Below are 144179 nucleotides of genomic sequence, written 5' to 3' on the forward strand. Positions count from 1 at the left end.
GCTTTCCCCACAGACTCTCCTTACAGAACCTCGCCAAACAAAGTTTCCATAGTTGATACTTCCCCAGCAAGGTCAACTTTCCAGAAAAAAGCCGATTTATTTTCGGTGGCTCCCCGGTCCCGGCAGATGGATCGTTCCCCACAGCGCATTCAAGGATTGATACAGCGATCCGTTCCCTACCGGAGCTTGCTTCCCCAAGCAGATTTCTTTTTACACCATGCATAACATTTGCATTTGCATGCATATCAAGCATACACATAAGCTGATAAACAAGTTCTTCAAAGCAGACCGAAGAATTGCTTTACAACCAAAGTCATGAGATTCAGCCAGAGGATCAAGTGTGTGTGATCCAGCATGAGGGTCATTTCGAAGATTCAGCCTGAGAATCGTTTTCCAATGAGCCAGCCTGAGGTTCAATTTGAAGATTCAGCCAGAGAATCGCCTACAAGCGTTATTTCCCCAGCAAACCAGCTAGAGGAGTAAATTGACAATTCAACAGAAAATCAATCTACAAGAGGATCCAGCCCGCAGATCGCAATTTAAAAACAAAAGTCTAATTGAAGGGTCGTTACAGCATGTTCTAGCCTGAAGAATATGCATGAAGCCCAAAAAGTGGAATATTCTCGAAGCTGCATACCTAACATGAAGACTGGGTGTAGATTTTGAAAGAGTGTCAACCAGCGCATGCCTCAGATGCGAGATCCTGATGATGGGAATTTATCATCAAAACGAAGTAGATCTAGCCAGAAGATCGAAGTCAGGTCTAGCCCGAAGACCGGAAATAGATTCAGCCAGTGAATCAAAGAGAATAGATTCAGCTAGAGAATCGAAACAAAGTAGATCTAGCCAGAAGATCGAAGAAGATCTAGCCAGAAGGTCGAAGTCGATTCAGCCAGAGAATCGAAGAGAATAGATTCGGCCAGAGAATCGAAACAAAGAAGATCTAGCCAGAAGATCAAAGAAGATCTAGCCAGAAGAAGGTCTGTTGAGGTAGTCAGACAAGTCGGCATAGTCTTCAGTATGCATCGATGGTGCACCACCGTAGCTGAGCTCATGACCCATGCCAGAGAAGTTGGGATGTGGTTGACTCATTGATGGGCAACCGGGACGGTTGAAGGGAAAGGTTGTTGGATGTTTTGGTTTTGTGAACGATGCATCGAGGAAAGGTTGGAAAGGTTGTTGGGGTGTTTGGTAGAGATAGGGTTGTTGGATGTTTTAGTTTTGTGAGGTTTGGGCTTCTTGGCTACGGTAGGAGGAGGGGCGGTTGGTGTTGAATGATCGTTGGGTGTTCTGGCTTAGGCGACTTTGGTAGGGTGATGGGGTGGGTGCGAAGCGATGTTGAGTCTCAGGTTGATGGTCAATTTGTTGGTGTAGGTATGGGGTATGCTCTTGGTATTGGGGTTGGGTGTATGGAATGTTTTGGTTGTATGTTTGTGTGTTGGTTGAACGGAACGTTTGACGGATAAAGGGTTGTGTGTATCCGGTCTGACACTATTGTTAGGGGTTTGATGTTGAGGTGTCAGGTGTGTAAGTCATCTGGCGTGGGTCGTACAAGTACATATCCTCGGCGATGAACTGACAACCAACCGATCTGTACCAAGCCATATAAGTACGACTTGGTTTTTCTTCAGTTGGCATGACTGCGTCAGTTAACACATGGTCATGACGGTGCTTTCATTTGCGACAATCCGATATTGCGAAGCTTTGCCATGGATTGAAGTTCCATTGGTCGTTAACTTTGCGCAGACGCCATTCTCCTAGGCTAGCTAGGGCATCTGGGATATTTTGGGGCATACCGAACTGCAGCTTCACACGATCACTGTTGTGCATCTCCACAGTTGTGAACTATATTATCGGTGTGCATGCAGTCCATACGGCCGCGTCTTCAACGTTGACTTGATGGTCATGATCCAAATTAAGGTATGGACACCAAATAAACTGAAATGTAAAAGAATATTGGATTATAGTCAAGGTAGAAGAAGTTAACAAAATATAACGAAATAATTAAGTTATTTTCCTTACGTCTGTCGGTCGAAGGTGATCCAACATGTTGCGATACTGAGTAATACAGTGTCTTGGACATCTGTTGTAACTCATACCATGTGCAGACCATTTACACGAAAAAGTCAAAAATATTAGTTAGAGGTAATAATCTTTAAAGAAGTAAGTAAAGATATAACAATTTAAACAACTTACTTTTGTGCATACGGAAATGTGAAAGGGTTGTTGTTGACGGGTGCTAGGGACAGTAGTCTTGACCAACCCCATGCTTGTAGCAAAACAACACATCCAGAAAATGTAGATGTGTCTTTATGTGAGTTTTTGCACAAGGAGCTATAGAGATAGGCTAGACAAGCAGATCCCCAACTGTAACTTCCTATTCTATCTACATGCCTAAGTAAAGGTAAATACATAATATGCATGCTAGAACCACTACCTTCGGGAAATAAAAACGAGCCAATTAACAGCATAATGTAACACCTAGTTTTTATTATTCGAGCATCTTCGGTAGAATGCTCATCTAAGTATAAACTATTATAGTACGACTTAAGGCGTGAAAGTAGTATATCTTGACCTCTTGCGTTATCATCTAACAAATCAGTCTCCAAGAGATCCATGCAAATTGAATTTGCATAGTTGGTTTTACCATTAATAGCCTTACCTTCAATGGGTAGTCCCAAAAGCATGTAGACGTCTTCTAACGTCACGATACACTCACCGGTTGGGAACCAAAATGTGTTAGTCTCTGGTCTCCATCTTTCGCATAAAGCTAGAATGAATTTGTTATCTATGGACCAAGACAAAATCTTGCTTATATGACCAAAACCGGCGAGTTCAACATAAGGTTGAATCATCGGGTCCATATGGACATATTCGTGGACCCGAGTTCGGAACCTTGATACATCCTATAAAAGAAAGAACAAAAAACTTGACTAAGTTTGTATGTTAAAATAAAAAGGGGTTGGTGAAGATGAAAGATAAAAAGTTAACAAAAGAAAAACTTACATATGTTATGATGTTTGCAACCGTTCCTCTATGTGATTCGCCCATTGTGAGGATAAACATTTTATCAGGGGGTTGGTGTAGATGAAACTACAAGAAGTTGTTGCAGATGAAATTGTAGAAGAAGTATTGTAGAAGAAGTAGTGAGAGTGATGGTGTGGAAGAAGTGTCGATGGAGTGGATGTATTTATAGGAAAATGGATGGGAACATGAAAAGTTGTGCTTGCATGGTGACTCCACTTGAATTGGAGACCATGTACAACCTTTAAGAGGGGTCGCCATTCAAATTGGCGCCTCCATAGGGACATGCATGCAAGACCTAGGTCTGATTGCTTGGTTTCGAGGTCTGAATGCATGCTTTGACAAGGTGTCTCCACTTGAATTGACGCCCATGTGCAAGGAATGAGTGGGGGCGCCAATTCATTTGGAGTGTGTGTCTGCATGTCTGACATGTGGTTGTCCTCTCTCTTGCATGCTGAACATGTCACTTATTAGTAGCTTGCATGGTTGACACATCATTTCGGAGTAGCTTGCATGTGCGACACGTCACTTCGGAGTAGCTTGCATGTGCGACACGTCACTTCGAACTAGCTAGCATGTGAGACACTTCACTCCTCTATTTAAGTGTCTTACTATCAACATCCAAGACACTCCACTCACATTCATCTGCAGTAAGAAAATAGTTTTCATCTGCACAATGTCATCTTCATCATTATATAGTGTCAACGTTCACTGCAACGGTGAAACATATGAGTCTGAGCTATATGGTTTTTGTTTTCGAAACACCGATACCATTAGACTCACGATCAAGAGAAATGCAACCTTCTTGCATTTGAAAAAAAGAATACAATCCTGTATAGGATCGGGTATTGTGTCAAAGATCACATATCAAAATCTAATATTTTTTGAGAATAGTCAATGCAAGTATTTCCCCCTTAAGGTACGAGACGATGAAGATGTTGAATACATGTTTGTTAGTCATGAACATTCAGGCTGCAACTGTATTGAGTTGTACATTACTCTTCAACCATGTATACCATCTCAACAGTCTCAACTAACCAGTCAGGATGAATCTGGTGAATTTTATCCACAATGGTTAGATGACGTCAACCCAGAAGCAGAAGCAGAAGTGGACGTCGTTGATGAAGAAGAAGAGGACACCGAGATACAGGTTGATCACATGCTGAACAACGACGATGAAGATGATGATCAACCACCACCAATACCTCATAGTCATATCTACAACCCGCCTCAAGATATGACAAATATGGATCTGCACGACGATGAAACATCCAACAGTATTTTCTATAATCCGTATCCGAGATCAGAAGGAGAATTAAAGGTGGGAGACATGTTTCGTACCAAAGAAGAATGTGTTATGGCTATCAAAAAATTCCACATGAACAACTTTGCTGATTTTACAGTGAAACGCATTGATTCTAGAAGGTATGTTATCAAATGTCGTAACATGCTTTGTAAGTTTCGTTTGGATGCGTCTTACAAGAAGAAAAACGACTCTTGGGAGATCGCTTCAATAGACCCACCTCACAGTTGCATTGCAACTAACATTGAACAAGATCACCGTAAACTAAGCGCAACGTTGATATGTCAAGACATTCTGCCGTTGGTTAATAAAGACCCATCAGTGAAGGTGAGTATAATTATATCCCATATCAGAACAACATATAATTATACTCCATCTTACAAGAAAGCCTGGATTGCAATGACAAATGTTGTTGAACAAGTTTTCGGCAACTGGGAGGATTCATACAAGGAATTGTCACGGTTTTTATGGGCACTAAAAACATATGTCCCAAGAACTGTGGCAATTATGGAGACATTGCCAGCGATGATGCCAGACGGAACCTGTGCTACAGGTAATAAAATCTTTCACCATCTCTTTTGGGCATTTGACCCGTGCATCAAAGGTTTCGCATTCTGCAAACCTATTATTCAAATTGATGGCACTTGGTTATACGGAAAATACAAGGGTACTTTGCTCATGGCGGTTGCACAAGACGACAACAACAATGTCTTTCCCATTGCCTTTGCTCTTGTTGAAGGTGAAACGACTGATGGATGGGGTTTCTTTCTTCGACATCTCAGAACGCATGTGGCTCCATAAGCCAATCTCTGTTTGATTTCTGATAGACATGCTGCCATTGAGAGTGCCTACAACAACCATGACAAAGGATGGCATGATCCTCCTTCTACCCATGTCTATTGCATCAGACACATTGCACAAAACTTCATGCGAGCTATAAAAGATAAGAATCTTCGCAAGAAGGTGGTGAATGCTGGGTATGCTCTAACTCATCTGTCATTTCAATATTATCGTGATGAAATTAGACTGTCTAATGAAGACGCAGGGATATGGCTAAATAACATACTAGTAGAGCAGTGGACAAGGGCATCTGACGGAGGTTGTCGATGGGCCACATGACAACAAACCTTGTGGAATGCATGAACAGGGTATTCAAAGGAATTCTAAATATGCCGATAACCGCCTTGGTAAGATCAACCTATTATAGGTTGGCTTCTACGTTCGCAACCAGAGGTGAAAGATGGAGTGCGGTGTTAATGTCCGGGCAAGTATTCAGTGAGTGTTGCATGGAGGTCATGAAAGAGGAGAGCATCAAAGCTAGCACACACGCTGTAACAGTCTTTGACCGTCATAGGAAAAATTTCAGCGTCCAGGAAACAGTGGACCACAACGAGGGGAGACCAAATTTAGCCTACGCTGTTAGACTAAACAGAAGTTGGTGCGATTGTGGAAAATTCCAGGCCTTCCGCATACCTTGCTCCCATGTCATTGCAGCATGCGCTTATACTCGTCAAGATGCTTACAACCATTTATCTGATGTGTACAAGGCCGACACCGTCATGAATGTATATAATCAAAGCTTCTCGGTACTACCAATGAAGGATTACTGACCTCCATACGAAGGTGATATTGTTTGGCACAATGACGAGATGCGTAGAAAGAAAAAAGGAAGGCCAAACAGCACACGTATCCGAACAAAGATGGATTCCACAGATAAAATGATAAGATTATGTAGTATCTGTCATCAACCAGGACACAACAAGAACAACTGTCCCAATCGAGGAGCATCATCTAGGTCTTAAGCTTTTTGTAACATTGTATTTCTGTAACCTTCAATCATTATATATCATTAAGTTTTTGTTACAACGAGGTTCACAACAAACATCAGTACAAAATAAGCTATTTGAAAACAGAAATATTTCTAACTGATTACGACAATCAAATTGATGTCATCTCGACCGAACATCATTTCCCTAGCATCCTTATCAGTCTTCATTCGCACCCAACCAAAGATACTGTCAAGTCTCTCAATACTTCTAATCTTTTTCCCCTTATAGTATTTTCCCATCTAACCAACGAACCAGCTCCCTCTTCAGTTGATCTAACGTAGTGATGTTCCAGAACAACATCAACATCTGAGGTTTGTCTCTCGCATAAATCACCTTACCGTATCGGCGACGAACACTAAACATGATTGCCAAATGATTGTATGAGATGTGGAACAATTACTCACACAACGCATCTATTTATAACACAAAAATTGCATTTTAGGAGGAGTCTACAATTGAATTGACGCCTCCTCTTAAGCCCTACACAGGGGCGCCAATTGGATTGGCTAGGGCACCTGCCCTAACCAATCCAATTGACACCTCCATTCAAATTTTAAGAGAAGTCTCCAATTCAATTGACTCCTCCTCCTAAAAGTGAGGTAGTTTGAGAATTTTTTTGAAACCAATGATATTTTGGAAATTTTCTTAAAAAAGTGGGTTATTTTTGTAAAAATTTCCATTTAAATCCAATATTTGTAAATATATATATTTTTTATCTTGAAGCACGGATTTGAAGTTTTGGTTGGTGCATTAAAAAAAAGGAAGCAAACGATGGGAAAAAGTATGATCCTTCTAGTTTCCATCGAACCAAACACTACGTTAAGGAAAAAGTATACGTGAGGCCCAAGTTGATGACACGCATCCTGTAATAAAAACATACAAAAATAATAATGTAATAATAAAAGAGAGAGAAAAGTGAGTGAGGGTTAGCTGCTATTGCAAACCCCCAAATTATTTGGAAAGAGTCTCTCTAAACTCAAACCAGCCGCCACCCTCTCGATCCTTCTATGCTTCCACAAACCTACTGAACGATGCAGGTATCTTTCTTCATTCCTTCTTATTCATCTCTATTTCACAACCTACATTGCTTCTATTTCGTTTTATTATTTTCTACTCCCTCTCTCTTCATTTGCACTCTACAAAGGGTTATCAATTTTTAATCCAACTTCCAAAACCAACTAAGTCATGATACATCGACAGTTTCATGTTTTGCTCTGTTTTATTATTATACTTGCTCCTTGTAGCTTTCCGGATGAGATGCGTTTGCGCCAAAATTTTCTTATTTATTTTCAACTCATTATAATCCTTATGATCTAGGGTACCAATGTCTAGAATTTGTTTTACGTCTACTGTTTCAACATGTTTCAGACAACTCTATATTGTTGCTATAATGCTTGTATCTTTCAGTTAATGTCACTCGCCTATTTCAGTTCATTTTTCTGATTTTCTAAGCAGAATATGTTACGATCAAAGCCAATCAATACCCTTTCTAGCACTGCTAGGAGCTTCTTCCTTGGTGGTACAAGATGTAATGCACCAGATGCCAATTCATGCACGTGCCACGAGGACGAAACATGTGTGTCAATAAGACAGCATAGGAAGAAAGAAGGTTTACTTGCGCCAAACCCAGCCTACATAGTAGCCAATACTCCATCTCAAGTAGAAGGAAACCCGGCAAGTGGAACAGGTTCTCACAAGGTTCAGGCTGCTGGCAGTGTACAACAAGTTAGCTCTACTTCGCCCCCATCAAGTAAATCAGACTCTGTAAAATATGCTTGTGTGGTTGATGATTTTCAAAATCATGTTGCACACTCACCGCCTCTTGATAGTGATCAGTTTTATCGGGCTGGTATTGCGGCTGTCAATTTCATTTCTGATTTAGTTCATAGTAAGCTTCCTTTATCAGACGGGATGGGGATACTAAGCTACTCTAAAAATTGTATGGTTGAACCCATCTCTGCCATTCGCAACATCAAATCTTCCAATGTCAAACAATTTAGAAAGGAGGACTTTACCGGTGTTCATCCCAAACCACCTGTTTCTACTCAACCGGGGCCATCAAACAATACAAGTAGTTATCATGGTTCAAAGGGGAAAGGTGATAAGTCAAAGATAAGTAAAGGTTTTAAGCATGTTGCTTCTTCAATAACCGACAAGTCAGAAGTAGCTCCCAATGTTCCTTTCAATAATCATGACAGCAGACCCTTACCACCACAGAGGACGAGAACATATTCATATTCAAATCGATTTGTCACAAAATTTGATTCCAGCAGGCCAACTTCAAACTCACAGATGTTGGGTTCTTTCAACGAAAGCTTCAATAAACACCACAGGGATCTGAAGACATCAGCAGGAATTGCTTCAACAAAACCCCATTATACAAAGACAGGCCGACGTGGTGTGGAAGTCGTTAAAGATATACTGCAACAGTTAAAGTGGGGTCCTGCTACAGAGGAGGCTCTTTATGACCTGAATTTTTTGGTAGATGCATATCAAGGTAATCAAGTCCTAAAGCAACTTGAAGACCATTCAGTTGCTCTAAATTTCTTTTACTGGTTAAAGCAACAACCGGACTTCCGGCATGATGGGCATACTTACACCACCATGGTTGGTATTCTGGGGCGTGCAAGAGAGTTTGGTGCAATAAACAAATTGCTGGAACAGATGGTCAAGGATGGATGTCAGCCTAATGTTGTAACATATAATCGTCTAATTCACAGTTATGGCCGTGCAAACTACCTAAAGGAAGCACTGAGTGTCTTCAAACAAATGCAGGAGAAGCGGTGTGAGCCTGATCGTGTCACTTACTGTACGCTTATCGATATCCATGCAAAAGCTGGATTTCTTGATGTGGCCATGTCCATGTATGAGAGAATGCAACAAGTTGGCCTTTCTCCTGACACGTTTACTTACAGTGTAATGATTAACTGTTTGGGAAAATCTGGTAATTTAGCTGCTGCTGACAGACTATTTTGTGAAATGGTTGATCAGGGTTGTGTTCCTAATATTGTCACCTACAATATCATGATTGCTTTGCAAGCAAAGGCAAGGAATTATGAGACAGCATTGAAACTATATCGTGACATGCAGAATGCAGGATTTAAACCTGACAAAGTTACATATAGCATTGTTATGGAGGTGCTTGGTCACTGTGGGTATCTTGAGGAAGCAGAAGCAGTCTTTGTTGAGATGAAGCAGAGGAATTGGGTTCCAGACGAACCTGTTTATGGTCTTCTGGTAGACTTATGGGGAAAGGCTGGTAATGTTGAGAAGGCTTGGGAATGGTACGGAGCAATGCTCAGAGCTGGTCTGCTTCCGAATGTACCAACTTGCAATTCACTTCTCAGTGCATTTCTTAGGGTGCATCGATTGCCAGATGCGTATAATCTTCTCCAGAGCATGGTAGCTCTCGGCCTAAGGCCTTCTTTGCAGACATATACTTTGCTTCTCAGCTGTTGTACAGATGCACAATCACAGTATGATATGGGATTTTGTTGTGAGCTAATGGAAGTCAGTGGCCATCCTGCTCATGCATTTTTACAGTCAATGCCAGCAGCAGGGCCCGATGGTCAAAATGTGAGGGATCATGCAAGCAAATTCTTGGACCTGATGCATTCAGAGGATAGAGAGGGAAAACGAGGGCTTGTAGATGCAGTGGTGGATTTTCTTCACAAATCTGGGCTCAAGGAGGAGGCCGGTTCGGTTTGGGAAGTGGCTGCGCAAAGAAATGTATATCCAGATGCTGTGAAGGAGAAAAGCTGTTGTTACTGGCTTATTAATCTTCATGTCATGTCAGATGGAACAGCGGTAACAGCATTGTCTAGGACACTAGCTTGGTTTCGCAAACAGATGCTGATATCTGGGGTTAGCCCTAGCCGGATAGATATCGTGACTGGATGGGGCCGAAGGAGCAGGGTCACAGGTTCTTCTCTTGTTAGACAGTCAGTGCATGAATTGTTGCATGTATTCAGCTTCCCTTTTTTCACTGAAAATGGAAATTCAGGTTGTTTTGTAAGCTGCGGGGAGCCTCTTAGTCAATGGTTGCTCCACCCTTACGTGGAACGAATGCATTTACTCTAGAATCGATATATTTACACCCCAATTTTGCTGTGTTGGATTCACATTCTGGCGTTTTACTCTTTATAATATGTCAAGGTGCGCAGTTAATTTTAGCTATTGTATTGCTAAGTTAATGTATTTTTGGAATGGTAATCTATATTATTCATGTTCATGTTTTTTGACGCACCTCTCATGTGTCTAAATAAAATGTATGTGACAAGACAAAATATAAATGAAAATTGTTGTATTAAGGTTTAAATTATCACTTATTCTGTGTTTTATATGGAGTCGATACAAAATTGTTTTTTGTGGCAAAATAAACATGGCTTTAAAGAGAATTGAAAATGAAAAAAAAAAGTTACAGCTGCAATCCGTAATCAGGAGTATATTCAGGATCCTCTTGTTGGGTCTCTCATGCTGACCATCGAATTAGGTGAAATTTGGAATAACTATGTCAATTTCATTCAGTTCTCTCAAAATTCAGAATATATATATTTTAAATTAATAAATGATATTGGTGATAGAGGTGGTATGAGTGATATATTTGTGCTTGTTGGTGTGGCTGTGGTTGGGTAGATCAGATGTCCGAGATTGAAACAGAAACAAAACAAGGTGTACGGATACAAAGGAGGTGGAGGAACAGATGCTGCAAACGGAGAATCATGACCATGACATGCAACTTAATATAGAAGCAGCAAGATGGATTGTTTTTGGAGGACCCTACAACAAATCATTATTGACAAAATATGAATACCATGCTGTTTTAAGATTATGAGAAGTAGAGGCACTGAAAGAAGTAACGAACAAAATTATTATTATTTTATTTATTTATTTTAATTTTGAAATGGTTTTTAGATAGATAGATGGTTGGGAACTCTTGAATCTTTTTTAAGAATTGATTTAAGAATCCTATCATCTACCTTAACAACAGTAGATTGAAGGTTTTGATTTTAATTCTAGAAGTGGTTGGTGATACTGGTATCTCTTTTGAGAGTCTTTGTTCTCTTGTTTCCCTGCTGAGGAAGAATCTAAAGGGCACTCCCAAGTTGGACCTGACCATAAAACCTCTTGATTCGACCATAATACCCCTAAAGTTAAACAAAAGTCAATTTTATTTTTACAAAATAACAATGTTTTCTACCAAAGATTTGCTAGAAATGCGTTTTTTTACGAGTAGCATTTTTCATTCAATTTATGCATTTTTATCGAATCCTCTCTCCGTTCTTTTTTAAGTATAATTTTTTTTTTATTTTTTTACACATATAAAAAATGTTAATGTTTATTATTACTTTTTAAACAATAATTTTCATTTTACCTATAATATCCTTAATTATATATTACATTCATTTTTTTTCTCTATGCAGTAATTACATAGGAGTAATTTTGACAAAAGTGCATTTAATACTATCTTGAACTTTGCAAGTGATAATTAAAAAGAAAATAAAAATTTATCAAGAAATTGACATTTAAAAAGGAACGGAGGGAGTACTTTGATAGGATACCAACTATTTAGAAAAAAATGCTTTCTTTTATTAGTTTTTTTTATAATTTATCGATACCAAATTTATAGTTTTACACAAATAATTTAGAAATATCTTGTATAAACCCAAATTTTGGTTGTATTTTTATCGATTTTTTCTAAATTAAAAAAAATATCGTGGTCCTATCAGAGTTGGCTCTCCACTGGCCACCAGTTGAAGCTTTAGTCAATCTTATTCATGCGGTCTTCTGAAGTACAGGCAGATAATCGACACTCTACTATGGAGGATTTCATATGGACGCCTTATGTAGAACATAAAGTGTATCGGGAGGTCGATGACACTGCCTTTTTTTTCAGGTTATCTGCGATGGGAGAGTTCTATGGCCGCATATTTACCTGAGAGGTGTCTGCACTAGTTTGACTATGTTTAGGACACTCATAGACAAGTTCCTGTTGTGTCAACTGGGGCATTGGTAGATGATTTGGATATAACATTGTGAGCAATGTCATTGCTATTAGAGAAAATGCAGTAAATATGTCTTTTCCTGGACAATGTCTATATGGTTATTTATAGTGGTACTTTAGAGTATCACACCATCACATCATCCCACATGTCCTACCTGCAGATGATGCTGAACCTTCACATGATGGAGGTCATTCAGACTATGAGCCACCACCTCCACCTGGTATGATTGACCAACAACGAGTGCATATGATAACGATTCTTTATGATAACCTCATGAGTTTGATAAACGCAAATGATGGCGTCTATGTCGGGTTATCGCAGACAACACACACTGCTCTTTGTGGAACATTGTAGGTTTTATTTGTTTGATCATTATTTATTGTCTCTCACATTATTTTAGGTTTGTACTGAATATTTATATTTTATTGACACTTTATCTTAACATTGCATTACATGAAAAATAATATTACATTACTACGGGATGGACATAACTTAACATGAACATAACATAACATAACAGAACATTACATAAAATGGACATAACTTAACCATTGATAGATGATTTAGAACGTTTCACCATTTGCTGAATATCGTCAGTAGAGCTTGTAAATGTTGCATCCACCTCGATTGAACCCTTTGTTTCGTATCAGTGAAACATGCTCCATATAACTCTTAGATCTCAATCCTTTATTTAATCTTAAACTTAACGAATTAATCTCCCCTTTAGTATTAATTGATGGTGATTGATACTCGATCTTAACCACCATTCAGTTTTTCTAGGTAACAGAAAAGATTAACTAATTTGGATTTCTGAACATCAAAAGGGGTGTTCCTTTGTGACCCTAAATTTAATAGGAGGATACACGTTGTTGAAGTAAACAAATGCGAGATGCCAATATTGAGACATTGCAAAATGTTTTTGTTAATAACATATGAGACATATTTATACAAGTTTTGAATCATTATATACCATACAAAAGCTTCGATGCAATCATAACTCCACAAAAGTATCAATACAATCACATCAACATAGAAATAACACTACCAAATTTTTAGGGATGGGGGAAATTTTTGTATATCTGATTTTTTGAAATTTTTGATAAACAATTAATACACATAGAATATTCTAAATAATCTGATAAAAACACATATCAAATTTTGTATCACTACCAAATCTTTTGTGTCTGAGAGAAAATTTTGCAAGGATTTGAGTAAGGTAAAATATGAGAGGGGTATTTTTGGCATTATCAAAATATATGGGGGTGCCAGGTCCAACTTGGTTGTGCTAGGTAGATTTTTGTATACCCGATTTTTTGAAATTTTTGATAAACAATTAATACACATAGAATATTCTAAATAATCTGATAAAAACTCATCAAATTTTGTATCACTACCAAATTTTTTGCGTCTGAGAGAAAATTTTGCAAGGATTTGAGTAAGGTAAAATATGAGAGGGGTATTTTTGGCATTATCAAAATATATGGGGGTGCCAGGTCTAACTTGGTTGTGCTAGGTAGATTTTCCCTGTTGAGGTGTAGTTTTAGTTACAATGGTTAGCTTTTTGGCTGCTTTGTACTATCTTTTGATGGGTTGACTCTTTTAATGGTTTTGTTGTATCTTTTCATATTTTAGGTGTATTTTTGTATCTTTTATTGTTTTTAGTTGTTAGTGGGATCAATCAAGTACTTCTTGTGCTTTTTGAACACACTTTTGTTGTAGGTGAAATTTTGTTCTTCAAGGGACATATGCCGGACATGATGTCCTAGACAACTAGTTCAACAAGTTAAACCAGAATTCACACAATTAATACAGATTCAATTGTACAAGATAATGGAGGAGAAAATAAATAATCAACATAATAATTGGTAACCTAGTTCGATGCAACAACACCTACGCCTGAAGGGTTGACTTCCAACCCAAGAAAGGAAATTCACTATTAGTAGCTTATTATAATTAGTCTTACAAGCAACAACAAACCCTATGTTATTCAATGCCTCTTCCTAAAACTACCCAATGACTATCTATTTATGTCTCCCCCTAAATATGAGAACCCTCTCACTTTCTTCTGAATCACACAACCCGTGATTGGAGATTACACCTCAATAATCAATGTTGAATATTTCAACTCAACTAGATAAACCTACAACTGTTCCAAGTTACTAAAACATAGTGTGGTGTACATACAACAATAATAAGGACTCAAAAAATAAAACCCTAGCACTCTAAAGATCTTCAATGTATTTCCTGCTTTATAATGTAGGTTTTGAGCTCCTTATATAGCAAAAGTATTCTAGACTTTTCTCCTTGGATCTCTGATTTAATTTCGGCTAGAATCTTTGCACAATATGTTGGATAAGACTGGTTTCATAAATATCTCTAACAAAAAGATATGATTTGGTTTAATTCAAATTCAAATTTAAATCACATTTAAATCTGATTTGATCTTCACAACTATCCAACAAATCATATAATCATATTGCTAAATAAAAGCAATAAAATCTAACTGAATCTTCAACAGAAAATTCGTTCCAAAATGCAACAATCTGGCATGTTGAGCGAGACCCAAATGTCGTACCCACATGCTTGACATCACATCCAACATATATCCCTTATGCACCAGAAAAACATCTTGAAGCATCTTGGAAAACTTGAACACTTCTCCATGTTATTGTTTTGTAAAATGCAGCCAATCCAAAATGAATAATAATCTCTCCCCTTTGATAAATTGTGGCAAAATAAATCTTTAAGATAGATAACACTCATTCAACCAAAACAAGTGACATTCAACAAAAGACTATCAGAGCATACAATTTCATCAACAACAATATTCATACGAGTTGAGCACAGGAGTGCAAAATTAGTAGAATTCATCACATATGCCATATAAAATAATGCTCTAAATTCAATCAAATATACATACAATCATTCACAACTTAGTAATGCATGAAACTCATTCAACTCATAGTTAGTAGCATGCAATCCCACCAACTAACAATTTCAGCATGCAATCATTCACATACTTAGTCATGCATAACACAAACATTTAGTAGTTAATATAAGGATATGCAAAATATTACTAACACAAAAGCTCACTCCAAAAAGGCCAAAAGTCTTGCCCGATGCTCTAACATGTGAGCACATCATTAATACTTACACCCAGATGGTCAATACTAAACGAATATATGTTGCCTCAGCAACACCATACTACTCCCCCTTTTTGCCATAATTTGTCATTCATTCATAGGTTAGTACGTTAGCACATACACAACCAAAAACATGAGTAGAACAACCAGAACAACATCAAGGATGCATAAACATTAGATTTGTTATTGTACATAAGTTTAAAGAGGCTATAGAGCCTTTACAAATCCAAAACAGAACTAAAATAAATGCCCAAATTCAAGGGCCAAAATGAAGTGAACAGAAACTCCTAAAATAACATCCTTCAGACTTATTCATCTATCCATCCTCTGCAGGTCATGTAAGTAACCCGATCTTCATCAACCTCTGAGTGAGAATCATGTTTTTGAACATGTTTCTTCTTCACAACCTTCATCTTGGTAGCAAAATTCTTGGTAGTTATATATGCTTCAAAAGATGATCCACCAAGAGAATTCCTATCATTTGCAGAAGAAGTGGAACCAATTCCCTTGTTCTTCCTTTCTTCATCCTCATGGAACCTTCCAATAGCTTTCATGATAGAGATTCCCTTGTTAGAGAATTAGAAACAAGTGAATTATGCATTATTTCATGTGTAATATATATATATATATATATATATATATATATATATATATATAGAGAGAGAGAGAGAGAGAGAGAGAGAGAGAGAGAGAGAGACTCGCATGCACACCTCCCTAGTATTTAAAACTATTTATTCTCACAAATGTAAATACCAAGGGCACCCCTTAGTTCTTCACATTGATTTTAATTCAAAGCTTTAGCGAAAATGTTCTAGACCAATGTCATGACATCTTTTCCCACATTATACTCCTTCATCATTTGATTCATCTAGATAAATTTCTTACCACTGCTCTATGTAGTAGTGTATTTAGCTTCATAAGAAGATAATGTTACGCTGTTTTGCTCCTTGTTGATCTAGATATTATACTGTTGACAATAGGGAATCATCCATCATATGTACCCTTCCTATCATCATTATCAGTGTAACTTATCATGAGGTTCTCCTTGTCTGTCACACGGACTTCCTGTAGCAACTATACCACTTCTTCAACTGTTACAACTTCTTATGACAACTTCCTTTCAAGGCCTATCCTTATGTGATACAAACACATCCTCTTCAACATTGTGAGAAACTCTTTGCTATCTAGCCTTTTCTGTATATTGAACATAATGACCAAGGAATTTGCTTCAGCATCTGTCTCTTATTTTAGCATTCTAGCTTCTTCATAGTTATCAAGAACATCTTGCCCATCCTTCCTCTGAGTTGGAAATTTAGTTACCAACTTGTCACACATGTTGTGTGATACATCCTGGTTGACATCTTCATTACTCTTTTTGATGAAATCATTGATCATTTTTTGTTACACAACTATTTAGTGCAACTTCTATCAGCATATGTACCTTAAGAACCACATAAGTAATTCTTCACTTGAAAACCAAGAAGGCAACTTACACCTTCTACAATGCTTAACTCAAAGTCAGACTACATCTGATGAACAACATTCTCCCATGTTGTATGACACACCCCTAGTAATGACTCCCTCTAGTAGCTAAACATCCCCTTTAAGGGTCAAAGCTTCTTTTGACAACACCCCATCAAGGGCTAGATACTTCCACTTTAGAACAATATACTCATAAAGGAGAGACATGTTACAAAGATCATCATTCATAGTACCACCTTCATTGACTGGTTCATACCCATCACGAACTTTATTGTTCATATGGATAAAACCCTCATCAGTAATGACAAAGTTATTAACACGATTGTGAATGTTGTTAGTCATATTATTCTCCATGATGTTCCTCATTATGTTGGCAAGAAAATGTCTTCAACTTCCACATTCAAGTACCTATTGAGAGAGGCACTTTACAGATCCATCTGATGGAGTTTGAACATCAGAATACATGCCATTCTTGGTAGCAATCTGATAGCTCCAAGACAATCAATTTTTTTAGCATCACAAAGACTTCCATCTTCGTTAGTAGACAACATAATGTTTCCTGACAAGATAGTAACAACTTGCGCCATATCAATACCCATGGGATCACCATCTTCATCATTGAGGGGAGTCATATCATCTACATGCACCTCGTTGTTAGAAGCACAAGCCATAAGTAAGCTTTCATTCTTGTCATATCTTCACACAATATCTCCATATCTTTTACAACATGATCAAGGTTATTAACAACACCATCATTAGAAACAAGGGTATCAACCTCAACATCTTCATGATCATCAAAAGACACCATACATGATGTATGTCACAACATTATTGTCATTATGAATTCCCATATTGGTTTCTTAGGTGTCTTCACCAAAATACAACTGAATGAGATGATGATTCTTCATAGGCTCATACATGTGAGGTACATTAATCATAATTCCACCAGCAGCTAGATAATATTTTTCAACATGTGGAATATTGTGGAGAGCAATATCTGGAACAAATTTCTTGTCAAATAGCCCGCAACTGGACTTCAAGATATTAAGAGTAACTTTAATTTCAGTTTTACCAAACACACTATCATTTTTTTGGTTAAACACAACTTTAAACATATGAGAAGAAATTCTAATAGGTATACTTGAGTCATAATGACTATTCTTATTTAGCTTATTCTTCCAAGCCACTGTAGGTTATTCAAAATTTGGAGGCCCTCAAGCCTGAGCATCAACCTTCCCTTTGTGACACAATACTCATGAGACAATTCATAATCCTGAGTAAGATGTTGAGACATCTTGTCTGACATCTTGGTTGGTCTTTCTTTTGCAAACCCTTGATGTGTTCCTCAGTTATGAACTTTTCATACATAATGTCTTTCACTTGAGGAATCTCTTTGTGCTGTACGAGCTATGGGGCTAGCTGAAGTAACATTGGATTTCCATTTCTTCTTTTCTTAGTCTTTCTTGTATCTTCTGTTCATCAGCTTTGATGGACTATCAAGCTGAGGATATCCATGCAGTTCGTAACAATAAGGCCTTATATGTCCCAATATACCATAGTGGTCACATTTCAGAGGCAATTTCTTATTACTATTGTGAAGAGGTGACACATGTTTCATACGAAGCTATGACATGTGGTCCACCCTCAGAACATCAGTCTTCAATTCAGGAAGAACATCCTTTGTTGATGGAATCTTCATGTTTTGTTCTTTCACGCTCGTACAAAATTTATTCTCTTCATATCTATAGACATTTCTCCATACTCCACCATTCCATTAAGCACATTCACATTACTTTAAGATTGAATCATGTGTTCTAGTTTGGAGTTTAGTGATGAAACTTCTTTTTCCACACCTGTGATGGTTGATGCATGCTTCTATGTTTCCTTCTGAAGTACACATATGGTTTTCTTCTAATTGTCTATTGTTAAGCATGCTTCTTCCCACTTGGTGCGCAGGAGCATGTATGATGTATCAAGTTCTTCTTCCCATTTGAGCCTACATGTTTCTTCCCACTTAGTATGTAGGAGCCTGTATGATGCTTCATAAGGATACAAATAAGCTTACTTCAACCATCGTAATTATGGGAAAATAGGTTTTATCTTTAACCTCCAAACTAGAACACATGATTCAATATGAAAGTAATGCGAATGTGCTTGATGGAATGGTGAAGTATGGAGAAATGTTCAGACACATGAAAAGAATAAATTTTGGGACGAGCATGAAAGAAAAAAACATGAAATTTCCCTAAACAAAGGTTGTTCTTCCTGAAATGAAGACTGAGGATCTGAGGGGGACCACATGTCACAGCTTTGTGTGAAACATGTGTCACCTATTCACATGAGTAACAAGAAATGCCTCTGAAATGTCACCATTATGGTAGATTTGGACATATAAGGCCTTATTGTTTAGAATTACATGGATTCCCTCAACTTGATAGTCCATCAAAGCTGATGAACAGAAGATGCAAGAAAGTATAAGTAAGGAATACGTTGACATCCAATGCTACTTTAACTAGCCCCATAACCCATACAACGCGAAGAGGTTCCTCAAGTGAAGGATGATATTGTAATAGTGAGGGTACCAATGACATATCTAAATAAAAGATAATTCATGTCACTCCTAGCAATAAAGCAAAGGGAAGAGTCAATGACTTAGGGAAATTGGCCAATCCTAGTCGAGAGGAGGCCTTACTGAGAAAAGGATCACTACCAAAGTGATCAACATAAACAATATGAATGACCAAAGGAGGAATGTGAACTTCTACAATTCCAAATGTGGTGTCACCAACTAAGGTAAAGAAGTTCTTATGAAGAAGGGAATATTTGAGGAAGACATCAAAGGTTTGGAAGGTCTTAAGATTGATAAAGAAATACCAACCAAGATTTCAAAAAATATGTCTTAACATCCTACTCAGGATTATGAATCATCTCATGAGGATCGTGTCAAAGGGAAGGTTGATGGTCAGGCTAAAGGTCCTTCCAATTTTGAGCAACCTACAGAGATTTAGAAGAATATGCTAAAGAAGAATAGTCATTATGACTCAAGTCTACCTATTAGAATTTATTCTCACATGATTGGTGAAAATCATGCTAGTGTGGATGGTAAAGATGGAATTGATGGATTGAAATCTAGCTACAAGATGTATGAATCAAATAATTCTCTCCATAATATTCCTCTTATTATTAAGTCTGATATAGCTATTGGTGGGAGGTATGTGAAATGTTCCACTCAAGTCTTGACCTATGAAATATCATCATGACATTCTAATGTCTTATGGTGAAGCTTCCCAGGAAACAAATTTGAGTAGTTCAGATGGTGATAACGATGTGCCAGACTTCATGTCTGACATGTTGATAAAGTATGAAGTGCATGAGGAGAATGATGATCATGTTCATGAGGATTTTGATGCTAATAAAACTATAGATAATGGTGGTGGTATTACTAACCATCATCATGCATTGGAAGATATGAAGACACCAAGGGAAGGAGTGATAAGTAAGAATGAAAGTACTCTTCTGGTTTGTGCTTATAATAGAAAGGAGTATATAGTGATTTCAAAGAACACACAATCTATAGATAATATTAATCCACATAATGATGAATATCTCATTGGTTTTAATGAGGAGCAAGTTTTTACCATGATATCTGCTGAAGAAGATGGAAGTTTTTATGATACTGAAACTTTTGATAATCTTGAAGCCATCCGATTGATACCAACACCTTCATGTATTATGAAGCTCAAACATGGTCAAATAGATGTGAAAAGTATCTGTAGCGGTAAATTCATGACCATCAAGCTATGGATAAACTTGACGTCAATAAAACCAGAGTCGCCACCGCGCTTTTATTGTTTCCAAAGGAAAAGTGAAAAGTACAAACAAAACCCAAAGATAAGAAGTTTTCAAATTAAAACTAATAAAATTCCAGAGATTACAGGTAAGGGAGTTGGTTACACAGAGGGAAGGTGTTAGCATCCAAAGTGTCCTAGGTACTCCTAGGGAGCCTTTTTTTATGTGCGTATGTGTTTTTGGTATAAAAGGTGTTTGCAATAAATAGAGTGTGGGGATGAGAAAAGAATTCATTAATTATATTTTTTGTGTTTGACAAGACCTTCAGACTTGTGCCTACGTACCAACATAAAAATAAGGGATAAAAACCTCGTAGTTCGTGGTAACAATTTCAAAATGAGTGGATTGCTTTTAACAAAAGTTTAAATTTAAAAGAGGCACAAAGGGCCCAAAAGTTTGAATGAGTGTTAGTTCTTTTTGTCTTTTGAAATTTTAAGTCAATATGGTTAAGTTCATTTACAAGTTTGATTGAGAAAAGAGTTTTAAAAATGAAATGGCATAAGGCCAAAGTTTCTAATTTGTAATAAGGTCTAAGTTTAGAAATCACAAGCAAAGATGTTTTTGAAAGGGGGGAGAGATTTGAAATTTAAGAAGTGGGAGGAGATGAAGAGACTAATCCTAAGCAGAAACTTAAAAGTTAAGAGTTGAAAAGATCTGACCAATGGGATACAATCTAACAGACAAGAATATCATATAGAAACCCACTTTCCCTTTAGACTTTAAATCAAGCAATATCAATAAGCAAGTAGCAAAAATCAAGCAAGGCCTCAAATAAAGGTAGCCACATCCAAGCAAGCAACTTCATAGTCTTCTTCTTCTCATGTATCATATGACATACTCCTTGATTGACACAAAATAAGGCATTAGACACAAGTTCAAAGTAACAATTGTATCAAGACCATGTAACAGATGAATTCATGAGGATCCCAATACTTGCATCAGATGAAAGCTCAAATCTCAATGACTTGGTTTCAGAAATGTTGGCATTGGCCAAGTCCTTTTGCATATGGAATGTTGCCTAATTCTAAGTCCAAAAACTCAGATTAAATCCAACAGTCCACACAAACATTATTTTAGGGTTTTTGTTGTTTATTAAGTATTTTAAGGTCCTAAGACCACAAACACAAACAAAATACACAAACAAATATATACAATCATAATATATGGCTCAAATGAGAAAAGTGAAAATGACATAAACATAAACAAGTTAAATGATATGTAAATGACAAATGAAATGGTAAATGGCTTTAATTTAAATTGCATAAAGTAAATGACTTGAAATTAAAAGCAAGAATAATAAAAGTTTGTCACATGTTAGTTGATTAGATGTTAGTGGTGTTTTGCTTTTCAATTGATTAAGTCATTCTTTGGAGAACACTCAACCCTCTATTCACAAGCATGAATCCTTGAACCAAGACATCTTCCAAAGGAAGGAGAAAAGGCTAAGTTTCCACACAATACCATGAAAGAGGGGATACATACAATCTCACTTACTAGAGTTCTATGCCTTTAGGGTCAAAATTTAGCGCTATGTTAAGCAATCGTAATTGGACTTATGTATAATTCACAACTATCTGAGGCTGGACAATAGAAATTTTGGTGTTAATGTATATTAGAGATATGGTATAATGAACCATACTCCTAAAACATACCACACACAAAAAGAAAAAAGATCAAGGGATGGACCTATCTCATCCATACTTGTATTGGTTCATCTAACACAAAGTTATTGATGAACCAATTAGGCTTAGGATTTTGACACTTCGTTGGTCAATGGAAGGGATGGGAAAGAATGGGATTGAAGATGAAGAGGGAGGGGAAATGAGACAAACACAAATTGGTCATGAGAGGACTTTTATCAAATTAAAATCATTCATTCATTTTGGGAGATGAAATGTACATTTCATCAATCCCCTAAATCAAATGATTTTAGTCCAACAAAAGTCAAATCAACCTTGACCAAGGCCCAAACACATAGTCAAACTTCACAAGTCAATAAAAATGGCTCAACACAATTTCTATACAATTAATCAATTAAAAATAAAATTAAAAGGCATGTAAATTGAATTATGTTTGGTCAAAAACCTAAAACCTCTTCAAAACACCAAATAAATGGCCAAGAGATTTATCCTAGGTCAAACAAGGTCAAAGGACCTTAGTCAAAAAATTTCATAATTTTTGAAAAGTCAGAAGTATTTTTAAATAATTAAAAATATGCATAAAAACAATTATATCATGAAAAATATCAAAATTAATCTAAAAAATAATTTTAATTAAGAAAATGAAGGAGGAAAATATTTGATTTTTTTTGATGAAAGTCCCATATTTTTTGGATTAAAAATGAAATTGATATGAATTAATTAATATAAAAGGATTAAATGGAAAAAAAATCAGAAAATAAAAAAAATAAGGGCGATCTGATCTCCCTCATTAATTGAGGTGGCAGATCAGATGGACAGGAGCGCGCATTCCACAAGGTCTTTAGTCAAATGCGCTACAGGCATGGTAATAAGAATGGACGCGTGAGATTAAAACATTTCAAACGGATCAAATGGCCTGGATTGAAACAACACACCACCAGAGCCCTAGCTCCGGTCATCTTCTCTGGTGAGCACCACCGGTCTGGTTCAAGCTCAACTCAATTGAAAATGAAAAATGAATACACTAATTTGAAGGAAAAATGCTCAAGAGCACGAATATGGCCTCAATTTTCTCTAATTCCAAGTATATAAAAAGATACCGGGATTTGAATTTTGAGGATCATGAACTGAGTTGCTTCGATTTGACCTCAAAGCAACTCATTCTTCTTACCTACATTGATAGGACTTTAGACAACCAAAAATCAACAAGAATGGTGAAGAATTGAGGGAGAATCGAAGATGAAAATTCTGGAAATTCAACTTCAATGGAGCTTCAGATTGGCATAATATTGCTTTCAATTATGCTTGGCCTTGCTTCAGATGCTTGTTGGAAGTGATTAGGATCAATGAAAGGTATGGACTCTTGGAGTTTCAATCTCAAAACAGATGGAGATTTGAAACTCGATTTTCAAAGAAAATCTTTAAGCTTATCCTTCAATGGTGAGGGTTTGGGATTGCAGGTTCAAAGCTTGGGCATGAGGTCCTCAATTCTGAGCAATGAGGGTCTTATTTATAGGCCATGAGATTGATTTCTACACACTTCCATATTTGGAAATTTTATGAAATTCTATTTGCATGCTTGCATGGGCGTGTGATAGGCCCATCAAGTGATGAAATTAGGTCCAAAATTGAGTGTGAATCATGCTGAAACATGTTACAAAGCCATGCAATCGTGTATGAAAAGTGGAAGTGGAAATCATCCAAATGGTTCTTCATGTTGCACCCATACGCAAGTCATTCATTCTTTGGCCAAATGATATGATCTTAGACTTTTTGGAAAGGTGGGATCACGGGGAACAACTTTCATGTTGAACATGTTTTCATTTGAAGCTTGGATCATGATGAATTTTGAGGTGGAAGTTTGGGAAATCAAACATATTTGAAAATTTTCTAAGTCCCAAGTCAAATGTTCACTTTTTCCACCTTGAATAACTTTTTCTATGGACTTCAAATGAGACGAGTTCCTTCATCAAAGTTGTAGATCTTTCAGAGTTCTTCAATTTGGTCACAAATTTGACGTCATTTGGAATTTGCATGAAGGAGTTATGCATTTTAAAAGTTGAGGAAAATCACTTGCTCAATGGTATTGGCTCAAAATGACCTATAATGTTTCCTCTTGGCACATGCATTTGCAAGTTGAATTTGAACTTTCTCCAAACATTAAAGTTGAAATAGACATAATGAATTTGATCATGGAAGTCGAATGGATTTCATATCATAAATATTGAGCAAGTTATAGTCTTGGGAAGTTGACCTCCAAACTAGGGTTCAGACAAAATGACCTATAATCTTTCACCATAAAAAATGACTTTCGAAGTAAACTAGCTCTTGACTTCAACACGAAAGTTGTTTGGAATTTCAGTTTGAGTAATGTTTCTCTTGGAATCATTTTCATATGACAAAAATTGTAGGAGATAGGGTCTAGGGTACCCCAGTTTTGACTAGTTGAATTTCTCTGGTCAACCACCATGAACCATCTTGCTAGCTTGACATTCTCTTGATTTTTGGGACTCATGGAGGATCATATATGCATAAGATGATGTAAGGTGAAGTATCCCTTGAAATATTTAATCAATTGTTGAAGAAACTTGTTAAAGAGGTCACACAAGATACCCATATGAATTAGGGTTTCCAAGGCAAACAAACTCCAAACCCTTGATGATTTCTTGATCAAAATAACATGTGAAGATCATGGGTATCCATATATGATGCTTAGAGCCAATGTGAACCAATTCTTGATTGAGATCCTTGCATTGAGGGTCTCAAACCCTAGATATGAGCTTGATAGAGCATAAGTGAGCATACACACTACCTACAAAAGCAACAAACTATAAAATGACATATTTTTTGGTATTTTGGTTAGTAAATAATGAAAAACAAAGTATGATACAATCAAAATATGCTTGGTGATCTCTCCTAATGCAAACCCAATGAATGAGGGGTAAGGAGGATGCAAAGGTGTGATCCTAATGCCAATGCATATGATGAGATAACATGAGGGATCTTAGGACCGAAATTGGGGTCTTACACCTGCCCCTATTTAAGGACGTTCTAGCTAAGGAGGTGAAGGTTAAAATCTTCGTATCAACTCAGTAGAATGGACTTAAAGAACAACAATAGAAACAAATTTTAGTCCCTAAGAGACCTCATGATGCATATGATATGAAATGTTAAAAATATTCTTTATGGGGAAAATGTTGCCATAAAGTAAAAGAACCGGAGAGACTGAAAGTCCGCAGGAGCATAATGCATTCCGTAAGGAAAACTCACTGGGGGAGACAGAGGCTCTGGGGGGGGGGAGTTGTGCGTAGGCCAGGCTACGACTTAAAAACTATATAAGAGGATTCCATGAAAATAAATCAATCGAAGGACTCGGCCGGGGATAAAAGGAAAATCCGCAGGGGAAACAGGTATATCAGAACTGAACTGAACTGCCCGAATCAAACTCAATTGGGGAAGAATGATCTTCAACACATGAGTACCAGAAATATATCATCTATTACCAATTACTGGGTAAGGAGATAACATAATCTGACCGGGAGGACATCCGTTACCGGTTAGGGTAAACATATCAAGGATGACTCGCTGAGGAAAATAGGAGGTGTATTCATTACCGGTTACTGGGTAAGAACAACCTATCGGAAAATATATCAAATGAGATTTACAACTACCGGTTACTGGGCAGAAGATCAAAGGCGGAGAATATCCTTCACTGGTTAAAGTGAACATATCAAGAATAGGCTCAAAGGGAAGAATATCCGTCATCAACCAAGATGAACATATCAAGGATAGACTCAAAGGGAAGAATATTCGTCATCAACCAATAAGAACATATCAAGGATAGACTCAAAGGGAAGAATATCCGTCGTCGGCTAATATGAACAGATCAAGGATAGACTGCCGGGGAAAAGTAGGGATTACATCTATCAGTTAATGGATAGAATACCAAAAAAAGAATATCCATCGTCAATTAAAATGAACATATCAAAGATAGACTCGAAAGGAAGAAATATGAATTATATCTATCAGTTACTGGATAGAATACCAAAAAGAGAATATCCGTCATCGGTTAAAATGAACATATCAAGGATAGACTCAAAAGGAAGAAATAGGAAGTATATCTATCAGTTACTGGATAGAATACCAAAAAGAGAATATCCGTCATCGGTTAGGATGAATATATCAAGGATAGACTTCCCGTGGAAACGTAAAACGAATCCGCTGGTGATAACAAAAGGAAGTAAATTACAATTTCCCGGGTACTGGGCAAAAGTAATGTACTAAAACATTGAGAAGAATATTACCAGTTACTGGGTGATAGACTCTCAGGGGACTTAAAGTATCTATCTAGATAAGAGCTAGAAAGAAAATTGTCAAACAAAGAACGACCCAATGAGGATATAACTCAGGGGGAGTGGTTCAATCCAGATAATCAATTGGGGAGGAAGCTGAAATAATAATCATCCACGAGGAAATAATTCAGTGGGGAAATGACAAAGGTTAAATTCTTTCTGCTTAATGGGCTGACACTCTACTATTGAGGGAGGATAAACGTACCAAATCTGCGTGGGGAAAAGATACCACCATGGCAGAGGAACAAGGAATCAAATGCAATAACAATGCATAATGATATATATATATATATATATATATATATATATATATATATATATATATATATATATATATATATATATATATATATATATATATATATATATATATATATATATATATATATATATATATATATATATGATGATCATGCTGACAAAACAATCACGAAGGATACAAACATCATTGATATGAATCATCGATACAACACTCAGCTAATGTCGACAGGATGGAGGCATCGACTGGAGAAAAGAGTTCGGGATGTACATAAATTATCCATATCAAAGGCTCGACCCTGACTGGGGAAAGATAACAAATTTGCTGAGGATTTGAATCATCAACTCTGCGGGGAATTTTAGATCAACACCATATTAAATGGAAGATAACCTCGTAGAAGACCAGAAGTACTATTCAAGAATCAACATTGCCGATGGGGATCAGGAGAGAACTCTGCTGGCGACTTGAGGGGAATAAAAGTATGTACTGAATCTATGCAAACCGTTGAGAATGTACGACTTCAACTCAGCTGGGTATGCGATCAAAAAACTCGGCTGGTGTAACTGAATTGCTGAAGCAACTGCTTGGGGAAGACCAACAATGCTTCACTTTTAGGACTTACCTGTTCTCAGACTGCTGTTGATATTCCTTAATGAAATCTATTGCTCTTTAAAAGTAATTGCTTTTATTATCTTAAGAAAGATGATTTTTGATTTTTAAATTCAATTTTAAAATGATCGTCATAAAATTTAATTCTATTTAGCTGAAAAATAAATAAGAGTAGAAACAATTGGATGAAAAGCTCAACTTTATTTAATAGAATGGTAGCATGTAAATGATAAGACTCCATAGATCTTTACAAAAGTTAAAAAATGGTAATTTACATGGAAAATGGCTACATTGAATACAATGATCACTAATCCTTCTACCAACTTCAATATCCACTGTGCTCTTGGCTTCGTTTAAAGATGACAAATCAGAACCAAATGACTTGCTCAAAAGTGTTCTCAGACTGGAGATCAACCGAGTGCAGTAACTTGCCAAAATCCCTATTTTTTTTTTGCATAAATTGCCCCAAGGCGGGGTACTCAATTTATCGGGATAAATTTTTCTGTTTTATGTCTCTAATATTTTCCTGGACCGCCCTTTTAGGTTTTCAATCTATCGAGACACTCATTTTTTTCCTAAGCCGCCCTTTCGGGTTTTCAACTTAGCGAGTTATTCTTTTCTTTTTTTAGGCGAAGTATTTCTTGACTGCATCAACATTCACAGGACGTGTGAACTCTTCACCATCCATAGTTGTAAGAATCAAAGCACCTCATGAAAAGGCTCTCTTAACAACATATGGACCTTCATAATTAGGAGTCCATTTGCCTCTAGAGTCAGGTTTGAAAGATAGAATCTTCTTGAGAACAAGACCACCTTCTCTGAATACACGAGGCCTGACCTTCTTATCAAAAGCTTTCTTCATTCTCTGCTGGTATAACTGACCATGACATATGGAAGTCAACCTCTTCTCTTCAATCAAATTCAACTGGTCATACATGGTCTGGCACCATTCAACTTCAGTCAACTTGGCTTCCATCAAAACACGCAACGATGGGATCTCAACCTCTACTGAGAGCATAACTTCCATGCCATAAACAAGTGAGAAAAAGGTTGCCCCTATTGAAGTGCAGATGGATGTACGCTACCCAGGAAGAGCAAATGGGAGCATCTCATGCCAATCCTTGTAGGTCACAACCATCCTCTGAATGATCTTCTTGATATTCTTGTTTGCAGCTTCAACAACCCTATTCATCTTAGGTCTGTAGGGAGAAGAATTATGATGTGCAATCTTGAAGTCTTTGCAAAGAGCTTCCACCATATTATTATTCAAGTTAGATACATTATCCGTAACGATCTTACTTGGCACACCATAACGGCATATAATCTGATTCTTGATAAACCTTTCAATAACTTGCTTGGTTACATTTGCATACGATGCCGCTTCAACCCACTTTGTGAATTAATCAATAGCCACCAGAATGAAACGATGTCCGTTTGAAGCTTTGGTCTCAATCATGCCAATCATATCAATTCCCCACATGGAGAAGGTCCATGGAGAGGAAATGACATTCAACAGTGTCGGAGGAACATGAATCTTATTTGCATAAATTTGACACTTAAGGCATTTCTTCACAAATTTGCAACAGTCAGATTCCATTGTTAACCAATAGTAACCCGCTCTCAACATCTTCTTAGCCATAGCATGTCCATTGGAATGAGTACCAAAAGAACCTTCATGGACTTCGGTCATCAATAAGTCTTCTTCGTGTCTATCCACACATCTGAGCAGAACCATATCGAAATTTCTCTTGTATAACACATCACCATTCAGGTAGAAGTTTCCAGCTAATCTTCTAAAAGTCTTCTTATCTTTCAAAGATGCCCTAGGCGGGTAGATCTGACTTTGGAGAAAACTTTTGATATCAAAATACCACGGTTTTTCATCTTTGACCTCTTCAACAGAAAACATATGAGCCGGCCTATCAAGACGCATCACAGTCAAGTTGGGAACTTCATTCCAAAATTTCACCATAATTATTGAGCCAACGTTTGAAGAGCATCTGCCTTCCGATTTCCATCTCGAGGGATATGATGAAACTCAACCTTTGTAAACAAAGTTGAAATCCTCCTTGCATAATCCCTATATGGTATCAAACCGGGATGATTTGTCTCCCATTCACCTTTGATTTGATTCACAACCAAAACTGAATCTCTATAGACGTCAAGATACTTGATTATGAGATTAATGGCCTCTTCAAGCCCCATAATGCAAGCTTCATACTCAGCCATGTTGTTTGTACACTTGAAAGTCAATCTAGATGTAAATGGAAAATGAGTGCCTTAAGAAGTAATTATCACTGCCCCAATGCCATTACCATACTAATTAACAACTTCATCAAATACCATGCCCCAATGGGAACCAGGTTCTGACCCTTCTTCAAGCAATGGTTCATCACAATCTTTCATTTTCAAGTACAAGATCTCTTCATCGGGAAAATCACACTGTACTGACTGGTAATCTTCAATCGGTTGGTGAGCCAAATGGTCAGCTAAGAAACTACCTTTATTTGCTTTTTGAGATCGATATTTGATATCATACTCGGATAACAACATTTGCCAACGGGAAATCCTCCTAGTTAAAGCAGGCTTCTCGAAGATATATTTGATTGGATCCATTTTGGATATCAACCAAGTAGTATGATTCAACATATAATGACGCAGACACTTAGCAACCCAAGCCAATGCACAACAAGTCTTTTCAAGCATAGAATACCGAGTCTCAAAGTCGGTGAACTTCTTACTGAGGTAGTAAATCACATATTCTTTCTTTCCAGTTTCATCTTACTGACCTAGAACACAACCCATACTTTCGTCAAGCACAACCAAAAACATGATCAAAGGTCTTCCTTCAACAGGCGACGACAGAATCGTAGGTTCAAGCAAATATTCTTTGATACTGTGAAAATCTTTCTGGAAACCTTCGGTCCAATCACAAGACTGATCTTTCCAAAGAAGCTTGAATATAGGCGCACACGTGGCAGTCATATGCGAAATGAATCTTGAGATATAATTCCAACGGCCAAGAAAACCTCTGACTTGCTTCTCAGTTTTCGGTGCAAGCATCTCTTGTATTGCATTGACCTTGGCAGGATCAACTTCAATACCCTTCTCACCGACAATAAAGCCCAACAACTTACCAGAATGAACACCAAATGTACACTTATTGGGATTGAAATGGAGTTTGTACTTCCTTAAATGCTGGAATAACTTCAACAAATGCTCGACATGTTCTTCTTCATCACTTGAGTTGGCAATCATATCATCAACATAGACTTCTATCTCTTTATGGTATGTTGCACCATCATTCTTTAAACCGAAAGACATCACTCTATAACAGAATATTCCCCAGGGTGTAATGAATGTCGTCTTCTCCATATCTTCGAGTGCCATTTTAATCTGATTATAACCGGAAAAACCATCCATAAATGAAAAGACTTTGAATTTAGCTGTATTATCTACCAACATATCAATGTGTGGTAGAGGGAAATCATCTTTCAGACTAGCTTTGTTCAAATCTCTATAATCGATGCACATACAGACTTTTCCGTCCTTCTTAGGAACATGCATAATATTGGCCACCCATTGTGGATACCCAGCGGTATCAAGGAAACCGACATCAATCTGCTTATGCACTTCTTCTTTGATCTTCACTGCCATATCAGGGTGAGTCCTTCTCAATTTTTGCTTGACTGGCGGGCATTCTAGCTTCAACGACAATCTATGCTCCACAATCTCAGAAACCAAACCAGGAATGTCTTCATAGGACCAAGCAAACACATCTGAATACTCTCGGAGAAGATCAATCAACCCCTTCTTAACCTCTGGACACAGTTGAGACCCAATCTTGACTTTCTTCACATCATCTTCGGAACCCAAGTTGACTAGCTCAATTTGTTCTTCAAATGGATGAATGGTCTTTTCCTCGTGCTCAAGTAAACGAGATAGTTCATAAGACACTTCTTCATCAATCTCTTCCTCAGCCTCAAACACAGGGAACTCAAAGTTTGGAGAGGGAGTAGGATCATTGTATTCAATGGGTTTAGGAACCAACCTGCATAATGATTTGATATTTTGATTTTAGAGAAGTGAATTGTGACCAAATATTATGCAGATGGACAGTCATTATTTATTTATTTATGTTTTTTTTGTGATTACCATTTTCAGAAAAGCAAAAAGTAAAACAAAAACATCAGAGATGTGGATGAATAAAATTGCATTTTATTGATGATAATTTGAAAAATGCCCAACAATGTTCACTTCTCCCTTAAGCTTAGGAGAAGTATTTTTTATTAAAATAATGACAAAAAAGAAAATTACTTAGAATGATGGACAATAACAGGAACATCAACAGTAACCCAATTGTTGCAAGTCTTGCCATGCGTCACAAAATTTGCGCAATCTTCATCTTCATCGCCTTCGCGCAACAGCTGAGTGATGTTCATTACTATAGATGAACCCTCCACTAAGGAAACTCAATTGCACATCCTCAGCTTTGACATTAGACGACCCTCGCTAGAATCCCAATCCGGCTTTGTTCTTGTTCTCGCAAACTTCTACCATTCGGCCCCACTGATCTGTACTGCCTGCCTCAATAGCTTTCTGAGCATCTTTGAAAGAAGACATGGGTGTCCCCGTTTTCTTTACTTCAGCAATAGATAAGTCTTGTAACAGAGTTCCAACCTCTTCCTTAGCTTCAACGTATGAAAAGGATGACATATGGCTCACCAAAAGCGCTTTCTCTCCACCAACAATGACAAGCTTGCCATTCTTCACAAATTTCAACTTCTGGTGTAGAGTAGACGTTTACAGCTCCAGCCTCATAGATCCATGGCCTTTCCAATAAACAGCTATAGGCCGGGTGGATATCCATTACTTGAAAAGTAATATGAAAATCACTCGAACCTATCTTCACTGGAAGGTCCACTTCTCCTATGACAGTCTTGCGAGAACCATCAAAAGCTTTAACAATTACGCCACTATACCTCATCGGGGCGCCTTGGTAGGATAATCTATATAAAGTTGATTTGGGGAGTACATTCAGAGAAGAACCAATATCAACTAGCACATTTGACAATGCATCCTCTTTGAAGTTCATCGATACATGTAGTGCCAAATTGTGATTTCTGCCTTCCTCAGGAAGTTCTTCATCACAAAATCTCAGATTGTTGCAAGAAGTAATGTTAGCCACAATATGGTTAAACTGATCCACAGTTACGTCATGCTCCACATAAGCTTGCTCCAACACTCTTTGAAATGCTTCTCTGTGTGTTTCAGAATTCATTAGCAGAGACAACACGGAAATCTTCGAAGGAGTTTAGAGCAGCTACTCTACCATATTAAATTCACTCTTCTTGATTAATCTCAGTATCTCATCATCATCATTAGGCTTTAGCTTGCTGGATTCACCAGACTGACACGCTGGAGTACTAACTGGGTTTACTGCAGGCACATCAACCTTCTTACTAACTGAAACATCCTGTATCACTTCTTTTGGAAAGACTGGACCAAATACACGATCACTACGGGTCACCTTTGCAATATCAACTATATTCAAAACATAATTTTTCGTAGGTAATGGAGCCTCTTGTCCATTTTCCACCATCGTGGCATTATACTGGTAAGGAACAACTCTATCAGATGCATACGGGACGAGGCTCACTAACCATATCATTAACAGCGATACCAATCTATTGACGCTGTTGCTACTACTGTTGTCAAATTGAATCACTACCCGCTCAGGGGTTTTGAGCACTGGTACTATCACATTGATGTCATCTATATCCCGTGACTGTTGGATATGGATTACATTCTCATCCATCAACTTCTGGATATCCCTCTTGACAATCAAACACCCACGGGGGTTCACGCTACAAATTGCAAAACTATCATGGTCGTGCTCACAATCACTGATAGTACACACGGTCCTATGCATCTCTACCAAGGACCTACAAATACGTCACACATTGAAGACTCGGAAATTTCCTGGACAACCATCTACGATATTGATAGAGGAATTACCATGAGCGGGCAACCGATTGGCTTTCACATTCGGCGCACGGTCCTCAAAGGACACCATCCCATTATTTACAAGCTTCTGGACCTCATACTTCAATGGGTAACAATTTTCAATATCGTGGCCCGGAGCTCCTTGATGAAAGGCACAACAGAGTTCAGGCTTATACCACCATGGAAGTGGTTCGGGAATCTGAGGTGGATTTCTGGGTTGGAGTAGGTTCTTGAGAACCAAAGATGGGTAGAGTTCGGCGTATGACATAGGAATAAGGTCAAAAGAGACCTTCTTCCTCTCAAAGTTTTGTTGTTGTTGATTATTGTTGGTGTTGTTGTAGTTGTTGGTTCTTTGTTGTGGTTGCTGTTGACATTGTTGTTGAACTGGTGCTGATTGATTATTAGAAAATACTGGGATAACTGATGAAACTTGATGTTGATGTTGAAGCGATTGCGGATTTCTTCTGACATGAGGCCTCCTCTGTCTCCCTACAAATATTGCATTGGTTTCTCCTTCCTTCTTTATGGCAAAACCACTTCCATACCTCTTACTAGACGATACCTCTTCCGTAGACAGAAATCCCTCCCGGACTCCTTCCTCTAACCTCATCCCCATGTTTACCGTTTCGGTAAAGTCACTAGGGGCACTAGAAATAATTCGTTAGTAATAAAACAAACTTAGGGTCTTCAGAAAAATCTTCGTCATCTCTTTCTCTTCCAACGGAGGATTAATCTGAGCAGCAAGCTCTCTCCACCTCTGGGCATACTCTTTGAACGTCTCTTTGTCCTTCTGAGACATAGACCTCAGTTGGTCTCTATCAGACACCATGTTCACATTATACTTATACTGTTTCACAAAAGCTTCACCTAAATCATTAAATGTGCGAACACTTGCCCTATCTAGCCCCATGTACCATCTTAGAGCGGCATGAGTCAGACTGTCTTGAAAATAGTGAATCAATAACTGATCATTATCAGTTTGCATTGACATTTTTTTGGAACACATAACAAGGTGGCTAAGTGGACAAGTATTTCCCTTATACTTTTCAAAGTCAGGGACTTTGAACTTCATCGGGATCTTTACATTTGGCACTAAGCAAAGTTCAACAACACGTTTACCGAACAAGTCTTTTCCTCTCAATGTTTTCAACTCCTTGCACAACTCAAGGAATTGATCCTTCATTTCATACATCTTTTCATAAACATCTGGGCCTTCAGATGACTCAGAATGGTAGATGGTATCCTCAACACGAGGTAAGGTATTGATAACTAGAGGCGGCACAAACATGACTGGGCTAGATGCCGGCATAGAAGAAAATGTAGGCGCAAACCCTTCAGGCATAAAATTTGGTGGCATGCCTCACGGAAATCCAGCAGGCATAGTCGGACCAAATTGAGTAGTAGCAACAAGCACGGTTGACGTAACAACCTCTGAGATGACATTCCTTTGAGGATGAGGAGTTGGTGAAGACTGATTCTACGCAGCAAGGACAGACTCTGTAACACCCCGATAAAATAAGATAATTATTTAAATTGAGTTAATAATATATTTATTAATTTAATTAAATAATTGGAATTATTATTATTATTGGAATAATAATTATTGGAATATTATTGGGATTATTATTATTGGATTATTTTTATTATTATTATTGGAATAAAAGTAGAAATCAGTAAAAAGGTTCCATTTGGTAAAAAGAGTTATTTTCACGTGAAAAGGGAAAAGAGACAGAAAGTGGAAAAAGAGCAAGAGAACAAGGGTTGAAGGAAGGAAAAGCTTGGAGCTCCGAGATTTGCCGGATTAACTCAGGTAAGGGGGGTTTATCATCGTTTAATGGGTATTATGGGATAATATGTAATGGGTAGTGATAAACCATTGATTTACCTCTGAATTGAATGATGTATGATGAAAATTGTGAAATATTGGATGAACGAAATTTGGATTATAATTGAAGGAAATCCGTAGGAATTAGATGTAATAACGGTAGGGATTGTGAAATCGAATAGGGTATGAATTGTGTTAGATGATATGAACGAATAATGTGTAAAATTGGGCTGTGGAAGGTTGAATTGGATAGATCTCGTAGCAGAGAAAGCCATAGCAGATCTGGAAATTCTGGTTTCTGGTCATACGCGTATGGCACTAGGCAATACGCGTATGAGATGGTCTGGTACGCGTATGGCACTAGGCAATACGCGTATGGATGAGGAAGATGATGTTTTGAACGTAGTTTGGTCTCTGTTGGTACGCGTATGGGGAAGTGATACGCGTAGCATACGCGTATGGGATGGTGTTACGCGTATGGGTTTTGGATGAGAAATGGGCCATACGCGTATGGGACTAGGCAATACGCGTATGGGCAGGATTGTGATTTTCCTGAGCTGTTGTTGTGCAGTTTTTAACTGTTCAGCTGAGTAACGTAATTCAGCTGATGTATGATATATTAGTGATCATTTCCCGTTGTTTTGAGTAGTATAGGTATTAGTAGAGTGTGTTAATACTGCGGTTGTTCTTTGGCATGATCTGATATGCTTATGTGATAAAATACTGATGATGTGTGATGGTATGCATGATGCTGTGAATGTATCAGTTATGTGTGCATTTGTGAATAGACTGTTTTATGGCTTAGAGTGTGAGCATATGTCTATTCTTGAATTGTTGTTGATGATGTAGCATTGCTAGGTGATTAGCATGCATATTGTGGCCTTATGGTGGTAGCTAATTCCCATTGTGAGGAATTAGTGAGTTAGTCATTATGGACTGTTGTTGATGTTTGCATGCTAGGTGAATTAGCGTGCATAGCATGGCCCTTGGGGTGGTAGCTAATTCCCATGGTGAGGAATTAGTGAGTGAGTCACTAGGTCTCAAATGAGTGGGACTAGTGGGCTTGGTAGCCGTGCCTGGATTTGGACGGTGAGGTGAACTATATGTTCACAAATAGTCGGTACCGCATGCATGGAGTCTCATTGCATAATATGTGTATGGCGTATAATATGAATGGATGTATTCCAATATTATACGTGTGTTTGTGTTGATATTGAGTATGAGCATGAGTTGTATTGGTATTGAGTATGATATTTGAATTGACGTGCCGTTACCGAATGTGTGATGTGATTAGGGTGATTAATGTGTTAAATTACTTAACATGACATGATATTTTATAATGCTTATTATATCGATTGAGGAACTCACCCTTACAACTATTTTTCAGGTAACGAGCAGTGATTGAGTAGAAGCTAGTCCTTGGAGTCTAGTGTAGTTCCTTAGTGGGTCATGCTCTGGTAGATGTAACATCGGGATGGGATGTTTTACTACGTTTTCATTTGGTTGTTGAACCACTTTACATGTAATGTATTACATGGTTTGAATGTTGTTGTTAATTTCTATCCGCTGCGTATTATGCAAATGCTTATATTTTGAATTAATAAATGAGCATGACAGGATATTATGGAACATGGTGTGAAATGATTGTGTGACACCCTTAATTGCATAATTACTCTGATTTGTGTTTTGTTATTTTAATTAAATATTTTGGGGTATTTAGAAGGGTGTTACATTAGTGGTATCAGAGCATAGTCGGTCGAGTCGAGTCGTAATTATTCTGTTTCCCCTGTACGGGATAGGTGTTGTGTAACCCTATCAGTACTTATTGTTTTAGCTTATTGGGTTTTCAGAATAGAGATGGCTGGAAGAGGTAGAGACGATGCTGCAATTGCTGAGGCTCTGGGTATGCTAGCTGGAGTACTTGGAGGGAATCCGAATGTTGTGGGATTGGGAGCTGCTCGTCAACTGAGTGAGTTCCAGAAGAATAATCCTCCAATGTTCAAGAGAACATACGATCCAGATGGCGCTCAGAAGTGGTTGAAGGAGATCGAGAGGATCTTCCGAGTGACTGAGTGTGCCGATAACCAGAAGGTCAGGTTCGGTACGCATATGCTGTCAGAAGAAGCAGATGATTGGTGGGTTGCTACCCGCACTGAGTTGGAATCTGCTGGGAATGCTGAGATCACTTGGGCTGTGTTCAGAGAGAGATTCCTGAGGAAGTACTTTCCAGAGGATGTCAGAGGAAAGAAAGAGATAGAGTTCTTGGAATTGAAGCAGGGCAATCGGTCTGTTACTGAGTATGCTGCTAAGTTCACAGAGCTGTCGAAGTATTACACTCCCTATAACGAGGCTACTGGGGAATTTTCAAAGTGTGTGAAGTTTGAGAACGGGTTGCGTCCCGAGATTAAGCAGGCTATTGGGTATCAGCGGATCAGAGTGTTTTCTGACTTGGTTGACTGTTGCAGGATTTTTGAACAGGATTCCAAGGCTAGAGCAGAGAGCTATCAGCAAAGGGTTAATAGGAAAGGCAAGAATCAGAATGATCGTGGGAAACCGTATGCAGCTGGCAAAGGTTTCCAGAGACAGAGTGGAATGAAGAGGCCTAGTGGGGGAGACTCCAGTGCCCCTGCTAAGTGTTACAGATGTGGTCAGGCTGGGCATCGTATCCATGAGTGTACCAGTAATGAGAAGAAGTGTTTCAAGTGTGGAAAAGGTGGTCACTTGGCTGCAGATTGCCGGTCGAAGACTGTTATTTGTTTCAACTGTGGAGAAGTGGGTCATATCAGTCCACAGTGTCCTAAGCCGAAGAAAGAGAACCAGTCGGTTGGCAAGGTCTTTGCTTTATCGGGTTCTGAGACTTCTGCAGATGATCGTTTGATCCGAGGTACGTGTTATATTAATGGCTTTCCTCTTGTAGCTATTATTGACACAAGTGCGACTCATTCCTTTATATCTTTGGATTGTGCTGTGAAACTTAAGTTAGAGATATCTGAGATGCGTGGTAGTATGGTGATTGATACTCCTGCGAAGGGTTCAGTGACTACTACTTCGGTTTGTTTGAATTGTCCTTTGAGTATTTTTGGTAGAGACTTTGGGATGGACCTAGTGTGTATTCCACTAGTGCAGATTGATGTTATCTTGGGTATGAACTGGTTGGTGTTTAACCGAGTTTCTATCAACTGTTTTGATAAGACTGTGATCTTTTCTGAGAGTGAGGAAGGAAAGAGTTTGTTTCTATCTGCAAGGCAGGTGAATGAGGAAGTAGCAGATGGGGCAGAGTTGTTTATGCTGTTAGCGACTTTGGAGGCTAAAGATAAACTGATGATTTGTGATCTATCCGTGGTGTGTGATTTTCCTGATGTGTTTCCTGAAGAAGTGAATGAATTACCGCCAGAGCGTGAAGTTGAGTTCTCGATTGATTTGGTACCTGGTACTAGGCCGGTGTCGATGGCTCCGTACCGTATGTCTGCTGTTGAGTTAACTGAATTGAAGAGTCAGTTGGAAGATCTGTTGGATAAGAAATTTATTCGTCCGAGTGTGTCACCGTGGGGTGCACCAGTGTTATTGGTTAAGAAGAAAGAAGGTACTATGAGGTTGTGTGTGGACTACAGGCAACTGAATAAAGTGACGATCAAGAATCGGTATCCTTTGCCGAGGATTGATGATTTGATGGATCAGTTGGTTGGTGCGAGTGTGTTCAGCAAAATAGATTTGAGATCTGGGTATAATCAGATACGTGTGAAAACTGAGGATATTCAGAAGACTGCTTTCAGAACAAGGTATGGACATTATGAGTATTCTGTAATGCCTTTTGGTGTGACTAATGCGCCTGGAGTGTTTATGGAGTATATGAATAGGATTTTCCATCCGTACCTAGACAAGTTTGTCGTGGTGTTTATTGATGATAATTTGGTGTATTCGAAATCTGAAGAAGAGCATGCTGAGCATTTGAGGGTGGTTTTAGGAGTTCTACGAGAAAAGAAGTTATTTGCTAAACTGTCTAAGTGTGAATTTTGGTTAGAAGAGGTTAGTTTTCTTGGTCATGTGATTTCAAGAGGTGGTTTTGCTGTTGATCCTTCTAAGATAGAAGCGGTATCTAAGTGGGAAGCTCCGAAGTCAGTTTCGGAGATAAGGAGTTTTCTTGGTTTGGCTGGTTATTATAGGAAATTCATTGAGGGATTTTCTAAGTTGGCGTTACCGTTGACGATGTTGACTAGAAAGGGGCAAGTGTTTGTTTGGGATTCAAAATGTGAAGAAGGTTTCCAAGAGTTAAAGAGAAGGTTGACTACTGCTCCTATTCTGATATTACCGAGTCCGTCAGAACCATTTGAGGTTTACTGTGATGCTTCATTGTTGGGTTTGGGTGGTGTGTTGATGCAGAATAAGCAGGTTATAGCTTATGCTTCGAGACAGCTGAGGGTTCATGAGAGGAACTATCCGACACACGATTTAGAGTTGGCAGCTGTGGTATTTGTTCTGAAGTTATGGGGACATTACTTGTACGGGTCAAGATTTGAGGTTTTCAGTGACCATAAAAGTTTAAAGTATTTATTTGATCAGAAAGAGCTGAATATGAGACAGAGGAGATAGATGGTTAGAGTTTTTGAAGGATTATGACTTTGGTTTGAATTACCATCCGGGTAAAGCAAACGTAGTGGCTGATGCATTGAGTCGGAAATCATTGCATATGTCTATGTTAATGGTTAAGGAATTGGATTTAATTGAGCAGTTTAGAGACTTGAGTTTGGTGTGTGAGAGTACTCACAATAGTGTTAAATTGGGAATGTTGAAGTTAACGAGTGGTATTCTGAATGAGATTAGAGAGGGTCAGAAATCCGATATGCTTTTGGTTGATAAGTTGACTCTAGTGAATCAAGGTCAAGGTGGTGAATTCAGAGTTGATGAGAATGGTGTTTTGAAATTTGGTAATCGGGTGTGTATTCCGGATGTTACCGAACTTAAGAAGAGTATTCTTGAAGAGGGACATCGTAGTGGCCTGAGTATTCATCCTGGAGCTACGAAGATGTATCATGATTTGAAAAAGTTATTTTGGTGGCCGGGAATGAAAAGAGAAATTGCGAGTTTTGTTTATTCTTGTTTGACTTGTCAGAAGTCAAAGATTGAGCATCAGAAGCCGTCCGGGCTAATGCAACCGTTGGCTATTCCAGAGTGGAAGTGGGATAGTATCAGTATGGATTTTGTTTCAGGTTTACCGAGGACGACTAAGAATTTCGAAGCTATTTGGGTGATTGTTGACAGATTGACAAAATCGGCTCATTTCATTCCGATCAGAATGGATTATCCGTTAGAGAGATTAGCTGAGTTGTATATTGAGAAGATTGTAAGTTTGCATGGTATTCCGTCGAGTATTGTTTCGGACAGAGATCCCAGATTTACATCGAAGTTTTGGGAAGGTTTGCAGAGGGCTTTGGGAACTAAGCTGAGATTGAGTTCTGCATATCATCCGCAGACTGATGGTCAGACTGAGAGGACGATTCAGTCACTAGAGGATCTTTTGAGGGCTTGTGTTTTGGAAAAGGGAGGTGCTTGGGATTGTTACTTACCTTTGATTGAGTTTACCTACAACAATAGTTTTCATTCGAGCATTGGTATGGCACCGTTTGAAGCTTTGTATGGTAGGAGATGTCGGACACCTTTATGTTGGTATGAGTCCGGTGAGAGTGCTGTGGTTGGACCGGAGATTGTTCAACAAACTACGGAAAAGATTAAGATGATTCAGGAGAAGATGAGAATTGCTCAGAGTCGTCAGAAGAGTTATCACGACAAGAGGAGGAAGTCACTTGAGTTCCAAGAGGGAGATCATGTGTTTCTTCGTGTTACTCCGATAACTGGGGTTGGTCGAGCTTTGAAGTCGAAGAAGTTGACACCTCGATTTATTGGTCCTTATCAGATTTTGGAGAGGATAGGGGAGGTAGCCTATCGTATCGCTTTACCGCCGTCACTTGCGAATTTGCATGAGGTTTTTCATGTGTCTCAGTTGAGGAGGTACATTCCTGATCCGTCGCATGTGGTCCAAGTAGATGATGTACAAGTGAGAGATAACCTGACTGTTGAAACATCACCTATGAGGATCGAGGATCGAGAGTTGAAGCAGTTGCGGGGTAAAGAGATTGCTTTGGTGAAGGTAGCTTGGGGAGGACCAGCAGGTGGCAATGTGACTTGGGAACTTGAGAGTCAGATGAAGGAGTCTTATCCTGAGTTATTCTCTTGAGGTATGTTTTCAAGGACGAAAACTCTTTTAGTGGGGGAGAGTTGTAACACCCTGATAAAATAAGATAATTATTTAAATTGAGTTAATAATATATTTATTAATTTAATTAAATAATTGGAATTATTATTATTATTGGAATAATAATTATTGGAATATTATTGGGATTATTATTATTGGATTATTTTTATTATTATTATTGGAATAAAAGTAGAAATCAGTAAAAAGGTTCCATTTGGTAAAAAGAGTTATTTTCACGTGAAAAGGGAAAAGAGACAGAAAGTGGAAAAAGAGCAAGAGAACAAGGGTTGAAGGAAGGAAAAGCTTGGAGCTCCGAGATTTGCCGGATTAACTCAGGTAAGGGGGGTTTATCATCGTTTAATGGGTATTATGGGATAATATGTAATGGGTAGTGATAAACCATTGATTTACCTCTGAATTGAATGATGTATGATGAAAATTGTGAAATATTGGATGAACGAAATTTGGATTATAATTGAAGGAAATCCGTAGGAATTAGATGTAATAACGGTAGGGATTGTGAAATCGAATAGGGTATGAATTATGTTAGATGATATGAACGAATAATGTGTAAAATTGGACTGTGGAAGGTTGAATTGGATAGATCTCGTAGCAGAGAAAGCCATAGCAGATCTGGAAATTCTGGTTTCTGGTCATACGCGTATGGCACTAGGCAATACGCGTATGAGATGGTCTGGTACGCGTATGGCACTAGGCAATACGCGTATGGATGAGGAAGATGATGTTTTGAACGTAGTTTGGTCTCTGTTGGTACGCGTATGGGGAAGTGATACGCGTAGCATACGCGTATGGGATGGTGTTACGCGTATGGGTTTTGGCTGAGAAATGGGCCATACGCGTATGGGACTAGGCAATACGCGTATGGGCAGGATTGTGATTTTCCTGAGCTGTTGTTGTGCAGTTTTTAACTGTTCAGCTGAGTAACGTAATTCAGCTGATGTATGATATATTAGGGATCATTTCCCGTTGTTTTGAGTAGTATAGGTATTAGTAGAGTGTGCTAATACTGCGGTTGTTCTTTGGCATGATCTGATATGCTTACGTGATAAAATACTGATGATGTGTGATGGTATGCATGATGCTGTGAATGTATCAGTTATGTGTGCATTTGTGAATAGACTGTTTTATGGCTTAGAGTGTGAGCATATGTCTATTCTTGAATTGTTGTTGATGATGTAGCATTGCTAGGTGATTAGCATGCATATTGTGGCCTTATGGTGGTAGCTAATTCCCATTGTTAGGAATTAGTGAGTTAGTCATTATGGACTGTTGTTGATGTTTGCATGCTAGGTGAATTAGCGTGCATAGCATGGCCCTTGGGGTGGTAGCTAATTCCCATGGTGAGGAATTAGTGAGTGAGTCACTAGGTCTCAAATGAGTGGGACTAGTGGGCTTGGTAGCCGTGCCTGGATTTGGACGGTGAGGTGAACTATATGTTCACAAATAGTCGGTACCGCATGCATGGAGTCTCATTGCATAATATGTGTATGGCGTATAATATGAATGGATGTATTCCAATATTATACGTGTGTTTGTGTTGATATTGAGTATGAGCATGAGTTGTATTGGTATTGAGTATGATATTTGAATTGACGTGCCGTTACCAAATGTGTGATGTGATTAGGGTGATTAATGTGTTAAATTACTTAACATGACATGATATTTTATAATGCTTATTATATCGATTGAGGAACTCACCCTTACAACTATTTTTCAGGTAACGAGCAGTGATTGAGTAGAAGCTAGTCCTTGGAGTCTAGTGTAGTTCCTTAGTGGGTCATGCTCTGGTAGATGTAACATCGGGATGGGATGTTTTACTACGTTTTCATTTGGTTGTTGAACCACTTTAAATGTAATGTATTACATGGTTTGAATGTTGTTGTTAATTTCTATCCGCTGCGTCGCTTATATTTTGAATTAATAAATGAGCATGACAGGATATTATGGAACATGGTGTGAAATGATTGTGTGGCACCCTTAATTGCATAATTACTCTGATTTGTGTTTTGTTATTTTAATTAAATATTTTGGGGGTATTTAGAAGGGTGTTACAGACTCCACTATAGCAGTCAGACGAGCAATCTCATCCTTCAATTCTTTATTCTCGTTCTCTAAGTGCTCCATAATTCTGGGTTGATTGGCGCATGTGTTTTATCGGTGAGTCATCTTGGCTGAAGCACAGAAGAATAATCGATAAGACCTCTGGCAGAAGAAAACCTGTTATGCAAATGATGCATGAAATGCAATGTTTTTGTTTGTTTTAAATTTCAAGGAACATACAAAGTTATATTTGCAAATATTAAACAATAGTAACAATTTGATTTGCCATAAAAATCTCTTTTATTCATAAAACTTGGAAGGATTACACTGATTACAATTTCAGAAACCAAAGTATAAGTACAAGAGAAAAGGAAACTAATCATCCTAAGGATCCCCTAGCAACGATGTCAGATGATCTGGCTGCAGGCGCATACTTACTTCGGATGCGTCGAATCTCAGACTCAAAGGATGTCTTCATCTGAGCCTTCTCGAGGAAAAGCTGATCAATAATCTTCTTCCAAACACCGGAAGGCTGAGGCATACTAGAGGAAGATGGACCCTCTGGTTCTCTCTGTCTCTTCACTGCTCGATCTTCAAGAAGTTCAATAAGCACGTCTTTGTCCTTTGACTCAAACTGCAACTCCTCATGCTTTCCACTCAAAGCATGGAACCGCTCTTCCCACATATCTCTCTCTTGCTTCATCTTGGTGAGCGCGTCTTCCAGCTCCTCCGCATCTTGGTTAGGGAGAGTTGATGGCTCAACCACAACCATATACATAGGTCTCTCACAAGCATACGTCATCCTCAGTTCCAAAGCTCTCTTCTTCACCCAAATAGTGTAAGCTTCCAAGGCTACACAGTTGCACGGACCAAGCTCGGATCTTCCTTTCCTATGCACATTATGCCAAGCATGAACCATTTTCTGCTTCAAATGTTAGGGATATTTACCCTCTTGATAGAAGAGACCTTCTAACTGAGTGTTATTAGGTTTGTCTCTCAAGGGGAACCGAAGTTGACGACGAGCCAAAATAGGGTTGTAGTTGATTCCTCCTTGTGTACCAATGAGAGGCACATTAGAGAATTCACCACAACTGTCAATAATATCCAAGCTACTCATCATAGAATCATACCAAAAAATATCATCATTGGTGAGAGACATAAGTCTCTAAGACCACCGTAGACATTGTTTGTTCTCCATAAAAGCAGGCGTCTGAGGCAAGTGCAAAATAAACCACTTGTGTAGAAGAGGAACACAATAAACAATAGCTCCACCACCTTTAGAATTCCTCAAATGCAAGGAGAAGTACACATCACTCAACAGAGTAGGTACGAGATTCCCAATCAAGATGATCCTAATGGCGTTAACATCAACAAAACCGTCAATGTTAGGGAACAAAGCTAAACCATAGATGAGCAACACAAATATGGCTTCGAAAGCATCCACACTACCGGCTTGAGCAAAGGCAGTAGCTTTCCCAATAAGGAACTCATAAGTCAACCCAAACATTCCTCCTTTCTTCACCCAATGAGCCTCAATCTCAGACTTCTTCAGATGAAGAGCTTCAGCTATAAGATGAGATATGGGAATCTCATCCAATCCATTGAAAGACACCTTGTCAGAAACAGGTACTCCCAAGAGGTGAGCATACTCCTCTAACATAGGCATAAGGTGATAATTGAGAAAAGTGAAGCAACGGTAGAAAGGGTCATAAAACTGAACCAACACACTCAAGAGTCCTTCAACTACATCAGCAGATAACACAAATATAAGCTTCCCATGGCATCTTGAAGTCCAAGGGATCTAGTATAAAGGATGACAACTTCCTTAACTCTTTCAAGTCCGGACATCTGAAAATGTACTTCTTAGTGTTCCTTCGTCCACAATCCATGGTCTGAAAATATTTGCAAATAAAACCTCAGTTCCTTGAAGTTATTTTTCGTGTGATGAATGTTATGATGCGCATGAATGCATGAATGCAACAATCACAAATAAGGGATCACACACAAGGCAAACAAAGGTCAAGGGATGAATTAAGTCATTGTCAAGATCAATCATCCATTTTGGTGGATTATGATTTTCACCTTATCAACACCCAAGTTCCATTGATATTGAAAAGACTTGATTGGATCAACCAAGAATCAAAGGGTTTATTGTGAGTCACGAGCATGGAGTCAGGTTAAGAACCATCCCAAAGGAGTGTACTAAGGATAAAACCTATAGATCATGTTCTAAGAAGTTCCCAGAGTCTTAATTCCATCAATCGGATATTATAGGTTAGGATGACTGACTCATTAACCCATAATATTCTCAAGAGAAACTCGTCTGAGTGTAGTATCCTGTAACAACTGTTATAAAGTCTACACTTGAACAGTCTTTGCACTACGTCCTAAATAGGCCAAGTTGGGTTAAATGTCCTACGGTCCTCAACTTCTCATACCCCAAATCAGAGAAAGAAATGCCTAACCACAAATAACTTATGTGACATCAATAGCTCCAAAAGGGTCTCCACTTATTAGATGGGTCTCAAGCCAACTTGTTAAGGTCTACTCCACACAAGTCGAACATGACTGTACCATCCTCCTATCTTATATGCACTCAAGTTCGGGTTAGAACTTATCTCACCACTCAGAGATTACCAAGCACAACAAGCAGATTATATCATACAAACAAATATACAAACATCAAATATACAATTATATACACATAAAAAAGTAGGCTACACCCACTGAGGACTACTCCCCAGCAGAGTCGCCACTTAATTTCTGTAGCTATAAATGTATGACCATCAAGCTATGGATAAACTTGACGTCAATAAAACTAGAGTCGCCACCGTGCTTTTATTGTTTCCAAAGGAAAAGGGAAAAGTACGAACAAAACCCAAAGATAAGAAGTTTTCAAATCAAAACAAATAAAATGCCAGAGATTAGAGGTAAGGGGGTTAGTTACACAGAGGGAAGGTGTTAGCACCCAAAGTGTCCTAGGTACTCCTAGGGAGCCGTTTTTTATGTGTGTATGTGTTTTTGGTATAAAAGGTGTTTGCAATAAATAGAGTGTGGGGATGAGAAAAGAATTCATTAATCATATTTTTTTGTGTTTGACAAGACCTTCAGACTTGTGCCTTCGTACCAACATAAAAATAAGGGATCAAAACCTCGTAGTTCGTGGTAACAATTTCAAAATGAGTGGATTGCTTTTAACAAAAGTTTAAATTTAAAAGAGACACAAAGGGCCCAAAAGTTTGAATGAGTGTTAGTTCTTTTTGTCTTTTGAAATTTTAAGTCAATATGGTTAAGTTCATTTACAAGTTTGATTGAGAAAAGAGTTTTAAAAGTGCAATGACATAAGAACGAAGTTTCTAATTTGTAATAAGGTCTAAGTTTAAAAGTGACAAAGAAGTTTTTGAAAGGGGGGAGAGATTTGAAATTTCAGAAGTGGGAGGAGATGAAGAGACTAATCCTAAGCAAAAACTTAAGAGTTAAGAGTTGAAAAGATCTGACCAATGGGATGCAATCCAACATACTAGAATGTCATATAGAAACCCACTTTCCCTTTGGACTTTAAATCAAGCAATATCAATAAGCAAGTAGAAAAAAATCAAGCAAGGCCTCAAATAAAGATAGCCACATCCAAGCAAGCAACTTCATAGTCTTCTTCTTCTTATGTATCGGATGACATACTCCTTGATTGACTCAGAATAAGGCATTAGACACAGGTTCAAAGTAACAGTTGTATCAAGATCATGTAACAGATGAATTCATGAGGATCCCAATACTTGCATCAGATGAAAGCTAAAATCTCAATAACTTGGTTTCAGAAATGTTGGCATTGACCAAGTCCTTTTGCATATGGAATATTGCCTAATTCTAAGTCCAAAAGCTCAGATCAAATCTAACAGTCCACACAAACATTTTTTAGGGTTTTTGTTGTTTATTAAGTATTTTAAGGTCCTAAGATCACAAACATGTAGCGGGAAATTCATGATCATCTAGCTATTGATAAGCTAGAGATCAATTATCAAGAGTCGCCACCGTGCTTTTATTATTTCCAAGGGAAAAGGAAAAAAGTACGAACAAAACCCAAATAGTAAGAAATTTTCAAATAAAAACTAATAAAAGTCAGAGATCACAGGTAAGGGGGTTGGTTACACAGAGTGAAGGTGTTAGCTCCCAAAGTGTCCTAGGTACTCCTAGGGAGCCCTTTTTGTGTGCATATGTACTTGGTATAAAGTGATGTTTTCAAACAAATAGAATGGGGGAATGAGAAAAGAATTCATTAATTATATTTTGTGTTTGACAAAACCTACGGTCTTGTGCCTACGTACCAACATAAAAATGAGGGACCAAAACCTTGTAGTTCGTGCTACAAATTTCAAAATGAGTGTGTTGGTTTTAACAAAATTTAAGTTTGAAAGGCACCAAGGCCTAAGATGATTTGAATGGGTTAGTTCTTTTTGGATTTTTTAAAGTTTAGGTCAAGTATTGTTAAGTTTATTTACAAGTTTGATTTAAGAAAATAAGTTTGAAAAGGCAATGGCATAAGGCCAGAGTTTCTACTTTTTTTTGCAAAAGTGGTCAAGGTTTAAAACAGAAATTGTTCACACAAAGAAGGTTTTCAAAATGGAGGGAGAGATTTTGAAATTAAAGAAATGGGGAGAAGATGAAGAGACTATCCTATGCACAAAATTTAAAAGTTTAGAGTTGAAAAGATCTGACCAAGTGGGTAGCAATCCAATAGATAAGTATGTCAATAGAAACATAGAACTCCCTTGGACTTTTTAGAATCAAACAACACACAAATGCACAATTATATCATCTTGAAGAGAAAGATATCAAATAAAGATGGCCTCATCCAAGCTTATCCACTTCATGATCTTCTTTAAGATGGCCCATGCAACAGATGAATTCCACAAGTCACAAGTTCAAGATAACAACTACACAATGATCAAGTTGCAGATGAATCTTAGAGAGATCTTCAAAGATGTATCAGATGAATTTCAAATTGCAAGCACTTGGTTCTTCAACAAATTGGCATTGGCCAAGTCCATTAGAAAAGGAATGTTGCCTAAGTCCTAAGTCCATTTGGGCAAGATCAAAGCAACAACCCACTCAAAAGTCTTTTAGGGTTTTTGTTATTATTATGTACATTAATGGTCAAAGACCACACAAACAAGCAAAGTATACACAAACGAAATAATCACACAATATGGTCCAAGTGGACAAAGTGAAAATTATAATAACATAAACAATTAGAATGATATGTATAATGGCAAATGATATAAAGTGATAAAAGTAAATTGCATTAAAAGTAAGAGCTTGAAATTAAAAGTTAATGGTTAGTAAGTCAGAAGTTAGTTTTGTTTTGCTTTTGATTTTAAGATATTCTTTGGAGAACACTCAACCCACTTGCCACAAGCATGGACCCTTGAACCAAAACATCTTTCAAAGGAAGGAAAGAAGGCCAAGTTTCTACACAATACCATGGAAGAGGGGAGACTTACAATCTCACTAACTAGAATGCTTATGCCTTTTGTGTCACAAATTTAGCGCTATGTTAAGCTACCGTAATTGGACTTATGTAGAAGTCACAACTATTTGAGGCCGGGCAATAGACTTTTGGTGTTAATGCATGTTGGAGACATAGTATTATGAACTATGCTCATGAAACATACCACACACAAAAATATGCAAAAAGGTGTGGCCTAATCTCATCCATACTCATGTCAGTTTTTCAATTAACTAGCATTGGGACCTTGAGATGTCATAGGCCAAATGGAAATGAATGGATGAAGAAGAGGAATTAGATGAAGAGGGAAGGGGATGAACTAGATCACAAATTGGTCAAAGGAGGACTTTTACCAAATTAATATCATTCATTCATTTTGGGAGATGGAATGTACATTCCATCAATCCCCTGAATCCAATGATATTAACTTGACAAAGTCAAATCAACCTTGACCAAGGCCCAACAACAAACAAGCAAACTCAATTAAGTTAATACAAATGATCAACACAATTAAAATGACATTTATTCAATTAAAAATAGTAAAATAATGCATTAAGTTCAAATATGTTTTGTCCAATTCCTAAAATCTCATCAAAACACCAAAGAAATAGCCATGAGATTTATCATAGGTCAAACAAGGTCAAAGGACCTTGGAGAAAAAAATTCAAAATTTTTGGACATTTAAAAATATTTTTAAACAATTAAAAACAAATGCAAAAATAATTAATTCATGAAAAATATTAATAATGATCCAAAAAATAATTTTAGTTCAGAATATGGAAGAGAAAAATATTTGATTTTTTTTGGTGAAAGTCCCATATTTTTTGGATCAATATTAAATTTAATATGAATTATTGAAGAAAATGCAATATAAAACAAAAATCAGAAAATTCTAAATTACGTGGACCATCAGATCTCCCTCATTAATTGAGTCGGCAGATTTGATGATCCAAAACGCGCGTTCCACAAGTTCCTTAGTCAACCGCGTGGCACAGATGGTAATTCAAACAAGCGCTCAAGATTAAAACGTGAGAGGAGGATCCTATGGTTCAGATGTGAGACACATCATCGCCGGAGTCAGAGCTCCGATCATCTTCCTCGGTGAGCTTCACCGGACTGGTCAAGATGAACCATCACCAAAAAAAGAAACAAGGGCATGATCTTGAAGAGAAAATGGCACTGAGCTCGAATCTAACCTCCAATTATTCCAATTCCAAATATATTAAGAGATATGTGGAATTGAAATCTGAGGTACATGATCCGAGTTGCTTCGATTTAACCTCAAAGCAACTCAATTTTCTTGCCTACATTGGTAGGACTTCAGACAACTCAAGAATCAATGGAATTGAGCAAGAATTTAAGAGAATCGAAGAGTTTAAAATTTCTGCAAATTACCTTCAATGGAGGTCTGAACACGATGGATCTTGCTCTGACATGTGCTTGGAGTCACTTCAATTGCTTGCAGGAAGAGAATGGAAAGGTTTAGAAGCAATGGACTCCTGGAGAATTGAATTCCAAAACAGTGGAGATTCAAGCTCAAATTCAAATGAATTTATCAGGTTTATCCTATGAGACTGAAGGGTTTTCAATGGGGATTCAAAGCTGGCGCAAGGGTGTCCATAATTCTGAGCATAAGGGCTTCTATTTATAGCCAAATCATGTGATATTTACACACTCTCTTCCACTTTCCAAAATTGGCAAAATGATGATGCAAAGCTGTATGGGCGCATGAAATGATAGCTGAAGGTCCAAAATGAATGATAAGATGTGTTGGAGTTAGCTTAGATTGCAAGGCACATGTGCATTGTTGCTTGAAGTTGGATCCATGCCAAATGATATCAGTCTGTTTAAGCCATGCGCAACCTATGCATTTCTCATCCAAAATGAATGAATTTGAGCTCTTTGGAAAGGTGAGATCAAGAGGAACAAGTTTGATGTTGAACACTTTTTCATTTGGAACTTGGAACTTGGAGAAATTTGAGGTGGAAGTTTGGAAAAAATTGACATATCAAAATGTTTCTAAGTGTCAAGTCATATGTCTCAATATTCCACCTTGCTTAACTTTTTATCAGTGCTTCAAATGAGAAAAGTGTCTTCATAAAAGTTGTATATATCTCAAATAAATTCAAAATGGTCACCAATTTCATGTCATATGGATTTGAAATGATAGAGTTATGCATTTTTGAAATTTGGAAAAATCACTTGATCAATGGTATAGGTCAAAACGGACCTATAATGTAATCTCATATCTCATGCTCAAAAAAGTTGAATTATCTCCCACTCCAAACATCAAAGTTGAATTATACACATTCAATTTTATTTTGCAACTTGTAAATCGTTCATCTCATAAAAATTGAGCAAGTTATGGCCTTGGGAAGTTGACTTTCAAATTAGGGTTTAGACAAAATGACCTATAATGTTTCAACATAGAAAATGATTTTCCAAGCAAAACTAGCTCTAGGTCTAAACATGAAAGTTGTTTGGAATGTCATTTAGAATAAGTTTTCTCTTGGAATAATTTTCATATGGTGAAAAGTGTAGGAGATAGGGTCTAGGGAGACCTGATCAGATGAATTCATTTGGCCAACCACCATCAACCAACTTGCTAACTTCCAATTCTCTTGACTTTCTTGGATCATGGTAGATAATATATGAATAAGATGATGAATTTTGAAGTGTACCTTGATAAATTTGATCAATTGGTGAGATATCTTGTTGGAGAAGTTACTCAAGATACCCAATCAAACTAGGGTTTCCAAGGCAAATCACCCTCAAACTCTTGAAGAAAACTTGATCAATAAAACATGTAGAGAACATTGGGACTCATATATGATACTCATAACCATTCTTGAATCAATTCTTGGTTATCATTTTTGTTCATGAGGGTCTCAAACCCTAGATGTGGACTTGATGAATCAATGAGATCATGCCCTACCTACAAAAGGGTTAGGCAAATACAAAGACATATTTTTTGGTATTTTTGTTAGTGAAATGATAAAATACAAGTATGATATAATCACGAAGTGCTTGGTGATCTCTCCCAAAACAAATCCAATGAAAGAGGGGTAATGAGGATGCCAAGGTATGATCCCAATGTTTATGCTTATGATGGAATTGCATGAGGGATCTTAGGGTCAAAGTTGGGGTCTTACAGCTGCCCCTATTTAAGGACATTCTAATTGAGGAGGCGAAGGTTACAATCTTCATCTCAACTCAGTAGAATGGGCTTAAATAACAACATAGAGAAACAAATTTTGGTCCCTAAGAGACCTCATGATGCATATGTTGTGAATGCAAAAGTTAATACTCTGTGGGGAAATATTGCCACAAAGGAAAAGAAATCAGAGAGATCGAAAGTCCGTAGGAGTATAATGCATTCCATAAGGAAAACTCACTGGGGAGACAGAGACTCTGGGGGAGGTAAAAAGGAGTTATGCGTAGGCCAGGCTACGACTTAAAACTACTAGGGGACTCGAGGAAATCCATACAAAATGGAAAGACTCAGCCGGGGGGAACAAACATCTGCAGTAGATACGAATAAGTCAGGGTAATACTGAAATACTCGACTCGCAAGGGAACAACGATTTCACTAAGGAAATGCGCACTCAACTCAACTGGGGAGAAAAATAAAATTTCGACACAGGAGGAACAAAAATCTATTATCTACTACCTGTTACTGGGTAAGGAGATAATAAAAATCTGACAGAGAGAACATTCGTCATTGGTTAAGATGAACATATCAAGGATGACTCGCTGAGGAAAACCAGGGGAAAATATTCATTACTGGTTACTGGGTAAGAATAACCTTGCTAGGAAAAGCTGCAAAAAATAGGATTTATAACTACCAGTTACTGGGAAGAAGACCAAGGGTAAGAATATTTGTCATCAGTTAGGATGAACATATCAAGGATAAACTCAACAGGGAAGAAAATCCGTCATCGATTAAGATGAACATATCAAGGATAGACTTTCCTGGGGATGTTAAGGAGGATACCCGTCATCGGTTAGGATGAACATATCAAGGATATACCAACTGAACAAAAAGGGAGGAATTACATCTATCGAATGCTGGATATAAAACCATCAGAGAGAAAATCCGTCACCGGTTAGGATGAACATATCAAGGATTAACTCTACAAGGGGACAAAGTAGGATTTACAACTACCGGTTACTGGGTAGAAGACCGATCAAAGAGAAAATCCATCACCGGTTAAAGTGAACATATCAAGGATAAACTCTGAAAAGGGGAGAAAATAGGAATTACATTTATCTGTTACTCGATAGAATACCAAAGAAGAGAAAATCCGTCACTGGTGAAAGTGAAATATCAAGGATAGACTCCGCTCAGGGGAACAATAGGATTTATAACTACCAGTTACTGGGTAGAAAACCAACAAGGAGAAGAAAACCCGCCATCGGTTAAGATGAACATATCAAGGATTAACTCTCTGGGGAATAAAATAGGGATTACAACCACCTTTTTACTGGGTAGAATACCAAAGTGAGAATATCCGTCACTGGTGTAACACCCCAAAATTTGCCCTCCTCATTCATGCATTCATTTTTAGGTCATTTAACATTTCACATTGCATTTCATCAGTATCAATCAGAATTAGAGACATTGCATTTCATCATGTCAATCGGGATTAGCTCCAAGAAGCTTGAACATCATCCAAGACACTTTGTGGGTTCTATTTAGATGATCAGTCAACACAAGGGAAGGACTTGAGTTACTTTCAAATGGGGCCTATTCATCACTCAAAATGCTAATCTTGAAGGAGAAAAAATCTGTTCCTGAGCTGTCATGCTCGCTAGGCGAGCATAATGGTTCGCTTAGCGAAAGGAACTGTCATGCTCGCTAGGCGAGCAGATCCTTCGCTAGGCGAAGCGCACGCATTTCTAAAAATAAAACAGAAAGTCTTGGGCTTGAGTTGCCCTCATTTGAGCCCACCCAGCCACGAAATCAGGTTATAAATACTAGAGTTTCAGTAGAAAAAAAGGGAGAGGAAACAGAGAGAGAGACAAAAACCTACGAACTAATCTGCAGCAACCTCCAGGCAGCTCTGAGAAGTTCACTCTGACTCACACACTTTTTCACCTCCATCTCACGCAAACCCTAACATTGCTTTGCAAACCCAGCCGTGCCATTCGATTTTAATCAAGCCCTCCAATCAGGTTTGCCCTATTCCCATTACCTTATGTTTTTAATTTGAATACTCTGAATGTATGAGGTATTATCGTGAGGTTTTGCCCACGGGTAGATATGCAAACAATGCCTTGAATGTTTAATCATTTAATTTCTGAAACGCGTGCCATAGGGTTTGGGGTTTCTGAGATCATACTGTTACCCATGAAGAACCCAAAATCCGCAGGCGTTCGCTAGCACCATCGCTAGGCGAGCCTGTAGCGAGGCTTCGCTAAGCCTTCGCTAAGCGACGCAACAGCAATCGCGACAACAACAGTTGCTTTTTATGTTTGCTCTAACCTGTTTTGTGTTTGGCATGGCATTGTTTTCTCCTGATTCTATCCTGTACTCTAACCTGTTTGTTAAGTTTTTGTAAGGGCTCACATACTCTTGCAGGGGTAACTTGCTTGGTGTTCCACTTTATTTGTGGGATACCATCTGGAGGTTTATTTCGATTACCTGTACTGACTCACTTTCTTCGATGGTGCCAGCTTGAGAGATCTCCGGGTTTTTTCTTATTTCGTTAGTTGCTATTACTTCGGATCTTTATCCGTACGGTAGACCTTTTGATCCTTTATTTTCCCCGCATTTTTACCGCTTTCTTAGCTGGAAGACCTCAATAAGAGGTAATTGACGGATAAAAGGGATTAGTAGTCAATCCCCCGTTATTCAGTGCATCATTCTTTAAGATCACACTACGTGTCGATGCTTCAGAACAAAAGCCCAAGATCTTTTGTCCGGTCGGTCAGTGGAAAGGGTTCCATATTTCTGAACCCCCACGCCTTGTCATGAGCTCACCCTGTCCGGGGTTAAGAGCTATGAGGTCTTATCCTCATTACCCTCTGATCTTCTCACCATGACGTTCAATGTCAGTGGTTAAGAGCCCGTTTGATTACCCTTCCATGGCTTGTTTGTCGAGGTTGATATTACCCCTCTTGACTAAAGCCCTACCCCTGCGTGTTTGAGCCCCTTTGCTGGCGTGTTTACTTTATACATGTTTGTTTTGTATGGTTTGATAGTCTCCCGTTTGCATGTTTATTAAGGTAGCGCGGTTCCTTCGTCTAGGACTGCCTTTTTGCATGAGCATCCCTAAAACACCCCAACTCATTGATTTTTCTTCTCCTAAGAACACGTTTACTCCTTCTACTACAGGCGAGTAAGTCTCCAAAGGTCGAGCATCCGGTAGATTGCGTAGTAACGTCGTTCACCCAAAAACACAACCAACCCCGTAGTTAGCCGAACTACGGCTTGCTCTGATTCTCATTCCAGATGAGATACGTAGGCATAAGACGCGACGTCTTACCGAGCACATATCCCCCTAACCCATAGTCAGCCGAGCTACGAAGACTCTGATTCTCATATTCAGATGAGATACGTATGCAGTGGATGCGACATCCGTGCGAGTCATTTTCTTTAAACCCCTTTTTAGTAAATAGTACATTAGATAAATCCACACCCTTTAAACAAGAATAACAAAAGTGGATCCCGTAGAGTACTACAGATGCGTAGGGGTGCTAATACCTTTCCTTCGCATAATCGACTCCCGAACCCAAGATTTGGTTGCGAGACCTTGTCTTTTCCTTTCCTTTCTCCCGGGTTTACTTCGAGCTTTTCCTTTCCCTCTTTTGGGATAAATAACGCACGGTGGCGACTCTTCTGTCATTTCTTTTTTCGCCGGTTGTTTTTTTCGCAGGTAGGTTGCGACAACTGGCGACTCTACTGGGGACCCGGTTTCCCTAAGCGAGTCCCTCCTAGCTTTTGTAGGTTGTTTGTTTATTGGGTGTTCATGCTTTTGTACAGTTATTTATTTACCTGCCTTATCTTATTGCATTGTGTACATATGATTGCTATATCTGCTGGTTCTGTTTTTGGGATGGGATGTTCTATGAGAGATAAGCCCATTACCCAGGCTTGAGCGTACACACAGGTTTTAGAGTGGATAGTCATGAGGCTTGCGTGGCGTGTTGCTACGTTAAGTCGTTCATGAAGACCCACACCCAGACGAGGTTTCTTTTGGATATATTCTGTCCTACGGGGGTTCCGTAACGGCATGATGTTCCTCTAGAAATCGTCGACTCTGGTGACCATTTCCCGAGAACTCAGTCGAGGCCTCTCCTCCGAGACGTGATTATGTTAGCTCTGGTGGGCGCATTCTCGCTGATCAATCCGAGGACCCCGAGACTGGGAACTTGCTATTAGGATGTCCTGTTGAGGGGAGTCAGTGGAGGTCTTTTTATCCCGTAATAATGCCAAACCTTCAGTGGTAAACGTATTATTCTCGACTGAAGGGCTGAAGTTGACGAACTTCTGTTCTTAGAACCTACCAGTGAGGGGCGGGCTAAATTCAGGAAACCTTAACCTTCAACCAACCCGGTTTTCTGGAGCAAAGCTTTGATCTTGTATTATATTCTTCAGTGGGGTTTCTCTTCAGACAGTGCAACCTAACAGATGTTCAAGCGAATCCTGCAATCCTGATTTCCATGTCACTGCATTGCATCACATCGTTTTGCATTCATTTTGCATCACATCATTTTGCATTCATATCATTTAACACACGTTTATCCATTTCCAGGGGGTTTACATCTTCTTCTTGATTCTAGTCGGGGTTTTCTTCTTATACTGTTTATCAAATGTGAGACTGGAATCAAGGGGGTAGAATGCCCTTTGGAATTGATAAACATGTCAGTGCATTTGCATATCCCATAACATGTCACAAGGCTGGGGCAGTCTCTTCAACTTTACATCAGAAGATTAAATTCCCAGTCAATGGAAGGTCGTCACTGTCTGTGGTGAAGAGGATATTTTTGTTAGCCACATGTCTACATTTAAGTATGTGGAGATGGATGGAGAGATGCATGAGATGCTGTGTCAGGGGTTCGAAGCCATAAACATCAGTGAGGTCGCGCCCAAAGCTGTCTTTTCACCTAAGTCTGAGAAGGTCGGGACTTCTATCTCTTCATACAAGCAATCTGTTGAAGTGGTTAAAGCTGGTAATGCCCAAGGCTGGGGCAAATTTGTGGATCCAGTCATCAAAGAAGACAAGTTCGGAATGGGGTTTACTCCGGGGTCTCAGAAGAACGAAGCCGGTACTTTATCCAGCGGGGGTTTGGTTTCTCCCCACATCGTCAATGCTGCAGATGAAGACAAGGCTAACATCGACTGTGACTTAGATAGCTGGATTCGCCCGTGTGTCCCGGGAGAAAAGCTCAACAATTGGTCGTCCGAAAAAGTCGTCCGGGTTACTCTACTGAAGGAGTAATTTTTATTTTTTTCCTTTTATTACATGCATAATAAAGTCTTACACTTTGCCTAAGGTGTAATGACTCATCTGTAGGGCCATCCATTTAGTTACATTTCGCAATTATTTTCATCATCAATAAAGGACAACTTTTGCAAACAATTTTGTGTTCTCTTTCTTTCAATTATTTTACTTTTACAAAAAATGGCAATGTTTCTCTTTCATTCTTCCTTCCAAAAATCTCTCGTTCTAAGGTAAAGCATGATCGTCCATCATGCAGAGATGATCACCCGGATCTCACTGCTAACGACACTGCTATGGCCAAGTATGACTTCGACAATCCTATCTATCAAACCGAAGAAGGGGTTGAGGAAGATTGTAAATTGCCTGAAGAGTTAGCCAGGTTGTTGAAACAGGAGGACCGAACTGTTACACCTTATCAGGAGATGATTGAGACCGTCAACATTGGTACCGAAGACGACAAGAAAGAGATCAAGATCGGGGCCAGTCTACAGGCCGAGGTGAAAGAACAGTTGATCAGTTTGCGTCGTGAGTACGTCGACATCTTTGCTTGGTCCTATCAAGATATGCCAGGTTTGGATACAGACATCGTTGTGCACAGGTTACCGTTGAATGAAGATATGCCGTCGGTGAAGCAGAAGTTACACCGAACTCATCCCGACATGGCAATGAAAATCGAAGACCGTTGATCATGTACTTGACGGTGTTAGAAGGGTCAATGAGTTGTGTGCTCGATCAGTATGACGAGTCAGGTCGAAAAGAGCATGCAATATACTACCTTAGCAAAAAGTTTACCGACTGTGAACAAAGATACTCACTGCTCGAGAAAACTTGCTGCGCTTTGGCATGAGCTGCTCGCCGACTAAGACAGTATATGTTGACTCACACGACTCTATTGATATCAAAGATGGATCCCGTCAAGTATATTTTTGAAAAGCCAGCGCTTACCGGAAGAGTTGCTAGGTGGCAAATGATACTGACAGAGTATGACATCCAATACACTTCACAAAAAGCCATCAAAGGAAGTGTCTTGTCAGACTATCTTGCAGAGCAACCGATTGATGATTACCAACCTATGAGGTTCGACTTTCCTGATGAGGACATCATGTTTCTCAAATCGAAAGATTGCGAGGAACCACTCCCGGAGGAGGGGCCTGACCCTGAATCCAAATGGATTATGATGTTTGATGGGGCAGTCAACGCCAATGGTTGCGGAGTTGGTGCAGTGTTGAACACGCCAGAGGGGATTCATATGCCATTTTGTGCCAGAATAACTTTTCCCTGCACCAACAATGAAGCCGATACAATCAGCTGAGCCTAGTTGAGGAAAAGAGACTAGCAGCTATATGCCATGGCCAACTATATCAGAGACGAATGAAGAGAGCGTTTTATCAGAAAGTACGCCCTCGGGAGTATCAAGTCGGCGAATTGGTACTCAAAAGAATTCTTCCTCCCAACATAGACCGCAGGGGCAAATGGACACCGAACTATGAGGGTCCATACGTGGTTAAAAGGGTTTTCTCTGGCGGAGCTTTGATGGTAACAACCATGGATGGCGAAGACTTCCCATCCCCTGTCAACTCAGACACAGTTAAAAAATACTTCGCATAATTGACCCGTTGGACAAAAGAAAAAGAGTCCAGGCAAAAAAGGGCATCCCGACGAACCAAAAAAAAAAAGAGGTTCGGGCAAAAATTAGGGATATAAAAAATAAAAAAATGTACACCCGGTGAGTCAAAAACCCGAGAGGGCGACTCAGGCAAAAAAGGGTATCCCGGTGGATTGAAAACCCAAAAGGGCGGTCCACGCAAAAGAGGGAATAAGCGAATGACTGCGATCTAAATTCATCCGTGTTATATCACCGTTTCATTCAAGCCGGAAATCTCCGAAGGTTAAAGATCGACTAATCATCCACTTCATAAAGCAAGATGAGTAGAGCGTCTTGAGGTCATACGAGCCATAGCAGAGTCGAAACTCAGTGGGACCCGTATCCACATTGCCATTAGGATAGTTTCTTTTGTTCAATTTATAGCGATCGCCTCATTTCAGGGATCAGCTTCCTGATGTACTCGCCTATTCCTGGCACAAATTTTTCAACCAATGAAAGTCGAATAATTCAGTTAAAAAGCCTCTTTATTTTTCATTTATCAGTGTGTTTGCAAAAGATGTCTAAATTCTTGATTAAACATATTGCATCTGAATATAATGGTGGCTTTTGCAGATGATTTGCACAGGAAAACATTTAAAATTGCTTTGAATGTGCTTAATCCCGGATGGTGAATTCAAACCAAGTAATTCCCCCGGGACATACGTGTGTGATTGCAGGTCACAGGAACCGGATGCCAAGTCATGAATCCTCATCCCCAAGCAGTTGACAAAGTCTCTCCTCAGCAGAGCATGTCCCCCAGTAGAGTTGCACCTTGTATCCTCAGCAACAGCGGAGTAGTTGCATCCCCAACAGACAAGAGGGTGGTGTTTCCAGTGCTCATCCCATTCCCCAGCAGATTATTTTTAACAGATTTGTTTTGATCCTCAGCCTGAGGACGATTAGCAAGTTCACATCCCCCAGCAAAGGTCGATTCCTACGAAATTTCCCCAGGAAGTGCTTTCCCCACAGACTCCCCTCACAGAGCCTCGCCAAACAAAGTTCCCAATAGTTGATACTCCCCCAGCAAGGTCAACTTTTCAAAAAAGGGGAGAGCCGATTTATTTTCGGTGGTTCCCCGGTCCTGGCAGACGGATCATTCCCCACAGAGCATTCAAGGATTGATGCAGCGATCCGTTCCCTACCAGAATTTGCTTCCCCAAGCAGATTTCTTTTTGCACCATGCATAACATTGGCATTTGCATGCATATCATATCAAGCATACACATAAGCTGATAAATAGGTTCTTCAAAGCAGACTGAAGAGTTACTTTACAACCAAAGTCATGAGATTCAGCCAGAGGATCGAGTGTGTGTGATCCAGCATGAGGGTCAGTTCAAAGATTCAGCCCGAGAATTGTTTTTCAAAGAGCCAGCCTAAGGTTCAATTTGAAGACTCAGCCAGAGAGTCGCCTGCAAGCGTTATTTCCCCAGCAAGCCAGCTGGAGGAGTAGATTGACAGCTCAACAGAAAATCCTCTTTGAAGTTCATCGATACATGTAGTGCCAAATTGTGATTTCTGCCTTCCTCAGGAAGTTCTTCATCATAAAAACTCAGATTGTTACAAGAAGTAATGTTAGCCACAATATGGTTAAATTGATCCACAGTTACGTCATGCTCCACATAAGCTTGCTCCAACACTCTTTGAAATGCTTCTCTGTGTGTTTCAGAATTCATTAGCAGAGACAACACTGAAATCTTCGAAGGAGTTTAGAGCAGCTACTCTACCATATTAAATTCACTCTTCTTGATTAATCTCAGTACCTCATCATCATCATTAGGCTTTAGCTTGCTGGATTCACCAGACTGACACGCTGGAGTACTAACTGGGTTTACTGCAGGTACATCAACCTTCTTACTAACTGAAACATCCTGTATCACTTCTTTTGGAAAGACTGGACCAAATACACGATCACTACGGGTCACCTTTGCAATATTGACTATATTCAAAACATAATTTGTCGTAGGTAATGGAGCCTCTTGTCCATTTCCACCATCGTGGCATTATACTGGTAAGGAACAACTCTATCAGATGCATACGGGATGAGGCTCACTAACCATATCACTAATAGCGATACCAATCTATTGACGCTGTTGCTACTACTGTTGTCAAATTGAATCACTACCCGCTCAGGGGTTTTGAACACTGGTACTATGACATTGATGTCATCTATATCCCGTGACTGTTGGATCTGGATTACATTCTCATCCATCAACTTCTGGATATCCCTCTTGACAATCAAACACCCACGGGGGTTCACGCTACAAATTGCACAGCTATCATGGTCGTGCTCACAATCACTGATGGTACACACGGTCCTATGCATCTCTACCAAGGACCTACAAATACGTCACACATTGAAGACTCGGAAATTTCCTGGACAACCATCTACGATATTGATAGAGGAATTACCATGAGCGGGCAACCGATCGGCTTTCACATTCGGCGCACGGTCCTCAAAGGACACCATCCCATTATTTACAAGCTTCTGGACCTCATACTTCAATGGGTAGCAATTTTCAATATCGTGGCTCGGAGCTCCTTGATGAAAGGCACAACGGAGTTCAGGCTTATACCACCATGGAAGTGGTTCGGGAATCTGAGGTGGATTTCTGGGTTGGAGTAGGTTCTTGAGAACCAAAGATGGGTAGAGTTCGGCGTATGACATAGGAATAAGGTCAAAAGAGACCTTCTTCCTCTCAAAGTTTTGTTGTTGTTGATTATTGTTGGTGTTGTTGTAGTTGTTGGTTCTTTGTTGTGGTTGCTGTTGACGTTGTTGTTGAACTGGTGCTGATTGATTATTAGAAAATACTGGGATAACTGATGAAACTTGATGTTGATGTTGAAGCGATTGCGGATTTCTTCTGACATGAGGCCTCCTCTGCCTCCCTACAAATATTGCATTGGTTTCTCCTTCCTTCTTTCTGGCAAAACCACTTCCATACCTCTTACTAGACGATACCTCTTCCGTAGACAGACATCCCTCTCGGACTCCTTCCTCTAACCTCATCCCCATGTTTACCGTTTCGGTAAAGTCACTAGGGGCACTAGAAATCATTCGTTAGTAATAAAACAAACTTAGGGTCTTCAGGAAAATCTTCGTCATCTCTTTCTCTTCCAACGGAGGATTAATCTGAGCAGCAAGCTCTCTCCACCTCTGGGCATACTCTTTGAACGTCTCTTTGTCCTTCTGAGACATAGACCTCACTTGGTCTCTATCAGACACCATGTTCACATTATACTTATACTGTTTCACAAAAGATTCACCTAAATCATTAAATGTGCGAACACTTGCACTATCTAGCCCCATGTACCATCTTAGAGCGGCATGAGTCAGACTGTCTTGAAAATAGTGAATCAATAACTGATCATTATCAGTTTGTATTGACATTTTTCTGGAACACATAACAAGGTGGCTAAGTGGACAAGTATTTCCCTTATACTTTTCAAAGTCAGGGACTTTGAACTTCATCGGGATCTTTACATTTGGAACTAAGCAAAGTTCAATAACACGTTTACCGAACAAGTCTTTTCCTCTCAATGTTTTCAACTCCTTGCACAACTCAAGGAATTGATCCTTCATTTCATACATCTTTTCATAAACATCTGGGCCTTCAGATGACTCAGAATGGTAGATGGTATCCTCAACACGAGGTAAGGTATTGATAACTAGAGGCGACACAAACATGACTGGGCTAGATGCCGACATAGAAGAAAATGTAGGCGCAAACCCTTCAGGCATAAAATTTGGTGGCATCCCTCACGGAAATCCAACAGGCATAGTCGGACCAAATTGAGTAGTAGCAACAGGCACAGTTGAGGTAACAACCTCTGAGATGACATTCCTTTGAGGATGAGGAGTTGCGGGAGTTGGTGAAGACTGATTATGTGCAGCAAGGACAGACTCCACCATAGCAGTCAGACGAGCAATCTCATCCTTCAATTCTTTATTCTCGTTCTCTAAGTGCTCCATAATTCTGGGTTGATTGGCACATGTGTTGTATCGGTGAGTCATCTTGGCTGAAGCACAGAAGAATAATCGATAAGACCTCTGGCAGAAGAAAACCTGTTATGCAAATGATGCATGAAATGCAATGTTTTTGTTTGTTTTAAATTTCAAGGAAAATACAAAGTTATATTTGCAAATATTAAACAATAGTAACAATTTGATTGGCCATAAAAATCTCTTTTATTCATAAAACTTGGAAGGATTACACTGAGTACAATTTCAGAAACCAAAGTATAAGTACAAGAGAAAAGGAAACTAATCATCCTAAGGATCCCCTAGCAACGATGTCAGATGATCTGGCTGCAGGCGCATACTTACTTCGGATGCGTCGAATCTCAGACTCGAAGGATGTCTTCATCTGAGCCTTCTCGAGGAAAAGCTGATCAACAATCTTCTTCCAAACACCGGAAGGCTGAGGCATACTAGAGGAAGATAGACCCTCTGGTTCTCTCTGTCTCTTCACTGCCCGATCTTCAAGAAGTTCAATAAGCACGTCTTTGTCCTTTGACTCAAACTGCAACTCCTCATGCTTTCCACTCAAAGCATGGAACCGCTCTTCCCACATATCTCTCTCTTGCTTCATCTTGGTGAGCGCGTCTTCCATCTCCTCCGCATCTTGGTTAGGGAGAGTTGATGGCTCAACCACAACCATATACATAGGTCTCTCACAAGCATACATCATCCTCAGTTCCAAAGCTCTCTTCTTCACCCAAATAGTGTAAGCTTCCAAGGCTACACAGTTGCACGGACCAAGCTCGGATCTTCCTTTCCTATGCACATTATGCCAAGCATGAACCATTTTCTGCTTCAAATGTTGGGGATATTTACCCTCTTGATAGAAGAGACCTTCTAATTGAGTGTTATTAGGTTTGTCTCTCAAGGGGAACCCAAGTTGACGACGAGCCAAAACAGGGTTGTAGTTGATTCCTCCTTGTGTACCAATGAGAGGCACATTAGAGAATTCACAACAACTGTCAATAATATCCAAGCTACTCATCATAGAATCATATCAAAAAATATCATCATTGGTGAGAGACATAAGTCTCTAAGACCACCGTAGACATTGTTTGTTCTCCATAAAAGCAGGCGTCTGAGGCAAGTGCGAAATAAACCACTTGTGCAGAAGAGGAACACAACAAACAATAGCTCCACCACCTTTAGAATCCCTCAAATGCAAAGAGAAGTACACATCACTCAATAGAGTAGGTACGAGATTCCCAATCAAGATGATCCTAATGGCGTTAACATCAACAAAACCGTCAATGTTAGGGAACAAAGCTAAACCATAGATGAGCAACACAAATATGGCTTCGAAAGCATCCACACTACCGGCTTGAGCAAAGGCAGTAGCTTTCCCAATAAGGAACTCATAAGTCAACCCACACATTCCTCCTTTCTTCACCCAATGAGCCTCAATCTCAGACTTCTTCAGATGAAGAGCTTCAGCTATAAGATGAGATATGGGAATCTCATCCAATCCATTGAAAGGCACCTTGTCAGAAACGGGTACTCCCAAGAGGTGAGCATACTCCTCTAACATAGGCATAAGGCGATAATTGAGAAAAGTGAAGCAACGGTAGAGAGGGTCATAAAACTGAACCAACACACTCAAGAGTCCTTCAACTACATCAGCAGATAACACAAATATAAGCTTCCCATGGCATTTCTTGAAGTCCAAGGGATCTAGTACAAAGGATGACAACTTCCTTAACTCTTTCAAGTCCGGACATCTGAAAATGTACTTCTTAGTGTTCCTTTGTCCATAATCCATGGTTTGAAAATATTTGCAAATAAAACCTCAGTTCCTTGAAGTTATTTTTCGTGTGATGAATGTTATGATGTGCATGAATGCATGAATGCAACAATCACAAACAAGGGATCAAACACAAGGCAAACAAAGGTCAAGGGATGAATTAAGTCATTGTCAAGATCAATAATCCATTTTGGTGGATTATGATTTTCACCTTATCAACACCCAAGTTCCATTGATATTGAAAAGACTCGATTGGATCAACCAAGAATCAAAGGGTTTATTGTGAGTCACGAGCATGGAGTCAGGTTAAGAACCATCCCAAAGGAGTGTACTAAGTATAAAACCTATAGATCATGTTCTAAGAAGTTCCCAGAGTCTTAATTCCATCAATCGGATATTATAGGTTAGGATGACTGACTCATTAACCCATAATATTCTCAAGAGAAACTCGTCTGAGTGTAGTATCGTGTAACAACTGTTATAAAGTCTACACTTGAACAGTCTTTGCACTACGTCCTAAATAGGCCAAGTTGGGTTAAATGTCCTACGGTCCTCAACTTCTCATACCCCAAATCAGAGAAAGAAATGCCTAACCACAAATAACTTATGTGACATCAATAGCTCCAAAAGGGTATCCACTTATTAGATGGGTCTCAAGCCAACTTGTTAAGGTCTACTCCACACAAGTCGAACATGACTGTACCATCCTCCTATCTTATATGCACTCAAGTTCGGGTTAGAACTTATCTCACCACTCAGAGATTACCAAGCACAACAAGCAGATTATATCATACAAACAAATATACAAACATCAAATATACAATTATATACACATAAAAAAGTAGGCTAAACCCACTGAGGACTACTCCCCAGCAGAGTCGCCACTTAATTTCTGTAGCTATAAATGTATGACCATCAAGCTATGGATAAACTTGACGTCAATAAAACTAGAGTCGCCACCGCGCTTTTATTGTTTCCAAAGGAAAAGGGAAAAGTACGAACAAAACCCAAAGATAAGAAGTTTTCAAATCAAAACTAATAAAATGCCAGAGATTACAGGTAAGGGGGTTAGTTACACAGAGGGAAGGTGTTAGCACCCAAAGTGTCCTAGGTACTCCTAGGGAGCCGTTTTTTATGTGTGTATGTGTTTTTGGTATAAAAGGTGTTTGCAATAAATAAAGTGTGGGGATGAGAAAAGAATTCATTAATCATATTTTTTGTGTTTGACAAGACCTTTAGACTTGTGCCTTCGTACCAACATAAAAATGAGGGATCAAAACCTCGTAGTTCGTGGTAACAATTTCAAAATGAGTGGATTGCTTTTAACAAAAGTTTAAATTTAAAAGAGGCACAAAGGGCCCAAAAGTTTGAATGAGTGTTAGTTCTTTTTGTCTTTTGAAATTTTAAGTCAATATGGTTAAGTTCATTTACAAGTTTGATTGAGAAAAGAGTTTTAAAAATGCAATGACATAAGAACAAAGTTTCTAATTTGTAATAAGGTCTAAGTTTAAAAGTGACAAAGAAGTTTTTGACAGGGGGGAGAGATTTGAAATTTCAGAAGTGGGAGGAGATGAAGAGACTAATCCTAAGCAAAAACTTAAAAGTTAAGAGTTGAAAAGATCTCACCAATGGGATGCAATCCAACATACTAGAATGTCATATAGAAACCCACTTTCCCTTTGGACTTTAAATCAAGCAATATCAATAAGCAAGTTGCAAAAATCAAGCAAGGCCTCAAATGAAGATAGCCACATCCAAGCAAGCAACTTCATAGTCTTCTTCTTCTCATGTATCGGATGACATACTCCTTGATTGACTCAGAATAAGGTATTAGACACAGGTTCAAAGTAACAGTTGTATCAAGATCATGTAACAAATTAATTCATGAGGATCCCAATACTTGCATTAGATGAAAGCTAAAATCTCAATAACTTGGTTTCAGAAATGTTGGCATTGACCAAGTCCTTTTGCATATGGAATATTGCCTAATTCTAAGTCCAAAAGCTCAGATCAAATCTAACAGTCCACACAAACATTTTTTAGGGTTTTTGTTGTTTATTAAGTACTTTAAGGTCCTAATATCACAAACATGTAGCGGGAAATTCATGATCATCTAGCTATTGATAAGCTAGAGATCAATTATCAAGAGTCGCCACCGTGCTTTTATTATTTCCAAGGGAAAAGGGAAAAAGTACGAACAAAACCCAAATAGTAAGAAATTTTCAAATAAAAACTAATAAAAGTCAGAGATCACAGGTAAGGGGGTTGGTTACACAGAGTGAAGGTGTTAGCTCCCAAAGTGTCCTAGGTACTCCTAGGGAGCCCTTTTTGTATGCATATGTACTTGGTATAAAGTGATGTTTTCAAACAAATAGAATGGGGGAATGAGAAAAGAATTCATTAATTATATTTTGTGTTTGACAAAACCTACGGTCTTGTGCCTACGTACCAACATAAAAATGAGGGACCAAAACCTTGTAGTTCGTGCTACAAATTTCAAAATGAGTGTGTTGGTTTAAACAAAATTTAAGTTTGAAAGTTACCAAGGCCTAAGATGATTTGAATGGGTTAGTTCTTTTTGGATTTTTTAAAGTTTAGGTCAAGTATTGTTAAGTTTATTTACAAGTTTGATTTAAGAAAATAAGTTTGAAAAGGCAATGGCATAAGGCCAGAGTTTCTACATTTTTTTGCAAAAGTGGTCAAGGTAACATAAATAGTTCACACAAAGAAGGTTTTCAAAATGGAGGGAGAGATTTTGAAATTAAAGAAATGGGGAGAAGATGAAGAGACTATCCTATGCACAAAATTTAAAAGTTTAGAGTTGAAAAGATCTGACCAAGTGGGTAGCAATCCAATAGATAAGTATGTCAATAGAAACATAGAACTCCCTTGGACTTTTTAGAATCAAACAACACACAAATGCACAATTATATCATCTTGAAGAGCAAGATATCAAATAAAGATGGCCTCATCCAAGCTTATCCACTTCATGATCTTCTTTAAGATGGCCCATGCAACAGATGAATTCCACAAGTCACAAGTTCAAGATAACAACTACATAATGATCAAGTTGCAGATGAATCTTAGAGAGATCTTCAAAGATGTATCAAATGAATTTCAAATTGCAAGCACTTGGTTCTTCAACAAATTGGCATTGGCTAAGTCCATCAGAAAAGGAATGTTGCCTAAGTCCTAAGTCCATTTGGGCAAGATCAAACCAACAGCCCACTCAAAAGTCTTTTAGGGTTTTTGTTATTATTATGTACATTAATGGTCAAAGACCACACAAACAAGCAAAGTATACACAAACGAAATAATCACACAATATGGTCCAAGTGGATAAAGTGAAAATTATAATAACATAAACAATTAGAATGATATGTATAATGGAAAATGATATAAAGTGATAAAAGTAAATTGCATTAAAAGCAAGATCTTGAAATTAAAAGTTAATGGTTAGTAAGTCAGAAGTTAGTTTTGTTTTGCTTTTGATTTCAAGATATTCTTTGGAGAACACTCAACCCACTTGCCACAAGCATGGACCCTTGAACCAAAACATCTTCCAAAGGAAGGAAAGAAGGCCAAGTTTCTAAACAATACCATGGAAGAGGGGAGACTTACAATCTCACTAACTAGCATGCTTATGCCTTTTGTGTCACAAATTTAACGCTATGTTAAGCTACCGTAATTGGACTTATGTAGAAGTCACAACTATTTGAGGCCAGGCAATAGACTTTTGGTGTTAATGCATGTTAGAGACATAGTATTATGAACTATGCTCATGAAACATACCACACACAAAAATATGCAAAAAGGTGTGGCCTAATCTCATCCATACTCATGTCATTTTTTCAATTAACTAGCATTGGGACCTTGAGATGTCATAGGCCAAATGGAAATGAATGGATGAAGAAGAGGAATTAGATGAAGAGGGAGGGGGATGAATTAGATCACAAATTGGTCAAAGGAGGACTTTTACCAAATTAATATCATTCATTCATTTTGGGAGATGGAATGTACATTCCATCAATCCCCTGAATCCAATGATATTAACTTGACAAAGTCAAATCAACCTTGACCAAGGCCCAACAACAAACAAGCAAACTCAATTAAGTCAATACAAATGATCAACACAATTAAAATGACATTTATTCAATTAAAAATAGTAAAATAATGCATTAAATTCAAATATGTTTTGTCCAATTCCTAAAATCTCATCAAAACACCAAAGAAATGGCCATGAGATTTATCATAGGTCAAACAAGGTCAAAGGACCTTGGAGAAAAAAATTCAAAATTTTTGGACATTTAAAAATATTTTTAAACAATTAAAAACAAATTCAAAAACAATTAATTCATGAAAAATATTAATAATGATCCAAAAAATAATTTTAATTCAGAATATGGAAGAGAAAAATATTTGAATTTTTTTGGTGAAAGTCCCATATTTTTTGGATCAATATTAAATTTAATATGAATTATTGAAGAAAATGCAATATAAAACAAAAATCAGAAACTTCTAAATTACGTGGACCATCAGATCTCCCTCATTAATTGAGGTGGCAGATTTGATGATCCAAAACGCGCGTTCCACAAGTTCCTTAGTCAACCGCGTGGCACAGATGGTAATTCAAACAAGCGCCCAAGATTAAAACGTGAGAGGAGGATCCTATGATTCAGATGTGAGACACATCATCGCCGGAGCCAGAGCTCCGATCATCTTCCTCGGTGAGCTTCACCGGACTGGTCAAGATGAACCATCACCAAAAAAAGAAACAAGGGCATGATCTTGAAGAGAAAATGGCACTGAGCTCGAATCTAACCTCCAATTATTCCAATTCCAAATATATTAAGAGATATGTGGAATTGAAATATGAGGTACATGATCCGAGTTGCTTCGATTTAACCTCAAAGCAACTCAATTTTCTTGCCTACATTGGTAGGACTTCAGACAACTCAAGAATCGATGGAATTGAGCAAGAATTTAAGAGAATCGAAGAGTTTAAAATTTCTGCAAATTACCTTCAATGGAGGTCTGAACACGATGGATCTTGCTCTGGCCTGTGCTTGGACTCACTTCAATTGCTTGCAGGAAGAGAATGGAAAGGTTTAGAAGCAATGGACTCCTGGAGAATTGAATTCCAAAACAGTGGAGATTCAAGCTCAAATTCAAATGAATTTATCAGGTTTATCCTATGAGACTGAAGGGTTTTCAATGGGGATTCAAAGCTGGCGCAAGGGTGTCCATAATTCTGAGCATAAGGGATTCTATTTATAGCCAAATCATGTGATATTTACACACTCTCTTCCACTTTCCAAAATTGGCAAAATGATGATGCAAAGCTGCATGGGCGCATGAAATGATAGCTGAAGGTCCAAAATGAATGATCAAATGTGTTGGAGTTAGCTTAGATTGCAAGGCACATGTGCATTGTTGCTTGAAGTTGGATCCATGCCAAATGATATCAGCCTGTTTAAGCCATGCGCAACCTATGCATTTCTCATCCAAAATGAATGAATTTGAGCTCTTTGGAAAGGTGAGATCAAGAGGAACAAGTTTGATGTTGAAAACTTTTTCATTTGGAGCTTGGAATTTGGAGAAATTTGAGGTGGAAGTTTGAAAAAAATTGACATATCAAAATGTTTCTAAGTGTCAAGTCATATGTCTCAATATTCCACCTTGCTTAACTTTTTATGGGTGCTTCAAATGAGAAAAGTGTCTTCATAAAAGTTGTAGATATCTCAAATAAATTTAAAAGGGTCACCAATTTCATGTCATTTGGATTTGAAATGATAGAGTTATGCATTTTTGAAATTTGGAAAAATCACTTGATCAATGGTATAGGTCAAAACTGACCTATAATGTAATCTCATATCTCATGCTCAAAAAAGTTGAATTATCTCCCACTCCAAACATCAAAGTTGAATTATACACATTCAATTTGATTTTGCAACTTGTAAATCGTTCATCTCATAAAAATTGAGCAAGTTATGGCCTTGGGAAGTTGACTTTCAAATTAGGGTTTAGACAAAATGACCTATAATGTTTCAACATAGAAAATGATTTTCCAAGCAAAACTAGCTCTAGGTCTAAACATGAAAGTTGTTTGGAATGTCATTTAGAGTAAGTTTTCTCTTGGAATAATTTTCATATGGTGAAAAGTGTAGGAGATAGGGTCTAGGGAGACCTGATCAGATGAATTCATCTGGCCAACCACCATCAACCAACTTGTTAACTTCCAATTCTCTTGACTTTCTTGGATCATGGTAGATAATATATGCATAAGATGATGAATTTTGAAGTGTACCTTGATAAATTTGATCAATTGGTGAGATATCTTGTTGGAGAAGTTACTCAAGATACCCAATCAAACTAGGGTTTCCAAGGCAAATCACCCTCAAACTCTTGAAGAAAACTTGATCAATATAACATGTAGAGAACACTGGGACTCATATATGATACTCATAACCATTCTTGAATTAATTCTTGGTTATCATTTTTGTTCATGAGGGTCTCAAACCCTAGATGTGGACTTGATGAATCAATGATATCATGCCCTACCTACAAAAGGGTTAGGCAAATACAAAGACATATTTTTTCGGTATTTTTGTTAGTGAAATGATAAAATACAAGTATGATATAATCACAAAGTGCTTGGTGATCTCTCCCAAAACAAACCCAATGAAAGAGGGGTAAGGAGGATGCCAATGTATGATCCCAATGCTTATGCTTATGATGGAATTGCATGAGGGATCTTAGGGTCAAAGTTGGGGTCTTACAGCTGCCCCTATTTAAGGACATTCTAATTGAGGAGGCGAAGGTTACAATCTTCATCTCGACTCAGTAGAATGGGCTTAAATAACAACATAGAGAAACAAATTTTGGTCCCTAAGAGACCTCATGATGCATATGTTGTGAATGCAAAAGTTAATACTCTGTGGGGAAATATTGCCACAAAGGAAAAGAAATCAGAGAGATCGAAAGTCCATAGGAGTATAATGCATTCCATAAGGAAAACTCACTGGGGAGACAGAGACTCTGGGGGAGGTAAAAAGGAGTTATGCGTAGGCCAGGCTACGACTTAAAACTACTAGGGGACTCGAGGAAATCCATACAAAATGGAAAGACTCAGCCGGGGGGAACAAACATCTGCAGGAGATACGAATAAGTCAGGGTAATACTGAAATACTCGACTCGCAGGGGAACAACGATTTCACTAAGGAAATGCGCACTCAACTCAACTGGGGAGAAAAATAAAATTTCGACACAGGAGGAACAAAAATCTATTATCTACTACCTGTTACTGGGTAAGGAGATAATAAAAATCTGACAGAGAGAACATCCGTCATTGGTTAAGATGAACATATCAAGGATGACTCGCTGAGGAAAACCAGGGGAAAATATTCATTACTGGTTACTGGGTAAGAATAACCTTGCTGGGAAAAGCTGCAAAAAATAGGATTTATAACTACCAGTTACTGGGAAGAAGACCAAGGGTAAGAATATCTGTCATCAGTTAGGATGAACATATCAAGGATAAACTCAACAGGGAAGAAAATCCGTCATCGATTAAGATGAACATATCAAGGATAAACTTTCCTGGGGATGTTAAGGAAAATACCCGTCATCGGTTAGGATGAACATATCAAGGATATACCAACTGAACAAAAAGGGAGGAATTACATCTATCGAATGCTGGATATAAAACCATCCGAGAGAAAATCCGTCACCGGTTAGGATGAACATATCAAGGATTAACTCTACAAGGGGACAAAGTAGGATTTACAACTACCGGTTACTGGGTAGAAGACCGATCAAAGAGAAAATCCATCACCGGTTAAAGTGAACATATCAAGGATAAACTCTGAAAAGGGGAGAAAATAGGAATTACATTTATCTGTTACTCGATAGAATACCAAAGAAGAGAAAATCCATCACTGGTGAAAGTGAACATATCAAGGATAGACTCCGCTCAGGGGAACAATAGGATTTATAACTACCAGTTACTGGGTAGAAAACCAACAAGGAGAAGAAAACCCGCCATCAGTTAAGATGAATATATCAAGGATTAACTCTCTGGGGAATAAAATAGGGATTACAACCACCTTTTTACTGGGTAGAATACCAAAGTGAGAATATCCGTCACTGGTGTAACACCCCAAAATTTGCCCTCCTCATTCATGCATTCATTTTTAGGTCATTTAACATTTCACATTGCATTTCATCATTATCAATCAGAATTAGATACATTGCATTTCATCATGTCAATCGGGATTAGCTCCAAGAAGCTTGAACATCATCCAGGACACTTTGTGGGTTCTATTTAGATGATCAGTCAACACAAGGGAAGGACTTGAGTTACTTTCAAATGGGGCCTATTCATCACTCAAAATGCTAATCTTGAAGGAGCAAAAATCTGTTCCTGAGCTGTCATGCTCGCTAGGCGAGCATAATGGTTCGCTTAGCGAAAGGAACTGTCATGCTCGCTAGGCGAGCAGATCCTTCGCTAGGCGAAGCGCACGCATTTCTGAAAATAAAATAGAAAGTCTTGGGCTTGAGTTGCCCTCATTTGAGCCCACCCAGCCACGAAATCAGGTTATAAATACCAGAGTTTCAGTAGAAAAAAAGGGAGAGGAAACATAGAGAGAGACAGAAACCTACGGACTAATCTGCAGCAACCTCCAGGCAGCTATGAGAAGTTCACTCTAACTCACACACTTTTTCACCTCCATCTCACGCAAACCCTAACATTGCTTTGCAAACCCAGCCGTGCCATTCGATTTTAATCAAGCCCTCCAATCAGGTTTTCCCTATTCCCATTACCTTATGTTTTTAATTTGAATACTCTGAATGTATGAGGTATTATCGTGAGGTTTTGCCCACGGGTAGATATGCAAACAATGCCTTGAATGTTTAATCGTTTAATTTCTGAAATGCGTGCCATAGGGTTTGGGGTTTCTGAGATCATACTGTTACCCATGAAGAACCCAAAACCCGCAGGCGTTCGCTAGCACCATCGCTAGGCGAGCCTGTAGCGAGGCTTCGCTAAGCCTTAGCTAAGCGACGCAGCAGCAATCGCGACAACAACAGTTGCTTTTTATGTTTGCTCTAATCTGTTTTGTGTTTAGCATGGCATTGTTTTCTCCTGATTCCATCCTGTTACTCTAACCTGTTTGTTAAGTTTTTGTGAGGGCTATCATACTCTTGCAGGGATAGCTTGCTTGGTGTTCCACTTTATTTGTGGGATACCATCTAGAGGTTTATTCCGATTACCTGTACTGACTCACTTTCTTCGATGGTGCCAGCTTGAGAGATCTCCGGGTTTCTTATTTCGTTAGTTGCTATTACTTCAGATCTTTATCCGTACGGTAGACCTTTTGATCCTTTATTTTCCCCGCATTTTTACCGCTTTCTTAGCTGGAAGACCTTAATAAGAGGAAATTGACGGATAAAAGGGATTAGTAGTCAATCCCCCGTTATTCAGTGCGTCGTTCTTTAAGATCACACTACGTGTCGATGCTTCAGAACAAAAGCCCAAGATCTTTTGTCCGGTCGGTCAGTGGAGAGGGTTCCATCTTTCTGAACCCCTACGCCTTGTCATGAGCTCACCCTGTCCGGGGTTAAGAGCTATGAGGTCTTATCCTCATTGCCCTCTGATCTGCTCACCCTGACGTTCAATGTCAGTGGTTAAGAGCCCGTTTGATTACCCTTCCATGGCTTGTTTGTCGAGGTTGATATGACCCCTCTTAACTAAAGCCCTACCCCTGCGTGTTTGAGCCCCTTTGCTGGCGTGTTTACTTTATGCATGTTTGTTTTGTATGGTTTGATAGTCTCCCGTTTGCATGTTTATTAAGGTAGCGCGGTTCCTTCGTCTAGGACTGCCTTTTTGCATGAGCATCCCTAAAACACCCTAACTCATTGATTTTTCTTCTCCTGAGAACACGTTTACTCCTTCTACTACAGGCGAGTAAGTCTCCAAAGGTCGAGCATCCGGTAGATTGCGTAGTAACGTCGTTCATCCAAAAACACAACCAACCCCGTAGTTAGCCGAACTACGGCTTGCTCTGATTCTCATTCCAGATGAGATACGTAGGCATAAGACGCGACGTCTTACCGAGCACATATCCCCCTAACCCATAGCCAGCCGAGCTACGAAGACTCTAATTCTCATATTCAGGTGAGATACGTATGCAGTGGATGCGACATCCGTGCGGGTCATTTTCTTTAAACCCCTTTTTAGTAAATAGTACATTAGATAAACCCACACCCTTTAAACAAGAATAACAAAAGTGGATCCCGTAGAGTACTACGGATGCGTAGGGGTGCTAATACCTTCCCTTCGCATAATCGACTCCCGAACCCAAGATTTGGTTGCGAGACCTTGTCTTTTCCTTTCCTTTCTCCAGGGTTTACTTCGAGCTTTTCCTTTCCCTCCTTTGGGATAAATAACGCACGGTGGCAACTCTTCTGTCATTTTTTTTTTGCCGGTTGTTTTTTTCGCAGGTAGGTTGCGATAACTGGTTAAAGTGAACATATCAAGGATAGACTCTTTGCGGGGAATAGATCCATTGGGGATGCTGTTGAGGAGAAAAAGGGTACTTTTGCCGGGTATTGGGCAAGAAGTAACACACTGCAAGCTAAGAAGAATATTACTAGTTATTGGGTAATAGACTCTTAGGGGACCAAAATATCTATCTAGGTAAGAGCTAGAAAGAAAATGGCCAATCAAGACTCAACCCAATGAGGACATAACTCAAGGGGAGAAATTCCACCCAAAAAATTTGCTGGAGAGGAAACTGAAATAACAACCATCCACGAGAAAACAAACTCAGTGGGGAAACGGAGAAAGGTTAAAGTCTTTCTACTTAAGGGGCTGACACTCTACAATTGAAAGAGGACAGACGCCAGATTTGGCATGGGGATATAGTACCGCCATAACAGAGAATGGAAATCTCAAACCAATCAAATATGAAGATGCAGGATATGCAAATTATGAATGTATATGTACATGTATATAAATATATGATGATTATGCTGACAAAACGATCACAAAGGATACAGAGGTGTCACAAAGAAATTGAACCACTGGTACAATCCACAAAATATGGAGACAACTGTTGGGAAAACAGAGAGATCAACATCCCAAGGGCTCAACCCTAGCTGGGGAAAGAGGAGATCTGCTGAGGATAAAACAATATTAACTTTGTGGGGAATTTTAGGTCAACACCATAAAAATGGGTGACAACCCTACAGCGAAAACAATCAACAAATGCTGCTCAGAAACCAGGAGGAAACTCTGACTGGGAGCAAAGATAAATGGCGATTGGTGGGGGGACCAAAGCGATCTACTGGGGAAATATCAAATATCTCTGAAGAAGATCCATCTGTTGAGGAAATACGAACTCCGTTGGGGAAGGCCGAAACTCTGATGGGGACAAGGACATGCCACAGGGTATCTGAATCAACCAACTCCGCTGGGGATACAGAAAGAAGTTCTATCGGGGATCAAACATTCCACTGAGGAACTGAATCAACACAAACGTCTAAGGATACCCGAAGAGTTACTGCTTGGGGAACCTCAGATGCTTCACACTTAAGGACTTGCTTTTTACTGAAACGCAATTGATATTCCTTTTACTTGCTTTGGGAAAAATTCTTGCTTTTATATATTAAAGAAAACTTGATTTTTATTTAAAAATTTAATATCAAAATGACCATAATAAAATTTAAAACTATTGGCTGAAGTAAATAAGAGTAGAAACAATTGGATAAAAGCTCAACTTTATTTAATAGAATGGTAGTCTGTAAATGACAAGACTCCCTAGATTTTACAAAGTTGAAAATGGTAATTTACATGGAAAAAGGTTACATTGAATACAAATGATCCTTAATCCTTCTACCAAATCTTGATATCCACTATGTTCATGGCCGCTGCTGGAGATGAACTAATGTCAACCCTTGTGCTCAAACAAGTCTTCAAAATAACACTGAAGATCAGCAGAATGCAGTTACTTGCCGTAATCCCTAATTTTTGCATAAGCTGCCCCAAGGTGGGGTACTCAACTTATCGGGAAATTCTTTCTGTTTTTAAGACTCTAATTTTTGCCTAGATCTCCCTTTCGGGTTTTCAATCCACCGAGACGCTCATTTTTGCCTAAGCTGCCCTTTCGGGTTTTCAACTTAGCGAGCTGTTCTTTTATTTTTTAGGCGAAGTATTTCTTGACTGCATCTGCGTTCACAGGATGAGTGAACTCTTCACCATCCATAGTTGTAAGAATCAACGCACCTCCTGATTAGGGGTCCATTTTCCTCTGGAATCTGGTTTAAACGTCAAAATCTTCTTGAGTACAAGATCACCTTCTCTGAACACACGAGGTTTGACCTTCTTATCAAAAGCTTTCTTCATCCTCTGATGATATAACTGACCATGACACATGGCAGTTAATCTTTTCTCTTCAATCAAATTCAACTGATCAAACCTGGTCTGACACCATTCGACTTTAGTCAACTTGGCTTCCATGAGCACACGCATTGAAGGAATCTCAACCTCTATAGGGAGCATTGCTTCCATACCATACACAAGAGAGAAAGGGGTTGCCCCTGTTGAAGTGCGGACGGATGTACGATACCCATGCAAAGCAAATGGGAGCATCTCATGCCAATACTTATATGTGACAACCATCTTCTAGATAATCTTCTTGATGTTCTTATTCGCAGCTTCAACAACCCCATTCATCTTTGGTTTGTAGGGAGAAGAATTATGATGTGCAATCTTGAAGTCTTTGCAAAGAGCTTCCACCATATTGTTATTCAAGTTCGATTCATTATCAATAGTGATCTTACTGGGCACACCATAACAACATATAATCTGATTCTTGATAAACCTTACAACAACTTGCTTGATTATATTTGCATGCGATGCCGCTTCAACCCATTTGGTGAAGTAATCAATTTCCACTAAAATGAAACGATGTCCATTCGAGGCTTTGGGCTCAATCATCCCAATCATATCAATTCCCCACATGGAGAAAGGCCATGGGGAAGAGATAACATTAAAAAGTGTCGGAGGAACATGGATCTTATCAACATAAATTTGACACTTGTGGCACTTCTTCACAAATTTGCAACAGTCAGATTCCATTGTCAGCCAATAGTAACCTGCTCGCAACATCTTATTTGCCATTGCATGTCCATTGGAATGAGTACCAAATGAACCTTCATGAACTTCGGTCATCAACAAGTTTGCTTCATGTCTATCCATGCATCTGAGCAAAACCATGTCGAAGTTTCTCTTGTACATTATATCACCATTCAAGTAGAAATTACCGCCTAATCTTCTCAAAGTCTTCTTATCTTTCAAAGATGCCCCAGGCGGGTAAATCTGACTTTAGAAAAAATATTTGATGTCGTAATACCACAGCTTCTCATCTTTAATGTCTTCAACTACAAACACATGAGCTGGCCTATCATGACGCATCGTAGATAAATTGGGAACTTCATTCTAATATTTCACTACAATCATTGATGCCAACGTTGCAAGAGCATCTGCCATCCGGTTCTCATCTCGAGGAATATGATAAAATTCAACCTTTGTAAAGAAAGTTGAAATCCTCCTCGCATAATCTCTATATGGTATCAAACCGGGTTGATTTGTCTCCCATTCTCCTTTGATTTGATTCACAACCAAAGCCGAATCATCGAAGACATCCAAATATTTGATTCTGAGATTCATGGCCTCCTTAAGCCCCATAATGCAAGCTTCATATTCTGCCATGTTGTTTGTACACTTGACAGTCAATCTAGCTGTAAATGGTAGATGCGTGCCTTGAGGAGTAATAATCACTGCCCCAATGCCATTTCCATATTGATTAACAACTCCATCAAATACCATGCCCCAATGGGAACCAGGCTCTGGCCCTTCCTCTAGCAATGGTTCATCACAATCTTTCATTTTCAAGTACAAAATCTCTTCATCAGGAAAATGATATTGTACTGAATGATAGTCTTCAATCGGTTGGTGAGCCAAATGGTCAGCCAAGATACTACCTTTGATTGCTTTCTGAGATCGGTATTCGATATCATACTCTGATAACAACATCTGCCAACGGGAAATACTCCCAGTTAAAGCAGGCTTCTCAAATATATACTTGATTGGATCCATTTTGGATATCAACCAAGTGGTATGATTCAACATATACTGACGCAGACGCTTAACAGCCCAAGCCAATGCGCAACAAGTCTTCTCAAGCATTGAATACCGAGTCTCACACTTGGTGAACTTCTTACTGAGGTAGTAAATTGCAAATTCTTTCTTTCCAGTCTTATCTTGCTGACCAAGAACACAACCCATACTATCTTAGAGCATAGCCAAATACATGATCAACGGTCTTCCTTCAACAGGCGGAGACAAAATCAGAGGCTCAAGCAAATATTCTTTGATACTGTCAAATGCTTTCTGGCAGTCTTCGGTCCAATCACAAGACTGATCTTTCCTAAGGAGCTTGAATATAGGCGCACATGTGGCAGTCATGTGGGTGATGAATCTGGAAATTTAATTCAAGCGGTCGAGAAAACCTCTGACTTGCTTCTCAATTTTGGATGCAGACATCTCTGGTATTGCTTTGACCTTGGCAGGATCAACTTCAATACCCTTCTCGCTGACAATAAAGCCCAACAACTTACCAGAATGAACACCAAAAGTACACTTATTGGGATTCAAGCGGAGTTTATACTTCCTCAAATGCTGGAATAGCTTCAACAAATGGTCAACATGTTCGTCTTCATCAATTGGCTTATAAATCATGTCATCGACATAAACTTCAATCTCTTTATGCATCATATCATGAAAAAGAGTAGTCATTGCTCTCTGGTAAGTTGCACTATCATTCTTTAAACCGAAAGGCATCACTCTATAATAGAATGTTCCCCAGGGTGTAATGAATATGGTCTTCTTCATATCCTCGGGTGCCATCTTGATTTGATTGTATCCGGAAAATCCATCCATAAACGAAAATACTTTGAATTTAGCAGTATTGTCTACGAACATATCAATGTATGGCAGAGGGAAATCATCTTTCGGACTGGCTTTATTCAAATCTCTATAGTCGACACACATGCAGACTTTTCCATCTTTCTTCGGCACAGGCACAATATTGGCCACCCATTGCTGATACTCAGCAGTCACAAGGAAACCGACATCGACCTGCTTCTGAACTTCCTCTTTGATCTTCACAGCCATATCAGGATGCGTTCTTCTGAACTTCTACTTGACTGACGGACATTCTGGCTTTAATGGCAATCTATGCTCCACAATATCAGAATCCAAACCAGGCATGTCTTGATAGGACCAAGCAAACACATCTGAATACTCTCGAAGAAGATCAATCAACCCCTTCTTAGCATCTGGACACAGTCGAGACCCAATCTTGACTTCCTTCACATCATCTTCGGAACCCAAGTTGACTAGCTCAATCTGCTCTTCAAACGGCTGAATAATCTTTTCATCTTGCTCAAGAAGACGAGACAATTCATCACTCACTTCTACATCACTTTCCTCCTCGGCTTCAAACACAGGGAATTCAAATTTTGGAGAAGGAGAAGGATCATTGTATTCAATGGGGTTAGGAACCAACCTGCATAATGATTTGATATTTTGATTTTAGAGAAGTGAATTTATGATCAAATATTATGCAGATGGACAATTATATCATTTATTTTTGGTTTTTGTGATTACCATTTTCAGAATAAAGCAAAAAGTAAAAATAAACATCAAAGATGTGGATGAATAGAATTAATTTTATTGATGATCAATTTAAAATTCCCAAACAATGTTCACTTCCCCCTTAGGCATAGGAGAAGGATTTTAAAATATAAAATCAATTACTTAGATCGATGCAAAATAATAGGAATATCAATAGCAGTCCAATTTTTGCATGTCTTTCCATGCGCCACAAAGTTGGTGCAATCTTCCTCTTCACTATCCTCCAGCACAGCAGCTAAGTGTTATTCATTCCCATGAATGAACCCTCCGCTACGGAAACTAAGTTGCATCTCTTCAGATCTTACAATTGACGAGCCCTTCTGGAATCCCAAACCAGTTCTACCCTTGTTGTCGGAGACCTCTACCACACGCCCCCACCGATCAACAAGACATTCTTCTATAATCTTCTGAGCATCTTTCAACGAGGACATAGGTGCCCCAACTCTATTCTCAGCAGCAATAAATAAGGCTTGGAACGGAGTTCCAACCTCATCCTCAGCTTCAACATAGGAGAAAGATGACAGATGGCTAACCAACAACGCTTTCTCTCCTCTAACAATTACTAGCTTTCCATTTTTGACAAATTTGAGCTTCTGATGCAGCGTGGAAGTAACAGCCTCTGCCTTGTTAATCCATGGCCTTCCCTATAAACAGCTATAAGACGGGTGAATATTCATTACCTGGAAAGTAATCTGAAAATCACTCAGACCTATCTTGATTGGAAGGTCCACTTCTCCAATAACCGTCTTGCGTGAGCCATCGAAGGCTTTGACAATCACCCCACTATATCTCATGAGAGCTCCTTGATAAGATAACTTTGAAAAAGTTGACTTCGGAAGCACATTGAGTGATGACCCGATGTCAACAAGCACGCTTGACAAAACATCTTCCTTACAATTCATCGAAATATGCAAATCTAGATTGTAATTTCTTCCCTCCTCAGGGAGTTCTTCATCGCAAAAGCTCAAATTATTGCATGAAGTGATGTTAGCCACAATGTGATCAAACTGATCCACAGTAACATCTTGCTCCACATATGCCTGTTCAAGAACTCTCTGGAGTGCTTCTCTGTGCGTTTCAGAATTTAAAAGCAGAGACAACACAGAAATCTTCGAGGGAGTCTGGAGCAGTTGCTTAACCACATTAAATTCGCTCCTTTTAATTAGTCGGAGTACCTCATCATCATCGTTAGCTTTCAAGTTGCTGGATTCACCAGACTTATCCTTTGAACAACCAACCAGATCTATATTAGGTACCTCCATCTTCTTACCAACCACTATTTCTTCTATATTTTCCGGGAACACTGGTCCAAATACTCGACCACTGCGGGTCACCTTTATAACATCTGCAATGCTCACCACTGAACTGGTCGTAGGTAACAGGACCTCTTGACTATTCTCTATCATCGTAGCATTGTATTGATACGGTACAACCTTATTAGATATATACGGGACTGGGCCCGCTAACCATATTACCAACGGCGATACTGATCATACTGAATTACTGACGTTCTTGCTGCTGCTGCTATCATACTGAATTACTAACCGCTCTGGTTTCTTGAAAACGGGCACTATGACATTGACGTCATCATCTACATGACCGGATTGACAAATCTGAATCATGCCTTCATCCGTCAGACGTTGGATGTCCCTTTTCACCACAACACACCCCTTGGGTTCATGCTACAAATATCACAACCATCGTGATCATGTTCACAGTCACTCACCATACAGATGTCCTTGTGTATTTGCACCAAGGATCCACAGATAAAATACATAAAAAACTTTGTATTCACCCGGACAACCGTCCACCATATTTACTGAAGACTTCCCATGAGTGGGCAAAGGGTTAGATTTCACATTAGACGCGCGGTCTTCAAAAGACACCATACCACTCTTCATAAGCTTTTGCACCTCATACTTCAATGGATAATAGTTTTCAATGTCATGCCCAGGTGCACCCTGATGAAAAGCACAACGAAGCTCAGGTTTATACCACCAGGGAAGTGGTTCTGGGATCTGCAGTTGGTTCCTCAGTTGAATTAAGTTTTTGAGGACTAAAGATGGATACAATTCTGCATACGACATAGGAATCAGGTTAAAAGAGACCTTCTTCCTCTCAAAGTTCTGCTGATGATGATGATTGTTGTTGGAATTGTTGTTGTTGAATTGGTGTTGCTTGCTGATTAGAAAATACTGGAATAACGGAAGATACTTGATGATGATGATGTTGACGGGGTGGTGGATTTCTTCTGATTTGAGGCCTCCTCTGCCTCCCACTGGAAATTGCATTTGTCTCACTGTCTTTCCTCTTGCTAAAACTACTGCCATACTTCTTGCTTGTTGACGCCTCATCTTTAGACAATCGTCCTTCACGGACCCCTTCTTCAAGTCTCATCCCCATATTTACCATTTCGGTAAAATCACTGGGGGCATTGGCGATCATACGTTCATAATAAAATGAACTCAGGGTTTTCAGAATGATTTTTGTCATCTCTTTCTCCTCCAAAGGAGGAGTGATCTGGGCAGCCAACTCCCTTCATCGCTGCGCATACTCCTTGAATGTCTCCTTATCTTTCTGAGACATGGACCTCAGCTGGTCCCTATCCGGCGCCATATCCATATTGTACTTATATTGCTTCACAAAAGCCTCTCCCAGGTCATTGAAAGTGCGGATGCTTGCACTATCTAACCCCATATACCAACGGAGTGCAACACCTGTCAGGCTATCCTGGAAGTAGTGAATAGGCAATTGGTCATTATCTGTCTGGGTTGACATCTTGCGAGCATACATCACAAGATGGCTGAGCAGACAAGAGTTCCCCTTATACCTCTCAAAGTCAAGCACTTTGAATTTCATTGGGATTTTTACATTGGGTACTGTAGCGGGGTATTCGTTACCATTAGAGATATTGACTAAATCCAAGGTAAACCATACAAGTCGAGTCGCCACCGCACTTCTATTTATCCAAAGGAATGGTTAGAAAGAGAACAAAAATCTAAAAGTTTTATTGAATCAAAAACTAGTAAAAATGTCAGAGATCGGGGTAAGGGGGTTGGTTATGCAATGGGAAGGTTTTAAGCACCCAAAACATCCTAGGTACTCCTAGGGAGCCCTTTTCACACTTGCTGTAAGGTTGGTATTTTGTGAAAATTTGTTTGTGCAAACATGATTGAAGAGATGAGAAGAGAATATACAAGTTAATTACAAATTATGTTTGGATGGATAAACCCATTGCCTACGTACCATCTTGAAAAAAGATTAGGATCAAAACCTCGTAGATCGGGGTAAAAATCTCAAAATGAGTTGGTGAATTGATGGGTCCAAAAGCCTTAAGGTCTTTTGTTATCCAAGGGAGAAAACTCAACCTAAAACCACAAATCCACCATGTGAGGATAGCTTCAACATGCTAGTGAGGGGTTAACCCTATAATTTAGCATGGAAGACTCATTGTCCATCACTAAGGATATTGGTAAGTATTACATCTACCTCAAGGATAACTCAAACCTAATAGCTAAAGGTTATGAAAAACTTTTGATTAAGAAAGTGGCCATTGAAACCACAAAAGTATTTGAATGAGTTATATTTACCAATGAAAAGTATTTATAAAATATGGTCAAAGTTGACTTAAAGATTCAATTCAAAATGAGTGTTATGAAAAGAAAGTTTAAAAATCAAAAGCATAAGGCTTAGGTTTCTAATGTTTGAAAAGAAGTGTTAAATGTTTGCACAAAAGTTTTGGCTCGGGTTAGAGTGGAGGGAAGAAGAAGAATGGCTAAATTCCTAATCATATAAGAGATGAAGGATAAGAAACAAGACCACAAATGAAGTTCCTCTCTTGAGATCATATTGATGATCCAAGTAGCTCCCATCCTTTGGAATATGCAAGCAAAATAAGTGTAAGCTCAAGCAATCAACATAATCAAACAAGCTCTTAGAAGATCCCCAATGTCTCTTGCATCTTTCACTTTGGATGAACATGGCAATGGTTCTTTAATTTGACTCAAATATGATTCCCTAGTGTCGCAACCTGAAAAAGGAGATACGAAAAAACAACCGGTGACAAAGAAATGACAGAAGAGTCGCCACCGTGCATTATTTATCCCAAAGGAGGGAAAGGAAACGCTCGAAGTAAACCTGGAAAAAAAGGAAAGGAAAAGACAAGGTCTCGCAACCAAATCTTGGGTTCGGGAGTCGATTATGCGAAGGGAAGGTATTAGCACCCCTACGCATCCGTAGTACTCTATGGGATCCACTTTTGTTGTTCCTGTCTAATGGGTGTGGGTTTATCTAATGTACTATTTGCTAAAAGAGGGGGTCAAAAGAAAATGACTCGCACGGATATCGCATCCACTGCATACGTATCTCATCTGGATATGAGAATCAGAGTCTTCGTAGCTCGGCTACCTATGGGTTAAAGAGGAGTGTGCTCGCTAAGACATCGCGTCTTATGCCTACGTATCTCATCTGGAATGAGAATCAGAGCAAGCCGTAGTTCGGCTAACTACGGGTTAAGGGTTGTGTTTTTTAGATGAACGACGTTACTACGCAATCTACCGGATGCTCGACCTTTGGAGACTTACTCGCCTGTAGTAGAAGGAGTTAACGTGTTCTTAGGAGAAGAAAAATCAATGAGTTTGTTTGTATTTTAGGGATGCTCATGCAAAAAAGGAAGTCCTAGACGAAAGAACAGTGCTACCTTAATTGACATGCAAACGAGAGACTATACGAAGCCTAGCAATCCTATGGGGAGACGATCACACCATACAAAACAAACATGCATAAAGTAAAATGCCACCAAGGGGGCTCAAACGTACATGGGTATGGTTTTAGTCAAGAGGGGTCATATCAACCTCGACAAACAAGCCATGGAATAGGTAATCAAATGGGCTCTTAACCACTGAACGTCAGCGTGAGCAGATCAAAAGGGTAATGAGGATAAGACCTCATAGCTCTTAACCCTGGAAAGGGTGAGCTCATGACAAAAAGTGGGGATTCAGAAAGGTGGAACCCTCTCCACTGACTGACCGGACAAAAGATCTTGGGCTTTTGTTCTGAAGCATCAGCACGTAGTGCGAGCATAAAGAACGACACACTGAATAACGGGGGATTGATTACTAATCCCTTTTATCCGTCAATTGCCTCTTCGTGGAGGTCTTTAGCACTGGTGCCTCCTTTTGGAGGTCTTTGGGCACAAAAGTAAACAAACAAAAGAAAACATTGCCTCCTATCGAGGTCTTCCAGCTAAGAAAGTGGTAAAATACGGGAAAGATAAAGGGATCAAGAGGTCTACCACACGGATAAAGATCTGAAGTAATAACAACTAAAGAAATAAGAAACCCAGAGATCTCTCGAGCTGGCACCATCAAAGAAAGCAAGTCAATACAGGTAATCGGAATAAATCTCCAAATGGTATCCCACAAATAAAGTGGAATGCCAAGCAAACTATCCTTTCAGGAGTCATGTGAGCCCTCACAAAAAACTCAACAAACATGTTAGAGTGACAAGATGGGGTGCAATCAAGAGTTGCCCCAAATCAAAATGTAACCACGTGAATCATGCCATTAAAATTCACAAAAAGAGCTCACAAAAAGCAACCAAGTGTAGGAGGCCTAAACCTCTTGTCAAACACATGCATCAAAAGGGTATCAAAATTCAAAGTCAGGGGGCAAGGATCCACACATCAAGGCATGACATACATACTAAAACATGTGCCCACATGCAAAACCTAACGATACCCACTCTTCAAAATTCACCCATAATACCTCATACATTCAGAAATTTCAGGTTGAAAGTATAAAGTAGTGGAAATAGGACATACCCGATTGGGGAGGATCGATTGAAATTGAATTGCACCGTTGGCTTTGCAGAACAATCTTAGGGTTTATATGAGAGGGAATTGGTTCTTTGCAGATGAGTTCCCTTCAGTCTCTGGAGGTTGCTCTGAATTAGTTAGAATCTCTCTAGGGTTTTTCCACTGAATTTTTTTTAGAATTTATAACCTGATTTTCGTGGCTTTGTGGGCTCAAATGAGAGAGGTCTAAGTCCAAGATTTTTCTGTTATATTTTATTTATTTATTTATTTTTTTTTTTTATTTTTTTTCAAAACGCGTGGGCTTCGCCTAGCGAGCATGACAGTTCAAGAAATTCCTCTGAGCGTAGGTAATTCTGGTGGCTTTTCTTGGGACTCGCTAGGCGACCCATTCTGCTCGCCTAGCGAGCATGACAGCTCATGAACAAACTTTTGCTCCTTCAAGATTAACGTTTTGACTGATGAATAGACCCCATTTGAACATGTTAGAAGTATCTCAATCCATTCGCTTGTGTTGACTGATCACCCAGATAGGACCCACAAAGTGTCTTGGATGATATTCAAGCTTCTTGGATCTAATTCCGATTGACATGATGAAATGCAATATGAAATGTTAAATGACCTAAAAATGAATGCATGAATGAGGGGGGCAAATTTTGAGGTATTACACCTAGCACAAAAGCACACACATCAAAGAGTTCCATGAAGTAAATCAAGAATGGACAAGAGTGAGTTTAGAGATTTGGTCCTTCTAATCCATCTTCAACATTAGGCATTTTTTTCTCCAATTTGCATAGGGAATGTCCTAGAAACTAAGTCCATTTGTCCATTTTTTTTTGCATTTGGTCCACAACACACAAGCACAATAATATATTCACAATTATGTGCTCAAGTGAGCAAAAGGCAAATTGCATTAACATAAACATGTGCTCAAGTGAGCAAAGAGAAAAACAAATGAATAATATGTACAAGAATAGTAAATTGCATACATGTAAAGAGCAAGAAGTAAATGTTAATGGTTAATGGTTAGTGTTAGAGTTAGTGTGCCATAAGGCAATTTAGCGCTATGTTAAGCAATCGTAATTGGACTTATGTAGAAGTCACAACTATCTAAGGCCGTTCAATAATAATGTAGGAAAAAACACAAGTTAGAGATTTTGATTAGTGAATCAAACTCCAACAACTTTCCATGCCAAAAAGAGGATGAGAAATGATCTTGTATTAATTTAGGTTCTTTGCATGATTTAGGAAGCAACCTATCCTTAATGCAAAGCCATTCACTTGATCCATGATCAAGATGAGTTAGATTTGAATCAAGGAAGATTAAACCTCCATGTATCAATGCTAACCACCAATCTTTTACTCATTGATCAAAAAGAAAAAAAAAGAAGAAGATGAAGAATTAAAGTGCATTAATTGAAATGGAATGAGATAATCAACAAGTATTGAACAAAGATAGAGAAGATCAAGGTCAAACAATAGAAAACAAAAGTTAAATGAAGATTGGAAGTCAAGAAACAAATAAAATATTTTTGGCATTTTTTAATATTAAAATAAAACTTGAATTAAAATAATAAAGAAATGTCAAACTTCAAACTCACTTCAAATCAACTTTGAAAAGTCCAAGTGAATTATCCCAAGTTCAACAAGGTCAAACAAAGTTTGACAAAAAAATTTCAGCATTTTAAGAAGTCAGAAACTATTTTAAATCAATTAAAAATGCATAAAAATAACCTAATTGAACTAAAATCTCAAATTAATTAATAAACTGATGAGAATATTTTTCATAGATCTATCATCATTCAAAAAGGTTGGAAAAATATTTTTGTATTTTTTTGGATATCAAAAACTATTTTAAATGAATTAAAAATAACCAGAAAAGAGAAAATTACTAAAAAATAACAAATGATAAAATAAAAATATTAAAAATCATTTTTAGAAAGTAGAAATTAAAAGGATAAAAATGAAATTGGTCTCATATTTTTTGGACCAATAATGAGAGAGATATGAATTTTTAAAAAGAAATGGAATTAAAAGAAATAAAAAAATTAAAAATCAGAAAATAGAAAATAGGAAAATGCGTGAGCCGTCTGATGATCTCTCATTAATTGACGTGGATCATCACGCGGCTAAGAAGCGCATGCTCACCATACACGCTAGTCAGCTGAGTAACACATGGCCATTAATAAAGTCACAACAAAGAATGGATGAGATCAAATCTGGAAAAAGTAGTGGACGACTCAAATCTAATCTGGAGAAGGGACGGTGACCAGCGCCACTGTCTTCTGCGGCCAAGCTCAAAAGTTGCAGAGAAAAAATGTTATCCAAATAGCACGATCCAGGCATCAATCGAGAGCTGGGGTGATGTACATCACCCATGTACCACTCAAATCCATTCGAGATCTCTATATTGAAAGAAATCAGAAGTGGAAGATCTGTGGTGTTCATATGAACTTCATGATTTTTGAAAATTGAAAGCACAACAATGTTGCCTCTATGCAGAGGACTTCAGATCCCACAATAACAATGAGAAACAAGCACTATACAAGTTGATTCGAAGAAAATGACAGTTGATGTAAACCTTTGATTTGCAGGTCTTTGAGTCACAATTCTTGGATGCTATTGCTTACAGTCCACACTATAGATCAAGGAGAAGAAGGTTTAGGAACTTTAAGATCTGAAAATTGATCAATGAAACCAAAGTTCAGATCTGAAAAATTTGAAGAAAAGTGAGCTAGTTCCTTTAGTGAGGGCTGAGGTTTCAGTTTAGCAGCAATTGGGGCGCCTTTAGGTTGAAGAATTATGAAGCTATGGCATTGTATTTATAGGCAAGGCAATGCTGAATGCATGATTTCACATTTGCATGAATGGAAAAGGCCTCCATGCATGGGCTTGTACAGGCGCATGGAGGGCCCAATTCCAACTGGAATTGAAAGCTGGTGCATGATGAAAGTAAATTGGACGTGCAAATTGGATGGTAGTAGCTCATGCAATGCAAATTAAATGATTTTCCAAAATTGCACTATTATGTTCAAGCTTTCGAAAATGCTATGCCAAAAATGGAAACACCACCTTATGAGTAATGGTTGGAAAGCTTATTTCATAATGATCATTTATTATGTTGTTCAAAACTCCATTTGGGCCTTGGAAATTTATGAAAATTGGACATGAAGTGTAGGGTGCAAAACATGCATATGTGAGATTTTCTTAATTAGCCAAAGTTCAAGCCCTTCTGTCTCAATGATGCAAGCTCCAAATGACAAAAGCTTCAACATGAAAGTTGTAGATATTTTCAAGGAAATCAATTTTGACTTAAATTTTGCATCATTCGGACTTTTGATGAAGAAGTTATCGGCACTTGAAGTTGGACTTTTTCACATTTCAATGCATTTGGTCCAAAGTGACCTATAATGTTTTGCATTATCACATGTATTTATTTTGAGATTTTGAAATTTTGCTCAACACAACATTTTAATTAGACATCTTAAGCTTTCCAATGCATTTTCTCTTACCTCAAAATCATGAAAAATGAAGAAGTTATGTTCTTGGGAAGTTGACCCAAAATTAGGGTTTTAGTCAAAATGACCTATATGTCTTGGAATGGATGATGACCTTACAAGCTTCAAATCAATTTTTTATGAACATGAAAGTTGTTCATATGGTCTTTAAGAACATGTTTTCTCTTGGGGTCATCTCCATTTGACAAACACATAAAAATTAGGTCTCAGTGTATTTCAAAATAGTCAAATGAATTGACTGATCAACTTCTCAAGCCCAAACCTCATATCTTGATGAATTGATGATTGAGGACACTCAAATAAGTTCAAATATGCATGAAATGATGAATTTAAAAACTTCCCTTGGTTGCATTTGACCATGGGTTGAGGTTGCTTCATGAGGAAGGCAGAGTTGATGCACAGATGAATTAGGGTTTCCTTGGGAAACAAACCTCAAGCCCCTTGATTTGCTTTGATCAAAATGATGAATTGAGATACTTGGGAGAAATATTTGATGGATGAGAGCTTTGGGAACCATTGTCATGTTTGCTTTCATCTTCTCTTGCTCATATCAATGCACAAAGGATCTCCTAGAAGCTTTGGACCCTGTGACTGCTCAAGCTACAAACAAGAGATGTTAGTGACATATTTTTGTGCTTTTGGTTAGTAAATGAAAATGAGAAAAGCAATAATATACAATTCAAGCATGCATGGTGATCTCAAACCAAATCTCAAGAGATCCCACCCAAAGGTAAAGGAGCCAAGATGCTTATGATCCTTGAGGCAATGCAAATGCAATGTTATGATGCCATGAGGGATCTTAGGGTCAAAATTGGGGTCTTACAGATGCCCATATTTAAGGTTATTCTAGACGGAGATATGAAGGTTAAAATTTTCGTCTCGACGAGGTAGAATGGGCTTAAATAATAACAAAGAGATGAATTTTGGTCCCTAAAAGACCTCATGATGCAAATGTATGTATGCAAAAGGTAATACTCCGTGGAGATATATGTCCACAAAGAGAAAAGAAAACAGAAGAAACTGAAAATCCATATGAGCAATACACTCAATGGGACAAAGAATCTGGGGACTCTTACTGGGATAGGAGAGGGAATAAAAATGCGTGAGTAGGTCACGACTTGAGACTTGCCGAGAGACACGAGAAGAATTCCATGAAAATAAATCAATGGAAAGACTCAAGTTGACTCAAAGATGCATGTATTGGGGGATATGCCAATACAACAAAACTATCCACAAAGGATACCTCAGATGAAAATCCGGACTCAGATGGGGAAAATCCACTAATGGACTTCGCTGGAAAATGTCCACAGGACTCATCTGAGGAAACAACGGGATGAGGTATTGCCGGTTACTGGGTAATAAGCTCAAGGAGACATGTGATCAGAACACCGGTATAAGGGTGAGAGAACAACACGCTCGGGGAGAATGAATATCTAAGACCGGTATGAGGGTGAGAGATATCAAACATCCAAAATCATCTGAGGAAGACCTAAAAAAGGTATATTTCAACTCAGGAAATCTGAGCAGAAAGGAAGGGACACCAAGGATGCCGGTTATTGGGCATATAATAGGTGACCAACCAAGCGTGAATTGGGGAATATTTCCAAGACACTCATCATCCGAAAGGAGGGCTAAAAAGCAAACTCAATTACAGGATGGGCATTCGACTCTGCAAAAGAGGATACGAATCTTACTCGATTGGGGAAGAGCAAAAGACTTCAACCAAAGAGCGCATGATATATATTATCTATTACCGTTAAAACATAGATAACATACTCGCATGGAAGATTATCCACAACCGGTTACTGGGTTAATAAAGGATAAATCGACCGAAAGAAAAGGGCATCGGGATACCGAATACTAGGTATAAAATGATGACCAATCGAAGGGAGAAACAATCATGACCAATAAAAGGTAAATGAAAGATGACCCGCTGGGGATACATTGGCGAAGGCAATGATCCGGGAGATATATCACTGGTTACTGGAAGATATACTCAAAAGGTGAAGGAATATCAATACCGAATATTGGATAAAGATAACCGTCAAAGAGGGGGTTACATCTATCAATAATAGGTAGAAAACCACGGAAGAGAACCGTCATCGGTTAGGATGAACAAAATAAGGTTAACTCTGCAAGGGGATAAAACGGGGGTTTATTACTACCAGTATAAGGGTAGAAAACCACCGAAATAAGACTTATAACTACCGGTTACTGGGTAGAAGGCCACAGAAGCTCCGTCCGGGAAAAGATGGACAATTACTAGTTACTGAGCAATTATTCATCTAGACTCCGTGGAAGCGCCGGGAAAATCACAAGGAGTCAATCTGGGAACAAACTAGAGAGACAATGAAACAAGACTCAACCCAATGAGGATATAACTTAGGGGAGAACTCCATCCCAATATATGTGTTGAGAGGAAACAGAAACAACAATCATCAACAAGGACATAACTCAGTGGGGAATATGGAAGAAAGGATAAATACTTTCTGCCTATGGGGCTGACTCTATATGGAGAGATCAAACACAAATATCTGCTTGGAGAAATATGTATCACCAAATAGCAGGAGACAACGAACAAAGATATATGGAAAAGAATGCAACATGAATATCTAGATGTCAAGCTTATGCATGTATATGCGTGGTTTATGTATGATGAATGCTGACAAACAAACATATCTAACACAAACAGGTCCAAGAATCCATGGACGAACATCCGGTACTACATCTCGAGAGAGAAAGCCAGGCCCACTGGAAAACATCCAATCTGACGGGGCAAAAGATACCAAGAAACAAAGATCTTTGCAGGGCAAGGAGAATCAGCCACTCCAGCTGGGGACAGAATCAACACACAGATAAAATCTGCGTAGAATCAACTTTACTGGGGAAATTATCAGAGGGGAAGATGGAACTCTGTGGGAAACAACCACCAATCAGAAGGTTCCAGTGTCACCGCATATATTGCACTACTAAAGAAATCACATTTGCCGAGGAGGAAGGGACACCACTCCGCTGAGGAAGGAAGGATAAACATCTTCATCAACCACTCTGCCCGGGAGGAAACCACAAACAGGCTCTGATCAGGCAATTCCTCTAGGAAAGCACTGCTGATGACCGAATTGGGGATTGCCTGTAGGCAACTGCCGGAGATACCCTGATGGTGACCATACTGGGGAGTAGAAGTGGGATCAACCCTGCTGAGGGTGGTCGAGGAGCGAAATTGCTAGAGATCAAAAGTAGACAGGTCCACAGAGGAAAAGCTACAAACCAAGTTTGATGAAAACTCCACTTATGTCAGGGATTTCCTGCTCACTCTGAGGGGAATTTCTCACTTGAAGTGGGGGGATATTGACTCCTTCAGAAAGATTAACATATTCAATTTATCAATCTATAAGGGATTTTAGGTCAATCCACGTAAGGGATAACAACCATATAATTGATAACACAAATGCTAAACCCAGACTCAATGGGGATCTAGAAGATTGAGATCACACCCAGAACTCCCAAACCTCCTGGGATTTGGTGGGGGTACAACTTTTTTCTATGCCAACAGAGGAAACAACCTGAAAGGCAAATGAAGAGGGTACAAGTATGATGGGAATATGAACAAATGTCTTACCCTTTTTGGAATCATACCATCCTTGGGAGAGCACTGAAGGCATCCCAAGTATCCTTTCATCATTGTGAATGTTCACTTTGTTTAAAAACAATTTATGAAAAATTTATCTACTTTAAAACAATGACATTTCTCAATTAAAACATGCAAAACATTTGTTGAATAGAAACAAATAAGAGTGCAAAGATTTGGATAAAGGCTCAAATTTATTTGATGGAATAGTCCGCAAATGGCAAGACTCCATAGATCTTTACAAATTTGAAATTGGTGATATATATTGGAAAAGGGCTACATTAAACATAATGACCATTTCTCCACCAACTCTGAATCCGATGTACTTGAAGCTTTAGTTGATGATGACTGAGCGAGAATCTTTGACAGATGACAACTTGTAGAACAAAGTCTTGTTAGGATGCAGTTACTTGCCAAATCCCTAATTTTTGCCTAGATTGCCCCAGGGTGAGGTACTCAATCTAGCGGGATACATATTAATTTTTATGTCTCTAACTTTTGCCTGGACCGCCCTTTTGGGTCTTCAATCCACCGAGACGCTCATTTTTGCCTAAGCCGCCCTTTCGGGTTTTCAACTTAGCGAGCTATTCTGTTTTTATTTTAGGCGAAGTATTTCTTGACTGCATCTGAATTCACAGGACGAGTGAAATCCTCACCATCCATAGTTGTAAGTATCAAAGCACCGCCTGAAAAGGCTCTCTTAACAACATATGTACCTTCATAGTTTGGAGTCCACTTGCCCCTGGAATCGGGCGCGAAAGAAAAACTTTCTTGAGCACAAGGTCACCTTCTCAAAATACACGAGGCTTGACCTTCTTATCAAAGGCTTTCTTCATCCTTTGTTGATATAACTGACCATGGCACATGGCAGTCAATCTCTTCTCTTCTATCAAATTCAGTTGGTCATAACGACTCTGAACCCATTCAGCATCAGTCAACTTGGCTTCCATCAAGACTCTCATTGATGGGATCTCCACCTCTATTGGGAGCACAGCCTCCATGCTGTAAACAAGAGAGAAAGGGGTTTCCCTTGTTGAAGTGCGGACAAATGTACGATACCCATGCAAGGCAAATGGCAGCATCTCATGCCAATCTTTGTACGTAACTGTCGCAGCCTAAAAAATGGAATGCGAAAAAAACAACCGGTGAAGAAAGATAGGAGAGTCGCCATCGTGCGTTATTTATCCCAAAGGAGGGAAAGGAAACGCTCAAAGTAAACCTGGAAAAAGGAAAGGACAAGACAGGGTCTCGCAACCAAATCTTGGGTTCGGGAGTCGATTATGCGAGGGGAAGGTATTAGCACCCCTACGCATCCGTAGTACTCCACGGGATCCATTTTTGTAGTTCTTGTCTAAAGGGTGTGGGTTTATCTAATGTGTTATTTACTAAAAAAAAGGGTCAAAAGAAAATGACTCGCACGGATGTCGCATCCACTGCATACGTATCTCATATGAATATGAGAATCAGAGTCTTCGTAGCTCGGCTACCTAGGGGTTAAGGGTAATTGTGCTCGCTAAGACATCGCGTCTTATGCCTACGTATCTCATATGGAATGAGAATCAGAGGAAGCCGTAGTTCGGCTAACTACGGGGTTATGGATTGGGTTTTGGACGAACGACGTTACTACGCAATCTACCGGATGCTCGACCTTTGGAGACTTACTCGCCTGTAGTAGAAGGAGTTAACGTGTTCTTAGGAGAAGAAAAATCAATGAGTTGGTAGGGTTAGGGATGCTCATGCAAAAAGGCAGTCCTTGACGAAGGAACCTGTAAAACAAAAATAAACACACAAAAACATTGCCTCCTATCGAGGTCTTCCAGCTAGGAAAGCAGTAAAATGCGGGAAAAATGTAAAAGTACCACGCGGATAATGATCCGAAGTAACAACAATTAGAGGAATGGGAAACCCAGGGATCCTTCCAAGCTAAACATCATCAAAGAAAGTGGGTTAGTACAGGTAATCGGAATGAACCTCTAGGGGGTATCCTACAAATAAAGTGGAACACCAGGCAAGCTATCCCTGCAAGAGTATGTGAGCCCTCATAAAAACTCAACAAAAGGGTTAGTGAAACACGATAAGCATTTTTTTCATGGATAACAATATGGTTTCAGAAACCTCAAACCTTGTGGCATACACTTCAGAAATTAAACGATTAGGCATTCAAGGCATTATTTATACATTCATACATGATTATGAACCCGTGGACAAAAACCTAATGAAATTCATCCATCATACCTCAAACATTCAGAGTATTCAACTTCAAAGCACAAAGGTAATGGGAATAAGGGCAAACTTGATTGGAGAGCTTGATTGAATTTGAGTTGCACCCGTGAGGTTTACAAAACAATCTTTAGGGTTTATGTGAGGCAGAGGTGATTCTGTGCAGTTGAGTTCCCTTCAGGGTTTGGAGGCTACTCTGAGTTCTCTGTCAGGTTTTGTCCAGGGTTTTGTTCCAAGGAAACCTCAGAGTATTTTGCTTCTCTTCCTTTTTCTGTCTGTTTTGTTTCAATGAAACTCTAGTATTTATAGCCTAATATTGGTAGCTTAGTGGGCTTTTGAGAGAGGTCCAAGTCTGAGATTTTTTCCTTTTATTTTATTGTATTTATTTATTTATTTAATTAATATATTTTTTTTCATTTTTATTTTTATTTTTCGTTTTTCTTTTTCGTTTTTTTTTCGTTTTTCTTTTTTTCGTTTTTTTTATTTTTTTGAAACGCGTGGGTTTCGCCTAGCGAGCATGACAGTTCATGAACAAACTTTTGCTCCTTCAAGATTAACGTTTTGACTGATGAATAGACCCCATTTGAACATGTTGGAAGTATCTCAAGCCATTCCCTTGTGTTGATTGATCACCCATATAGGACCCACAAAGTGTCTTGGATAATGTTCAAGCTTCTTGGAGCTAATCCCGATTGACATGATGAAATGCAATGTATCTAATGTTAAATGACCTAAAAATGAATGCGTGAATAAGGAGGGCAAATTTTGGGGTGTTACAGCTGCCCCTATTCAGTCATCATCTAACCCGAGCAGGATGAAAGCGAACAACTTATCAGACAAACAGGGTGAGCTGTGATTGAATACCAAAGACAGACCAAAAATTTACGCTCCGAGAACACCACAAAAATGCTGAAATACACTGCGCAATTTATTTCTCTTCCGACCCTCTGGCTGAATCTGAATCAGTCTTCTGACTTAATATGGAGTTTCGATCCTCTGGATGAATCTATACTCAATTTAGTCCTCTGGTTGGATGTTAATTTTGATCCTCGGGCTGGATACGGTTTCAATCTTCTGGCTAGATCTTCTTCGATCTTCTGGCTAGATCTTCTTCGATCTTCTGGCTAGATCTCCTTTGTTTCGATTCTCTGGCTGAATCTATTTTCTTTGATTCTCTGGCTGAATCTACTTCGATCTTCTAGCTAGATCTGAATTGTTTCAATTCTCTGGCTGAATCTATTTCTGGTCTTCGGGCTAGACCTGACTTCGATCTTCTGGCTAGATCTTCTTCGATCTTCTGGCTAGATCTGAATTGTTTCGATTCTCTGGCTGAATCTATTTCTGGTCTTCGGGCTAGACCTGACTTCAATCTTCTGGCTAGATCTTATTCGATCTTCTGGCTAGATCTCCTTTGTTTCGATTCTCTGGCTGAATCTATTTCGATCTTCTGGCTAGATCTGAATTGTTTCGATTCTCTGGCTGAATCTATTTCGATCTTCTGGCTAGATCTGAATTGTTTTGATTCTCTGGCTGAATCTATTTTCTTTGATTCTCTGGCTGAATCTATCTATTTTTCGGTCTTCGGGCTAGACCTGACTTTGATCTTCTGGCTAGATCTGGATTGTTTTGATGATAAATTCCCATCATCAGGATCTCGCATCTGAGGCATGCGCTGGTTGACCCTCTTTCAAAATCTACAGTCTTCATGTTAGATATGCAGCTTCGAGAATATCCCACTTTTGGGTTTCGTACATATTCTTCAGGCTAGAACATGTTATAACGACTCTTCGATTAGGCTTTGTTTTTTTAATGCGATCCGCGGGCTGGATCTTTTTATAGGTTGATTTTCTGTTGAGCTGTCAATCTATTCCTCCAGCTGGCTTGCTGGGGAAATAACGCTCGTAGTCGACTCTCTGGCTGAATCTTCGAAATGACCCTCAGGCTGGATCTCTGGAAAACGATTCTCAGGCTGAATCTTCGAAATGACCCTCATGCTGGGTCACACACACACTTGATCCTCTGGCCGAATCTCATGACTTTGGTTGTAAAGTAATTTTTCAGTCTGCTTTGAAGAACCTGTTTATCAGCTTATGTGTATGTTTGATATGCATGCAAATGCAAATGCAAATGTTATGCATGGTGCAAAAGAAAAAGAAATCTGCTTGGGGAAGCAACTCTGGTAGGGAGCGGATCGCTGTATCAATCCTTGAATGCTCTGTGGGGAACGATCCGTCTGCCGGGACCGGGGAGCCACCGAAAATAAATCGGCCTTTTTTGAAAAGTTGACCTTGCTGGGGAAGTATCAACTATGGAAACTTTGCTTGGCGAGGCTCTGCGAGGAGAGTCTGTGAGGAAAGCACTTCCTAGAGAAATGTCGCAGGAATCGACCTTTGCTGGGGATATGAACTTTCTAATCATCCTCAGGTTGGGGATTAAAACAAATCTGTTAAAAAAAATAATCTGCTGGGGACGAGATGAACACTGGGAACACCACCCTCTTGTCTGTTGGGTATGCGACTACTCCGCTGTTGCTGGGAAGATACAGTCTGGCACTGTCGACTCCGCTGGGGATATACAGTCTGGATACTGTCAACTCTACTGGAAATATACAATCTGGATACTGTCAACTCTACTGGGGAACCTGCTCTGCAGAGGAGAGGCTTTGCCAACTGCTTGGGGGTGAGGATTCATGACTTGGCATCCGGTTCCTGTGACCTGTAACCAAAAAATACACGTATGCCCCGGGGAATTACTCGGTTTGAATTCACCGTCCGGGATTAAGCACATTCAAAGCAATTTTGACTGTTTTCCTGTGCAAGTCATCTGCAAAAGCCACCATTACATTCAGATGCAATATGTTTCCTCAAGAATTCAGACATCTTTTGCAAACAAACTGATAAATGAAAAGTAAAGAGGCTTTTTAACTGAATTATTCGACTTTTGTTGGTTGAAAAATTTGTGCCAGGAATAGGCGAGTACATCAGGAAGCTGATCCCTGGAAAGAGGCGATCGCTATAAATTGAACAAGAGAAACTATCCTAATGGCAATGTGGAAACGGGGTCCCACCGAGTTTCGACTCTGCTATGGCTCGTATGTCCTCAAGACGCTCTGCTCATCTTGCTTTCTGAAGTGGATGATTGGTCGATCTTTTACCTTCGAAGATTGCCGGATTGAATGAAACGGTGATATAACACGGATGAACTCAGATCGTAGTTATTCGCTTATTCCCTAACTTTTGCGTGGACCGCCCTTTTGGGTTTTCAATCCACCGGGATACCCTTTTTTGCCTGAGCCGCCCTTTTGGGTTTTCGACTCACCGGGTGTACATTTTTTTTGATTTTTATATCCCTAATTTTTGCCCGAACCTCTTCATTCTTTTTTTTGGTTCGTCGGGATGCCCCTTTTTTGCCTGGACTACTCTTTTTATTGTCCAGCGGGTCTATTTTATGCGAAGTATTTTTTAACTGCGTCTGAGTTGACAGGGGACGAGAAGTCTTCGCCATCCATGGTTGTTAGCATCAGAGCTCCGCCAGAGAAAACTCTTTTAACCACGTATGGACCCTCGTTGTTCGGTGTCCATTTGCCCATGTGATATGTGTTGGGAGGAAGCATTCTTTTGAGTACCAATTCACCGACTCGATACTCCCGAGGGCGCACTTTCTGATCAAACGCTCTCTTCGTCCGTCTCTGATATAGCTGGCCATGGCATATAACTGCTAGTCTCTTTTCCTCAACTAGGCTTAGCTGATTGTATCGAGAACAGACCCATTCTGCTTCGTCCGGCTTCATTGTTGGTGCAGGGAAAAGTTATTCTGGCACAAAATGGCATATGAACCCCCTCCGGTGTGATCAACACTGCACCAACTCCGCGACCATTGACGTTGACCGCCCCATCAAACATCATAACCCATTTGGATTCAGGGTCAGGCCCCTCCTCCGGGAGTGGTTCCTCGCAATCTTTCGATTTGAGAAACATGATGTCCTCATCAGGAAAGTCGAACCTCATAGGTTGGTAATCATCAATCGGTTGCGCGGTAAGATAGTCTGACAAGACACTTCCTTTGATGGCTTTTTGTGAAGTGTATTGGATGTCATACTCTGTCAGCATCATTTGCCACCTAGCAACCCTGCTGGCTTTTCAAAAATATACTTGACCTGATCCATCTTTGATATCAATAGAGTCGTGTGAGTCAACATATACTGTCTTAGTCGGCGAGCAGCCCATGACAAAGCGCGTCAAGTTTTCTCGAGCAGTGAGTATCTTTGTTCACAGTCGGTAAACTTTTTGCTAAGGTAGTATATTGCATGCTCTTTTCGACCTGACTCGTCATGCTGACCGAGCACACAACCCATTGACCTTTCTAACACCGTCAAGTACATGATCAACGGTCTTTTCCTCTCGGCCTGTAGACTGGCCCCGATCTTGATCTCTTTCTTGTCGTCTTCGGTACCAATGTTGATGGTCTCAACCACCTCCTGATAAGGTGTGATAGCTCGGTCCTCCTGTTTCAACAACCTGTCTAACTCCTTAGGCAATTCACAATCTTCCTCAACCCCTTCTTCGGCTTGATATATAGGATTGTCGAAGTTATACTTGGCCATAGCAGTGTCGTTAGCAGTGAGATCCGGGTGATCAGTTTTGCGAGGTGTTTTTTGGAAAGAAAAACGAAAAAGAAACATGAAAAAGAAACATTGCCGTTTTTGTAAAAGTAAAAATAATTGAAAGAAAGAGAACACAAAATTGTTTGCAAAAGCTGTCCTTTATTGATGATGAAAATAATTGCGAGATGTAACTAAATGGATGGCCCTACAGATGAGTCATTACACCTTGGTCAAAGTGTAAGACTTTGTTATGCATGTGATAAAAGGAAAACAATAAAAATTACCCCTTCAGTAGAGTAAACCTGACGACTTTTTCAGACGACCAATTGTCGAGCTTTTCTCCTGGGACACACAGGCGAATCCAGCTATCTAAGTCACAATCGTTGTCAGCCTTGTCTTCATCTGCAGCATTGACGGTGTGGGGAGAAACCAAACCCCCGTTGGAGAAAGTACCATCTTCATTCTTCTGAGACCCCGGAGTATACCCCAATCCAAACTTGTCTTCTTTTATGATTGGCTCCACAAGTTTTCCCCAGCCTTGGGCATTACCAGCCTTAACCACTTAAACAACTTGCTTGTATGAAGAGATAGATGTCCCGACCTTCTCAGACTCAGGTGAAAAGACAGTTTCGGGCGCGACCTCATTGATGTTTATGGCTTCGAAGCCCTGACACAGCATCTCATGCATCTCGCCATCCATCTCCACATACTTAAATGTAGACAGGTGGCTAACAAAAATATCCTCTTCACCACAGACGGTGACGATCTGACCTTCAAGTCCATATTTGAGCTTCTGGTGGAGAGTAGAAGTAACAGCACCGGCAACATGAATCCAGGGTCGACCTAGCAGACAACTATAGGCAGACTGGATATCCATCACATAAAAGGTACTCTTGAATACCTGCGGTCCAATCTTAACTGGCAACTCAACTTCGCCACAAACAGCTCGCTTAGAGCCATCAAAAGCCCTTACAACTAAATTACTCGGCCTCAGGGTGCCATCATCGCAATCCAACTTCGTTAAGGCTTTCTTTGGGAGAACATTCAGAGAAGAACCTGTATCAACCAAAACATGGGAAAGCATCGTCCATTTGCATTCCACTGTGATATGCAAGGCTTTGTTGTGATTCCTGCCCTCAGATGCTAGGACATAATCGATGAAACCTAGTGCATGGCCAACGTTTACATTTGAAACTACCGACTCCAACTGGTCAACAGTTATCTCTGGGGGAACGTAAGCCATATTCAGTACTTTCAACAAGGCTGCTCTGTGTGCCTCAGAGCACATCAATAGTGAGAGAATGGAGATCTTTAAGGGTGTCTGATTTAGCTGGTCGACTACCTTGTAGTCACTTTTCTTGATAATTCTCATAAACTCATCCACTTCCTTCTCGAATGCGGTCTTAGGAGGAGCTTCCTCGGTAGTAACCTCTTCGGTGGATACCTGTTTTCCTTTAGCCTTGGCAGCTGCCTCAGCTTCAGCATTCGTGCGCAATGTTGATGGTGCAAATAGGCGTCCACTACGAGTGAAACCACCAATTCCTCCAACATTGTCTACAGCGGAGCTACCAATGTCGATGTCTTCTTCGTTAACTTTCTGCCCCTGGCAGTAGATATCTGCCCCATAGTGCCACGGGATAGCACTGTCTTTCTCATACGGAACAGGTCCTGGTACCGTGATGGTGACCGGACCAATCAAAGTCGGTTGAGGGTTGTCAGAGTAAATTGGTGCTGGACTTTCTGGGAAATATATTGTTGTCGGAGCGGGTCTCTCGGGAACATATATTTCTTCAGGAGTGAAATAAAACGTTACTGTCGACACATCATTCTTCACTGGACGAGTCTGATCGAACTGAAGACAACCTTCATCTATCAGTTGCTGAATACCCCTTCTCAAACTATCACATCCGTTCTCGGCGTCTTGACAATTTCTGCACTCTTCCCCATAGCCCGAGAAAATCCGTCCTTTCAAGAGTCGGTCTTTGACCACCGATAGCGAAGTCTTCACTTTAGTCACATCAGAAACCAAATTCAAAGTTTCCCCACTATCAACAACATTAATCCTTTGCCCGCCGTGAGCTGGCATCGGATTTTGGATAACATTAGGCACCGGAGAAAAATTGATGGCCTGGGCATCTCTCAAATCTTGTACCTTTAGCTGGAGAGCCTTGCAATTATCTGTAGTATGGCCAGGTGCTTTGGAGTGAAAAGCATATCTGGTGTTGACATCATAACCTCTAGGCAGATTGTTGGGATCGACCGGTGGGGCCAGAGTTCTCAACATAACCAGATTCATGTTAATCAGCCTGGGAAGTAACACAGAATAAGTCATTGGAATTGGCTCAATGACCCGGTCCGTCTGTCTTGGACGTTGTTGATAGGGTCTCTGCTGACCCGGATTACCTCCTTGTTGTTGATTGTTGTACCTGGGTTGTTGTTGTGGATGATACTGCGGTTGAGGAACAGGTGTTGGAATAGTGACTGCGGCCACTTGATCTTGATAACAATTAGGGCGTCCTCTGCCCCTGCCTCTGTCGGCATATACAACGCTCGTCTCACCTTCTCTTCTTCGCTGACCGTTACCAGCAAACGGTTTCTTGGGACTTGATGAGTTGGAAGCACTGTTGTCTTGAATTCGGCCCATCTTCAACAGACTCTCGATCCTTTCTCCAGCAATCACTATCTCTGCAAAGCTGATTGACGGGCAAGCGGCCAATCTCTCGATATAATTGCCTTGAAGAGTGTTCATGAACATGTCCGCCATCTCCCTTTCAGACATAGGGGGTTGGACGGATGCAACAATCTGTCTCCAACGCTGAGCATATTCTCTAAAGGTTTCCTTCGCAGTCTGAGACGTTACTTGCAACAAGGTCCGATTTGGAGCCATGTCCAAGTTGTATTGATATTGCTTGACAAAAGCCTCTGCCAAGTCTTTCCAGCTCTTGATGGTAGTACGAGACAAATGAGAATACCATTCACGAGAAGCTCCAGTTAAACTGTCTTCAAAATAGTACATCCATAACTTTTCATCTTCAGTGTGAGCTCCTAACCTTCCCAGATAAGATTGGAGATGAGTGCGTGGGCAAGAAGCCCCGTTGTATTTCTCAAAAGTAGGGGGTTTGAACTTGTGAGGGATCCTTACTCCCTGAACCAGACCAAGATTGGTGACATCAAAACCTAAGGAATTTTGAGACTCCAACGATTTGAGCTTCTCAGCAAGCTCATCCACACGGCGAGTGGTCTCGAGGGCCTCGTCGTGCAAAGAAAATTGATCATACTGACAATCTTCAGTAACGGGGCGCCCGTTAATCCGAATCCCTTGATTCACATTGTACCTTCCGCCAATACCATTCCCAACATTTCCCGTGTTGCCAACATTACCCGGGTTTCCATCAACATTTGCGTTACCCGCGTTTCCAGTGTTCACAGGGTTATAAGCGTTCCCAGGGTTACCAGGGTTCCCTTCAGCACTTGGTATTTCCACCTCTAGATCGGGTCTCGGTTGCTCAACCAATTCCTTCAGCTTCGCCTGGCCTTCTGCCATACCAGTCATCAATGTCATGAACTGATCCATCCTTTCACGCATATCAGCCAGTTCTTTCTGTATCTGGTCCATTGCTAGTCGTGGACGGTTTTCCTTTGCCGGGTACCTGTGAACTCGCTTGGGACCAATAACTTCCCGAAACAGGGAACAAACATTAGACACTGCGGTGACACCTGCAAAACAAACAAGGGTTAGTATGCATGGTATGCGATGCACTGCTTATTCAATTTTAAGGCCCCCCCTTAAAAAGGGAATACCCTGCAAATGAATAAGCATGAGATGTTGGATGCAAATATGCAGATGATGTTATGCAATGCAATGGCATGTCAATCAGAATTGCTGGATCTGCTTGAACATCTGTCAGGTTGCATTGCCTGGAGAGAAATTAAGAGGATCAAGCAAAGCACACCAAACAAAGGTCTTGGGATGGATCATGTTATCCTTAATATCAACCATCCATTTTTTGTGGATTATGGTTTACACCTTATCAACCATCAATCAAGGGTTTGTTGCAAGTCACGAGCATGGAGTTTAGGTTAAGAACCACGCAAAGGGAATGTACTAAGGTTTAACCCTGCCAAACATGTTCTACAAAAGGTTCCCATAGTCATAATCCCATATTTCGGATATTATCGGAGGAACGACTACTCGTATTCCAAAAATATTCTCAAGAGAGACTCTTATGAGTGTAGTATCGCGTAACAATCGTATCAAATCTTACACTTGAACGACTTTCGCACTACGTCCTACGAATAGGCCAAGATGGGTTTGGTAAACTAAGGTCCTTGGCTTCTAAGGTCTATATTGGAAAAAGTAATATCTGACCACAACTTACTTGTGTGACATTATTGATCCCAACATGACCTCCACCAAGTGAATGAGCTTGCAAGTCAACTTGCTAAGGAATAACTCCACACAAGTCGACAAGACTATGCCATTCTTCTATCCTAAGTGCACTCGAGTTCGGGTATAGAACTCATCTCACAAACAGAACCAGCAGATACGGAAGTCATATGTACACAATGCAATAAAGCAGGTAAATGCTGAAAGATAAATAACTGCACAAAATAATAAACACCCAATAAACAAACAACCTACAAAAGCTTGGAGGGACTCGCTTAGGGAAACCGGGTCCCCAGCAGAGTCGCCAGTTGTCGCAACCTAAAAAATGGAATGCGAAAAAAACAACCGGTGAAGAAAGACAGGAGAGTCGCCACCGTGCGTTATTTATCCCAAAGGAGGGAAAGGAAACGCTCGAAGTAAACCTGGAAAAAGGAAAGGACAAGACAGGGTCTCGCAACCAAATCTTGGGTTCGGGAGTCGATTATGCGAGGGGAAGGTATTAACACCCCTACGCATCCGTAGTACTCTACGGGATCCACTTTTGTAGTTCTTGTCTAAAGGGTGTGGGTTTATCTAATGTGTTATTTACTAAAAAAAAGGGTCAAAAGAAAATGACTCGCACGGATGTCGCATCCACTGCATACGTATCTCATCTGAATATGAGAATCAGAGTCTTCGTAGCTCGGCTACCTAGGGGTTAAGGGTAATTGTGCTCGCTAAGACATCGCGTCTTATGCCTACGTATCTCATCTGGAATGAGAATCAGAGCAAGCCGTAATTCGGCTAACTACGGGGTTATGGATTGGGTTTTGGACGAACGACGTTACTACGCAATCTACCGGATGCTCAACCTTTGGAGACTTACTCGCCTGTAGTAGAAGGAGTTAACGTGTTCTTAGGAGAAGAAAAATCAATGAGTTGGTAGGGTTAGGGATGCTCATGCAAAAAGGCAGTCCTTGACGAAGGAACATGTAAAACAAAAATACACACATAAAAACATTCAGAGTATTCAACTTCAAAGCACAAAGGTAATGGGAATAAGGGCAAACTTGATTGGAGAGCTTGATTGAAATTGAGTTGCACCCGTGAGGTTTACAAAACAATCTTTAGGGTTTATGTGAGGCAGAGGCGATTATGTGCAGTTGAGTTCCCTTCAGGGTTTGGAGGCTACTCTGAGTTCTCTGTCAGGTTTCTCTCCAGGTTTGGTCCAGGGTTTTGTTCCAAGGAAACCTCAGAGTATTTTGCTTCTCTTCCTTTTTCTGTCTGTTTTGTTTCAATAAAACTCTAGTATTTATAGCCTAATATTGGTAGCTTAGTGAGCTTTTGAGAGAGGTCCAAGTCTGAGATTTTTTCCTTTTATTTTATTTTATTTATTTATTTATTTAATTATTTATTTAATTAATTTTTTTTATATATATATTTTTTTTTTCGTTTTTTTTTTCGTTTTTTTTTCCGTTTTCTTTTTCGTTTTTTTTTTCTTTTTTTTTTTCGAAACGCGTGGGCTTCGCCTAGCGAGCATGACAGTTCATGAACAAACTTTTGCTCCTTCAAGATTAACGTTTTGACTGATGAATATACCCCATTTGAACATGTTGGAAGTATCTCAAGCCATTCCCTTGTGTTGACTGATCACCCAAATAGGACCCACAAAGTGTCTTGGATGATGTTCAAGCTTCTTGGAGCTAATCCCGATTGACATGATGAAATGCAATGTATCTAATGTTAGATGACCTAAAAATGAATGCGTGAATAAGGAGGGCAAATTTTGGGGTGTTACAGTAACAACCATCTTATGGACAATCTTCTTGATATTCTTATTAGCAGCTTCAACAACCCCATTCATCTTGGGTTTGTAAGGAGAAGAATTATGATATGCTATCTTGAACTCGCTACCCAGCTCTTTCATCATCTTGTTGTTCAAGTTAGACCTATTATCAGTAATGATCTTTTCTGGCACACCATAACGGCATATGAGTTAATTCTTTATAAACTTCACAACCACCTGCCTGGTCACATTTGCATATGACGCCGCTTAAACCCGCTTGGTAAGTAATCAATTGCTACGAGAATAAATCTGTGACCATTGGATGCTTTCGGCTCTATCATGCCAATCATGTCAATTCCCCACATGGAGAAAGGCCATGGTGAGGAAATAACATTCAGAAGTGTCAGGGAAATATGAATCTTATCCGCATAAATCTAACACTTATGGCATTTCTTCACATATTTGCAGCAGTCAGACTCCATTGTCAGCTAATAGTAGCCTGCTCTCAACATCTTTCTAGCCATGGCATGTCCATTGGAATGAGTACCAAAGGAACCCTCATGGACCTCAGTCATTAACAAGTCTGCTTCATGTCTATCCACACATCCGAGCAGAACCATGTCAAAATTTCTCTTGTAAAGCACATCGCCATTGAGGTAGAAACTGCCTGATAATCTCCTCAAAGCCTTCTTGTATTTCACAGATGCCACAGGCGGGTAAATCTGACTCTGAAGAAAGCACTTGATATCATAGTATCGTGGCTTATCATCTTTTACTTCTTCAACTGCGAATACATGAGCTGGTCTGTCCAAGCACATCACAGTGATATTGGGAACTTCATTCCAGAGTCTAACCACAATCATTGAAGCAAGCGTAACAAGCGCATCTGCCATCCGATTCTCATCTCGAGGAATATGATGGAAGTCAACCTCAGTAAAGAATGTTAAAATCCTCCTTGCATAATCTCTATATGGGATGAGGCCAGGCTGATTTGTCTCTCATTCACCCTTAATCTGATTAACAACAAGGGCCGAATCACCATAAACATCAAGATGCTTGATCCTAAGATAAATACATTCCTCCAATCCCATAATACAGGCCTCGTACTCAGCCATATTATTCTTACATTTGAAAGTTAGCCTTGCTGTAAAAGGAAAATGTGTCCCCTGAGGAGTAATAATCACTGCCCCAATACCATTTCCATATTAATTTACAGCGCCATCAAACACCATGCTCCATCGGGAACCAGGCTCCGACCCTTCATCAAGCGTAGGCTCATCGCAATCTTTCATTTTCAAATACAAAATCTCCTCATCCGTGGAGTCATATTGAACTGACTGATAATCCTCAATTGGTTGATGTGCCAAGTGGTCAACAAAGATACTACCTTTAATAGCTTTCTGAGCTCGATACTCAATATCATACTCAGACAACAACATCTGCCAACAGGAAATCCTCCTAGTTAAAGCAGGCTTCTCAAAGATATACTTGATCAGATCCATTTTGGATATCAACCAAGTCGTATGATTCAACATATACTGGTGTAAGCGCTTAGCAGTCCAAGCCAAAACACAACATGTCTTCTCAAGCATCGAGTATCGAGACTCACAATCAGTGAACTTCTTACTCAGGTAGTAGATAGCATATTCTTTCTTCCTGGATTCATCTTGCTGACCAAGGACAAAACCCATAGACTCTTCAAGAACAGTCACATACATAATCAAGGGTCTCCCTTCCACAGGTGGAGACAGAATTGGCGGCTCAGACAAATACTCTTGAATACGGTCAAAAGCCTTTTGGCAATCCTCGGTCCAATCATGAGACTGATCTTTCCGGAGGAGCTTGAATATCGGCGCACATGTGGCAGTCATGTGGGATATAAATCTGGAAATATAGTTCAAGCGGCCAAGAAAACCTCAAACTTACTTCTCATTTTTGGGCGCAGACATCTCTTGTATTGCTTTGACCTTTGCGGGATCAACCTCAATACCTCTCTTGCTGACAATAAAGCCCAATAACTTGCCGGAATGGACTCCAAATGTACACTTGTTAGGATTCAAACGAAGTTTATACTTCCTCAAGCGCTGGAAAAGCTTTAACAAGTGCTCTACATGTTCAACGTCCGTTCTTGACTTTGCAATCATATCATCAACATACACCTCTATCTCCTTGTGCATCATATCATGAAACAAGGTAGTCATAGCACGTTGATACGTGGCTCCGGTGTTCTTCAAACCGAAGGGCATCACTCGATAACAGAATGTTCCCCAAGGTGTGATGAATGTTGTCTTCTCCATATCCTCGGGTGCCATTTTAATCTGATTATATCCGGAAAATCCGTCCATAAACGAGAAGACATTGAATTTAGCTGCATTATCTACCAACATATCAATATGTGGTAGAGGGAAATCATCTTTCGGACTAGCTTTATTCAAGTCACTATAGTCCACACACATTCGGACTTTTCCATCTTTCTTAGGCACAGGCACAATATTGGCCACCCATTGAGGATACGTAGAAGTCACCAGAAACCCCGCATCAATTTGCTTCTGAACTTCCTCTTTGATCTTCACTGTCATATCGGGATGAGTTCTTCTGAGCTTCTGCTTCACAGGCACGCACTCAGGTTTCAAAGGCAAGAAGTGTTGCACGATATCAGTATCCAGACCAGGCATGTCTTCATATGACCAGGCAAAGACATCGACGTATTCTCGTAACAACTCAATCAACCCCTTTTTAACAGATTTTTCCAGGAGTGCCCCAATCTTTATTCTCGCACACAATCCTCAGACCCCAAGTTGACTGTTTCCAGATTCTCAAGATGCGGCTGAATGATCTTCTCTTCGTGCTCAAGCAGACGGGTGATCTCGTCTGGAATCTCTTCAACATCATCTTCTTCGGCCTCAAATACGGGGAACTCAAAGTTGGGAGATGGTGTTGGGTCATTATGTTCAATGGGTTTGATCAACCTGCATAATGATTTTGGATATAAAAGAGATTTTAGAATTCAAACGAGGCAAATCATTATGCAGATGAAAAGATTGATTTTATTCTATTTTTTAGGGTTTTATGTGATCACCAATTTCATGCAAAAAAGCGAAAAATGAAAATAATTGGAAAAACAAACATTTAACATGAATTTATTGAATGAAAATATCATTGTATTTATGAGCCAACAATGTCATCACTCCTCCTTTTGGCATGGGAGAAGGGTTTTTAAACAAAATGAACATTACTTTGACTTATGGATAACTGTTGGAACATCAACAGAGACCTAATTATTGCAGACCCCTCCAGGGATGACAAAGTTGCCAAAATCTTCCTCTGCATCCTCTTCTACAATAGCAACAACTTTCTCATCTTGAACAGTGTGGATGAATCCACCACTCTTGAAAAACCCATGCTTATTGAAAACGCCAGAAGAATACCCTATGCCAGCCCAGGATTTGTTGTCTTCCAGCTTGATCATTTGCCCCAATCCAGTAGTTGCACCATGCTCAATGGCCAACTTAGCATCATTATAGGACGCAAATGAAGAAGTTCCTTTCTTAGTAGGCTCAACGATAGATAAAGCTTGGAACGGAGTTCCAACTTCATCCTCAACATCTATGTAAGAAAAGAAATAAAAATGGCTAACCAGGAGAGCCTTTTCTCCCCCTACCACCACCAACTTCTTGTTTTTGACAAACTTCAATTTTTGGTGTAGGGTGGATGTCACGACGCCTGCCTCGTGAACCCATGGTCTGCCTAACAAACAACTATACGATGGGTGAATATCCATGACCTGGAAGGTGATCTGGAAATCACTTGGTCCAATCTTGACTGGGAGCTCAACCTCTCCAATCACAGTTTTACGAGACTCATTGAAAGCTTTAACCACTACTCCACTCTGCCTCATGGGAGGCCCCTGATATGACAATTTAGCAAGAGTGGACTTTGGCAACACATTCAACGATGATCCAGTGTCCACTAGCACATTGGACATGGCATCATCCTTACAGCTCATGGAGATGTATAGTGCCAAATTGTGGTCTCTTCCCTCCTCAAGGAGATCAGCATCACAAAAACTCAAGTTGTTATAAGCGGTGATGTTTGCAACAATACTGTCAAATTGTTCTATTGTGACGTCGTGATCTACATACGCCACATCCAACACCTTCTGCAGAGCTTCTCGGTGTGGTTCTGAATTCATCAGCAAAGATAATACAGAGATCTTTGATGGCGTCTGTAGAAGCTGATCTACAATGTTATATTCACTCCTTTTGATGAGCCTCAACATCTCATCACAGTCTTCTTTCGTATTACTACTCTGGCCAGCAGAGGCAGGAGTTTTTACAATAGAGGCGGGTTTAACGGCAACAAGTGCCGGATTCGGAGCATTCACAGCAGTCCCGACTAGGCGTTCAGCATAATCAGCAACATTAGCCCATCGAACATCAGCTTGGGGTTTCGGCGGAGCCAAGAAAACACGACCGCTATGGGTCAGGCCGCTGACGTCGGCAATATTAACAACAGAGGTAGAGGATAGGGGCACCTCCTTCCCATCCTCCAATGCCACAACATTGTAGCGATAGGGAACCGCCTTTTTAGAAGAGTATGGCACATGGCCAGCTGGTTTAATAATCAAAGAAGGAGAAGCCTTCTGCTTGCTTCCATCATATTTGATGACAACGGGCTCAGGGATCCGAAATACCGGAGATATTACATTGACTTCATCATCATCCTCATCAACATTTCAATTCTGAAGTATCTCAATGACTCCTTCATCCAGCATTTCTTGAATGTCTCTACGGACTTGGCGACATCCTCTTTGATTGACAGTGCAAACTCGGCATCTGTCGTGGTCGTGCTCGTAATGACTGTACTCACACAACAGTTTGTGCATCTCGACCAGAGATTGTCGAATATGGCTGACATATTTGACTTTATATTTACCAGGGCAACCCTGGACCATGTTGACAGAGGATTTCCCATGCTCGGGCAATGGGTTCTTCTTCACATTAGGACCTACGTCCTCGAAACACAGGATACCACATCTCACAAGGTCTTGAACCTTGGTCTTCAGTGGGTAGCAGTTTTCCACGTCATGTCCGGGAGCACCGGAATGATAAACACAGTGTAGCTCAGGCTTATACCACCACTGAGGGTTGGTAGGTATAGCCGGTGGGTCTCGTGGAGTAATCAATTTCCTATCTATCAAAGAGGGATACAATTCGGCATAGGTCATGGGAATAGGGTCGAAGGTGACCTTCTACCTTTCATAGCTTGTACTGGCTTGATTATTGTTTCGAGGCTGGTAGGCCTGCTGTTGAGGACAATGTTGTTGTTGTTGATATTGCGGATGTTGTTGTTGCTGATTATTATTGTGGTGCTGATATTGCTGATTATCTCTGAAAACAGGTGCTATGTGAGCCACCTGATGCTGGTTACCGGCAGGACGCACGGTCTTCCTCCTTACTGAGGGTCTTCTAGGTTTAGAATGGGAGGTCATAGCATGTGCCTCGCCATCTTTCTTCTTTCCAAATGTCCCATACCGTTTGGTAGAAGAGCCTTCTTCTCTGGTCAAGCGCCCTTCCCCGACTCCTTCTTCCAGACGCATCCCCATGTTCACCATCTCAGTGAAATTAGAAGGAGCGCTGACAATCATCCGCTCATAATAAAAAGAACCCAAGGTCTTCAGAAAGATCTTGGTCATTTCCTTCTCCTCCAGCGGGGGCACAATCTGTGCTGCTAACTCTCGCCACCTCTAGGCGTACTCTTTAAAGGTTTCCTTGTCCTTTTGGGACATGGCTCTCAATTGATCCCTATCGGGAGCCATATCCACGTTATACTTCTATTGCTTGACGAAGGCCTCGCCAAGGTCATTGAAGGATCGGATATTCGCGCTGTCCAAGCCCATGTACCATCTCAGGGCAGCACCAGACAAACTGTTCTGGAGGTAGTGAATGAGAAGTTGATCATTGTCAGTCTGAGTCGACATCTTCCTGGAATACATAACCAGGTGGCTGAGAGGGCAAGTATTTCCCTTGTACTTTTCAAAGTCAGGTACTTTGAATTTTATAGGGATTTTGACGTTTGGGACCAAGCAGAGTTCAGCAGCAGACTTGCCGAAAAGGTCCTTTCCTCGGAGAGTTTTCAATTCCTTGTGGAGCTCAAGAAACTGATCATTCATAGCGTCCATCTTTTCATAGACATCTGGGTCCTTAAACGGCTCAGAATGATAGATGGTGTCGTCTACTCTAGGCATAGTATGCATGACAGAAGGTGGAACGGCAAGGACCGGGCTAGATGCCGACAGAGAAGCAAAGGTGGGCGTAGGACCCTCAGGCATGAAGTTGGGAGGCATCCCCCATGGAAACCCGGCTGGCATAGCTGTTGGTGCAAAGTGGGCGCTGGCCGCAGGCACGGTTGATGAGGCAATCTCAGAGATGACTGTCCTTTGGGGAGGAGTTGAAGGCGTCGGAGACGACTGGCTCTGGGCAGCCATGAATGACTCCATCAGGGCAGTCAATCTGGCCACTTCCTCCTTGAGTTCACGGTTCTCTTGCTCCAAATGGTCCATTAGTCTTGATGCGTTGGCTCGGGTGTAGTACCGGTGAGTCAGCTTATCTTTAAAATAAATGAAGAACACAGAGTTAGACCATAGAAGAAGAAGCCTGGAGCAAAACCTGCTTATGCACATGATGCATGCAATGCATAATGATTTAATTTTTATATCAGGGGAACTTTAGAGTCCTATTTGTAAATATTGAAAATATTAAACATTTATCACATATGGAAATATCACATCAATAATATTTGGAAATATTTTTACACCAAAGAAGTACAGTCTTGGTAACCAAATACAATACAAGAGAGAAGGAAAATCAACATCCTATGGAACCCTAGAAACAATCATCTAAAGCTCTGGAGACTGGAAGATAAGCTGCACGAATCCTCTTCACCTCCTTCTCGTAGGCTGCCTCCATATCCGCCTTCTCTTTGGCGAGTCGACCATACTTCCTTTTCCAAAACTTGGAAGACTGAGGAAGTAGAGAAGTCAATCCATCATCAGGCTCATCAATAACCTGGTGCTCAAGGAACTCTATCAAAGCATCCTTCTCCTTAATCTGCTGAAGCAACTCTTCTCGTTCACGGATCCAGGAATGCGAATAGTCTTCGTCTCTCAACTCCTCTACTCCTTGATCAGGGAGGGGCGAAGGCCCAGCCACAACTAAAGGTGTAGGTCTTGGAAACTCATAAGGCATAAGGTACTCGGAAGCTCTCCTCCTAACCCAAGAGGTATAGGGTTCCAAAGCGATACAGTTCTTCGGACCCAGCTCCTTCTTTCCCTTCCTATGGATCTTGCGCCAAGCGCGGACCATCCTGCCCTTCAAGCCTTGGGGATCTTTACCCTCCTGAAAGAACACACCTTCTAATAAAATGTTATTAGGTTTATCCTTTAGGGGGAACCCAAGCTGACGACGTGCCAAAATAGGGTTGTAGTTAATCCCACCACATGTACCAAGAAGAGGCACATTGGAGAATTCACCATAAGAGTCGATGATCTGCAGACCATCATATACACGGTTGTACCAAAAGATATCATCATTAGTGAGAGACATAAGTCTCGTGGACCACCGTAGACATCCTTTATTCTCCTCGAAGGCGACCATCTGCGGCAAGTGCGAAATAAACCACTTGTACAACAGAGACAAACAACACATAATGGTACCACCACCCTTTGCATTCCTCATATGCAAAGAAAAGTAAGTGTCACCCAACAGAGTCGGAACAGGATTAAGAGTAGAGAAAATCCTAATAGTGTTCACATCCACAAATTTGTCGATGTTGGGGAATAACACTAGCCCATAAATGAGAAGTACAAATATGACCTCAAAGGCGTCCTCACTCATGGCCTTCCCATACATAGTAGCTTGAGCAATGAGGAACTCAGAAGGGAGACCTTGAATTCCACCTTTGGTAGTCATATGAGCACCAACCAGAGATTCATCTATATGCAACATATCAGCTATCTCTTGAGAAGTAGGAACACTCTCTAAGCCACTGAACCACAATTGGTCTAGAATAGGTATACCCACAAGGTAGGCATATTCCTCAAGCGTGGGCAAAAGCTGAAAATCCGGAAATGTGAAGCAACGGTACAAGGGATCATAAAACTGCACCAATACACTCATCAATCCTTCGTCCACTTGAGTAGTCAGAATGGATAGAAGCTTCCCATAACGAGCCTTGAAACCCAAGGGATCTAATACATAAGATGTCAAATTCCTTAGCTCTTTCAAGTCGGGTTGTCTGAAACTGTACTTTTTTGTATTCCTTCTTTGTCTTTCCATGTCTGAAAATTTGCAAATAGACCTCTTAAGTTCCTTGAAAATTTTCTCATTATTAAAGATATGGATGCAAATGGGTGCATGAATGCATGAATACAACAATCACACTCAAGGATCAAGCAAAGCACACCAAACAAAGGTCATGGGATGGATCATGTCATCCTTAATATCAATCATCCATTTTGGTGGATTATGGTTTACACCTCATCAACACCCAAGTTCCATTGATATTAAGGATACAAGAACATATCAACCATGAATCAAGGGTTTGTTGCAAGTCACGAGCATGGAGTCTCGGTTAAGAACCACCCAAAGGGAGTGTGCTAGGGTTTAAACCTGCCAAACATGTTCTACAAGAGGTTCCCATAGTCATCATCCCATCTTTCGGATATTATCGGAGAAATGACTACTCGTTTTCCAAAAATATTCTCAAGAGAGACTCTTATGAGTGTAGTATCGCGTAAAAATCATATCAAATCTTACACTTGAATGACTTTCGCACTACAGCCTAAGAATAGGCCAGATGGGCTTGGTAAACTAAGGTCCTTGGCTTCTAAGGTCTATATTGGAAAGAGTTAATGTCTAACCACAACTACTTGTGTGACATTATTGATCCCAACATGACCTCCACCAAGTGAATGGGCTTGCAAGTCAACTTGCTAAGGAATAACTCCACACAAGTCAACAAGACTATGCCATTCTCCTATCCTAAGCGCGCTCGAGTCCGGGTATAGAACTCATATCACAAAGATCACCAAGCATACAAGGAATTAATATTCAAGAAATTCAATCATTACATACAATACAGTAATCCCAAATTGTACAAAAATATATCACAAAAATAATATACAATACAATACAACAAATATGAAAAGTAGGCAAAACCCACTAGGCAAACTTCCCCAGCAGAGTCGCCACTTTTCTGTAGCGGGGTATTCGTTACCATTAGAGATATTGACTAAATCCAAGGTAAACCATACAAGTCAAGTCGCCACCGCACTTCTATTTATCCAAAGGAATGGTTAGAAACCGAACAAAAACCTAAAAGTTTTATCGAATCAAAAACTAGTAAAAATGTCAGAGATCGGGGTAAGGGGGTTGGTTATGCAATGGGAAAGTTTTAAGCACCCAAAACATCCTAGGTACTCTTAGGGAGCCCTTTTCACACTTGTTGTAAGGTTGGTATTTTGTGAAAAATTGTTTTTGCAAACATGATTGAAGATATGAGAAGAGAATATACAAGTTAATTACAAATTGTGTTTGGATGGATAAACCCATTGCCTACGTACCATCTTGAAAAAAGATTAGGATCAAAACCTCGTAGTTCGGGGTAAAAAACTCAAAATGAGTTGGTGAATTGATGGGTCCAAAAGCCTTAAGGTCTTTTGTTATCCAAGGGAGAAAACTCAACCTAAAACCACAAATCCGCCATGTGAGGATAGCTTCAACATGCTAGTGAGGGGTTAACCCTATAATAAGCATGGAAGACTCGTTGTCCATCACTAAGGATATTGGTGAGTATTACATCTACCTTAAGGATAACTCAAACCTAATAGCTAAAGGTTATGAAAAAGTTTTGATTAAGAAAGTGGCCATTGAAACCACAAAAGTATTTAAATGAGTTATATTTACCAATGAAAAGTATTTACAAAATATGGTCAAAGTTGACTTAAAGATTCAATTCAAAATGAGTGTTATGAAAAGAAAGTTTAAAAATAAAAAGCATAAGGCTTAGGTTTCTAATGTTTGAAAAGAAGTGTTAAATGTTTGCACAAAAGTTTTGACTTGGGTTAGAGTGGAGGGAAGAAGAAGAATGGCTAAAGTCCTAATCATACAAGAGATGAAGGATAAGAAACAAGACCACAAATGGAGTTCCTCTCTTGAGATCATATTGATGATCCAAGTAGCTCCCATCCTTTGGAATATGCAAGCGAAATAAGTGTAAGCTCAAGCAATCAACATAACCAAACAAGCTCTTAGAAGATCCCCAATGTCTCTTGTATCTTTCACTTTGGATGAACATGACAATGGTTCTTCAATTTGGCTCATTTAGGATTCCCTAGCATAAAAGCACACACATCAAAGAGTTCCATGAAGTAAATCAAGAATGGACAAGAGTGAGTTTAGAGATTTGGTCCTTCTAATCCATCTTCAACATTAGGCATTTTTTCTCCAATTTGCATAGGGAATATCCTAGAAACTAAGTCCATTTGTCCAATATTTTTTGCATTTGGTCCACAACAATCAAAACAAAAACACAAGCACACTAATATATTCACAATTATGTGCTCAAGTGAGCAAAAGGCAAATTGCATTAACTTAAACATGTGGTCAAGTGAGCAAAGAGAAAAATAAATGAATAATATGTACAAGAATAGTAAATTGCATAAATGTAAAGAGCAAGAAGTAAATGTTAATGGTTAATGGTTAGTGTTAGAGTTAGTGTGCCATAAGGCAATTTAGCGCTATGTTAAGCAATCGTAATTGGACTTATGTAGAAGTCACAACTATCTGAGACCGGTTAATAATAATGTCGGCAACAACACAAGTTAGAGATTTTGATTAGTGAATCAAACTCCAACAACTTGCCATGCCAAAAAGAGGATGAGAAATGATCTTGTATTGATTTAGGTTCTTTGCATGATTTAGGAAGCAACCTATCCTTAATGCAAAGCCATTCACTTGATCCATGATCAAGATGAATTAGATTTGAATCAAGGAAGATTAAACCTCCATGTATCAATGCTAACCACCAATCTTTAACTCATTGATCAAAAAGAAAAAAGAAGAAGAAGAAGAAGAAGATGAAGAATTAAAGTGCATTAATTGAAATGGAATGAGATAATCAACAAGTATTGACCAAAGATAGAGAAGATCAAGGTCAAACAATAGAAAATAGAAGTAAAATAAAGATTGGAAGTCAAGAAACAAATAAAATATTTTTGGCATTTTTTAATATTAAAAGAAAACTTGAATTAAAATAATAAAGAAAGGTCAAACTTCAAACTCACTTCAAATCCACTTTGAAAAGTCCAAGTGAATTATCCCAAGTTCAACAAGGTTAAACAAAGTTTGACAAAAAATTTCAGCATTTTTAGAAGTCAGAAACTATTTTAAATCAATTAAAAATGCATAAAAATAACCTAATTGAACTAAAATCTCAAATAAATCTCAAATCAACTTATAAGTTGATGAGAATATTTTTCATAGATCTATCATCATTCAAAAAGGTTGGAAAAATATTTTTGTGTTTTTTTGGATATCAAAAACTATTTTAAATGAATTAAAAATAACCAGAAAAGAGAAAATTACTAAAAAATATGAAATGATAAAATAAAAAATATTAAAAATCATTTTTAGAAAGTAGAAATTAAAAGGAGAAAAGTGAAATTGGTCTCATATTTTTAGGATCAATAATGAGAGAGATATGAATTTTTAAAAAGAAATGGAATTAAAAGAAATAAAAGAATTAAAAATCAGAAAATAGAAAATAGGAAAATGCGTGAGTCGTCTGATGATCTCTCATTAATTGACGTGGATCATCACGAGGCTAAGAAGCGCACGCTCACCATACACACTAGTCAGTTGAGTAACACATGGACATTAATAAAGTAATAACAAAGAATGGATGAGATCAAATCTGGAAAAAGAAGTGGACGACTCAGATCTAATCTGGAGAAGGGACGGTGACCAGCGCCACCGTCTTCTCCGGCCAACTTCCGACCAAGCTCAAAAGTTGCAGAGAAAAAATGTTATGCAAATGGCATGAACCAGGCATCAATCGAGAGCTGGGGTGATGTACATCACCCATGTACCACTCAAATCCATTCTAGATCTCTATATTGAAAGAAATCAGAAGTGGAAGATCTGTGGTGTTCATATGAACTTCATGATTTTTGAAAATTGAAAGCACATCAATGTTGCCTCTATGCAGAGGACTTCAGATCACACAATAACAATGAGAAACAAGCACTATACAAGTTGATTCGAAGAAAATTACAGTTGATGTAAACCTTTGATTTGCAGGTCTTTGAGTCACAATTCTTGGATGCTATTGCTTACAGTCCACACTATAGATCAAGGAGAAGAAGGTTTAGGAACTTTAAGATCTGAAAATTGATCAATGAAACCAAAGTTCAGATCTGAAAAATTTGAAGAAAGGTGAGCTAGTTCCTTTAGTGAGGGCTGAGGTTTCAGTTTAGCAGCAATTGGGGCGCCTTTAGGTTGAAGAATTATGAAGCTATGGCATTGTATTTATAGGCAAGGCAATGCTGAATGCATGATTTCACATTTGCATGAATTGAAAGGGCCTCCATGCATGGGCCTGTACAGGCGCATGGAGGGCCCAATCCCAACTGGAATTTAAAGCTGATGCATGATGAAAGTAAATTGGACGTGCAGATTGGATGGTAGTAGCTCATGCAATGCAAATTAAATGATTTTCCAAAATTGCACTATTATGTTCAAGCTTTCAAAAATGCTATGCCAAAAATGGAAACACCACCTTATGAGCAATGGTTGGAAAGCTTATTGCATAAGGATTATTTGTTATGTTGATCAAAACTCTATTTAGGCCTTGGAAATTGATGAAAATTGGACATGAAGTGTAGGGTGCAAAACATGCATATGTGAGATTTTCAAAATTGGCCAAAGTTCAAGCCCTTTTGTCTCAGTGATGCAAGCTCCAAATGACAAAATATTCAACATCAAAGTTGTAGATCTTTTCAAGGAAATAAATTTGGACTTAAATTGTGCATCATTTGGACTTTTTATGAAGAAGTTATGGGCACTTGAAGTTGGACTTTTTCACATTTCAATGCATTTGGTCCAAAGTGACCTATAATGTTTTGCATTATCACATGTATTTATTTTGAGATTTTGAAATTTTTCTCAACATAACATTTAAATTAGACATCTTAAGCTTTCCAATGCATTTGATCTTACCTCAAAATCATGAAAAACGAAGAAGTTATGTTCTTGGGAAGTTGACCCAAAATTAGGGTTTTAGTCAAAATGACCTATAATGTCTTGGAATGGATGATGACTTTACAAGCTTCAAATCAATTTTTTATGAACATTAAAGTTGTTCATATGGTCTTTAAGAACATGTTTTCTCTTGGGGTCATCTCCATTTGACAAACACATAAAAAGTTAGGTCTCAGTGTATTTCAAAATAGTCAAATGAATTGACTGATCAACTTCTCAAGCCCAAACCTCATATCTTGATGAATTGATGATTGAGGACACTCAAATAAGTTCAAATATGCATGAAATGATGAATTAAAAAACTTCCCTTGGTTTCATTTGACCATGGGTTGAGGTTGCTTCACGAGCAAGGCACAGTTGATGCACAAATGAATTAGGGTTTCCTTGGGAAACAAACCTCAAGACCCTTGATTTTCTTTGATCAAAATGATGAATTGAGATACTTGGGAGACATATTTGATGGACGAGAGCTTTGGGAACCATTTTCATGTTTTCTTTCATCTTCTCTTGGTCATATCAATGCACATAGGATCTCCTAGAAGCTTTGGACCCTGTGACTGCTCAAGCTACAAACAAGAGATGTTAGTGACATACTTTTGTGCTTTTGGTTAGTAAATGAAAATGAGAAAAGCAATAATATACAATTCAAGCATGCATGGTGATCTTAAACCAAATCTCAAGAGATCCCCCCCAAAGGTAAAGGAGCCAAGATGCTTATGATCCTTGAGGCAATGCAAATGCAATGTTATGATGCCATGAGGGATCTTAGGGTCAAAATTGGGGTCTTACAGGTTCCAAGCACAATTAAGCAACACCCTTCCCAAATAAATCTTTGCCTCTCAGCGTTTTCAGTTCCTTGTGCAACTCAAGGAATTGGTCTTTCATTTCGTCCATCTTCTCATAGACATACGGGCCCTCAGATGGCTCAGAATGATAGATGGTATCCTCTACGCGAGGCAAAGTATGCACAACGGGAGGTGGCACGGACATGACCGGGATAGATGCCGACATGGAAGCAAAGGTATGCGCAAAGCCTTTTGGCACAAAATTGGGCGGCATTCCCCAAGGGAATCCGGCAGGCAAGTTTGGTGCAAAGTGGACAGTGGCAGTAGGCACGGTAGAGGTAACCACTTCAGAGATAATAGTCCTCGCGGGAGGGGTTGCAGGCGTTGGAGAAACTTGGCTCTGAGCAGCAAGAACTGACTTCATCATGGCAGTCAGTCAAGCAATTTCATCCTTCAGCTCTCAGTTCTCTTGCTCAAGGTGTTCCATGATTCTCTGATGATTGGCTCTGGAGTTGTACCGGTGAGTCAGCTTGGCTAAAGCACAAAAGAACACCAATCAGACACCTGGCAAAAACCTGCTTATGCAAATGATGCATGAGATGCAATGCGTGATTATTTTTATTTTTCTAAGGAACTTATTATATCATTTGCAAATATTCATATTTAAATGGTGATTGCAACAATTTGATATGACCAAAAATCTCTTTTTATTTATATAAATTGGAAGGATTACACTGAGTACAATTTCAGAAACCAAAATAAAAAGATACAAGAGAAAAGGATACTAGTCATCCTAAGGATCCCTAACAACGATGTCAGAAGATCTGGCTAAAGGCGCGTACTTCCTTCGAATGCGACGGATCTCGGTCACAAAAGAAGCCTTCATCGGAGTCTTCTCGAGGACAAGCTGGTCAACAATCTTCTTCAAAGCAACGGAAGGCTGAGGCATGCTAGAAGATGACACCTGTGGCTCTCTCTATCTCTTTGTCACTCGGTCTTCAAGCAGCTCAATCAGTGCATCTTTTATCCTTAGACTCCAATTGCAACTCTTCATGCTTCTTGCTCAAAGCATGGAAATGCTCTTCCCACATATCCTTCTATTGCTTCATCTTGAGGAGTGCATATTCCAACTCCTCTACATCTTGGTTAGGGAGAGTTAATGGCTCAACCATAACCATAGACGTAGGTCTTTCACAAGGATAAGGCATCTTCAACTCCAAATCTCTCTTTTTCACCCAAAGAGTGTAGGCTTCCAAAGCTACACAATTTCTCGAACCAAGCTCTGATCTTCCTTTCCTATGCACATTATGCCAAGCATGCACAATCTTCTGCTTCAAATGTTGGGGATCTTTACCCTATTGATAGAAAAGAACTTCTAACAACATGTTATTAGGTTTGTCTCTCATGGGGAACCCAAGTTGGCGACGAGCCAATGTAGGGTTGTAGCTAATTCCTCCTTGTGTATCAATAAGAGGCACATTAGAGAATTCACCACAACTATCAATAATCTCCAAACTGCTTAAGGATGGATCATACCAAACTATATCATCATTAGTGAGAGACATCAGTCTCTGAGACCACCTTAGACATTGTTTTTTCTCCACAAAAGCAGGCGTCTGAGGCAAGTGCAAAATAAACCTCTTGTACAGAAGAGGAATACAACAGACAATCGTTCTACCACCCTTAGAATTCCTTAGATGCAAAGAGAAATACATATCACCCAACAAAGTAGGCACAAGATTCCTAATCAAGAAAAGTCTAATGGCGTTAACATCAACAAAACCATCAATGTTAGGGAACAAAGCTAATCCATAGATGAGCAACACAAAGATAGCTTCAAAAGCATCCACACTACCAGCTTGAGCGAAAGTGGTAGCTTCCTTGATGAGGAAAACAGAGGGCAACCCAAATAACCCTCCTTTCTTCACCCAATGAGCCTCTATCTCAGACTTCTTCAAGTGAAGAGCTTCAACAATAATACTAGACCGAGGAATCTCCTCCAATCCACTAAAAGGCACTCTACTAGAAACAGGTATCCCCAAAAGATGAGAATACTCCTCCAAGGTAGGCACAAGCTGAAAATTTGGGAAAGTGAAACAATGGTAGAGAGGATCAAAGAACTGCACCAACACACTCAAAAATCCTTCAACCACATTAGTAGACAAAATTGACAGAAGCTTCCCATGACTTTGTTTGAAGTCCAAGGGATCTAATACAAAAGATGCTAGCTTCCTTAACTCTTTCAAGTCGGAACATCTGAAACTGTACTTCTTAGTGTTCCTTCATCCACAATCCATGGTCTGAAAATATTTGCAAATGATACCTTAGTTCCTTGAAATTTTCGTGTGATGAATGTTATGATGCGCATGAATGCATGAATGCATGAATGCAACAATCACAAATAAGGGATCACACATAAGGCAAACAAAGGTCAAGGGATGAACCAAGTCATTGTCAAGATCAATCATCCATTTTGGTGGATTATGGTTTACACCTTATTAACACCCAAGTTCCATTTTTATTGACAAGATTTGATTGGATCAACTAAGAATCAAGGGTGTGTTGTAAGTCACGAGCATGGAGTCTGGGTAAGAACCATCCCAAAGGAATGAACTAAGGATAAAAACCTGTAGATCATGTTCTAAAAAGTTCCCAGAGTCTTAATTCCATCTATCGGATATTACAGGTTAAGATGACTGACTCATCGACCCATAATATTCTCAAGAGAAACTCGTATGAGTGTAGTATCGCGTAACAACTCTTATCAAGTCTACACCTGAACAGTTTCCGCACTACGTCCTAAATAGGCCAAGATGGGTTAGGTGTTCTTAGGTCCTCAGCTTCTCAGACCCAATTAGAAATAGTAATGCCTAACCACAAATACTTGTGTGACATTTCCAAATCCAAAGGAGTCTCCACTGAGCATATGGATCTTAAGCCAACTTGTTAAGGACTACTCCACACAAGTCGAACATGACTATACCATCCTCCTATCTTAATTGCACTCAAGTTCGGGTTAGAACTTATCTCACCACTCAGAGATCACCAAGCACAACAAGCAGATTATATCACACATACATATATACAAACATCACATATATATAAATATATTCACACAAAAACTAGGCTAAACCCACTGGAGACTACTCCCCAGCAGAGTCGCCACTTAAAATATGTAGCGGGAAATTCATGATCATCTAGCTATTGATAAGCTAGAGATCAATTAACAAGAGTCGCCACCGCGCTTTTATTGTTTCCAAAGGAAAAGGGAAAAAGTACGAACAAAACCCAAAAGTGAGAAGTTTTCAAATAAAAACTAATAAAAGTCAGAGATCACAGGTAAGTGGGTTGGTTACACAGAGGGAAGGTGTTAGCACCCAAAGTGTCCTAGGTACTCCTAGGGAGCCCTTTTTGTATGCATATGTACTTGGTATAAAGTGATGTTTTCAAACAAATAGAATGGGGGGATGAGAAAAGAATTCATTAATTATATTTTTGTTTTTAACAAGACCTTCGATCTTGTGCCTACGTACCAACATAAAAATGAGAGATCAAAACCTCGTAGTTCGTGCTAAAAATTTCAAAATGAATGTGTTGGTTTTAACAAAATTTAAGTTTGAAAGGAACCAAGGCCTAAGATGATTTGAATGGGTTAGTTATTTTTGGCTTTTTGAAAGTTTAGGTCAAGTATTATTAAGTTTATTTACAAGTTTGATTTAAGAAAATAAGTTTGAAAAGGCAATGGCATAAGGCCAGAGTTTCTACTTTTTTTTGCAAAAGTGGTCAAGGTTTAGAACAGAAGTAGTTCACACAAAGAAGGTTTTGAAAATGGAGGGAAAGATTTTGAAATTAAAGAAATGGGGAGAAGATGAAGAGACTATCCTATGCACAAAATTTAAAAGTTTAGAGTTGAAAAGATCTTTGGGTTCTTGTTGATTTCTCTGGATTTTTATCTCAGCTTGTATAGTTGTGTTTGTTTGTGGTTCTGTAACACCTAACAATATGTTTTGACATTCTATGTGACATTCTGTTTGACTAATAGACATTTATTTTGCCTCATTGGTCTCTTTTGTCTCTTTTGGCTAAAAAGGGGGAAGTAGCTAAAGGAGCTGTAGCTAAAATAACTAGGCTATAAACAGATGACAGATGCTATGTAGCTATGCTATAAACAGATGATATTGAAGATGATGCATGTTGGAAATAATCTGTTTAGTATAGGTGTTGTTGAAGGTGATGTCAGATGGGGGGGGGGGGGGGGTTGGATGTTACATGTGTTGTTGAAGGAGATGTCTGTGTTGAGCAGACTGGGGGGGAGAAGAAGCACATGTGTGTTTAATATGTGTTTACTAGTTGCTATTTTAGCTAGTAAATATGTGTTTTATTACTTCTGCTGCTAAACTGCTGATGTGTTTTTTTACTCTTGTGAACAAATGGTCTGATGTGTGTTTTAGCCAAAATTTGCCAAAGGGGGAGTTTGTTGGTTCTATGTGTTGGCAACAATTTTGGTAAAACCCAGAGTGTTCACAAGTTGTCACAAGTGTTGTCTTGACATAAGATAACATGTACCTGCAGGGTGTTTAAAATGTGAATGTGCAGGATTTTACTGAGATGTCAGACCCGATGTCATGACATCTGTATACAGAACATTCAGTCTGAATGTTATGAATTGTGTGATTGCGTTTTTTATGCTAATCTCTGTGTGATTGATGAGATGATTGAACGCGCCATTCAATCAGTAATTACAACGAGATTGACTTATTTTCCAACGAGATATTATCAGCTGTCATGAGAAGATATGAATGGAAAATAGTTTTAGGGTTTTATGATGTTCAAGCCCAGCCAAACACCTATATAAAAAAGGCATGGAATACCTGGTTTTATACACAAGAAATAACGAACGAAATATTGAGAGAGAATAAGGGTTTTAGTCTTGTATGGTCGTGTGTATTGTGAGCCATTCATTCATCCATAGATGATTGAATTGGACTGACTTTTGAGTTGTAATTTGTCCATTCTAAGCTTTGAAGCATGAGTGTGTGTTTACTTGATTGAAGCTTTTAAGCAAGATCAAGTATGTATTCTTGAAGAGTGTCTTTGTTTTCATTGTAATTCTTGTTTTATATCACTGCTGTGATTGAGGGGGAGTGAGTAGGATCTCATATCTAAGAGTTCTTAGGTAGAAGTCACACGGGTAGAGATTAGGTGAAAAGACTGTAACTTGAAGTTGTTTAGTGAGAGTCTTTGAACTAATTCTGTTTATTGGATTTCCTTCCTGGCTTGGTAGCCCCCTAGACGTAGGTGAGTTTGCACCAAACTGGGTTAACAATTGCTTGTGTCACTTGCATTATTGTTCTTTATCTTTTATCCTGTTCAGATATTAGTGTCGTGACATTACCTTCGACATCTCATATCTGATAACAAAATTTCAATTGGTATCAGAGCAGGCATCTTGCTCTAGTTCTGGGTGAGATCTAGGGACGGTACTTTCTGGTACTATGGATAGAGACGGAGGATCTGTTCATAGACCACCTATTCTGGATGGATCCAACTATGAATACTGGAAACCTCGAATGGTAGCCTTCCTGAAATCTTTGGATAATAAGGCTTGGAAGGCTGTTTTAACATGCTGGGAGCATCCAGTTATTAATTAGGAAGGAGAAGCTACAACTGAGAAGAAGGCTGAGGAAGAATGGACCAAGGAGGAGGATGATCTAGCCCTTGGAAACTCTAAAGCATTGAATGCTATATTCAATGGAGTTGACAAGAATATCTTCAGATTGGTGAACAACTGTGAGGTGGCTAAAGATGCTTGGAATATTCTCAAAACCACTCATGAAGGCACTTCTAGAGTGAAGATGTCTAGATTGCAACTGCTCACTACCAAGTTTGAAAATTTAAGGATGAAAGAAGATGAAAACATTCATGACTTTCACATGAATATCCTTGAAATTGCTAATGCCTCAGGAGCCCTGGGTGAGAAGATGTCAGATGAAAAACTTGTGAGGAAAATACTCAGGTCACTTCCTAAGAGATTTTCCATGAAAGTGACATCCATAGAAGAGTCTCAAGACATTTGCAATATGAGAGTGGATGAGCTAATTGGATCCCTCCAAACATTTGAGTTGGGAATGTGTGATGGATCTGAAAAGAAAGTCAAAAGCATAGCCTTCATGTCAAACACTGAAGAGAAAGAGGAAGAGGAAGAAAGTGGTCAAGATACTGATGAAGATCTGGAAAATGATGTAGCATTGCTGGGAAGACAGTTTAACAAACTTCTAAAAAAGATGGATGTAAGGTCTAAGTCTAATGTCAAGAACATCTCATCTGACATCAGTAGGTCCAATAATGCTGGTAAAAGAACAAGATCTAATGAAAAGTCCAAAGAAGGAAAAGGAGTTCAGTGCCATGAATGTGATGGGTATGGACACATTAGAGCTGAATGTGGGACCTACCTCAAGAAACAGAAGAAGAGTCTTACTGCTACTTGGTCTGATGAAAGTGAAACAGAAGGAGAGTCTGCAAATCTTGTGACTTCCTTGACTGGAAGATGGGGTTCTGATGAAGACTCAAGTGATGATGAAGTAACCTTTGATGAGTTAGCCACTACCTACAGAAAGTTGTGTCACAGAAGTGAAGAAGTGTGCCAACAAGTGGAAAGTCAGAAGAAAGTGATAACACAACTGGAGAATGAGAAGGCAGAACACTTGGAAACCATCTCTAAGTTGAAGACTGAAGCAGTGTTCTTGAACTCCAAACTGGATGAGATGACAAAGTATGTCAGAATGCTGAACAATGGATCTGACACCTTATACAAAATTCTCCAGACTGGAAAAATGGCAGGAGACAAGTCTGGCCTTGGGTTCAATGAATCCAAACGTGAGTGTAGTCACACTGGTAGCAAATCAAAGATGTCACATCATGTGTCACAACATCATAAGGAAAGACAACATAAACGAAAACACCAAAGATGGAAATGTCATTACTGTGGAAAATTTGGCCATATAAAACCATTCTGCTATAAGTTGTATGGCTATCCTAGTCCTTCTCATCATCAACCTAGACCCAAACATCACATCACTTTCAACAGAAAACAATGGGTTCCTAGGACTGGTGTTACTAACCTGATAGCTCACACTTCCTTCAGAGTTTCAGCCAAAGAAGACTGGTATTTTGATAGTGGATGCTCCAGACACATGATTGGAAACAAAAACCTGCTACCTGACCTTCATCCTTATGCCACCAGCTATGTAACCTTTGGTAATGGAGCAAAGGGTGAAATCAAGGGGATTGGAAAGATAAATTTCCCTGGAGTCCCTAACCTTGACAATGTCCTACTTGTTAAAGGACTGACTGCAAACCTAATAAGCATTAGTCAACTATGTGACCAAGGTCTAACTGTAAACTTCATAAAAACTGAATGTCTGATTACTAATAAAGAAAATGAAGTGATCATGAAAGGAGTCAGGTCTAAGGACAACTGCTATATGTGGAGTTCTCAAGAAACTGGTTATTCATCAATGTGTACTCTAGCTAAAGAAGAAGAAGTGAAGATATGGCATCAAAAATTGGGCCATTTGCATCTTAAAGGAATGAAGAGGATTATATCTGTTGAAGCTGTCAGAGGAATTCCAAACTTGAAGATTGATGAAGGAAGAGTTTGTGGAGAATGTCAGATTGGAAAACAGACAAATATGTCACATCAGAAGCTCAGACATGACACCACTTCCAGAGTGCTGGACTTCTCCACATGGACTTGATGGGACTCATGCAGGTGGAAAGTCTTGGTGGGGAAAAGTATGCTTATGTGGTGGTGGATGATTTCTCCAGAAACACCTGGGTCATTTTATAAGAGAAAAATCTGATGTATTTGAAGTCTTCAAAGATCTTTGTCTAGGACTTCAAAGAGAAAAAGAAAGTCAGGTTATCAGAATCAGAAGTGGTCATGCGAAAGAATTTGAGAACAACAAATTTTCTGGATTCTGTGCATCAGAAGGAATTAGTCATGAGTTCTCATCTCCTATTACTCCTCAGCAAAATGGTGTGGTAGAAAGGAAAAATAGAACTCTCCAAGAATCAACCAGAGTTACGATTCATGCTAAGAAATTGCTCTACTACTTCTGGACTGAAGCTATGAACACAGCTTGCTATGTTCACAATAGAGTAACCTTGAAAATAGGGACTCCTACTACTTTATATGAAGTCTGGAAAGGGAGAAGACCTACAGTCAAATACTTCCATGTGTTTGGTAGTAAATGTTATATCTTGAGTGATCATGAACAAAGAAGGAAGATGGATCCTAAGAGTGATGAAGGAATATTTCTGGGCTACTCAACAAACAGCAGAGCATTTAGAGTCTTTAATTCCATAACAAAAGTAATGATGGAATCTATCAATGTTGTGGTTGATGATCAACAGACTGATGTCACAGACGATGTTGAGAAATCCCTAAATGACCCCCCAGCTGATTTCCCAGACAAAAGTAATGAGAGTGAACTCACTCAAGCTGAACCTGAAGCTGACAAAATTAATAAGGGACCCTCTATCAGAATTCAGAAGGATCATCCTAAAGATCTCATTATAGGAGACCCAAATAAAGGGGTCACAACTAGATCAAGGGAAGTGATCTCACATGGCTGTTTTGTGTCCAAGATTGAGCCTAGGAATGTCAAGGAAGCCTTGACTGATGAATTCTGGATCAATGCCATGCAGGAAGAGTTAGGCCAATTCAAGAGAAATGAAGTATGGGAACTGGTTCCAAGACCTGAAGGAATAAATGTCATTGGAACAAAGTGAGTTTACAAGAATAAATCTGATGAACAAGGGGTGGTTACTAAAAATAAAGCAAGATTAGTAGCACAAGGATACACTCAAGTTGAAGGAGTTGACTTTGATGAAACATTTTCCCCTGTAGGCCGCCTTGAGTCCATTAGACTATTGCTTGGAGTGGCATGTATTCTGAAGTTTAAACTGTTCCTAATGGATGTAAAAAGGGCCTTCTTGAATGGTTACTTAAATGAGGAAGTGTATGTGGAACAACCTAAAGGATTTACAGATCCAAATCTTCCAAAACATGTGTATAAGCCGAGGAAAACCCTCTATGGTTCGAAACAAGCTCCTAGGGCTTGGTATGATAGACTCACAGTGTTTCTCATTAACAATGGATACAGAAAGGGAGGCATTGACAAGACCCTATTTGTTAAGAATGAAGGAGGAAAACTCATGGTGGCTCAAATATATGTGGATGATATTGTGTTTGGTGGGATGTCAGATCAGATGGTCGAACATTTTATTAAACAAATGCAGTCTGAATTTGAAATGAGCCTTGTTGGAGAGCTGACCTATTTTCTTGGGCTACAAGTCAAGCAGATGAAAGATTCTATCTTTCTATCTTAAAGCAAATATGCCAAAAATATTGTTAAGAAGTTTGGCATGGAGAATGTAAGTCATAAAAGGACACCTTCTCCTACACATCTGAAAGTCTCCAAACAATAAAATGGTGTTAGTGTAGATCAAAGTCTCTACAAAAGCATGATAGGAAGTCAGCTATATCTCACAGCAAGCAGACCTGACATTGCTTTTGCTGTAGGTGTTTGTGCTAGATATCAAGCTGAACCAAAAGTCAGTCACATAAACCAAGTGAAAAGGATACTGAAATATGTCAATGGCACCAGTGACTATGAGATGTTGTATACTCATGGATCTGGATCTATGCTGAATGGATACTGTGATGCTGACTGGGCTGGAAGTGCTGATGATAGGAAAAGCACATCAGGAGGATGTTTCTTCTTGGGGAACAAATTAATATCATGGTTTAGTAAGAAACAAAATTGTGTGTCTCTGTCCACTGCTGAAGCTGAATACATAGCAGCTGGAAGTAGTTGTTCTCAACTGGTTTGGATGAAACAGATGCTGACTGAATACAATGTCACGCAAGATGTCATGACATTGTACTGTGACAACCTGAGTGCTATAAATATTTCTAAGAATTCTATTCAGCACAGCAGGACAAAACATATTGATATTCGTCATCATTTTATTAGAGAACTAGTGGAAGAGAAAATCATAGCCCTGGAATATGTTACTACTGAAATGCAATTAGCTGATATATTTATAAAGGCTTTGGATACTAATCAATTTGAATGTCTAAGAGGGAAATTAGGGATTTGTATCTATGAGAATTTATAGCAATTAATTTGGAGTGGAAAAGGTAATAAAAATATTGTCTGCCCACTTAAAAGAAAGTGCCTCATTTATGGTAAATCATCACCTAGTATTGGAACTTCCATCTATAGCATTTTCACACGCAACCTCTACTCAAACATTTCCACCTTTCTTCAACTTCATCAACCTTCTCTGCTAGGGCACCAAAAATCTTTCCACAAGAACAACAAGATGTCACAACATCCTTCACCATCTGGTTCCAAAAACACGAAACCTGCGCACAAAGCTAGAACACCCTCTATGGACTTTCTTAATGAAGACAATTTGGAAGTGATTCCCCTGTCTGTCATTCCAGGCGACGCTCCTGGTTCATCCTCCACTGCATGCCATACTCAAGGTAACAGTTCTAATACTCCTAGCTCTAAGGACGACATGCATCATACTGATCGTGTCATTAGAAATCTTGTCACGAGGATCCTAAATGAAAGACACTCTGTAAAGGGAGTTTCTACTCCTCTATCAAGAAGGGACCCCTCTCCTGAGGTTGGACCTCACAATGAGAAAGATGATGATTCATCTAGGTCTGAAAAAGATATAACTGCTGAAGGATTATGCTCTTTAGGGCAAACCTTGCCTAGTAAGAAATCTGTAGCATCACCTACTGCCAATGCTTCTCAGTCTAAGAAGCATGACTCTGCTAAGAAGGTGATTGACCTGGAAGATGAGAGCTCGGATGATGAAGATGATAACTTGCTTCATCACTTAAAGCCTAGTGTAGCTAAGAGAATGAAGACCAGAAAGGGTAGGTCTGTGGCTGAGATGATGACAGCCAAAACTGCTAAGAAGGCTACTGCTGTAGGCCCCTCAAAGTCTTGGAGTAAAGTGGAGGTGAATAAGAGAAAAGTAAGAGAAAGTTCTGACTCAGATGAAGATGTTGAAGAAGATGTCCCTGACATCTCTCCTGTCAAGAGGACAACTGTTAGAAAATCCCCTGCAAAAGTTGCTATTGTACACTTGGATAATATTTCCTTCCATCTTGAAGATGGAGGAGCAAAATGGAAGTTTGTCATCCAAAGGAGAGTGGCTGTGGAAAGAGAACTGGGCAAGGATGTTGTGAAGGTTAAAGAGGTCATGGACCTGATTAAATCTGATGGATTAATGAAAACTATTAGTGGGTTATCTCAGTGTTTTGAAGGTCTGGTTAAAGAATTTGTGGTGAACATCCCTAAGGACATTGCTGATAAAAACAATAAAGAGTTTTGTAAGGTGTTTGTTAGAGGGAAGTGTATCAATTTTTCTCCAACTGTAATTAATAAGTTCCTAGGAAGAGGAACAGAAGGTGCTTGTGAACTAGAAGCCACAGACAATGAGGTCTGTAGGGAAATAACTGCTAGACAGGTCAAGGAGTGGCCTATCAAGAAGCATCTCCCTGCTGGAAAGCTAACTGTGAAATATGCTATCTTACACAAGATAGGGTCAGCAAATTAGGTACCAACCAATCACATCTCTACAATCTCAAATGCTCTTGGAAGGTTCATATTTGTTGTTGGAACCAAGCTGAATTTTGATTATGGTAGGTTCATGTTTGAACAAATTATCAAACATGCTTCTACAAATACAGCAAAGCTGCCCATAGCTTTTCCCTCAATAATTTGTGGGATAATCCTGATCCAGCAACCTGGAATTCTGAGCACAAATGATCTTCCTAGTAGAAGAAAACCTCCCCCGTCAGTTCATTACAAATTATTTGAAGGCAGTCATGTCAATGACATTGTCATGACATCTGCTGTGAAGAAGACAACCTCAAAAGGTAGTCTGATTGCTGAATTGAAAGAAACTTGTAAGGAATTGGAGACTGGGATAAGGGTAGCTAAAGCCAGGAAAGAAGCTTTGGAAGTTCTGATTGATAGCTTGGAGCAAGCTGATAGAGATAATGTTGGTTATGCCAAGGGAACAGAAGCCCAAACCTCTAGTGAGAGGTCTGAATCTCAAGATGAATCATGTGGCAGTTCTGGTTCTGAAGCTGATGAAGATGCAAGCTCCTCTGACTGAGTTTTGTTGAAGATTGTTCCCCACTTTTCTGATGATGTACTGTTCTGGATGTTCTGATGGTGTTTTTTTTGGCAGTCATGTTTTGATGCCTTGATGTATTCTTAGGGTTTTATGATGTCCAAGCCCAGCCAAACACTTCTATAGAAAGGGCATCAAATACCTGGTTTTATACACAAGAAATAACGAATGAAATATTGAGAGAGAATAAGGGTTTTAGTCTTGTGTGGTCGTGTGTATTGTGAGCCATTCATTCATCCATAGATGATTGAATTGGACTAACTTTTGAGTTGTAATTTGTCCACTCTAAGATTTGAAGCATGAGTGTGTGTTTACTTGATTGAAGCTTTTAAGCAAGATCAAGTATGTGTTCTTGAAGAGTGTTTTTGTTTTCATTGTAATTCTTGTTTTATATCACTGCTGTGATTGAGGGGGAGTGAGTAGGATCTCATATCTAAGAGTTCTTAGGTAGAAGTCACACGGGTAGAGATTAGGTGAAAAGACTGTAACTTGAAGTTGTTTACTGAGAGTCTTTGAACTAATTCTGTTTAGTGGATTTCCTTCCTGGCTTGGTAGCCCCCAGACGTAGGTGTGTTTGCACCGAACTGGGTTAACAATTGCTTGTGTCACTTGCATTACTATTCTTTATCTTTTATCCTGTTTAGATATTAGTGTCGTGACATTACCTTCGACATCTCATATCTGATACCAGAATTTCACTTAGATTGCAAAGCACATGTGCATTGTTGCTTGAAGTTGGATCCATGCCAAATGATATCAGCCTGTTTAAGCCATGCGCAACCTATGCATTTCTTATCCAAAATGAATGAATTTGAGCTCTTTGGAAAGGTGAGATCAAGAGGAACAAGTTTGACGTTGAACACTTTTTTCATTTGGAGCTTGGAACTTTGAGAAATTTGAGGTGGAAGTTTGGAAAAATTTGACATATCAAAAATTTTCTAAGTGTCAAGCCATATGTATCAATATTCCACCTTGCTTAACTTTTTATGGGAGCTTCAAATGAGAAAAGTGTATTCATCAAAGTTGTAGATCTCTCAAATAACTTTGAAATGGTCACCAATTTCATGTCATTTGGATTTGAAATAATAGAGTTATGTATTTTTAAAGTTTGGAAAAATCACTATATCAATGGTATAGGTCAAAAGTGACCTATAATGTAGCCTCATATCACATGCTCAAAAAAGATGAATTAGCTCCCACTCAAAACATCAAAGTTGAAGTAGACACATTGAATTGGATTTTTAAACTTGGAAATATTTCATCTCATAAAAATTGAGCAATTTATGGCCTTGGGAAGTTGACTTTCAAATTAGGGTTTAGACAAAATGACCTATATTATTTCAACATAGAAAATGATTTTACAAGCAAAACTAGATCTAGGTCTCAACATGAAAGTTGTTTGGAATGTCATTTAGAGTAAGTTTTCTCTTGGAATCATTTTCATATGGTGAAACGTGTAGGAGATAGGGTCTAGGGAGACCCAGTTTTGATCAGATGAATTCATCTGGCCAACTACCATCAACCAACTTGCTAACTTCCAATTCTCTTGACTTTCTTGGATCATGGTAGATAATATATGCATAAGATGATGAATTTTGAAGTTTCCCTTGAGAGATTTGATCAATTGGTGAGATAGCTTGTTGGAGAAGTTACTCAAGATACCTAGTCCAACTAGGTTTCCAAGGCAAATCACCCTCAAACTCTTGAAGAAAACTTGATCAATATAACATGTAGAGAACATTAGGACTCATATATGACACTCATAAACATTCTTGTATCAATTCTTGGTTGTCATTTTTGTTCATGAGGGTCTCAAACCCTAGATGTGGACTTGATGAATCAATGAGATCATGCCCTACCTACAAAAGGGTTAGGCAAATACAAAGACATATTTTTTGTTATTTTGGTTAGTGTAAGACCCCAATTTTGTCCCTAAGATCCCTCATGGCATCATAACATTGCATTTGCATAGCCTCAAGGATCTTTGAGCATCTTGGTTCCCCTTGCCTTTGGGTGGGACTCTTTGTGAGTGGTTTGTGATCACCAAGCATGCTTGAATTGTATATCATTGCTTTTCTCATTTTTATTCACTAAACAAAAAGCACAAAAATATGTTACTAACATCTTTTCATTTGTAGCTTGAGCAATCACAAGGTCAAAAGCTTCAAGGAGGTCATTGGTACAAATGCATGGCCAAGAGGAGATGATAGCAAGCATGGTAATGGTTCCCAAAGCTTTCATCCATCAAATATGCCACCCTAATATCCCAATTAATCATGTTTGATCAAATCAAGTCAAAGGGTTTAAGGTTTGTTCCCCAGAGAAACCCTAATTCATCTGTGCACCATAATGCCTTGCTCATGAAGCAACCTCAGCCCATGGTCAAATATAATTAAGGGAAGTTCTTTAATTCATAATTTCATGCATATTTGAACTTATTTGAGTGTCCTCAATCATCAATTCATCAAGATATGAGTTGTGGACTTGAAAAGTTGATCAGTCAAATCATCTGACTGTTTTGAAATACACTGAGACCTAACGTTTTATGTGTTGGTCAAATGGAGATGGTTCCAAAAGCAAAAATGTTATTAAGGACAATATGAACAACTTTCATGTTCATAAAAAATTTATTTTAAGCTTGGAAGACCATCTTCCACTCCAATACATTATAGGTCATTTTGACTGAAATCCTAATTTTGGGTCAACTTCCCAAGGACATAACTCATTCATTTTTTATGATTTTGAGGTGGGATCAAATTAATTGTAAATATTAATATGTCTACTTCAAATGTTATGTTGAACAAAATCTCAAAATCTCAAAGGAAACACATGTGATAATGCAAGACATTATAGGTCCTTTTTGGCCAAAGGCATTAAAAGTCAAAAAAGTCCAACTTCAAGTTCCCATAACTTCTTCATCAAAAATCCAAATGATGCAAAATTTGATTCCATTTTGATTTTATTGAAAAGATCTACAACTTTGATGTTGGAGGTTTTTTCATTTGAAGCTTGCATCATCAAAACAGAAGGGCTTGAAAGTTGGCCAATTTTAGAAACCTTGCCTTGGCATGTTTTGCACATCACACTTTAAACTCAAATTTCATAAATTTCCACATTCCAAATGGATTTTTGACCAACATAACATTTGTTCCTCATACAAAAACCTTTCCAACCATTACCCATATGCCTATGCTTGGATTTTCTAAATGGTATTTTCGAAGAGGTGAATGATTAGGTTCAATTGTGGAATTCATGTTGAAACCTTGTTGCACAAGCCAATTCAGAGCAAATTACACGTCCAAACCCTTGGAATTTGAACTCATCTTGCATTTGGCTTTGCTTTTGGGCCTTGTGCATGATCATGCAAGCCCATGCAAGTGGTATCCAAGTTTATGCACACGGATCATTCCACCCTTTCCTTGCCAATTCAGCTATAAATACATGCTTCATTCCCTCCATTTAGAGACCCAATTCCAACCTGAAATGCTGCAGAATTCATTCCCCAACCATCACTAAAGAAGCAAGCTTCATTTCTCTTAAAATTTTCAGATCTCGAATTCAACTACATCTGGTTGTATTCATAGATCTAATGCTTCTAGACCTTTATTATACACTTCATTGAACTTCTGTTTTGATAAAGCAAGCAAGGTTTCAAGCTCAAATCACCAGAACTCAAACTTGAACTCCAACTGGTATTCTCTTCGATTCTCCTAATCCTTTGACCTATTGGCTGTGATTGTGTGTTGGCTGAAGTCCTCTCAATAGAGGCATCATGTTTATGCTTTTAATTTTTGCAATTCATTGAGTTCATGATGAACACCAGATTTTTCCATCTCTGATTTCTCAAATCATAGAGATCTAGAATGGAAATAGATGGTACAGGGATGATGTACATCATCCCCGCTTTCTATTGATGTATAAATCGCTTGATTTGGTTAAGTTTTGAAGTTCTGCATTTTGGCTGGAATCTGGAAGCTCACCGGAGAAGACGGTGGCTCCGGTCGCTTCATCATCCCCAGTTTAAATCCTGGCCGTGTGATTTGTTTTCCAGATTGAATCAGGAGCGTTGCTTGTTATGACTTTTATTTGTCTCACATATGCACGCATTGACCGTGGATCACCATAGGCGCGCGCTTCTTGGCCTCATGATTTGCCAGCTCAATTAATGAGCTTAGATCAGACGGTCACACTTTTTTCCAATTTCTATTTTCTGTTTTATTTTCCTTTTATTTTCTTTAATTCCATTTTATTTCAAAAATTAATATCTTCTTCATTTTTAATCCAAAAATTATGGGACCAATTGCATTATTTCCCAAATAAATTCTAGTTTCTATTTCTGATTTTTAATATTTTTTATTTTGTCATTTGATATTTTTGTGAATTTTCTCTTTTCTGGTTATTTTTAATTCATTTTAAATAGTTTTTGATATTCAAAAAATGCAAAAATATTTTCCTAACCTATTTGAATGATGATGGATCTATGAAAAATATTCTCATCAATTTTTGAGTTGATTTGAGATTTATTTGAGATTTTAGTTCAATTAGGTTATTTTTATTCATTTTTAATTGATTAAAAATAGTTTCTGACTTTTAAAAATGCTAAATTTTTTTGTCAAACTTTGTTTGACCTTGTTGAACTTAGGATAAATCACTTGGACCTTTCAAGGTTGATTTGAAGTGATTTTGAAGTTTGACCTTTCTTTAATATTTTAATTCATGTTTGTTTTTAATATTAAAAAATGCCAAAAATATTTTATTCTTTTCTTGACTTCCAATCTTCATCTCACTTCTGTTTTTGATTGTTTGACCTTGACTTTCAATGTTATTGGTCAACATATGAGGATTGATACATTTGAATCCATTTAATGCATTTTATTTTGTCATTTCCTTTTTTCTCTTATCCATCTCCTTCTTTTTTTCTTCTTCTTTTTTCTTTTTGATCAATGAGTTGAAGGTTGATAAGTTAGCATTGATTAGAGGGATTTAACCTTCCTTGATTCAAATCTAATTCATCTTGATCAATTGATCAAGTGAATGACTTTGCATTAAGGATAGGTTGTCTTTTAAATCATGCATAAGGCTTAAACCAATACAAGATCAATTCTCTTCTCCTTTTGGCATGGCAAGTTGTTGGGACTTGGTTCACTAATCAAGACTCCTAACTTGTGTTTGTTGCCTACATTATTATTGACCGGCCTCAGATAGTTGTGACTTCTACATAAGTCCAATTACGATTGCTTAACATAGTGCTAAATTTGCCTTATGGCACACTAACTACTAACACTAACTATTGACAATTAACATTTACTTAATGCAATTTACTTTATGCAATTTACTTTAAGGCAATTTACTATTCTTTCACATATTATTCATTTGCTTTTCCCTTTGCTCATTTGAGCACATGTTTATGTTAATGCCATTTGCCTTTTGCTCACTTGAGCCCATAATTGTGTATATATTATTTTGCTTGTGTTTTGTTTTGATTGTGGTGAACCAAAATGCAAAGAAATGGACTTAGTTTCTAGGACTTTCCCTATGCATAGAAATGGAGAATTGGACTTAGTTTCTAGGACCTTCCTTATGCAAAATTGGAGTGAAAGGATCTTAATGATGAAAATGGAATTAGAAGGACCAAATCTCTAAACTCTCTCTTGTCCATTCTTGTTTTACTTCATGGAACTTTTGATGTGTGTGCTTTTGTGCTAGGAGTTTCCATTTGAGCTTAATTGGAGGACCATTTCCATGCTCATCTAAGTGGAAGAAACAAGATGCATTGAGGATCTCTTTTGAGACTTGTCTGATTGCTTATACTTTATGGTTGCTTATTCCAAAGGATGGGAGCTACTTGGATCATCAATATGATCTCAAGAGAGGGACTCCTAGTGTGGTTTCATTTCTTTCCCTTTCCCTTTTATTTTCCTTAGGACTTAGCCATTCTTCTTCTTCTCCCCACTCTAACCCAAGCCAAAACTTTTTGTGCAAACACTTAATTATTGTTTTCCAACATTAGAAACCTAAGCCTTATGCTTTTGATTTTCAAACTTTCTTTTCATAACACTTATTTTGAATTGAATCTTTAAGTCAACTTTGACCAATTTGTACATACTTCTAATTGGTAAATATAACCCATTCAAATTCTTTTTTGTGGTTCCAATGGCCACTTCCTTAATCAAAATTTTTCATAACCTTTAGCTATTAGGTTTGAGTTATCCTTGTGGTAGATGTAATACTCACCTATATCCTTAGTGATGGACAATGAGTCTTCCATGCTTATTATAGGGTTAACCCCTCACTAGCATGTTGAAGCTATCCTCAGATGGTGGATTTGTGGTTTGGTTGAGTTTTCTCCCTTTGATAACAAAAGACCTTAAAGCTTTTGGACCAATCAATTCACCAACTTGTTTTGATCCTAATCTTTTTATAAGATGGTACGTAGGCAATGGGTTCATCCATCCAAACACAAAATGTAAATAAACTTGTATATTCTCTTCTCATCTCTTCAATCATGTTTGCACAAACAAATTTTCACAAAACAACAACCCTCACATGTATGAAAAGGGCTCCCTAGGTGTACCTAGGATGTTTTGGGTGCCTAACACCTTCCCATTGCATAACCAACCCCCTTACCCAGATCTATGTTTCTTTTACTAGTTTTTTTTAAAACTTTTAGGTTTTTGTTCGCTTTCTAACCATTCCTTTCGATAAATAGAAGTGCGGTGGCGACTCGACTTGTATGATTTACCTTGGATTTAGTCAATATCTCTAATGGTAACGAATACCCCGCTACAGAAAAGTGGCGACTCTGCTGGGGACCAGAATCCTAGTGGGTGTAAGACCCTAATTTTGCCCCTAAGATCCCTCATGGCATCATAACATTGCATTTGCATAGCTTCAAGGATCTTTAAGCATCTTGGTTCCCTTTGCCTTTAGGTGGGACTCTTTGTGAGTGGTTTGAGATCACCAAGCATGCTTGAATTGTATATCATTTCTTTTCTCATTTTTGTTGGCTAACCAAAAGCCCAAAAATATGTCACTAACATCTTTTGGTTGTAGCTTGAGCAATCACAAGGCCAAAAGCTTCAAGGAGGTCATTGGTACAAAGACATGGCCAAGAAGAGGAGAAAGCAAGCAAGGTAATGGTTACCAAAGCTCTCATCCATCAAATATGCCTCCCTAGCATCTCAATTCATCATCTTGATCAAAGCAAGTCAAGGGGTTTGAGGTTTGTTCCCCAAGGAAACCCCAATTCATCTGATCATCCACAAAGCCTTGCTCTTGAAGCCACCTCAGCCCATGGTCAAATACAATCAAGGGAAGTTCTTTAACTCTTCATTTCATGCATATTTGAACTTATTTGAGTGTCCTCAATCATAAATTCATCAAAATATGTGTTGTGGACTTGAAAAGTTGATCAGTCAATTCATCTGACTATTTTGAAATGCACTGAGACCTAACGTTTTATATGTTGGTCAAATGGAGATGGTTCCAAAAGCAAAGATGTTCTTAAGGACAATATGGACAACTTTCATGTTCATCAAAATTTGATTTGAAGCTTGGAAAACCATCTGCCATTCCAATACATTATAGGTCATTTTGACTGAAACCCTAACTTTTGGGTCAACTTCCCAAGGACATAACTCATTCATTTTTTATGATTTTGAGGTGGGATCTAATGCATTGGAAAGATTAAGATGTATACTTCAAATGTTATGCTGAACAAAATTTCGAAATCTCAAAGTAAATACATGTGATAATGCAAGACATTATAGGTCGTTTTTGGCCAAAGGCATTAAAAGTCAAAAAAGTCCAAATTCAAATGCCCATAACTTCTTGAAAATATCTACAACTTTGATGTTGGAGGTTTTTTCATTTGAATCTTGCATCATCAAGATAGAAGGGCTTGAAAGTTGGCCAATTTTAGAAACCTTGCCTTGACATGTTTTGCACATCACACTTTAAACTCAAATTTCATAATTTTCCACACTTCAAATGAGTTTTTGTCCAACATAACATTTGTTCCTTATACAAATACCTTTCCAACCATTACTCATATGCTTATATTTGGATTTTTCATGAGTGACTTTCGAAGAGCTGAACATTTGTGACCAATTGTGAAATTCACATTGAATCTTGAAGTACAAGCTATTGCAAGGCAAATTACACGTCCAATTCCCTTTGGTCATTGCTCAGAAATCATTTGGCATTGCTTTTGGGCCTTGTGCATGATCATGCAAGCCCATGCAAGTGATATCCAAATTCATACACACGGATTGCTTCACACTTCCCTTGCCAAATCCTCTATAAATAGAAGCTTCATTCCCTCCATTTCACATCCAATTTTCAACCTGAAATGCTGCTGAAATCATTCCCCAACCATTACTAAAGAAGCAATTGCATTTTCTTCAAATTTTTTCAGATCTTGAATTCAACTACATCTGGTTGTATTCATAGATCTAATGCTTCTAGACCTTCACCATACACTCCATTGAATTTCTGTTTTGATAAAGCAAGCAAGGTTTCAAGCTCAAATCACCAGAACTCAAACTTGAACTCCAACTGGTATTTGCTTCGATTCTCTTAATTCATTGACCTATTGGCTGTGGTTTTGTGTTGGCTGAAGTCCTCTCAATGGAGGCATCATGTTTATGCTTTTAATTTTCGAAATTCATTGAGTTCATGATGAACACCAGAATTTTCAAATTCTGATTTCTCAAATCATAGAGATCTAGAATGAAAATGGATGGTATAGGGATGATCTACATCATCTTAGCTTTCTATTCATGTATAGATCGCTTGATTTGGTTAAGTTTTGAAGTTCTGCAACTTGGCCGGAATCTGGGAAGCTCACCGGAGAAGACGGTGGCTCCGGTGGCTTCATCAAGTCCAGTTCAAATCCTGGACGTTGGATCCATTCTCCAGATTTGATCTTGTCCCTTCATTGTTATGACTTTTCATTTGGCACGGTGTGATGCGTTTGACCCGCGTGTATGGTGAACACGCGCTTCCTGGCCGTGTGATGATCCACGTCAATTAATGAATCATCATCAGACGACTCACGTTTTTTCTATTTTCTTAATTTCTGATTTTATTTCTTTTATTTCCATTATTTTTAAAATTCAATATCTTCTTCATTTTTAATCCAAAAATTATGGGACCAATTGCATTATTTCCCAAATAAATTCTAGTTTCTATTTCTGATTTTTAATATTTTTTATTTCATCATTTGGTATTTTTTGTGAATTTTCTCTTTTCTGGTTATTTTAAATTCATTTTAAATAGTTTTTGATATTCAAAAAATGCAAAAATATTTTCCTAACCTCTTTGAATGATGATGGATCTATGAAAAATATTCTCATCAATTTTTGAATTGATTTGAGATTTATTTGAGATTTTAGTTCAATTAGGTTATTTTTATTCATTTTTAATTGATTAAAAATAGTTTCTGACTTTTAAAAATGCTGAAATATTTTGTCAAACTTTGTTTGACCTTGCTGAACTTAGGATAATCACTTGGACCTTTCAAGGTTGATTTGAAGTGATTTTGAACTTTGACCTTTCCATTTATTTTAATTCAAGTTTAATTTTAATATATTTAAAAAAATGCCAAAAATAGTTTATTCATTTCTTGACATCCAATCTTCATCTCACTTCTGTTTTTTGATTGTTTGACCTTGACTTTCAATGTTATTGGTCAACATATGAGGCTTGGTAAAATTGTATTTCATTTAATGCACTTTTACTTTGCCATTTCCATTCTCCATCATTCATCTCCTTCTTCTTCTTCTTATTCTTTTTTTCTTTTTGATCAATGAGTTGAAGGGATTTAACCTTCCTTGATTCAAATCTAATTCATCTTGATCAATTGATCAAGTGAATGGCTTTGCATTAATGATAAGTTGTCTTTTAAATCATGCAAAAGGCTTAAACCAATACAAGATCATTTCTCTTCTTCTTTTTGGCATGGCAAGTTTTTGGGACTTGGTTCACTAATCAAGACTCCTAACTTGTGTTTGTTGCCTACATTATTATTGACTGGCCTCAGATAGTTGTGACTTCTACATAAGTCCAATTACGATTGCTTAACATAGCACTAAATTTGCCTTATGACACACTAACTACTAACACTAACCATTAACTCCTAACTTTTACTTTATGCAATTTACTTTTATGCAATTTACTTTTCTTGCACATTTTATTCATTTGCTTTTCTCTTTGCTCATTTGAGCACATGTTTATGTTAATGCCATTTGCCTTTTGCTCACTTTAGCACATAATTGTGTATATATTATTGTGCAAAGAAATGGACTTAGTTTCTAGGACTTCCCATATGCAAAGAAATGGATAATTGGACTTAGATTCTAGAACCTTTCCTTATGCAAAACTGGGAGTAAAAGGATCTAAATGTTGAAGATGGATTAGAAAGGACCAAATCTCTAAAGTCACTTTTGTCCATTCTTGTTTTACCCCATGGAACTTTTGATGTGTGTGCTTTTGTGCTAGGATTTCCCATTTGAGCTTAATTGGAGGATCATTACCATTTTCATCCAAGTGGAAGATACAAGATACATTGAGAATCTATTGAGACTTATTTGATTGCTTATACTTTGTGTTTGCTTATTCCAAAGGATGGGAGCTACTTGGATCATCAATATGATCTCAAGAGAGGAACTCCTGGTGTGGTTTTATTTCTTACCCCTCATCTTTTTGTTTTCCTTAGGATTTAGCCCTTCTTCTTCATCTCTCCACTCTAACCCAAGCCAAAACCCTTTTTGTGCAAACATTTAACTATTGTTTCAAACATTAGAAACCTAAGCCTTATGCTTTTGATTTTCAAACTTTCTTTTCATAATACTTATTTTGAATTGAATCTTTAAGTCAACTTTGACCACTTTTGTATATACTTCCAATTGGTAAAATATAACCCATTCAAATTTCTTTTTGTGGTTCCAAAGGCCACTTCTTAATCAAAATCTTTCATAACCTTTAGCTATTAGGTTTGAGTTATCTTTGTGGTAGATGTAATACTCACCTATATCCTTAGTGATGGACAATGAGTCTTCCATGCTTATTATAGGGTTAACCCCTCACTAGCATGTTGAAGCTATCCTCACATGGTGGATTTGTGGTTTGGTTGAGTTTTCTCCCTTTGATAACAAAAGA

The 144179-nt window shown here is 39.0% G+C and overlaps 1 protein-coding gene across 1 annotated transcript; it reads left to right on the top strand.

Annotated features, from left to right (window-relative positions):
- The first annotated feature begins 7029 nt into the window (after positions 1–7029).
- Positions 7030–10480, top strand: LOC127085206 (pentatricopeptide repeat-containing protein At1g74750). The gene is made up of 2 exons (XM_051025754.1): positions 7030–7193; positions 7612–10480. The coding sequence occupies exons 1-2, from the start codon at positions 7188–7190 to the stop codon at positions 10234–10236; spliced, it is 2631 nt and encodes an 876-aa protein (XP_050881711.1). The 5' UTR covers positions 7030–7187; the 3' UTR covers positions 10237–10480.
- Positions 10481–144179: the final 133699 nt, after the last annotated feature.

Source organism: Lathyrus oleraceus, chromosome 5, assembly GCF_024323335.1.
Source record: "Lathyrus oleraceus cultivar Zhongwan6 chromosome 5, CAAS_Psat_ZW6_1.0, whole genome shotgun sequence".
In the NCBI taxonomy this organism is placed as follows: domain Eukaryota; kingdom Viridiplantae; phylum Streptophyta; class Magnoliopsida; order Fabales; family Fabaceae; genus Lathyrus; species Lathyrus oleraceus.